The 111433-nt window shown below is 40.3% G+C and overlaps 4 protein-coding genes, 1 non-coding gene and 2 pseudogenes across 17 annotated transcripts; 4 read left to right on the forward strand and 3 right to left on the reverse strand.

Moving 5' to 3' along the window:
• Positions 1–14934: 14934 nt before the first annotated feature.
• FAM136A (family with sequence similarity 136 member A) lies at positions 14935–20814 on the forward strand. Of its 3 annotated transcripts, none has more exons than XM_033838346.2 (4): positions 14976–15114; positions 15767–15946; positions 16045–16185; positions 19199–20814. In XM_033838346.2, the coding sequence occupies exons 3-4, from the start codon at positions 16051–16053 to the stop codon at positions 19385–19387; spliced, it is 324 nt and encodes a 107-aa protein (XP_033694237.1). In that variant the 5' UTR covers positions 14976–15114; positions 15767–15946; positions 16045–16050; the 3' UTR covers positions 19388–20814. The 3 variants fall into 3 exon arrangements, with proteins under 3 accessions (XP_033694236.1, XP_033694237.1, XP_073647377.1); XM_073791276.1 differs by having other exon boundaries at positions 14987–15114; positions 15827–15946; XM_033838345.2 differs by lacking the exon at positions 15767–15946 and having other exon boundaries at positions 14935–15114.
• Positions 17169–18168, reverse strand: LOC117307848 (non-histone chromosomal protein HMG-14 pseudogene; annotated as a pseudogene).
• Positions 20815–22201: 1387 nt separating the features above from the next.
• Positions 22202–31892, forward strand: SNRPG (small nuclear ribonucleoprotein polypeptide G). Of its 2 annotated transcripts, XM_019942647.3 has the most exons (4): positions 22202–22313; positions 25480–25502; positions 26390–26514; positions 31276–31892. In XM_019942647.3, exons 1-4 carry the CDS (start codon positions 22282–22284, stop codon positions 31324–31326), a joined length of 231 nt encoding a protein of 76 aa, XP_019798206.2. In that variant the 5' UTR covers positions 22202–22281; the 3' UTR covers positions 31327–31892. The 2 variants fall into 2 exon arrangements, with proteins under 2 accessions (XP_019798206.2, XP_033694240.1); XM_033838349.2 differs by lacking the exon at positions 25480–25502.
• A 434-nt stretch (positions 31893–32326) lies between these two features.
• PCYOX1 (prenylcysteine oxidase 1) lies at positions 32327–55482 on the reverse strand. Its single transcript, XM_004321998.4, has 6 exons — positions 55296–55482; positions 53983–54189; positions 52786–52960; positions 36677–36888; positions 36167–36319; positions 32327–35648 (listed from the first exon to the last, which is right to left on the reverse strand). The coding sequence occupies exons 1-6, from the start codon at positions 55465–55467 to the stop codon at positions 34990–34992; spliced, it is 1578 nt and encodes a 525-aa protein (XP_004322046.2). The 5' UTR covers positions 55468–55482; the 3' UTR covers positions 32327–34989.
• A 14405-nt stretch (positions 55483–69887) lies between these two features.
• On the reverse strand, positions 69888–71277 carry LOC101322193 (phagosome assembly factor 1 pseudogene; annotated as a pseudogene).
• Positions 71278–73243: 1966 nt separating this feature from the next.
• On the forward strand, positions 73244–73314 carry TRNAG-CCC (transfer RNA glycine (anticodon CCC)). The gene has a single exon. It is a non-coding gene; the product is annotated as a tRNA-Gly (tRNA).
• A 290-nt stretch (positions 73315–73604) lies between these two features.
• On the forward strand, positions 73605–102717 carry TIA1 (TIA1 cytotoxic granule associated RNA binding protein). Of its 10 annotated transcripts, XM_019943018.3 has the most exons (14): positions 73624–73875; positions 79679–79734; positions 81691–81787; positions 85011–85109; positions 85829–85883; positions 86054–86086; positions 87233–87320; positions 90534–90609; positions 96007–96115; positions 96503–96598; positions 96708–96792; positions 97257–97380; positions 98949–99094; positions 100029–102717. In XM_019943018.3, the coding sequence occupies exons 2-14, from the start codon at positions 79715–79717 to the stop codon at positions 100153–100155; spliced, it is 1155 nt and encodes a 384-aa protein (XP_019798577.1). In that variant the 5' UTR covers positions 73624–73875; positions 79679–79714; the 3' UTR covers positions 100156–102717. The 10 variants fall into 10 exon arrangements, 7 of the variants coding, with proteins under 7 accessions (XP_033694241.1, XP_019798576.1, XP_004322044.1 ...); XM_019943017.3 differs by lacking the exon at positions 79679–79734 and having other exon boundaries at positions 73618–73875; positions 98952–99094; XM_004321995.4 differs by lacking the exon at positions 79679–79734 and having other exon boundaries at positions 73622–73875.
• Positions 102718–111433: the final 8716 nt, after the last annotated feature.

A 111433-nucleotide genomic window follows, 5' to 3' on the forward strand; every position in this document is an offset into this window, starting at 1 on the left:
AGCTTCATTTTCATTTGTCTACTATCCTCTTATCTCATTTTTTTTTCCATTTCCTGGAAAACACATTTTTTTGACTTTCCCCTAAAGAACAGTGTAGATGATAATCTTCTCTTGTTTCCTGCCTTAAATCTTTTGCAAAGGTATTTTCCCTCCACTTACTCTGTTTTACAGTGTCTTTCACATGGAGATAAGATATTGCACCTGGATGACCACACAAGTATGGGATGTGTGTAGGAGGTGTGGCCTCAAATTTTTGGTCAAAAACTACCATCCACACACATTCCACTGTGTCCATATTACTGAGAAGGAATGTAGGAATTTAGGGAGGATTCTAGTGTAGCGCGACTGGGTTCGGAGAAGGGTAGCACACATGAGAGTTGAGATGTCGTGGGGGAGAAAATGCCACCCGAGCAGGGAAATCCAACTAGGATTAAGTGGAAGAAATGTAAGCCCCTTACAATCCTCCGAGAAATTGGGGAAAGGATTTTAAGTTTCCCAATAGATGTGGATGAGGGGTCAAGACAATTTTCTTTAAATCCTAAAGGACAGGTGATCCCAGCAGGGAGGAGGACTTTGCAGACGTTCAATGGCCATCAGTGACATTGCACACGTTTATGTGTCTTTGCCGAAGTGGTAAGAAACCACAGCATCAGCCTCCAATGCAGAGTCTTTCTTCAGAAAATGCAAGAAACCTTAGTGTTTCCTCCTAAATCTCTGCCTAGTGAATTTGACCATCTCAGTTCAGGCGACAGAGACTGGCAACTTCTGGTTGCAGTGCGTTTATGATGCTCTGAAGTCTTCATACTGTCACCCAGCCGTCACCGAGCCATCATTTTCTTACCACAAGACTACCACTCCCCCACGCAGTTAGCAAGCCCACTATGTGCAGGATTTTCCTAGGTTCCAATCTAGATTGAAAATAAGATGCGACTTCTGCCCCCCAGGTTCACAGTCAGGTAACCATGTAAAGCTGAGTGGGATGAAGAACCGGAAGAAATCATTCCGACAAGGGCTACAGAAATTCAGAGAAGTGGGAAAGTTTGTTGTGAGTGGGAGTATTCGAGGAAGGCCTCTCTCTGGAGAGGTGGGACTTAGTCTGGGCTTTGGAGGACAGGTGGGATTGAATAGGAGGAAAGATGCTCCGTGTTGACTTGTGTCACTCTCTCCTGGGCATAGTCCCTTCATTAGCCCGAGAGTCCCACTTCCAGAAGCAAAAGTTCAGGAGTCTCATTTGATTTCACTTAATGCTTAGCAAAACAAGGAAGTTCCTACCACTGTTGAACATCAGAGCATGGATAAAGCACCATCTCCTTTAAAAAGCTTGAACAAAGCCAATTAGGCTTTATTTTGCCATGCTCCTTTCTTCCAGGCAGTCTTCCCAGCCTCCTTCTTCACATCACACAAGCTGAGCAGAGAATGCTGCCACGGGCCCAGAAAACTCAACCACTCTCTTCTCCAGAGGGAAAAACTGACTTGGGGAAAGAGGCCTACCCTGCAGCTCCTTCTCTGCCCTGTCAGAATAGTTCTAAGAGACTGAACCTATCCATGGACTATTGCCAAGATTTTAATAAAGTAAAATTTAGAATCTAAAATGAACGGACAATTGTCAGACCTAAGAATAGGACTCTGACCCACAACCTGCAGCAACCTGTCCAGGAAACCAGCCCCCTTATCACCAATAAACAACACAGGAAGCCAACCTGCTAGAAGTAAGACTTGTGGAAAACCGTATTGCTATCTCTAGTGACAATCGTGGAAGCTAAGCAATGACTTCTCTCACAATCAGCCCGAAATGAGCAGGACTTGATCAATTTCTAAGCCTTTGCTTTTCTCATTCAGTTGTTATTCATTTATTTCCACAGAAGGGATGACCACTCCACTTGATGTCCACAACCCCAGGTTACAGGGGGCCCAAGATGCCATCAGGATATGGCTACTCCAGTAGAGTAGTGATGCGAGACAAATAGGTATGAGAAATCTGTTGTTAAAATACACTCAAAGCACATATACAGACAACCTGCCTGTATTCCAGGTTACTCTTTGAATACCTACTGGCCAGTTCCTTCTTTTTCCCTTTCCCACTGCACACCCCACATACACAGCCCAACCTTGTGTGGTCGTCCAGGTGTAATATCTTATCTCCTTCAAGTCTGCCTGTCAAACACATTTTAGCTTTTTTATCCCTGTGTAGAGTCTTGATCATGCCCCATGCCTCATTCCAGAGAGGGGTGCACAGTTCGGCTCTGGGTAGCTTGAGGTCCTCTCAGGCTAGCACAGGTGAGCCAAGGGCATTCTTCCCATCTCTTGCCCTTCCAGTTAAGAATGTGCTCACCTGACCCCTTGCTAAGCAATTCTCTATGCTTCTTTCAGGGAGGAGAGAAAGTCCCGCTGATTATCTTTCTCATTATTACCAACATCACTTCATGTCGGGAGAATAAACGTATCCCATCTCTCTGGTATTCAGATGGGGCAAGTCTGCTAAGAGTTTAGCTGGAATCCGAGGGTACTGTCTGCCAGCCTTGGGTCCCTGGCCAGAAGCCACAGGCTGCAGCTGGAAGCCCCAAAGCCCAGTGGAGCTCTGGTAGGATGACAGCTCCTCCCTTCCTTCCGTCAGCCTCTCTCACCCACCTCAGCACTGACCTCCTGAATGGCAACCCCCCTTCCCAGCCCGTCACTCTACTGCACCCCCTGAGTTATGTTGATGTAATGACACAAGTAGGCATGCAGATCTTGTTTTTAAAAGCTGAAGGCAACCTTTCTTTCTTTCTTTTTTTTTTTAACATCTTTATTGGAGTATAATTGCTTTGCAATGGTGTGTTAGTTTCTGCTTTATAACAAAGTGAATCAGCTATACATACACATATATCCCCATATCTCCTCCCTCTTGCATCTCCCTCCCGCCCTCCCTATCCCACCCCTCTAGGTAGTCACAAAGCACCGAGCTGATCTCCCTGTGCTCTGCGGCTGCTTCCCACTAGCTATCTACCTTACGTTTGGTAGTGTATATGTGTCCACACAACCTTTCCATTTCTCCAGGATTCAGTGACTTACGGTGGTCCGGGGTCAGATGAAGAATGAGCTTCTGTGCTTGCCCTGCCCTCGACCTGAGATGCCTAGACTTTTTTGTGAGGTTCACTGACATTCTAATATCCCCAAGAGAAACTGTATCTAGCCTACTTGCATCACTCTTCTTATTAAACTCAGGTATATTTTTAATATTTGCACTACATGGCGTTGACAGTAGTAAAGCATTCAGTGTTTAGAGTAGATGAAGTCAGTCTTTGGTAACTCCCTGAATTCTCTCTCACAACTTCTATCCCTGGTCTTCTTGGGAGCTTAGTGCCATCATTCTGCCCTCTAACTGCCCACTGTTGGCACCGCCTGTCTCCGCCCGGTACTGACAAGGCCTCGGAACGGATCTCTCCTCCACTCTTACTCTTCAAAATTTGGCTGCCAGGTATGTTTCCCAATTAGCAAGAGACTCTTGGCCGCTTGGTAAAGGGTATCACAGGGGGTAAAGTTGATGAGAACCATAGAGATGGTCTAATCCAATCCTGATCATTTTATAGATCAAGCAACTGAGTCCTAGAGAACGGAAGGCATAAGACCGGCACAGACCCAAAGTTTTCAACCAAAGTTCCCTTCATTGTCATGAGAACCAGAGCTCGTTGGGTTAAGGACATGTGTGACCGGCCTCAGGTCTCCTCCTTCAGGCTATGCCGAACACTGCCCCACAACAGGTCTTCTTAGGGGGGCTCCTAGCACTTCTGCCCCCAAAGCCTGGCCCACAGCAGGCTCCACAAATTATCATTATTATTGTTTTTGCTATGACAACCGCAGTAATGAGTGGGAGAGAGGGAAATACAAGATGCCCGGCAACAGTAATAATTATTTACCTCATACCTCAAAGACACTAAACCATGGCCTGCTACCCCTGAGAGGTAGCAGTACTGTCCACAACTTTTAGAAAGGAGAAGGAAGGAAGAGAAGAGGGGAGTGCTCTGTCAGTGGATTAATCAAAAGATAGATTGTCGGAGATAAGTGGAGAAGACATTGATGCTTGGCCCAAGATTGGATCTGTAGACCTGTGTTTTCAACAGAACCTAGATCTGTGCCCTACACAACACCTCAGCGCAGCAGTTTCCAAGCTCTTTTGACCATGACCCTGGTAAATAATATGATTTTTATCTTTACACCCATGCATATATGTACATAACAGAAATAAAAGCGTTCATAAACAGTCCTGTTCACGGGGAGGGGGAAGGGTAAGCTGGGACGAAGTGAGAGAGTGGCATGGACATACATACACTACCAAATGTAAAATAGATAGCTAGTGGGAAGCAGCCGCATAGCACAGGGAGATCAGCTCAGTGCTTTGTGACCACCTAGAGGGGTGGGATAAGGAGGGTGGGAGGGAGGGAGACACAGAGGGAGGAGATATGGGGATATATGTATATGTATAGCTGATTCACTTTGTTATAAAGCAGAAACTAACATACCATTTTAAAGCAATTATACTCCAATAAAGGTGTTAAAAAAATAATAAAATAAATTAAGTAAATAAATAAAACAGTCCTGTTAACCCTTACCACGTGCCATGCATTTGGATATTTTCTCTTTCATTCTAAGTCTATTCTGTTTTGTTCTTTAAAGTGCTAGTTACAACCCCCTAAATGTATTTCACTACACACTGGTGAGTTATGACCCACATGTTGAAAAATGTATCTTCAGAGGGAAGATGAAAGAGCAGTCCTAAAGGAGAAGGGCTGGATGAACCTCTTCTCCAAGAAAGAAGAAAGAAAAGCAGTTAAGGATAAAAATAGAAGAAAATGAGTATAGAGTCACGTTTGTAAGATTAAGGTATAATAGCAGAAGTACACAGCATCACCTATATAGAATTTTTGCCCAAAATGTTTAACCTTGATCTAATCATGCAGGCACAATCAGACAAATCCTGCACATTCTACAAGACAACAAACCTGGAAGTCTTCAAAAATCTCATTGTCATAAAAAGCAAGAAAATGTAAGAGACTGTTTTAGATCACAGGATACCAAAGAGACATGACACACGCAATATGTGATCCTTAATTGGATTCTGGCTGGAGAAAGGGAAAACAACAACCCAGCCACAAAGTACAATATGAGGGCAATGAGGGAAATTTGAATGTGATCTCATGTTAGATGATACCATTGGGTCACGTTAAGTGTCTTGGGTGTGATAATGGCATCATGTTATGTAAGACAAGGCCCTTGTTCTTGGAGGTACATCCTGAAGGATTTAAGGGGGAAAGAATTGTATCCTCTGAAATGTACTTCAAATGCTTCGAAAGACAGAATATGTGTAGAGAAAGAGAAAGCAATTGTAGAGGAATATTAACAATTAGTGAATCTAGGAGAAGGATATATAGGTAGGTGCTCATCAAACTATTCTTTCAACTTTATCTGTAAGTTTTAAAGTTTTTGCTTTGACCTTTGAATATATTTATAATAACTACTTTACAGTCTTTGCTAAATCTAACATTTTTTAGTATATGGACCATATTTTTCTGGGGTGGGTTTTGTTTTGTTTTTGTTTTTTTTTGCATGTCTGGTAATTCTTGAATACCGTGGATTATGATGGAATAGTATAGATGCTGTACTGTAGATGCTCTGGATTCTGTTTAAAAATGTTTTGGAAGGGCTTCCCTGGTGGCGCAGTGGTTGAGAGTCCGCCTGCTGATGCAGGGGACACGGGTTCGTGCCCCGGCCCGGGAGGATCCCACATGCCGTGGAGCGGCTGGGCCTGTGAGCCATGGCCGCTGGGCCTGCGCATCCAGAGCCTGTGCTCTGCAACGGGAGAGGCCACAACAGTGAGAGGCCCGCGTACCGCAAAAAAAAAAAAATGTTTTGGAAATAAAATTTTAGAGGGAAAGGGAAAGAAATAAAGACTTTAATAAAAGAATTTAAATTCTAACGTTGCAATGAATATTAAAATGGTGTTTCATAAACCTTTTTTGTGATTATATTTTTTTTAATTGAGGTATAGTCGGTTTACAAAGTTTCAGGTGTACAGCAAAATGCTTCAGTTTTATATATGTACATATGTATATGTATATATATATACACACACATATATATGTATACATATGTATATTCTTTTTCAGATTCTTTTCCATTATAAGTTATTATAAGGTATTGAATTTAGTTCCCTGTGCTATACAGTAGGTCCTTGTTGTTTATCTATTTTACATATAGTAGTGTGTATATGTTAATCCCATATACCCAATTTATCCCTCCCCATTTCCCTTTTGATAACCATAAGTTTGCTTTTCTATGTCTGTGAAAACGTTTAGAAATGTTTTCTAAATAAGTTCATTTGTATCATTTCTTTAGATTCCACATGTAAGTGATATCATATGATCTTTGTCTGACTTACTTCACTTAGTATGATAATCTCTAGGTCCATCCATGTTGCTGCAAATAGCATTACTTCATTCTTTTTTGTGGCTGAGTAATATTCCATTGCATATATGTACCACATCTTTATCCATTCATCTGTCAATGGACATTTAGGTTGCTTCCATGTCTTGGCTATTGTAAACAGTGCTGCAATGAACATTGGGGTGCATGTATCTTTTTGAATTAGAGTTTTTGTCTTTTCTGGGTATATGCACAGGAGTGGGATTGCTGGATCATATGGTAACACTATTTTTAGTTTTTTAAGGACCCTTCATACCGTTCTCCATAGTGGCTGCACCAATTTACATTCCTAACAGGGTAGGAGGGTTCTCTTTTCTCCACACTCTCTCCAGAATTTATTATTTAGAGACTTTTGGATGACAGCCATTCAGACCAGTGTGTGGTGGTACCCCATTGTAGCTTTGATTTGCATTTCTCTAATAATTAGTGATGTTGAGCATCTTTCCCTGTGCCTGTTGGCCATCTGTATGTCTTTTTTGGAGAAAAGTTTATTTAGATCTTCTGCCCATTTTTTGATTAGGTTGTTTGTTTTTTTGATATTGAGCTGTATAAACTGTTTATATATTTTGGAAATTAAGCCCTTGTCAGTCACATCATTTGCAAATATTTTCTCCCATTCTGTAGGTTGTCTTTCTGTTTCGTTTATGGTTTCCTTTACTGTGCAAAAGCTTTTAAGTTTAATTAGGTCCCTTTTATTTATTTTTGCTTTTGTTTCCATTACTCTAGGAGATGGATCCAAAAAACTATTGCTGCAATTTATGTCAAAGAGTGTTCTGCTTATGTCCAGTTTTCCCGGTGCCACTTGTTAAAGAGACTCTCTTTTCTCCATTGTATATTCTTGCTTCCTTTGTCATAGATTAATTGACCATAGGTGTGTGGGTTTATCTTTGGGCTTTCTATCCAGTTCTACTGATCTATATTTCTGTTTTTGTGCCAGTATCATACTGTTTTCATTACTGTGGCTTTGTAATACAGTGTCCCTTACATATGAACAAGTTCTGTTCCAATTTGTTCATAAGTCCAACAAAGTTAGCCTAGGTACCCAACTAACACAATTGTCTATTTAGTACTGTACTATCTATGATAGGTTTATAATACTTTTCACACAAATAATACATAAAAAAACAAACACAAAAATAAAGAAATCTTTTTTTTTTTTTTTCAGTATGCGGGCCTCTCACTGTTGTGGCCTCTCCCGTTGCGGAGCACAGGCTCCGGATGCGCAGGCTCAGCGGCCATGGCTCACGGGCCCAGCCGCTCCGCGGCATGTGGGATCCTCCCGGACCGGGGCACGAACCCGTGTCCCCTGCATCGGCAAGCGGACTCTCAACCACTGCGCCACCAGGGAAGCCCCAAGAAAACACTTTTAATCTCACAGTACAGCACCTTGAAAAATACAGTAGTACAGTACAGGGACTGGCATCAAGAGAACAGGGAAGAAGAGTTACTGACTGGCGGAGGGAGACGGGGTGGGAGATGGTAGAGCTGAGGGATCGTCAGCAAGAGGAGATGGAGGGCAAGGTGCAATTTCACTCATGCCTGACGTTGATGGCACAGGTTCTGGTTCCTTGCTGGACCAGATGCATGTTCGCATCTTTGAAAGTTCGCAGCTGGAAGTTTCGTATGTAGGGGACTTACCGTGTAGTCTGAAGTCAGGGAGCGTGATTCCTCCAGCTTCATTCTTCTTTCTCAAGATTGTTTTTGCTACTCCAGGTCTTTTGTGTTTCCATACAAATTTTAAATTTTTGTTCCAGTTCTATGAAAAATGCCATTGGTGATTTGATAGGAATTGCATCGAATCTGTAGATTGCCTTGGGTACTATGGTCATTTTAACAATATTGATTCTTCCAACCCAAGAAAACCGTATATCTTTCCATCTGTTTGTGCGGTCTTCAATTTCTTTCATTAGTGTCTTACAGTTTTCTGAGTACACAGTTTTTTTTAATAAATTTATTTATTTATTTATTTTTGGCTGCATTGGGTCTTTGTTGCTGTGCACGGGCTTTCTCTAGTTGCGGCAAGCAGGGGCTACTCTTCGTTGTGGTGCGTGGGCTTCTCATTGCAGTGGCTTCTCTTGTTGCAGAGCACAGGCTCTAGGCCCGTGGGCTCAGTTGTTGCGGCGCATGGGCTTAGCTGCTCCACGGCATGTGGAATCTTCCCGGACCAGGGCTCAAACCCGTGTCCCCTGCACTGGCAGGCGGATTCTTAACCCCTGCGCCGCCAGGGAAGCCCCCACATTTTGTAAAAGATGTAGTAGCAGTGGGTCCACACTTAACGCAGCTGTCACGCCACTCCCCCACCACCCCTGGCAGATGGGACAACTAATAAGCCCACTTTTAAATTTTAGACTAGAGAGGCCAATAGGAGTAGAATAAAATGTGTAGGTTTCGGAGTCTATCAGATCTTATTAGAGTCTCCTTTCCACTGTTTTAGCTGTGTGACCTTAGACAATTTACTTGACTTTTAAACCTGCTTCCTGGACAATGTGGATTTTAACCTGAGCCCAGTGATCCCAGAAAACAGTGAAGATTAAGATATCCTCAGGGGCTTCCCTGGTGGCTCAGTGGTTGGGAGTCTGCCTGCCGTTGCAGGGGACACGGGTTCGTGCCCGGGTCCGGGAAGATCCCACATGCCGCGGAGCAGCTGGGCCCGTGAGCCATGGCAGCTGAGCCTGTGCGTCTGGAGCCTGTGCTCCACAACGGGAGAGGCCACAATAGTGAGAGGCCTGCGTACAGCAAAAAAAAAAAAAAAAAAAAAAGATATCCTCACACCCTTTGTGTTCCAAAACAGCACACTGCAAGGAACCACCCTTCCCTATGAGGCTTTTGTAAGAGTTGCAGATGTCTTGTTTACTTATGACAGGACACACACAGCCCCCAAATTCCCATTCTTTGCTTTATAAACCGTTAGCTGAACTGTTTGTCCCTACCGATCAGTCAGAATAAGACGCTTGTTAACCAAACTTTTTGTTAAGCTTTTCTGAGGTCTCCAGCTCCCTGAACTTTCATCCACCCTCAGCTTGAACCAGCATACAGCCCCCTTAAAGGATCCCTCCCAGAAATTAAGCTAGCCTCAGGGTAAAACAATCTCTGATCTACTATCTAATCTCACCATCCCTTCATCCCACTTTCTCATACCTGGTTCTCTCTAGCTTTGTTTCCTGCTCTGTAGAAGGAAAACTCTTTTTACCTAACTCTGGAGAGATTTGCACATCTTTAAAGTAGTCCCCCTCCCCCATTACAATAATCATTTTGAACTAAGGTTTCTCCTTACTAAGTCTGGATTTGTTTTTTACTTGACACTCCTTTGTTGAATGAGGATAACAGTATGTCTGGCGCACAGTACGTGCTCCATAAATGGAAGATGCTATTATTATTACTGAAGATAACATCCCAAATGAGAAAGATGAGGCCCCACTCAGCTCCCAGCTTGGGTCCAGCTCCAGAGCCCATCCTTCCCACCACTAAGGCTCAGGAGAGCATGGCCCAGACAATGAAGGGAAGCCATGTTTGGACCCTGTCATTTCAAAAGTATATGGAAAACACTGGACTGAGTCAGAAAAATCTATTTCTACTCTTTTCTGACAGTCACCTACTGTGTGACCATGTGAAACCCCTTTGTCTTTTGAGGACCCAGTTTCATGAGAGCTTTGGTTTGGATCAAGAGTTTTCAAACTGTACCCCACAGCAGCCTAGGGCTCCAAAGAGAGGCCCTGGTGTTCCACATGTTGTGTGAGAATTCTAATTTTTAAAATGTGTTTAAATACTTTCTCAGCTATTCTTCAAAAAAACACCTGCTCAAGTATATTCTATGTCCTATTTTAACCCACAAGACATCACAAGGGCATTATCTTGTGCTACCAGGTTAACTAGCTTTAGTCCGGGCTCAAGTTAAAGCTTTTCCTGACTCCTCCCCTTAATGGAAGACCATCCTGAGTTTGAAAAAAGAGCTGTTGGAAAGGACCACCATGTGTAACTACTCATCTAGTAAAATCAAAGTTGCCTTGATTCTGTACAAGTAAAGCAAAACCAAAATTCACACTGGATGCTGAGACTGCTATAAGGATGAAATATCATTCATAACCTTGAGCAAAACAACCTCATTGTTCTAAAGCTGTGCTGTCCAATAGAACTTTCTGCGATGATAGAAACACTCTATGCCTATATACTCTATTCACATTTGCCTAGTGAACACTTGAACTGTGGCTAATGTGACCAAGAAGCTGAATTTTAAAAATTTATTTTAATTTAAATTCAAATAACCACACGTGGCCAGTGGTTATCTAGATAGCCTATTTACAATAAACAAATCTTTGAGGGACTTCCCTGGTGGCACAGTGGTTAAGAATCCGCCTACTAATGCAGGGGACATGGGTTCGATCCCTGGTCCTGGAAGATCCCACATGCTGCAGAGCAACTAAGCCCGTGCGCCACAACTACTGAGCCTGCGCTCTAGAGCCCGCGAGCCACAGCTGCTGAGCCCACGTGCCACAACTACTGAAGCCTGTGCGCCTAGAGTCCATGCTCCTCAACAAGAGAAGCCACTGCAATAAAAAGCCTGTGCACCACAAAGGAGAGTATTCCTGAAGACAGGAATAAAAACACAGGCCTACTAGAGAATGGACTTGAGGATATGGGGAGGGGGAAGGGTAAGCTGTGACAAAGCGAGAGAGAGGCATGGACATATATACACTACCAAACGTAAGGTAGATAGCTAGTGGGAAGCAGCCGCATAGCACAGGGAGATCAGCTCGGTGCTTTGTGACCGCCTGGAGGGGTGGGATAGGGAAGGTGGGAGGGAGGGAGACGCAAGAGGGAAGAGATATGGGAACATACGTATATGTGTAACTGATTCACTTTGTTATAAAGCAGAAACTAACACACCAAAAAAAAAAAAAAAAAAAGAATACCTTCATGATCTTGGAGTTGAGAAAAAATTTTTAAAGATGACACAAAAGAAATTAACTATAAAGGGGAAAATTATAAATAAGACTAAATTCAAGTTAAGGACTTCTTCCAATTTTAAAGTGAAAAGGCAAGTCACCAAATAGGAGAAAATATTTGTAACACCTATAACTGACAAAAAGCCCATTACAAAAATATATAAATATATTCTACAAACCAAGAAGTAAAAGGCCACTCAATCGGAAGATGTGCAAAAGATTTAAACAGGGTCAATTGTAGTAGCCCAGGCAAATAATAATAATATTAATAATGATGGTGGCTTTATCCAGGGTGATAACAGTAGGCTAGAGAGATGTGAATAGATTCAAGAGATATTTACATGGTAGAATATTTATAATCATAAAACATTTGCTTTATTTTACGTTTAATTTTATTTATATATATATATATATAACTGTTCAATCAAAGCTTCAAATGTATTTTAATAAAAATTTCTGTGACTTCCCAAAAGTTAAATTCCTCATTCTACAGAAGGTGGTATTCTTTGTGTGAGAGTTTTCTTTTCCTCAGCAGCCTTGTTAACCTACCAAGGAATAGAATATCATGACTAGAAAGTGATAACATAAGAATTGTTTTTTGAATTATCAGTTTGATGCATAGAGGTTCATCCAGAGCTCTTTTTTTTGTTTTTTTGGTTTTTTTGCAGTACGTGTGCCTCTCACTGTTGTGGCCTTTCCTGTTGCGGGGCACAGGCTCCAGACACGCAGGCTCGGCGGCCATGGCTCACGGGACCAGCCACTCCGCGGCATGTGGGATCTTTCCGGACCGGGGCACGAACCCGTGTCCCCTGCAGCAGCAGGCGGACTCTCAACCACTGCGCCACCAGGGAAGTCTCCGGAGCTCTTTAACCTAGGTTGGCCAAAGGGGTTTCTGGCTGTCACCCATTGCTAACGTGAAGTTCAGTCAAGGTGACAGCAATGAGCAAATTTCACTTCCTCCTATCATCCCAAGGTCCCAGGGCCCCCTTTATCCCACCCATATCTGAATGTAAGAAAGAGTCTTGGCCTATCGATTGCCATTGTTTTTCTCTGGCAGAGTGGCTGGGAGTATTTTGGACGCTGTTGGGCCACAACCAGGGTCTGAGAGCAGAGCGTCACATGCAGGGGAGGTAGAAAGGGAATCAAGATTATACAACTGACCATCCAGGACCCTGAAAGGGCTCAGACTTGTTTCCAGTGAGTCAACCAAGACTGGGCCACACAAGATCTCGAATCCTGAAACCTCGTTTCCTACTCCCAAAGCACCAGGAAAATAACACAAAGAAGGTATCTGAGCTTCCTAAAATGAGATTAAACTGCTTCCACCATGTAGGTTTCCAAAGCCAAATGAAGTCAGGAATCATTTTTCATAAATATACTAAAGAACCATTCATTTCATATACACAAACTAGTAAGGCTGCATTACTCAAGGACTTTTAAATTCATTTTAGTGTGATTAACTGGGCTCCTAAAAGTAGGACTTGTTGGAGAGATTCAATCGGACATTTTAGAAATAAGGGGGAAAGGTGAGATATTTCAGATTGTTCTATAACAAAGAAAGTAAGAACTCTCCATGGAATATGGAAACATAAGTATAAACATTGTCAGTCATAACAGAGATTTCCTACTTCACAGTAGGAAAGTTAGCTTATGCAGGTTGGAAGTCTAGCTCCACCGATTCTAGCTTCTAAATATGCAACCTTTGGCAAATGGCTTCACCTCCCTAGATCTCAGTTTTCTGCCCTAAGCAGGAGAAAAGTGGATAATAAAGTTCTCACCTCATAGGATTGTTGTGGGTATTAAATGAGATAACCCATATAAAGAACTTAAAACAAAGGCTGGCACATTCAGTAATAGCCGGGGTCATTCTAATTCCAGAGGCTGCTGGTAGCCGCCTCTAGACTGGCTTGAAGTGTAAGGGATGTTTCAGATGCTGAACAGTGGTTTCCAGGAAGTTACCAGCCCCTGGGCTAGAGAAGGGCCTGATGCTTGAAGTCTTTGGGCTGAGTCAAGCGGCCCTCTGCCCTCAAACCAGAGTTCTGCTGCCATCTAGTGTCCGGTGGCAGCAAATGCCTAAATTCCAAAGTCAAGGTCCCTTTCCTTGTGTCCCTCACTCTCTACTCCAGGTTCCAAGTCAGCAAAACCACTTGGCTTCCCCAAAGCTTCACGCTGTTTCACACTCTGTTTTGTTCAGGCAGCTTCCCGTGCCTGGTATGACATTCTCTTCACCGTCTCGTGTGCCAGGCAAAAACACCCACTTGTCATATCCTCTAAGGAAGCTTTCCTGAGACACTTGGACTGCTCACTTCCTTCTTGCCAGCCGCCGTCACCCCGTATTAGCACATCTCTTCCAACACTACCTGTCTGCCCCCTTCACCCTCACCAAGGCTCCCCTGTGGACCCTCGCCGCTACCACCGTGCCTTGTGCCTAGCACGCACCAGCTACAGTTGTCCCTTGGTATCCGCGGGGGGTTGGTTACAGGACCCACTAAAAGTCCTGACACCGACACTCAAGTATCATAGTCGGCCCTCCATATCTGCGGATGCGGAACCCAGGGATACCGAGGGACGACTGCATGTGTTTAATCAATGAATACATAGGACAGTAAAGTTGGAGGTGGAGTTGGGCATTCCTGATAGAACTGCCAGGAGCTCAGAAACAGCCCACTGTTACTGGCGTATAAATGCTTCATTGTCGATTGAATATCTGTAGCCCCTGCGTTGCTCCTTTGAGGTTAATAATTTCTCATTAGAAACAAATGCATAAACATACATCTACCAACAATCCAACAGTTCCACTTCTAGATATTTACCCAAGAGAAATGGACATCTATGTCCACAAAAGACTTGCTCAAGGATGTTCATAGTCACCACTTTATTCAGAATAGCTAATAACTGGGAAAGACCCAAATGTCCATCAACAGAGGAATGGAAAAACAAATTTCTGTATGTCCATTCAATGGAATACTATTCAGCAGCAAAAAGGAACTGAAGATAAGGCTCAATCTCAAAAGCGTTATGTTAGGTGAAGAAGCCAAACCCCCCAAAAAAGTACATAGGAATGATTTATAAATTCTAGAAAGAGAAAGTGTAATCTGTCGTGATAGAAAGCGGATCAGTGGTTGCCTGGGGTCTGGAGTGGGCAGATAGGTAGGGAATGGGCAGGGATTGACTGGGAAAGGGCAAGGTTTGTTAAAACACACCAAGGTATTTACATCTAAGATCTGCGCACTTGTCTGTTATGTTAATTATATTAAATATTTTTTCACTTTTTTTCAGCAGAGATTGGCACAACATTGTAAATACTTCAATTTTAAAAAATAAATACATAAGAGGGAAGGAGGGAGGTAGAGGGAAAAATGCAGTCTCGGCGCTTGCACTGCCGGCGGCGGTGGGCGGACCAGGTGAAGACGGCCGAGAGGTGGGCGGGGACTACGGGTGGGGGCCGGAGAGCGCGGGCAGAAGGTAGCCGCCGGACATGCAGTTGCTCCTCTAGGACGCTAGGCGCCGGCGTGGGCCCGGAAAGGGCTCGCCGCGGTGACCCGGGAAGAGGCGGCGAGGGGGCGGGCTCGTGCCCGGGAGTCCATGTGGGCGCCGGCGCGGCACGGAGCAGCGCCGTGTCGCCATGGCGGAGCTGCAGCAGCTCCGGGTGCAGGAGGCGGTGGACTCTATGGTGAAGTGTCTGGAGAGAGAGAACATCCGGAAGATGCAGGTAGCGGGTCGGGGCCCACCCGGGGGGAGCCAAGGCGGTCCGGGATTCCTGGCCCCTTCCCGCAGCCGTCGCACGATCCCCAGCGCCACTGCCTCCTTCCCCGCAGACCCGGGTCGGGGTGTCCCTGGGGTCGTCGCGGCGTGCTCGGAAACTCGGCTCACCCTCAGACAGAACTTCTGGAGCTTCGGCTGAGCGGATGAAATCTGTGCTCCCTCGCCATGCGCAATGCCGTCTGCCCCCAAGGCCAGGCCGGGGGAGGGGGTGTCCCCGGGGCAGGGTTAAGAAGCCCCTGGTGTAAGATGGTCAGCCTCCCCGACCTTCCCCACTTGCGCGGCCCCTTCTGCAGGTGAGCAGCCAGAGGCCCGGAAAGAGCACAGCCAGGGTGAAAGACCGGAAAGGGGACTGCGCTCGGCCTCCTCAATGGCCAGGTCATGCCCGGTTCTGTTGCACCGAACCTGGCACCACACAGTGCTGGCTTATGTGCTGTTCCGCTTTCATCTCCTAAATGTTTTGTGGCTGCTGGTCCAGCTTCCCTAACCGGATTGTGGGTTTCCCTTGTAAAGGGTAAAGGTGCCCCAGGAGTCAGTGGACCAGTTGCTCCCTGGTGGAATGTAGGTTACTAGATTGCTGACCTCTGAACCCTGTGGTTTAGGCACCAGGTTTTCAGAGCTTGGCTTCATCTGACCCTCCACCACCTTCCCTGTCCACCCAGCCTTCGATTCAACAAGTGCCAATGAGCTAGCGGCAAGGAGGCTGTGAAACACTGCGCTAGGCACCGAGGATAATGTTCCTGTTCGTGGTTTTAAGGTCCTGATGTCTATTCTAAGGAGAGGTGCGGGTATGATGCTTCTCCTAGCCTCTGTTGCACTCCGTGGTCATCTCTGTCCCGGAGGCTTTACTACCTAACCTTCCTCTGCCCTCCCCCCACAGGGCCTCATGTTCCGGTGCAGCGCCGGCTGTTGTGAGGACAGCCAGGCGTCCATGCAGCAAGTGCACCAGTGCATTGAGCGCTGCCATGCACCTCTGGCTCAAGCCCAGGCCCTGGTGACCAGCGAGTTGGAGAAGTTCCAGGTGAGGAATTCCAAACAGATGACTCTAGCCCTTGATGTTGCTCTTTTGCAGATGACAAGCATTTGTTCAAAACTCTTAGCTTTAGTGTCTTGGTTCTGTGTTAACATTTGTGACAGTCCTATGGCCAACTACTCTTTACACAGTTTCAAATTTTGGAAAAAGTCCAGGAGATTGAGTGCTGTAAAAATTTCCCATAGAAACAATGTAAAAGGGAGTTAACCAAGGGAGTTCATGACCAAGAGCCTTATGTTTTTTTCCCCCATAAATATAAAATACATATGTATACTGTACAGTATAAAGCTTTCGAAAACATATTAATTCATTCTTAAAACAGCAGAATCCCCAGGAAAGTGGAATGGGCCAGTCTTTAAAGCGTACAGATTAGAACGAGATCCTGCCGTCATTTTGTGGATATACCCACCCAGGATGCTCCTACTTGCTACACCCAGGGGGCAGCTCCTGTGTCACTAAAGAGCGGCCATTTATATGAAGAATTATTATTGTTGACTCACCGATGCCTGACTCACAAGCCTCTTTGAGGTCACTAAGAGCCCCCCTACAGTATCCCTCTCTGGAGCAAAGGGTATCCACAACTTCCTTTTACTCCCTTCCTCTGGATATACTTTCCTGGAACTTGGGGAAGCAGGGCCCACCTCTGAACCAGTTTTCATAGCCTGGGATTCTGTTCAAATGGAAAAATTATATCTAATGTGGTACATTTTTACATTCTGTATAAAATTCTTCAAAATTACTGACACTATAAAAGAATAACTTCTCCAAGATCATGGAACTTCAGGGGGTTTCTTTGTGTTTGACACCTTATTTTACAGATAGGGTCTTTCAAAATTTGATTCTTGAATTACTGTACAACTTTCTTCTTCCATTCACTTTTCTTTTCTTTCATAATTGAGATTTTATTGGTTGTTTTGAGAATCAGTACACAGACATTTCAATTTGTACACAATTCTCAACATACATACCAAAAACCTAAAAAGTCATGTAGTTGTGATTCTTTTCTGAACAGTTATTCCAGTGACTTTCCAGCTTAAAATGTGGGGGCAAATTTTCCTTCACAGGATATCAAGTACCAATATCTTCAAATATTGATATGCTGTTACATCGTAAGTCCCACTAATTCACAATTTAATATCACATACACTACATACTCAAATTGTCAATCGTTCACAGCACATTAACGGTTACTAGAACTGGACTACCATGACCAAAGATGTTACAGAGTGCACAAAATTCTGCCCAGGAGAGCCAAGATCAAGGGGTGAGTGGTTTGCTTTAGGAAACAATTCTACCAAAAACAACGTGGGAAGAGAAGCAATTTAAAGTGTTTAAGACGTTAAATGCACAAGTGACTCCAAACTGCCATTTAGTATGCTTTGTATTATAGGATAGAAAAGCTACACCCAAGACAATCAAAGCCTCCCATATTCAATATCCCACTATTTTCTGGTTGTACCAAAAAACAAACAACCAGCAAATGATTTCACCTCTGAAAAAAAAGCATTTACACTTAAAAAATGGGATGAGGTGGGATTCCTTCCTTTTTAAAAATGTTTCTAGAGCTACTAAAAAACTTGCATTTACAAAATAGTTGATAAAAATATTCCTCTGGATTGTACAAGAAGGGAAACAGGGACCCCTGATAGGACCAGGTGTGTGATATTAATCAGACTTGGCTTCTTTCTCTCCTGCTTCATCAGAAGCTGGGCTCTCCTCATTTTTAGTTTCTCCATTTTCTGTAGGTAAGTCTTCTTTAGTCTCTTGGTTAGCCACTTCAGCCTGTTTTCCCTTTGCTCCCCTTTTCCCTTTTGTTTGCACTTTTTTGTCGGAAGATTTATCCTTTCCTGCCGCCTTTTTTGGCTTCGTTTCCACTTTTGCAGGAGCCGATTTAGCTGACCACCTCGCCGATCTCCTCTTGGGCTCCTCCTTCGCCGCCCCCTCGGCGGAGCTGACCTTCCTCTTAGGCATCCTCGCGGCGGGGCGGGCGCGCGCCGAGAGCCTTCGCGAAGCTGGGTTGCCTGGCCGCTGCCGCTCCCGCCGCCCGAGCTGCTGGGACCCCTTCCATTCACTTTTCACTGCTCCAATCAGACTGACTTTTCCACTGTGCCAGAACCACTCTTGCCACTCCTTCCATGGGAGTGGTCATTTCTCATTCTTCATCTTACTCAACCTACCTGCATCATTGACACAGTGGATTACTCTCCCCCTCCTTAAAAATCTGTACTCAGTTGGCCACCAGGATAGGATGGCTCACTCTCCTGGTTTTCCACCTCTCTCCCTCTCTCCTTTCTTGTTCTCATTTACTGTTTTTTTCCCTCTCCAACCTCTGAAGAGCACTGGAGTGCCCAGGGCTGTCCTTGGATCTTTTTTCTTTTCAATCTAGTTCTCTAGTCTCATAGCAAATATCATCTATATGCTGACAACACCTACATTCATATCTTTAGACCAGCTTTACTCCCGATCTCCAGATTCATGTATCCAACTGTTTCCCCCAGCATCTCCACTTATTTATTTTGTTTGTCTCTCTCCCCTCACTGGAATATCAGTTCAATGAAGGCAAGAACTTTATCTGATTTACTCATTGCTGTATTCCCCAACATTAGAAGAGTCCCTAGCACATAGTAGGTGCTCAATAAATATTCGTGGAATTGAGTATTTTTCTGTAGCAAGTACAGACCTTATAAAATCAAGGTGTTTGAAAGTCTATAGTTGAGTAACATTAGCCTCTAGTTCCTTCTCACCTCCTGGAAGGGGCTTCTGTACAATTTATTCTATTATTCACCTGCTTTCTAGTGACGCTTTCCCTGGGCCCTCGTGGTGCCACCCTCTGTTTCAATCAGGACAATCCTGGTTAATTGCACGATAGCGTCACTTAATTGATCAAGATAACCCACGTAATACGTAGAAAAATACGTAGCACAGAGCCTGGCACGTGACAGGCATTTGGTAAATAAAGGCCAGCCTTTCAGTTCCTCTACCCTTTTCCCTCTTGCCGCAGGACCGCCTGGCCCGGTGCACTATGCATTGCAACGACAAAGCCAAAGATTCAATTGATGCAGGGAGTAAAGAGCTTCAGGTGAAGCGGCAGCTGGAGAGTTGCGTGACCACGTGTGTGGATGACCACATGAACCTCATCCCAACCATGACCAAGAAGATGAAGGAGTCTCTCTCATCCATTGGGAAGTAGATGTCTGCTATTGGCCATCGGGGCTGAAGGCAGGAGTCTATTTAAGAAGAGAAATGGGGATTTGGGTTTTCTAAGGAAAGTTTATGAATGAGGAAATTAAGGATGGCAGCAAGTTTAAGGCCTATATCACTTGCCTCTGGACACTGGTTCCTTTGTGTTTGAAACCTAGAAAGTGAAAAAACCTGGTGCTAAAATTGGGGTCAGAGATAGCACAGGAGAGTTTCTGTGATCCTGAATTTCACATGGCAAGTGCTTATCCTGGCAACAGGGAGTCTCCCTTGTACCAAACCACAGCCCTCCAAGGTACCAGATTCTCTTAGTCCACAGATACCAACAGGCTGGCAGGTTCATCTGACCTGCTTATGAGCTGGTGGAGTGTGAGGAGAGGTGTTTCTGTTTGTTGCCAACCTCCTGTTTACCAGAAGGATCACTACAACGTTTCCCACAAACTGGAAATAAAACAAAATCCATGAGGTCACTAATTTAGAAAGGGAAAGGGGGCTTCTGGGGATTTGTTTCGCGTGGTTTTGTTTTATATACAAGGGCATGAAGCTACTTTAAGATGTAGAGTTGGGAGAGGTAGTTTCGATAAAAACTCTGAAAGGGTCCTTGCGGATATTCATTTCTGGCCGTCAGGACGTGGATGCGCATTTCTTAAAATTCTCACACCTGACATCTTTCAGCCTGGAGACCCTGCAAAAATATAAGAAGCGCTATCACAATGGCAGGGGAAGCAAACCTTCCCTCTGACTGGCAGCCATGATGAGCCCTGAGGCTGTCAGCAGCAGAGTCAGCCGAGTGACAAGACAATCTTGCAGTGACACTCACCCTTGAAGGGAAAGGGGCTTTTGATTGTGCCATATGCTAGTATTCAAGAATGAACAGTGAAAGAGGAATTGTTAGCTGCTTAATTAAGAGAGTTATGAAGTACTGGCTTTGGAAAAATCTGGTTTTCATAAAACAAAATAGAATGAAAGCCTACACCCAGTATTGCTTACTTTGCCCCCTGTGATAACAGAGCTCTGTTGAAACAATCCCTTGGCAACACGAAGGTCAAAGGAGAAAAAGTAAGCAACTCGGGCAAGCTGTGACTCCTTTAGAGCAAAAAAAGGGACAGCCCTCCGTTACCAAATACTACTTTTGCGACATGCGTTGTTCTTGCCCCAGTTCTGGCACCTTATCGTTTTATTAAGGACCTTGTGTTTTTACCAACTTATTACTTGAAATGATAATATAGCCTGTCTGTTTGCTGTTTCAAGACTGTGATATATTTTCCTAGTGGTTTGGTTTTAAAAATACATAAGACTTAATTTTTCTTCCACTATTGTGTTTCTTTCCTTATATCTGGCCAGTGAATATATAACTTTGTCAGGATGCTTCTCTTTGTAATGTGTGAAATAAATTTAAGAGGTCCAGGGGAGTGAAAATTAGCTATATGTTATGGTTCGGATGCTTGTAAATGGGAAGAACTTTGAGGGCATGCTAGGGCACTACAAATTGAAGTCTGTTAATGTAAAAAGACAGAAACTATAAGGCTGAAAAAGAAATTCAATATCCACATCAGGTCTCTAGCTTCAACTAAACACAACAAAAACTGGAAAAGACAGGCAGTTATGACCCCTCTAAAGAAAATGCAATGCCTGGGATTTTGAGTACCAAGAGAGTACAAAGTAGATGATGAGTTTAAGACCTTAATGTCACTGGTATTTAAATAGAGTCATTCCTGAACATGAGGAATGAACTGAATCTTGTAGAACCATCCCCTACTTAAAATCACTAATGCTTTTCTATTTTGGCCTAAGTCTTCTATAATCCCAATTGTATCTGATTCGTAAATGTAGATGCACTTATTTTGGATAACTTAACTAGGAACAAGTCAGAGACCACTGTTTACACCTGCACTCTTGACTTGAAAATCAATACCTCGTATTAGAGATCATTTGTGTGCTGCACTTCACGTTTTATACAGACAATGTATGTTAAGTGGGGGTTTGGAGGTATTGTTAACAAGCATTGCAGGACCGACCATGGGGAATACACTTCTGGGCTCTAGATTCAAAGTCTTGGAAATTGAGGCCCAATCACCCTCTCTTATGGGGCAGAGGTCACTCGCTAACTGAGCTGTTACCAGAACCCTAGACTTAGCATGACATTCTCCTGTGGGAGTATAGGCAAACCTCCGAGATACTGCAGGTTCTGTTGGAGACCACCACAGTGAAGCAAATGTCTCGATAAAGCAAGTCACACATGAATTATTTGGTATGATCACAGATCACCATAACAAATGCGATGAAAAAGTTTTAAATACTGTAAGAATTACCAAAATGACACAGATACACCAAGTGAACAAATGCTGTTGGAAAAAGAAAAAATGGCACCAAGAGATTTGTTAGACTCAGGGTTGCCACAAACCTTCTTTCTGTTTAAAACAGAAACAAAAACGCTGTATCTGCAAAGCACAACAAAGGGCAGCGCAATACATGGACATATCCCCACACATGCAAAGAAATATTAGGGGCCCACTCCTCTAGAGCTTATTTTCATTTGGTACATATGAATAAGATACATGTTGCAACCCACAAAGACACGGCATTAACCAGGTTCCTTCCGAAGCTAGAGGCGCACCCCGATTTTACAGACGGGAAAGAACGGGGCTCCCGAAGGTCCCATCCCTCCGTCCTGGCCAATCGCTGGCGGCGCAACCGGAAGCTTGGGACTGATCGACACTCTCAGGCCTTCCCTAAGTATCGCGAGGTGAAACGGGAAAGCGGCCGACAATCAATTGGCTAACGGGATGAGTGACGTCAGACGCAAAGCGCCGGGCCTACTGCTGGAGCGAGAGCGACGATTCGAGTTCTGTTTGGAGGCGTCTTTGAGCTCCTCGAGTAGACATCATGAGCAAAGCTCACCCTCCGGAGTTGAAGAAGTAAGTATGTGTGAGGGCCGTGCCCAAATGGCAGCTTATTTGTGTGCCTCGGGTTCCTTAGGTCCTCCGCCATTCCCGAGAGCGCGCCTGGCGTGCGTCTTCTGGTCCGTGGCCGACGAGATGCGGGCCGGTGTCCCGCGCTTCGGGGCCTAAGACCCGCTCAGACGTAGCATTTCGGCCCGGTGGGCAAGGTTACCAGAGGCAGCAAGGCGCCTCCGCCCGCGGAGTTGCATCCCAGGCCCGAGCTCCAGGCCCCGTCTCCCGCACGCTCTCGCTCGTTACTTGAACATTTCGAATGCTACCCTTTGTTGAACATCTTGAGTAGCATCATGTTCTAGATAAGGTGGCTGGAGAGTAATTCTGTAAGGAACTAAGGAGATGGGTGGAATGGAAGTGTTTGATAGTATCTGAGGAATCAAAAGCCGCCTTAATCTTAGAGTGTGTTTGTAGCTGTTTCTTTGAGCTTTAACTTAGAAATCACATTCCTTTTTCTTGTTTTCTTGTTCGTAGGTTAAACTTGAGTGTCGTGTGATATCTTGCTGTGTGAGAATATTCATTTTTTCTAATTAGAGAAGGCTAGGTTGTTTGGGGGCCGGGGGTGGGGGTTGAACCCAGTAAAGTCAACTCAAAGTAAGATATTCCTACTTTAGATAAGGCCCATTTTAAAGTTTTAGCGTCCTCAAACACTCTTGGTTGAACTTAGCATGGGCCATGTTTCCTAAGTAACTTCTCTGTCTTGTTCAGTTGGATAGCACAAAGGATGGAAAATTGGTCCAAGGATCAGTTTGTGAGGCAGCCAGCTATCTGGTCTGCCATGTGTACAGTTCATTTATTATCAGCCCCATAAAGAAGCCAGGCTTAAGGGAAAGTTCATATTTAATGATTTTACACTTAAATGCACATTTGTATTGAAGCCATCTTTTGTGCAAAAACTCGTGTGTATTTTAGTTGGATCTGTTATACATTTAAGACAATTATTAAATAAGCCTAACATTAAGAAAAAATATTACTGCTGTGAAAATGCTTGTCCAAGTTATCCTTTTATTGGTGAACTGGTAAAATCTTACTTGTCCTCTGGCTTCATCAGGAACTGGTGAAATGGTAATTATTTTTTAACAGAAGGACCATTCTCTATTTGTAAGGTTTCCTTTTTGATTCTTAAGACATTATTTGAGAATTTCAGAGGATGAAACTAGTTTTAATACCTTTTTCTTCTTATCTCTAGATTTCATGAATTGTGAAATCCTGGCAGGTCTGCCTCCAAAATGACTTAATTTTTTTCTTCCTTTAATTTCTCACAAATAACCATCTTTTACACGTTTATACCATCCTCCTGGTTTAGCATAACTCAGTGGTTCTTAACTGAGGGGATGGGAGTCTGGCTCTATCAGCATCTAGTAGGAAGAGGCCAGGGTTGCTGCTAAAACTTTCTACAATGCACTGGATATCATGCAACAACAGAATTATCGGGCCCTAGATTTCAGTATGCTGAGGTTGAGATACCCTGGCCTAACCAAATTCTTAGTCCTGCTCTTAAAAGTCAATGCCAGGGACTTCCTGGTGGCGCAGTGGTTGAGAATCCGCCTGCCAATGCAGAGGACACAGGTTCAAGCCCTCGCCCGGGAAGATCCCACATGCCCGGGACAACTAAGCCCATGTGCCACAACTACTGAGCCTGCGTGCCACAACTGCTGAAGCCCACGTGCCTAGAGCCTGTGCTCCACAACAAGAGAAGCCACTGCACCGCAACGAAGAGTAGGCCCCACTCACCCCAACTAGAGAGAGCCCGCTCACAGCAACAAAGACCCAATACAGCCAAAAATAAATAATAAATTAATTAATTAATTAAAAAAATAAAGTCAATGCCAGAGTAGTCTTTTTTTTTTTTCTTCCAGTTTTTTTGAGATATAATTGACATACAGCACTGTGTAAGTTTAAGGTGTATAGCATAATGATCTGGCTTACACATGCCACAGTAGTCTTGCCATTGGCTGGTTTTGCTGCAATAACTTATTGCTGTATACATAACAAAGTCCAGATTTCTTGACCCAACATTCAAGCTCCTCCATCAGAAATCCAGGCACCAAATATTACACACGCTAACATTTGAGTGCTGTGTTCTCCAGCCAAACTGAACCATTTGATTTTGCTCAAACTTTTTCACTGCTGTGACTTCGGAAATTTTACTTAACCTTCCTGAGCCTCAGTTCCCCATCTATTAAATGCTGATTAATTATTAATAAGTATTATTAATTTGTATGTATGTAATTTATAAAAGCCATCATAGGATTAAATAAGCTCATGTGTGTTATATTTGTTTTATATAACATATCCTATTAAAATAGATTATTTTATATATCATACTATATCTTTTTATTTGTAAAAACCTATCTTCTTACACCTTCCGTCAGCCCCTTTCTCTTATTTATCTTTGAATTCTCCCATGATTTATATTAAAATTGAATGAAATTTCATGTTTTTTAGCCTATAACTGGAAGAGGTAAAAACTGGTTTGACTACATGTCTTCATATTCTCATACTACCCTGCTGAGATGGAATTTTCTTGTTTAATTCAGATTATTTAAAACTTCAAAATACGCATTTATTTTGCTAAAGCATAATTATGTGTTGAAGACTATCCTGAACACTTAAGATTGATGTTTAATATTAAATAAAACAACACTACGTATTGTCTCAAATATAAAATAAAATACCTATTGGATTGGGTATAGTTTGATTACCTTCTGGTTTCTTCACAACTTTGTTTGGTTTTGGAAATAACTAAAAATATAACCAAATCTATGTTTTTCTGTTATGGTTGTAAAATCCTGTCATTGAAAGTTAGGTCAGTATTGAACAACAAGAATGGTTTGTAATTCACATCAGTATAAAGATGCAATTTAATGTACATTAATATATTGTAAATCCATTCCATTTTTGTTTATCTTCCCTTCCCAAATCACATTGCTCAGTTAGTATAAGTACTAACTGTGGTAGCCCATCACTCTCTCATCCTTTACCACAGTACAGTTTTTACTCTTTTAAATTTCATTATTCCTATTGTGTATATTTTAATAGATTATCCTGACTATACCTACTTTAGTGCTTACTTGTGCTTAAATTTTTTTAATTAGTTATATAATCTTTACCCCTTTTGCTTTTTCAGATTTATGGACAAGAAGTTATCATGTAAGTCTTTTTGGTTTTTTATTTTCGGGCCTTTTTTTTTTAATGCTAAATTCCTTTTTACATGTGCCTTGGCGGTATATAATGTTTGAAGGAGCAACATTATAAAAATTCAAAGCACACAGAACCTCTAATTCATATCCATTAATTAAGCAGGTTTATCAAAATTCTAACTAGACAGTTTTATTTACTTAATTTCTGATACTTAGGAAGTTTCACAGTACTTTAGACTCTTCATTATTTCATATAAGCCCTCTCTCACTTTGATAAAATTAACAGTATTTTCTATTTGAAAACTTAACTTTTTTCCTTTAAACAAAGGACAGACAAGGACTAAAATATAACCTGTACAGTACTCGAAGTATATAGGGGTTAAGACCATGGCTTTAGGAGCGAGCAGCCTTCAGTTTGAACTCCAGCTGTACCCCACAGTAACTGTATAATCTTGAACCAGTTATTTAAAAATGCTATACTTCAGTTCCTTCATAAAAAGTCAGGATAATTCTACTTCATAGGATTCTTATAAGTTTAAATGTGGAAGTAAATGTAAAATGTTTAGCCCAGTGCTTGGCATATAGTAAAGATAGTAGATTATACATCTCAAATACCTGGGTTTTATCTCACCTAGTTTTTTTAATTTATTTGGTTGCTCTGGGTCTTTAGTTGTGGTGGATGGGCTCCTTAGTTGCAGCAGGCGAACTCTTAGTTGTGGCATGCACGTGGGATCTGGTTTCCTGACCAGGGATCAAACCTGAGCCCCCTACATTGGGAGTGCAAAGTCTTAACCACTGTGCCACCAGGGAAATCCCGATCTCACCTAATTTTTAATGAATAGTTTAGTTGATGATTAATGGTCAGTTTTATTAAAATGTCTTTTTCCCTTTACACAGTGAAATTAAATGGTGGCAGACATGTCCAAGGAATATTGAGGGGATTTGATCCCTTTATGAATCTTGTGATAGATGAATGTGTGGAGATGGCAACTAGTGGGCAACAGAACAATATTGGAATGGTGGTAAGTAAAGACACAAGATTTCTCTTAAGAGATTTCATTTTTCTTTTGGAATAAGCATTAACGTCCCTTCTATCAAACTCTTGGGTTAGACTGAAGTTAGGCAAATTTCAGGCAAGATTAGACATTCCGTCTCCCTTTTAGTTTAATTTAATGACAGTTATTCAATTGTGATAATATCCCAGTTACCTGTAGGTTAGATCCGAATCTTACACGAACCCACTGAGGTCCTTAGACTTGAAATGGGTGTTAGAAATCATTTTTGAGCTTTATTCTATAATAGAGACACATACTTGTTCCTTCATTAGAGCAGTAGTTCTCAATCTTAGTTGTATTTTAGAATCAAATTAGTCTGGGATGCAGCCTAGAGTTTTTTAAAGTTCCCCAGATGAAATGGTACAGATGAACTTATTTGCAAAGCAGAAATAGAGACAAAGATGTAGAGAACAAATTTATGATTACGGGGGCCGGCAGGCAGGGGTGATTTGGGAGATTGGGATTGACATAAAAAAAGCACTGTGTGTAAAATAGATAACTAATGAGAACTTACTGTATAGCACAGGGAACTCAATACTCTGTAATGGCCTCTATGGGAAAAGAATCTAAAAAGAGTGGATATATGTATATGTATAACAGATTCACTTTGCTGTACAGCAGAAACTAACACAACATTGTAAACCAACTATACTCCAATAAAAAAATTTTTTTTTAAGTTCCCCGGGTGATTCTAATGTAAGGCAAAGATTAACCAGTGATTGAGAGCATTTACAATCAGTCATTGAGGAGTTTTTTTAAAAGCAAGCAAACAAAAATTATGCCTAGAGTCCACCTCAGAGCAATTGAAACTGTATCTCTAAGGGTGCTGCTCTCTTTTTTTGTTAAAAGATACTGTGTAATTTTAACGTGTAGTGAGGATTACTGCTTATCAAACTTTAACATGCCATGAATTCCCAGAAAATCTTGTTAAAATGCAGATCCTAATTCAATAGGTATGGGATGGAACCTGAGATTTTGCATTTCTAACAAGTGCCCATTTGATGCAGATCTGCCAGGTCACAGATCACACTTTTGGGATTTAATTGTGTATATAATTAACCTAGATTTTCTGGTTTATCACACTCAAAAAGTAGTCAAGGTAAAAGTTGCAAGGGATACAATGACAGCCATTCACATGGAAGAAAACAGGAGGAAAACAGATGCTGACTTCTTAATCATAGGAGCAAACGTTTCTGCATTCAATAGGCCATAGTGGTATGACTACTGAAGAAGAGTTGTTGATGTTTGTCAACAAGACCCAGACTTTGAATTCCACTCTGCCCAACACAGGACAGTATACCCAGTAAGTGTTAAGTTTGAGTTACCTGGGCAAGGTGAATCAAAACAGACAACTTAGCTTTAGCAAATCATTGAGCATGTAGACCTCTAAGAGGTGGTAAGAGTTCCTAATCATTAGCCATGATTTTGCCTCACTTTTTAAAGTTTGAGCAGTAAAAGGGTATAATTTTTTAATCACCCTTTCCAAGGCTTGTGTTATTGCTTATTTCAAGTGTATTTCCATTACTGCATTTTGAAAAGCAAATCAGTAGTCAGGGTTAGAGAAACAACTTGGAATCTCTAGCTATGAGACTCCCCGCCCACCCCCACACGTTTCATGTAAATCTGCCTTCTTTCCAGGTACAGTCTCCTTGAGCTTCTGTTAAAAATGAATAAAAGTATGGGCAAATCATTAGCAGCAGTTTCTTATAAAACAGTTTTAAAATACCCCAAGATTTCCCCCTAGCCATTCCTTTTACAGATTAGGAAATCCTCATTCTAATAGAGGGTAGATTAGGATTTTGGTTCATACCTGAACAAATTTGCTAAAAAAGGATTCAAGAAGGAATTGACATCTAAAGTTCTTAACTTGGGAAGATAACTTTTTAGAGAATGTGTGGCACTTCTCGAAATTTTTATCAGAGAAGGAATTGAGCCTAGATCATGGATCTTTCTCGTAATTTTCTCCCTAAATTTTGATGGGCTTAATTTTCTTTACACGGAAATTGGTTAAAAGCAGTGTCCTCCCAAGTCATTCAAATAATGAGCACCTACTTACCGTGTTAGGCAGTCTGCTCCTCCACCTATGATGGCGGTTGTGTGACTAAAAATTAAAGTCTTGTGTTAGTAGGTGCTAATTCTTGTGGCTGAGTTCACTTTGAAAATGAAATAATGATAATATATCAATTGTCTTTAAAAAACAGTCTAAAGAAAATGGAAGGATGGCTTTTCTAAGGAAAAGAGGGGAAACCAGTTACAGTTTTGTTTTTTCACAAGTTGTTTGGCTAAGGAGACAGTTACGTTGGCGTCATTATTCCCTTGTCCAATCAGTGACCCATTGAGGCCATTGAAATTACTTAATAGTATTAAATTAAGAATAGTATTAAGAATGTGTGTATTCTGAAGGGGGTGGGGTAATTTGTTTGGGGGATCTGTCAGGTGGATAATTACATAACAATGTCTCGACTAGCCTCTTATCTTTTGAGACATCCCCAGAGTAGTCAGTAGCATCAACTCTGTCTTATTTCCTAAAGATTCTACTCCACTCCAAGGTTCCCCTAAGAATGTAGTAAAAATTGTGTCTTTTTTTGATGCTACATATTTCAGGTGATCAGGCTTTGTGCTTCTGTAGCTCCATATTATGTTTGTATTCTTTATTAGGCAGTTGTGCCCTCGCAGGAGACTTTAAAAGCCTGAGCAACACTTTGCCAAAACTTAGTATTGAAGCCCAACAAAGGAGCAATACGGAATTTGGGTTCCAGTTTGACTTGGAGAATGGGGCCTCGAGCACAGTGGGGAAAGAGGTAGAGCACTGCACAACAGAGGTGTTCACAACAAACCTTAACTGTGTATTATGTGAGAAGGCAAAGAAGTGTGTGATACCATTTTAGAAAATGTTGATGAAAGTAGTGGTTTTGTTTTTTAATGATGGCAAAAAGGAAAAGCCCACAGATCTGAAAATCTTAGTTACCTGAAATAACTTCTCTCCACCATCCTCCACGTCTAGGGAAAGTGTCAGAAAGGGACAAATTTAGGAGGGAGCTAGGAAAGAAGCCTACTTGTTTTTCATGCTTTTGTCAATGAGATGTGATGTTCATCATCTGTTGCACATAAGCCAGCAGTTTAAAACTCTTGAGAACTAGGTAATCATGTTGTTTAGCTTTCTTCTTTTCCTAACTTGTAAGAAGAGTAAGAGTCTGTAGTTTCCTTCAATCCCCATTGTCATTTTCAGGGCCTTGTTCTCTTTAATGCAGCTCTTTAATTCTTTGCCACCTTCTCACCATACTCATTGCTGTTTGTCTCTGCCAGGCTCCAAGACACTTGCCCACCTGTCACGTTCCTTTCCAGTCTTTCAGCTGCGGTAATCACGTGGAGGTTCATTTGTTTACTTAACAGTCCTTACTGAACCTTTTGTCTGTCTGCCACAGCTTAGGCACTGGGGATGGTGCACCAAGCAAAGTCCCTGCCTCATAGAAATGACACTGGAGTGAGGAAGATAGTGAATAATAGTGTATGTAATAAATAAAGCGAGTAGAATGAGAGGAGAAAAGAACCAGTTACAGCGATAGTAAATAATAGTGTATGTAGTGAATAAAGCAAGTAGAATGAGAGGAGAAAAGAACCAGTTACAGCTATTTTTACACCACCTGCCTACAAGCATAGCTCCACTTTGATCTTACTCAGAATGCCTCCATTTCTAATAAATCGTTCCACATCCCTCATCCCACTCCTGTCCTTTTCACCTCTCCAGCTCTACTTGAACTGATCTGTGATTGCATTGCCTACAGTCCACCAGGCGCTCCTTATTTTCATAATAATTCTCATTATTCTCCTTATTTTCATAGTCCCCTTCCAGTTTGACTTATTTTTCTATCCCTCTTTCCCAGCCATTACCAGCCATTTCACCTATGCTGTCATGAGTATCCTGGCTTATCTTTTATAGAATGGCTACTATATCAGGCACTGTGCCCCTGGGGCCTTTTCTTTATAACTTTTCTTCCTGCCTCTAAGTCTCCCCCACCCCCATTCTCTTATATATGCTTTTGGCAAAACATTCCCCCAGCTCTGAAACTGTCACTGGTTCATTGTTGGTTTCATGATGCTTTCCAAACACTTTTAAGATTGGTGTTTGAGGCCTTTTAAGATTAGGTGCGAACTGTCTTTGTTTACCACTTCCTTCCATAACCGTTTACTTTATTCAGATTAGATTTTTCCTTATCCCCTTACACTTTTTCATCTCAGTTCTGTCTAGAATTTCCTATCTTCCTGTCAAAATTGTACCCAATTTTCAAGACCCAGCTAAAATGTCATCTTCAGAAATCCTCCTTTTTCCAACTTTCATCCTGGTTTGTTCCCTCAATGATCTTATACCCCTAAACTGATTGATGTATTCTACTGTACCTATTTTTCCCACTAACTTATGGATCCCTTAGGGGCAGGGATGGGCATGTTCATCTGAGTCCTGCAGTTTAAGTGAAATGGGTCATTGGAGACTGGTCTCAAAAAGGTACTTGTTAGCCTTCAATCTAGATGTGCATCTCATTATGAAGGGCTTAGTGGCTTCATGTCATTACAAGACTGGAATTATTTTGTGTTCCTGTGACCAGGAAAAAAGCCTCACAAACTACCGAAAAACCATTAATGATTTGATGAAATCAAATCATTTTGATCATCATTGATATGTCTGTTAAATGAATTGTGTTCTTTTCAAATTCATTTTCTCTTTCTTAGGTAATACGAGGAAATAGTATCATCATGTTAGAAGCTTTGGAACGAGTATGAACAATGGCTGTCTTCACCAGAGAAATCAACTGCTTCCACATGTCCTCTCTCCACATTTTACTACGATGAAAATTGGGTCGTGTACATTTTCTTACTGAACTTTTTTGTTAAATAAACTTCTGTAATAGTCAAAAATGCTTTCTCAGCTGTTCTGAACATAGAAGATTTGCTCTTATTCTGATTTTTTTCTATCATGACCTGTTCCTGGTTGTGACTGATTTGTTCACGGGTGTTGTTTTTTGTTTTTTCTGGTTTTTGGCCATGCTGGGTCTTCGTAGTTGCGTGCAGGCTTTCTCTAGTTGCGGTGAGCGGGGGCTATTCTTTGTTGCGGTGCACGGGCTTCTCATTATGGTGGCTTCTCTCGTTGCAGAGCACAGGCTCTAGACGCTCGGGCTTCAGCAGTTGTGGCGCACGGGCTTAGCTCTACAGCATGTGCGATCTTCCTGGACCAGGGATCAAACCCCCGTCCCCTGCATTAGCAGGCGGATGCTCACCCACTAGAAGTCCCTGAGGTTTTTAATGCATTAAAATACAAGAATCTTATTAAATATGAAACATTGCAAGGATGCCCATTTTCTGTATCTTTTACCACTGAACAGAGATAAAGAAGCTGCAAGCCTGAGTGGGTTTCTTCTGAAACATTAACTGGAATTTTCAAAGTTCTTGCCATAACTTTGACAGACTCTGACTTTTTCACATACGTTTACATACCAAGTACGGTTTTGCTCAAACAACACAGGTTTGAATTGTGCAGGCCCACTTCTATACAGATTTTTTCCAAAATAATTTTGGATTATTAGTAAATAATTTGCTAATACTACAGTGCTACACCATCCATGGTGGTTTGAATCCACGGATTCTGAACTGGATGGAGGAACCACATGTGCAGAGGGCTGACTAAGTTACACGCAGATTTTTGGCTGCTTGGGGGTCGGCGTCCCTACCCCCCACATTGTTGAAGGGTCAACCATATAGTACAACAGAAGTAAAACACAGGAAGTCATGATATCATGGTTTTATTTTGAACGTAACGTGGGAAATTTTTTTTGAATATAAGAATAGAAATACAATTCCAGAGAAAAACATTCCAGTGCACTGTGGTTCTTTGTGGAGAAGATAGTGATAACACTGCCCATGATATATTCACCTAGTTCATAAATTTTATGGTTCACAAACTCAAATGAGAGATATTTTACAGATGGTTGTATCATAAACCTAACTTTAAGAAACCTATCAAGCAAATGCTTATTTTTGTGATCTGGTAAAAAGCCTACGAATCATGAATTGCTTTAAAACTGGAGAGTGGGGTGTACACTGAGTACGTGAGGTACTTGTAAAGTATAATAAAACGGGTGGCTTATGTGTATGTAAAGTGGTATTTCCTATTTATAGGAAATGTTTACAGCAAAAGAATAGCGAGAGGGATCAAACTAACGAAGGCCAATACATTTCTATTTTTCCATTCTCTTTTTAATTCTTCACTAATGTCAACAAGCTTGTGTTTTTTGCAGCCACGTAGAGCTGAATTGTTGAACTGGTTTTCTAAGTGTGGTTCCTAGACCAGTAGCATCACCTAGGAACATAACAGAAATGCAGTCTTTTGTATACCACTCCAAACCTACTGAAACAAATTCTGGGGTGAGGCCCAGCAATGTTTTAACAAGGCTTCCAGGTGATTCCGATGCACACTCAAGTTGGAGAACCACTGGAGCAGAACTTGGCCTTCACTCAGCCCCTGCATAATTTTTACCAGTCTCTTCTGTAAAAAGATGATTTGAGCGGCCTCCTGGAATAATAGGCCCTGATAGGTTTTTCTTCCAATTTAAAAAAAAAGTTTTTTTAATGCTGTAATTGCATTAATACTAATATGCTTGACATACGGATAACCTGTTTTGCTCTTTGAGGAAACAACTTCAGATGCCTTGTTGGAAAACAGAGTTGGGTTTGATATAACAGCAACCTTTTAAATTGGTGTTCTAGGTACAAATATGTCCTATCGCAAAACAAGTCTATAAGTGATAGAAATTAAATTACCTCACTAGTATTCACCCACTTTTAGCATATACATAATAGTATTACACTCTCTATATCTCTCTTCATTAAAACCACAAAAGGAAAAACTGAATGTCTCAACATACTTATTAAGAATAAAAATAGTAAAAAGCTGACCCTTTGACAAACTATAAATTTAATTCCTGCCTCTACATCAAATATATCTTGGCAGTTTTATCAGCATATTATTCACAATTGTAATAGAGAAGAAATTGTTTTAAGAATCAGTGTTCTCTTTTTTGCTATAATCTGGAGGGCTTTTTTTTTAAAAAAACAATACATGTTAACTTGGTTGCAGTTACTTTTAGAATTCACAAGCTTTTACTTGTCCTGTCCTCCCAGTGACTATAAGGACAGTCACTCATAATCTTTGTACAGATGGAGAACTGGTTCTCAAGTTTGGCTACATATTAGAATCATTCAGGAAGCACTCCTACAGGTGATTCCAATGTACAGCTGAGGCTCAGAACCAGGGCCTCAAAAGATTTCAGCAACCAATTTCTCAACCAAAATGCTACAGTACCTTTAGAAGCATTTAACAGTTTGAACATACACGGGATCTGATCAAGCAAGGTGTCTTGCTGAATATCCTCCTCTAGTGCCAACTGCTCTGGAGTAATCTAAGTTGCCTCTGCTGTGAGACTGTCACTGCACCTTACTATCAAGATTACTAGAGTTCTCAATGAGAGAAATCATTCTTTGCAACATGGACCCGCTTTGATAACGGATTGGGTTTCTTGGGACTCGTAAGGCACTAAAAACCCTTGGGAAACATCATAAACCACCACCATTAGTGAATCTCAACCCAGGATGCACGTTAGGAACTTTCAAAAGCTACAAAAAGCTGAGGTCCTGTCCTCAACTAAATCAGAATCTCTCTTGTGGAGCTCCATCGCTATTTTTAAAAGCTCCTCAGGTGAGGGTTTGATAATAGAAGGCCAATTTCTTAAATCAGTAGCCTGCACTTTTCATTTTACTTAAGATTTTTGTATGACATCTTAAATTTATACTAAACTAAGACTTCTGATTTTCACCCCTAATGAAATAGAGAGAGAAGCAATGAAAAGAACATTCTGAAAGTCAAGGCTTCAAGCATGGGCATACGTACTTTGAAAAATATAAATTACTAAAGCCGGGCATAAGATACCAGCTCCCATAGTAGTTGTATCTGACTGAAGGTCACATCCAGCTGCGAAGCACAAATGAACTAGTCCCGAACTAAAAGGTAAGTCTTCCTCAAGTGCTCCGCTTAAAATGCTTTAAGGTTTGGTTCAAAATCCAGGGCCCCACCCCAGACCTCTTAAATCAGAATCTCCAGAGGAGCTAGAGAATCCGTACGTTTAACAAACTCCAGATGATTCTTATGATCAGAGAAGTTTGGGAAACACTGCTGATGGATATTAAAGAAAGAATAAATTTTGGAGATGCAATAGTTATGCCTTCATGCTTAATTAGAACCTTGTATATCTCATGATTCACTGGGATTACTTTTGTTAAACAATGATAACAGCAAAATATCTGTTTCAAAATCGTCTCTGCTCAGACTGTGTTCTTTTTTGCAATGATAATTCCATTTGGAACCAGGACGGAAAAAAAAGAAATAGTGGTATTTCATAGTTCAGTTTTAAGTTTCTCATATAAGTCCTCTTGGTCAATCATGTGTGTGTGCCCGTTCCAGCGGTGATAGGCGAGGAGAGCAGCATTGTAGCCTGCAACAGCACTCACTTCCATGGCACTTGCTGCAACCTCCATGCCGTTGAGGTAATAAAGTCGATCGTGGAGTATGATGGAAGGGCATTTCTCTGGAGGCGTATAATGAGGGTATGCAAGCCATGACCGCTTCACAGCATAATCATAGGACACAAAGAGCTTTAAAATTTGTTCTTTAGTAAGAGGTCCTGCTGAAAAGATCTTCCAAACGTGTGACCTGTCCGCTTTTGGTTGAGGATTATTACTTTCTTCTACAGAAGACACAAACCCAATGCTGTTAATGAACAAATCTGGATTATCAGTGGTTAAGACTGTACCGAGATCAAACTCATCTAAAGCTCTAGAGGTAAAGACAGTTGAATTCAACTGCCCCTTAATTAAAGTTGTCACTAAAGGTTCGTAGTATTGATGGAATTCCTCAATTGGAGGATCAAAGTTGAGAAAAGTTATATTGGACATTTTTCGATTCAATGGAGTGGCCACCAGGACGATGTCATAGAAGGCTGAATGGGTCTCAGATCCGGTTTGGTAGACCGCTTCATACACCTTTGTGGGATTTCCTAGAGGAAATAGGGAAGCATAGATTTTTTTAATGTTTCTAACATACTATATTTTATACCTTCTAAAAATAATTCTATACCTTCTTAATAGTTTCTCTATAATTCTAAGGAATTAAACAAGTTTTATCCCTTAAGATAATTATCCCTTGGACTTGTATTACAATGAGGCCAATTTTCTACTTGGAATGGAAATAAAATCTTGTCAATAAGAACAAAATATGAAATTTTTACTTCTGAGGATGAAATTGTTTTTTAAATCCAAAGAGTCATGCTGCTGTACTTGAGCACATTTGTGAATATTTCTACATGACATACAACACCTCCAATTTAAAATTCCATCATTTGGGACTTCCCTGGCCGTCCAGTGCAGGGGGCGCAGGTTCAATCCCTGGTCGGGAAACTAAAATTCCGTTCCATCATTTGGAACTGAGTGAGAGATGGAGAAAGAGGTTTTTCTCCCCGAGCAGTTATTTTCTGCAGGGAAAATTAGGAACAGTAAAATAGAAGTTCAAGTTTACCTGTCTGCTTGGTCCTTGTTTTCTCCTCTATGGACATTACTGAGCCAGATATAAGATTGCTTTTGGAAGCCTGAAGGAGCCGTGAGCAAACAAGTTTATTGCCACCTTTTACTGCCCAAAGGCCAGGATCAGTACAGGACATTGACACTGCCCCTGTCAGCAGTAGGAAGAAAATATGTTTTAATTCTGACTCTGTAAAGAGGCCCTCTACCCACTCTCCCTTCCCAATTAGCTAAGCCCTGCTCCAAATGTCTTTAGACATTGCCAAGTGGCTCTGGGAGCAAAATCTCCCCCAGATGAGAAGCATTCAACTAATAAAAGCTAAAGACTCTGTTCTCATAGAAATGCACATTTACATATACACAATTTTGCCAACATTTTTATTGTGTCTGAGGTTTCACAAAGAAAGGCAGTCTTCTCCAAAACATGGCCTAAAGTAAGGAGCCACCATAGCATCAGGTAAACCACTCTGTAAACTAATGTCCATAACTATTCCAAGCCCTGACTTACCTACAAAGCCATTGATGTTCATGGTTTGGCCATAATTGACCCTCATGACAGGAGTAATAATTTCATCGAGGAACTTCTCAGAAAAGCCTGCTTTCTGCAAGGTTTCAAGAAGTGATCGGTTAAATAATCCAAGGTAGTCGTCCCCTCCTAGGGAATGTAGTAACTTTTCTACGCTACTGAAGGCATAGTCATGAGATTGGTAGCGGTAGATCCTTTTGAACAGAAAAGAAATGGCCATTAAACACCAAACAAGACAGGGGGAAGGGTACACATAAAAAAGGAAAATAGCATTCTAAGACTCAAAGTGACTTTCATGTGTCCTTCTGATGAGTCCCTACCTATCCTGTGAGATGCACCTCAGTCACCATCTGCCCCAGGTATCCCAGAGGTTCTTGGCCTCCCTCTCCCTCCGCCTCCTTTGGGGGAAGTCCACTGTCCTTTATATACACTCTTCTGCATTAATATGGTCACTGGGAGCACCTTTCAAGAAGTAGGTATGTCTTATTCATCTTATCTTGAGCACACTTAGACATGTCTAAAGTTAAACTTTACCTTTCCACTAGACTTGATCCTCTCTCCTCCCACAACCAAAAATAACAAGTTACTCCCAACATCCTACATGTCATTCTCGGTTCATTTAGTTTCAAATTTAAACATTTCACTTCTCCTCTCTGCTTCTCCCACCTAAGAAGGAAACCTTATCAATCTTTCTAACATCTCTTCTGTTACTTCATTCTCATCTCCCTGATCTTAAGTGAGGATTTATATTCAAACTACTAAAATGAATAACTGATCTACCTGCCTCTAGTTTCTCTTCTTTAAAACATTTATGAATCTCCCAGATGTCCTAAAATACCCTTATTTTGTCATCCATCCACTTACTCAAAAAACATCTTGCGTATTACTGTTACTTACTAAAGTTCTGACATTAAAAAAAAAAATCATGGATTTTTAGAGCCAAACTCATCAAGTCTAACTAACTCCTTTGCTCAATTGCAGATAAAGAAGCAAAGTAGAAGTTAAAGAACGTGTCTAAAAGTCACATGGCAAGTAGAAGGCTCAAGAACCACTATCCCCCTCTGCCTTCAACCACATACACACACACATACACACACATACACACACACACACACACACACACACAATCTTCCACTTGAATACAGCTGACCCATTCATTCACTGCTCTCAAATATGCTCTGGGTATTGCTCCCAAACACTGCACTGCCTCTTCCCTCCATCTGGAATACACTTCCCATCCCTAATCATACAACAACTAGCTACACTTTCCTTCAGAGCCTGAATCCCAAACCCTCTGCAAAGTCTTACCCAACTTCCCAGTCCACAGTGATGTCATCACCTCCAAAAGTCCCATAAAACTTAGCACTCATGCTCAGCACTTAGATACTACTTCGAATTATTTAATTTTTAGGAACTATCACCTGACATTCTCTGCACTTTACAGACTTGAAAAAATGTTCACATAAATTAGTTCATGCAATAATTCAATACATATTTTTTCAGGGTGCAAGTGATACAAAAATGAGGAAGACATAGTTTCTTTCTCTCAAGGAACTTACAGTTAGGAACAGGTACTCAGGAATATGCACAGATAAGTGTACGAAGCAAAGGAAGAAATAAGTGCCAAGGAAAGATCTCTACCAGTGATCATAGAAGAGTTTTTACATCAAATTTCTTCTCTCAAAATAATCTGTAATTTTTTTAAAGAGCAGAGATAATGTCATATCCATTTCAACATTACCTACTGTCTAACGGTGTAGTATACAAAATGTTGAATATATTTTTGTGGAAAAATTCTCTGTGCCAAAACTGAGAAATTAAAATAATTCCTTCCGGCCCATACTGTTTGGCTTGTAGTCCCTAGGAAGTTGGAAAAAGATGAGAACACTGAGTTCTTCAGAAAAATAATACACTGAATACCTCATAAAATGAAGAGCAATCTTTTGTAATGGTCAGCATGACAAAATAGTAGCCAATTAAATAACTTAAGTATGATGTTATAAAAAAATGATTCCCTGCCTCCTCCCACCGGAGCCCCAACCCCACTCAAACAAGCCTCCTAAGTAAAGGCCTCATAGAGGGTGACATGAGACAATATATACCGTATAAACACTGAGCACCGTAACTGCTTTACAATACTAGCTGCATTACAGCCGTCCCCAACTTTTTCGGCACCAGGGACCAGTTCCATGGAAGACAATTTTTCCACGGACGGGGCAGGGGTGATGGTTCAGGCGGTAATGCGAGCGATGGGGAGCGGCGGATGAAGCTTCGCTCGCTTGCCCAGCCCACCCCCACCCCCCCAACCCCGTCCCTGCTCACCTCCTGCTGTTTGGCCTGGTTCCTAACAGGTCCGAGGCCCAGGGGTTAGAGACCCCTGCATTAGAATGCCTATTTAGGGGCTTCCCTGGTGGTGCAGTGGTTGAGAATCCGCCTGCCAATGCAGGCGACACGGGTTCCAGCCCTGGTCCGGGAAGATCCCACATGCCGCGGAGCAACTAAGTCCCTGCGCCACAACTACTGAGCCTGCGCTCTAGAGCCCGCGAGCCACAACTACTGAAGCCTGCGCACCTAGAGCCTGTGCTCTGCAACAAGAGAAGCCACCGCAATGAGAAGCCTGCGCACCGCAACGAAGAGTAGCCCCCACTCGCCGCAACTAGAGAAAAGCCCGCACACAGCAACGAAGACCCAACACGGCCAAAAATAAATAATAAATGAAATAAATAAATTTAAGAAAAAAAGAATGCCTATTTACTATAAAGTGAGACGTAACAAGTAGTTTCTGCTAATCAGATTGCTTACACAAACTTCTTTTCTTTTTAAACTACATTTGTATACCCCCTACCCATTTATTCACTCATTCATTCATTTAATCATTCAACAAATATTTATGGAGCATCAACTTTGAGTCAGACACTGTTCTAGGTGCTAAGGATGCAGAAGTCAGTACAACACAGAAAGAAGTCCCTGCTCTAATGGAGCTTTTGTTCTAGATGGGGAAACAGGCAATAAAATAAATAAAGAAATGCAAGCAAATTATATGACAGTTTAGAGGATGATAATTATCAAGGAGAAAAGTAAATCAAAAATAAGATTGGAGGGTTTCCCTGGTGGCACAGTGGTTAAGAATCCACCTGCCAATGCATGGGACACAGGTTCGAGCCCTGGTCTGGGAAGATCCCACATGCCACGGAGCGACTAAGCCCATGCGCCACAATTACTGAAGCCCACGTGCCTAGAGCCCATGCGCCTCAACAAGAGACGCCACCACGATGAGAAGCCCACGCACCACAACGAAGAGTAGCCGCCCCCACTCACCTCAACTAGAGACAGCCCGCGTGCAGAAACGAACACCCAATGCAGCCAAAAATAAATAAATAAAATTAAAAATTAAAACTAAAAAAAAAAATAGATTGGAAATGTTTGGAGCTGACAGGGTTGCAACTCTAAATAAGATGATACAAAAAAATAAGTAGTCAAGGAAAGGCCTCACTGAGAAGGTGATCCATCAGCAAACACCCGAAGGAGGTGAGGATACAATCCTTGCAGGGACGGGAGTGGGGGGAAATATTTCAGACAGAGGTATGAGCAGTGCAAAGGCGTTATGACAGCAGCATGCCTGGTACTGCAGCTGAAGCAGAGAGATCCAGGAGAACAGGTAGAGGCACAGACAGAAAAAAGTAGGGAAGATGGGATGAAGCACTTCTACAATAATTGAGTAAGGACCTTAAAAAATCTGCCCCTAAATAAAAGCAATGAGAACACTGACAAATATTGTCAACATCAACTTTTTCAAAACTCTGGAAATAAACAAAATCCCAGGAGAATTTATTCAAGAAAAATGGCTGAATGTCTGTAAGAACAAGTGAGCCTTGTGGTATTTTAACTTCCCCTATTCCCATTCCCCTCTTGCTAGCAACAAGGTAGCCTTCAAAATCAGCAGCCTTGCAACTACAATCCCTGTGAAACCAGCAAGCTGGCAGCCACAGCAGGGGATAAAACAGGCTTGGAGCATCCCAAAATTCCCATTCCCAGAGAGCATCCCAAAATTCCCATTCCCAGAGAGCATCCCAAAATTCCCATTCCCAGAGAAGTGCCACTTTTGCCCTATCTGGCAACTCACTCAAAAGCTCCTTCCTCAGGGACTGTCCTTTTGTTTTTTTAAATACAATTTTTAAAGGATATACTCCCTTTACAGTTATTACACAATATTGGCTATATTTCCCAAGTTGCACAATACATCCTGTAGCCTATCTTACACCCAATAGTTTGTACCTCCCAGCCCCCACCCCTGTATTCCCCCCCGCCACTGGTAACCATTAGTTTGTTCTCTATATCTGTGAGTCTGTTTCTTTTTGTTATTTTCACTAGTTTGTTGTATTTTTTAGATTAGGGCTTGTCTTTTTTGACCTGATTCAGAGCTCGCTCTGTACAAACAGCCCATCCTGAGTGCATCTGTCAAAAACATCAGTGGCAATTTAACATCAGCTGCCTGAGGCTGTGATACCAATTGGGGCTGATAAGAGGCTTAACAAAAGATTTTTTTTTTTTAATATTGGGGAATGAAAAACCCCAATTCATTCCTGGGGACCTAGAAGCTCATGTCCATGTACAAGGCTGTCACGTGTCCAGGAAAGACCTGAGAAGGCCCTAATCTTGTCACCTCTGGCTGACCTTGAGGCTTTGAGCAAGCCAGAGGTAAAGGCTAAAGTAGAGTTGTAAGCCACCCTCCAGAGCATTGCAAACACATCCCAACACACACACTCGAGGAGCCATACATGGCAAAGAACACAGACTTCACAGAATCAGTCCCAGAAAGTCACTAAACAAACAAACAACAACAAACCTGGGGTGAGGGAAGTTCTGATTTCCAGAGCTGCCATTTAATATTATTTTAAATGTCCAGTTTTCAACAAAAATCACGAGATACTCAGAGAAACATGAAAGTATGGCCCATACATGGGGTGGGGGGGGAGGAAGGAGTCAACAGAAACTTTCCCAGAGAAAACCCAGACATTGGACCTACCAGACAAAGACTAGTAGGCCTCGCTACACGGCACATGGGATCTTAGTTCACCAACCAGGGATCGAACCCACGCCCCCTGCATTGGAAGCACAGAGTCTTAACCACTGGACCACCAGGAAAGTCCCATAGACAAAGACTTTAAATCAGATATTATAAATATGTTCAAAGAACTAAAGGAATCCATATCTAAAGAACTAGAGCAAGTATGAAAACAATGATTAGAACAAATAGACTGTTAATAAAGCAATTATAGAAAAAAATTTAAAATTCTGGAGTTGGAAAGTATAGTCTGAAATTAAAATTCCCTAGAGGAGGGCTTCCCTGGTGGCGTAGTGGTTGGGAGTCCGCCTGCCGATGCGGGGGATGCGGGTTCGTGCCCCGGTCCAGGAGAATCCCACGTGCCGTGGAGCGGCTAGGCCCGTGGGCCATGGCCACTGGGCCTGCGCGTCCGGAGCTGGAGCCTGTGCTCCGCAGCGGGAGGGGCCGCAGCGGTGAGAGGCCCGTGTACCGCAAAAAAAAAAAAAAAAAGAATTCCCTAGAGGGGCTCAACAGCAGATTTGAAACAGCAGAAGAATCAGTGAATTTAAAGATAAGGTCAGTTGAGATTATACAATCAGGGACAGAAAGAATCAAGAGTTAAGAAAATGATCAGAGCCTCGGAGCCTGTGAGACAACAAAAAGCATACCAAGATACACATAATGGAATCCTAGAAGGAGAGGAGAAAAAAGAAACCAACAAAAAATTTATGAAGAAATAATGGTCAAAAATTTCCCAAATTTGATGGAGGACAATAATCTATACATCCAGGAAGCTCAACAAATCCAAAAAGGATAAACTCAAAAAAATCTACACCTAAACACATAATGGTTAAACCGTGGATAAATAAAGAGAAAATCTTGAAAGCAGCAAGAGAAAAGCAACTCATCCAGCAAAAATGATCCTCGGTAAGATTAGGAGCTGACTTCTCTTCAGAAGCCATGATGTCCAGAAGATAGTGGGATGACATATTGAAAATGCTGGGAAAAAAAAAGACTATCAACCAAGAGTTCTATATCCAGCAAATCTATCCTTCAAAAATAAAGAGAAATTAATATAATCCCAGGTAAACAAAAACAGATAATTTAACACTAGCAAACCTTCCCTACAAGAAATACTAAAAGTTGCCCTTCCGGCTGAGATAGCACCAGACAGAAACTCAAATCCACATGAAGAATGGGTAAAGGTAATTAAATAGGTAAATATAAAAGACAGTATAGGGGCTTCCCTGGTGGCGCAGTGGTTGAGAGTCCGCCTGCCGATGCAGGGGACACGGGTTCGTGCCCCGGTCCGGGAAGATCTCACATGCTGCAGAGTGGCTGGGCCCGTGAGCCATGGCCGCTGAGCCTGCACGTCCGGAGCCTGTGCTCCACAGCGGGAGAGGCCACAACAGTGGGAGGCCAGCGTACCGCAAAAAAAAAAAAAAGACAGTATAAAGATATACAGTTTACCCTTAAACAACACAGATTTGAACTGTACGGGTCCACTTATACACAAATTTTTTCTAAAAAATATACAGCTGGCATTCCATTTCCACAAATGCAGAACTCACAGATACAGAGGGCCAACTGTAAGAGATCTGAGCATCTGCAGGTTTTGGTATCTGTGGGGTGGTCCTGCACCCAATCCCCCATGCATACCAAGGGACCACTGTATATGCTTGAAATTCTTTCCCCTTAGCTGACTTTTTAAAAACTGCATAAAGCAATAATTATAAAACTAATAAGCTTATAGAACATAAAGACATAATTTGTATGACAATAGCACAAAGTATGGTGAGGTAACAAAGCTATATTGGAGTAAAGTTTTTGTGTACTATTGAAATTAAGTTGGTATTAATTCAATTAACATTGTTTTAAGCAATTAACATTATTTTAAGTTAAGATAGTAACTGTAATCCCCAGGGAAACTACTAACACAATAACAAAAATATGTATTCTGAAAGAAACAGCAAGAGAATTAAAATGGTACACTCTCTAAAACAAAAGAAGGCACCACCTAGAGGATGAATAAATTCTAGAGATCTAATGCACAGCATAATGATGACAGCCAACAATACTATTTTATATACTTCCAAGTTTCTAAGAGACTAGGTCTTAAATGTTCTTGCCGCATAAAAGAAATAATAATTATGTGATATGACAGAGGTGTTTAGCTATGGTGGTAATCATAATGTAATACATATTATAAATGTATCAAATCAACATGTTGTACACCTTAAACTTACACAATGTCATATGTCAATTATATCTCAATATTTTTTAAAGGCACTATGTTAACAATGAACAATACGAAAAGGAAATGAAGAAAACAATCCATTACAATAGCATCAAAAAGAATAAAATATTTAGGAGTAAGCTTAACCAAGGAGACAAAAAGACTTGTACACTGAAAACTACAAAACACTGCTGAAAGACATTAAAGACATCCTGTGTTCATGGACTGGAAGACTTGAAATTGTTAAAATGTCCATATTACCTAAAGTGATCTACACATTCAGTGCAATCCCCATCAAAATCCCAGTGACATTTTTTTTTTTTTTGCAGAACTGGAAAAAATTCCTAAAATTCACATGGAATTTCAAAAGATCCCAAATAGCCAAAACAATATGAAGAAAGAAAAACAAAGCTGGAGGTCTCACACTTCCTAATTTCAAAGCATAATACAAAGCTACTGTAATCAAAACAGTTTAGTGCCAGCATAAAAACAGACATACAGATAAGTGGAACAAAACAGAGAATCCAGAAATAAATCCTCATGTATATCATCAAATGTTCATCAAAGGTGCCCAGGCTACACAATGGGGTAAAGAATAGTATCTCCAACAAATGGGGCTGGGAAACTGGATATCCACGTGCAAAAAAATGAAACTGGACCCTTACCTTAGATGATATACAAAAATTAATTCCAAATGGATTAAAGACAAAAACATAAGACCTGAAACTATAGAACTCCTGGAAGAAAACATAGGGAGAAAGCTTCATGACATTGGATTTGGCGATGACTACCTGGATATGGCAACAAAAGCACAGGCAACAAAAGCAAAAAGATAAATGGGACTACATCAAACTTAAAACCATCTGTGCAGTGAAAGAAACAATCAACAGAGTGAACAGGCAACCTACAAAATGGGAGAAAATATTTGCAAACCATGTATCTGATAAGGGTTTAACATCTAGAATATATAAAGAACTCTTACAACTCAGCAACAACAACAAAAATCCAATTAAAAAATGGGCAAACAATTTAAATAGATATTTCTCCAAAGAAGACATACAAATGGCCAACAAGCATAGGAAAAGATGCTCAAGAGGGACTTCCCTGGTGGCAGAGTGGTTAGGAATCCGCCTGCCAATGCAGAGGACACGGGTTTGAGCCCTGGTCCGGGAGGATTCCACATGCCGCGGAGGAACTGCGCCCATGCACCACAACTACTGAGCCTGCGCTCTAGAGCCCACAAGCCACAACTACTGAGCCCGCCTGCCACAACTACTGAAGCCCACGTGCCTAGAGCCCATGCTCCGCAACCGCAATGAGAAGCCCGCACACTGCAACAAAGAGTAGCCCCCGCTCGCCCCAACTACAGAAAAGCCCGCACGCAGCAATGAAGACCCAACACAGCCAAAAATAAATAAATAAATTTACAAAAAAAAAAAAAAAAGATGCTCAACATCACTAATCATTAGAGAAATGCAAATCAAAACCACAAAGAGATTATCATCTCACACCCATTAGGATGGCCACTATCTAAAAAACAGAAAATAACAAGTGCTGGCAAGGGTGTAGAGAAATTAGAACCCTTGTGCATTGTTGAAGGGAACGTGAAATGGTGCAGCTGCTATGGAAAACAGTATGGTGTTTCCTCAAAAAATTAAAAGTAGAATTACCAAAAGATACAGCAATCTCACTTCTAGGTATATATCCCAAAAAACTGAAAGCAGGATCAAAGAGATAACTGAACACCCACATTTACTGCAGCATTATTCACAACAGCCAAGGGGTGGAAGCAACCCAAATATCCATCAAAAGATAAATGGGTTAAAAAAAAAGACAGGAGTAATGGAGAAACAGAGGAACAAAAATGATATAAGACAAATAGAGGGACTTCCCCAGCAGTCCAGTGGTTAAGACTCCGCCTTCCAATGCAGGGGGCACAGGTTCAATCCCTGGTGGGGAACTAAGATCCCACATGCCATGTGGTGCAGCCAAAAAGAAAAAAGACATATAAAAAGCAAATATCAACAGTAATTAAACATAAATGGACTATACTCTCCAATCACAACACAGAGATTGGCAGACTGGATTTAAAAAATAACAATAATAATCCAACTTATCTTGTCTACAAGAAATACACTTTAGATTCAAAGACACAAATAGATTGTAAGTAAAAAGATGGGAAAAGATATACCATGCAAACAGTAATGAAAAGAGAGCAGGAGTGGCTACACTAATATCGGAGAAAATAGACTTAAGACAAAAATTGTTACTAGACACAAAGGAGGACATTTTATAATGATAAAAGGGTTACTCCATCAGGAAGACATAACAATTATAGACATATATGCACTTAACAACAGAGCTCCAAAACACATGAAGCAACACTGACAGAGCTGAAGGGAGAGACAGACAGTTCAACAATAATAGCCGGATACTCCAATATCCCACTTTCAACAATGGGTGAACGAGTACGCAGAATACCAACTGTATACTAGTTCACTATGGCTGCCATTACAAAGTATCACAGGCTGGCTGGCTTAAACAACAGAAATTTATTTCCAACAGGTTTGGAGGCTCCAAGTCCAAGATCACGGTGTTGGCAGGTTTGGTTTCTTCTGAGGCCTGTCTCCTTGGCTTGCAGATGGCCACCTTCTTGCTGTGTCCTCACATGGTCTTTCCTCTGTCTGTGCACATCCCTGGTGCCTCTTCTGTGTGTTCTAATCTACTCTTCTTATAAGGACAACAGTCAAATTGGATAGGGCCCAGCCTAACGGTTTCATTTTAACTTAATTACTTCATTACAACCCTATCTGCAAATACAGTCACATTCTGAAGTACAGGAGGTTACGACTTTACCATATAAGTTTGGGGTTGGGGAGGACACACAACTCTGCCCATAACAAACAGGAAATTTAAAAATGATGAATGGGATTATCTACATCCTATCAGGTCTTCCAAGCCATGGCACAGATTTTGGCTGTAACTCTGCATGAAATAGCCACTGAAAGTTTCTCAGCAGAGGAGTAATGTGATGACTCTTAGATTTTTAGAAAACTACTTTGGCTGCTATGCTGAAAACGGATTGTGATGGCACAAGGGCAAAAGCTGGGAGACGAGTTAAGAGGTGAATTAGTTTCCTATTTCTGCAGTAACAAATTATCACAAACTCAGTGGCTTAAAACAATACAAACTTATTATCTTATGGTTCTGCAGGTTAGAAATCCAAAGTCAATCTCACTGGGCTAAAGTCAAGGTTGTCAGCAAGGCTGGTTCCTTCTAGAACCTCTGAGGGAAGAAACCATTTTCTTGCCTTTTTCAGTTTCCATAAGCCACCTTGGCTCATGGCCCCCCCAAGCATCACTCCAACTTCTTTCTTCCATCATCCCATCTAATACTCATTCTGATTCTCCTGCCTCCCTCTTATAAAAACTCTTGTGATTACATTGGGCCCACCTAAATAATTAAGAATTATCTCCCCTCTTCAAGATCCTTAATCTTATCTACAAAGTCCCTTTTACCACGTAAGGTAACACATTCACAGGTTCCAGGGATTAGAATGTAGGCATCTTGCAGAGGGAGGCAGGCATTATTTAGCCCACCACATGAGGCTATTCCAACAATCCAGACAGGACTTCCCTGGTGGTCCAGCGGTTATCACTCTGTGCTTACAATGCTGGGGATGCAGGTTTGATCCCTGGTTGGGGAACTAAGATCCCACATGCCGCCAGACAAGAGATAATGGTGGTTTGGATCAAAGCGGTAGCAGTGATGGTGGTGAGAAGTGGTGAAATTCTGAATATATTTTAAAGACTGATAGGATTCAAGATAGACTGGATTTGGGAAATGAGAAAACGAAAAGAATAAAAAATGACTTGTTAGGTGTAACTTTTTTCCTTTGAGGAATAAAAAGGGTGTTTATAAAGCCTTTCACTATGAGTCCTATCAGTCTCAGATCAAGAAGTGTTAAGGATCTAACATATCCCCAGAAATGCACTAAGTGCTAGAGACAAGAATGAGCTTGAACCCAGCCTATAAGCCAAGATATCTCAACGGGAAGCCATTTTGTGGACCACAGGATTCAATTCAACAAATATGTGACTGAACATCTATGACATTCTGGCTACTATGCATACTACAGAACAACACAAGTGTGTGTGTGGTGTGCACCATATAACACTTAAGAGATGTTCGAAAAGAGACATGAATGGTGACTAAAGTATTAGGAAAGGGGTGAGATAAGACATGAATTCTGGAATAAAGAATGGCATCCAACCAGAAAAACTGCATAAATAAATGCTCAGAACTGGAAATTGACTTGGCAAGTGTGGATATCAAGGGCAGCAGGATCTCCACCCAAATACCTTCAACAGCAAAGAAAAATGCATACTCCCAGGGGTGTGGGGCCTTGCCTACCACAAGCTTGAACCCTCTTTCAAGTATCATGGTTTACTACTGTTACATGGGCTTTTGCTCACACTGTGCACACTCTGAAATAGAAGCACAAAAATGACAATGTACCTCCCCAAAGCTGGTCAACAAATCTCCCAAAAATTTCTACAGATGATCACACAAGCCACTTTAAAAAGGAGCCAACCGGATCTGTCATATATATCCAAAAAAGGGAGAAAATGTGTTGAGCAAGGACTTTAGGTTTCTTACACCATTCAAAGAAAGAAAAAACTCAAGAATATTCTCCAATTACACATTTTAATCTAGTGGTTCTCAACCCTGATTATAGGCAAGATTCACTTGAGGTGAACACACCAATGCCCAGATGCCTACTACAAACCAATGAAATAAAAATTGTCTAGGAGTAGAGCACAGCATTCTTTTTTTTTCTTAATTTATTTTTTGCTGTGTTCAGTCTTCGTTGCTATGCGAGGGCTTTCTCTAGTTGTGGCGAGCGGGTGCTACTCTTTATGGCAGCACACGGGCTTCTCATTGCGGTGGCTTCTCTTGTTGTGGAGCACAGGCTCTAGGCGCGCAGGCTTCAGTAGTTGCAGCACACGGGCTCAGCAGTTGCGGCACACAGGCCCTAGAGCGTGCGGGCTTCAGCATTTGCGGTGCACGGGCTCAGTAGTTGTGGCCCGCGGGCTCTAGAGCGCAGGCTCAGTGGTTGTGGCGCACGGGCTTAGTTGCTCCGCAGCATGTGGGATCTTCCCGGACCAGGGACTGAACCTGTGTCCCCTGCATTGGCAGATTCTTAACCACTCTGCCACCAGGGAAGTCCCACATCATTCTTATTTTTTTTTTTTTTTTTTTTTTTTTTTTTTGCGGTACGCGGGCCTCTCACTGTTGTGGCCTCTCCCGTTGCAGAGCACAGGCTCCGGACGCGCAGGCTCAGCGGCCATGGCCCACGGGCCCAGCCGCTCCGCGGCACGTGGGATCCTCCCGGACCGGGGCACGAACCCGTGTCCCCTGCATTGGCAGGCGGACTCTCAACCACTGCGCCACCAGGGAAGCCCCCATTCTTATTTTTAAAACTGTGCCACTAGGGAAGTCCCACATCATTCTTATTTTTAAAACATCTCCATGTTGGGAATTCCCTGGTGGTCCAGTGGTTAGGACTCCGCACTTCCACTGACGGGGGCCAGGTTGCATCCCTAGTTGGGAATTAAGATCCGGCAAGCTACACAGCATGGCCAAAGAAAAAAAAGATCCCCATGTGAATATAATGTACAGCCAGGATTAATAACTACTACTTTACTGAAATGTTGGGGATTTCACTGTTCCAGAGTCCTCTTTGGCAACCTCTGTGGCTCCCAATCCTGGTTTTTGTAACATGAGTGATATTACAAATATTTAATAACTGGTACAACATTAAACAGAAAGTAGACTGACTACAGCACTGGAACTGAGCCAAGACTCCCTGCTGGAGCAGTGGAGGAGACTCCCAGGGAAGAGAAAACATGCAGCTAGTAGCTATTTCACAAGGCCAGCAGTATTTCACTACTTTAGCAACTGGCACATGCTGGCTCAATACCTGCCCTTTCTCCAACTGTCTCATAGGGTATGACAAAATTATCAAAATACGATCTGCATGTTCTTGATTTATTGAAAGAAACAGTAATGTATGAGGGATGGCCCTTTAAACAACACAAAGGTCAGTGCTCTATAATCAAGTATCAAAGATACACTGGAGGGGGGCAGTAATTCCATAAAGTTTGGGAATTGTTTTCTAAAATCAAAAATAGTATAATCTACAGGAAACTATATTCAATATCCTGTGATAAACCATAACGGAAAAGAATATGAAAAAGAATGTATATATATGTATAGCTGAATCACTTCACTGTACAGCAGAAATTAACACATTGTAAATCAACTATACTTCAATAAAATAAACTTTTTAAAAATAGTATAACTTATGTATCCCCTCACTGGGTCTTTTTCACAGTTCTGTAATACCCTGAATTCACCTGAAAAGTGATTTCTTAATTTCTCAAAGGGCAATTCTCTACATGTCAAGAAAACTGATACACACAGGCAAGGCTGTATCTGATGCCATATGAACTTGATTTTCCTGCTGAGGATGCAGCAACATGCCCCCTTTCTTTAAAAAGTGACTGGCTGTAGGGCTTCCCTGGTGGTGCAGTGGTTGAGAGTCCGCCTGCCGATGCAGGGGACATGGGTTCGTGCCCCGGTCCAGGAAGATCCCACATGCCGCGGAGCGGCTGGGCCCGTGAGCCATGGCCGCTGAGCCTGCGCGTCCGGAGCCTGTGCTCCACAACAGGAGAGGCCACAACAGTGAGAGGCCCGCGTACCACAAAAAAAAAAAAAAAAGTGACTGGCTGTAATGCAGGGGACAAGGGTTCAATCCCTGGTCCGGGAAGATCCCACATGCTGCGGAACAACTAAACCCATGCACCACAACTACTGAGCCTGCGCTCTAGGGCCCGCAGGCCGCAACTACTGAACCTGCATGCTGCAACTACTGAAGCCCGTGCGCCTAGAACCTGTGCTCTGCAACAAGAGAAGCCACCACAATGAGAAACCCACGCACTGCAAGGAAGAGTAGCCCCCGCTCACCGCAACTAGAGAAAGCCCACACGCAGCAACGAAGACCCAACACAGCCAAAACAAAAAAATTTTTTAAAAAAAGTGACTGGCTGTCTCTATACAAGTTCTATATATTTTCCTAGTAAACCGCTTGTCTCTCTACTAGAATATGTATTCTTTGAGGGCAGGGACATGTTCTGGGTTCTACATCTTTAGGACCTAGAATACTGCCTGGCACATAATAAGTACTCAATATTTGGTGAATGAACAAAGGAATGAATGACTACTTTAAAACAACCTGCACTATAGCTGAACTTAATGTACCCGCTGGAAAGGAGTTCAAGAAATTGACCTCAGAATGATGTTTAGAAAGAAAGAAATCCCTAACTACTAAAAGTTACAGAAACTAGAGTACATTTATCCTATTCACCTCTTACATCTGTGCTGGGCAATACCTGGTCATATGACATGTAATTTTACCTTTTTTTTTTTTGACAGATTTAATTTAATTTTTTTTTTTTTTGGCTGCATTGCGTCTTCGTTGCTGCATGCAGGCTCTCTCTAGTTGTGGCGAGTGGGGGCTACTCTTTATTGCAGTGCGGAGGCTTCTCCTTGCAATGGCTTCTCTTGTTGCGGGGCGTGGGCTCTAGGCACATGGGCTTCAGCAGTTGCAGCACACAGGCTCAGTAGTTGTGGCACGCAGGCCCTAGAGAACGTGGGTTTTGGTAGTTGCAGTGCACAGGCTCTAGGGCACATGGGCTCAGTAGTAGTGGCTCACAGGCTCTAGAGCACAGGTTCAGCAGTTGTGGCACACAGGCTTAGTTGCTCCGCAGCATGTGGGATCTTCCCCGACCAGGGATCGATCCTGGGTCCCCTGCATTGGCAGGAGGATTCTCATCCACTGCACCACCAGGGGAAGTCCCTAATTTTACCTTTTTAACAATTATTTTATTCCGTTGGCACAGGCACAGTAATGAAACATTATTAGCATTTACAAGCTGAGTTTCTCCAGGACCTAAAACTGTAAACCGGCATAAAAATTAGCACATGCCAATGACCTTAAAAAAAAAAAATAGGTTGTATCTTTCAAAGGTAGACTGGTTATCTTATGTTATTTTTCCTACTTCCCAAAGCAATGCATATTCATACACAAAGAAATTTTTGAAAATACAGAAAAACATAGAGAAGGAAAAGAGGCACCTGTATTCTCACTACACAAGACAGTGTGGGAATTTAATATCCTAATTTAAATTCCTGGGTCTCAGAACTGATATTTCAGGCTGCTGGCTCACTGAAACATCACGTCACAGTTAAATAAAGCTCATTTAAGTTTTCTGATACTTTCTACAAGCTCTTGTACACATCAGCTCATTCATCTACACACAACACTAAAACAGTTCCGAGACTAAGAGAGAGGACTCTGGAGCCAGACTGCCTGGGTAAGAACTCCAGCTCCACCAGTTACTAGGCGGGTGGACTTGCACACTTGAAACCTCTCTAAGCTTCCACCTTTCACACCTGTGAAAAGAAGCTAATAACAGTACTTACCTCAGAGAGCTGTCACGAGACTTCAAGGAGCATTTTAAAGTGTCTGGTAACATTAAATAAGCATTTGCAAAATATGTTTTCAGAAGCAAAAATAAACTACCCTTTCAGCTTCGAAGTGGATAAATGGTCTGCGTATTGTATACAAAACATTTTGCCTAACGATCTTAAAAACAGGCTGCAGTTAGGTAGAGAACTGTTCCAAGAAACTATAATTCCTACAGATCATCTAATAAGTCTTAGGTTAAATGGAAGAGAAGAAATTACCTCATAAACTTGTCTAATATATCCTCTACCCACATGTGCATTCGGAGGGACTGAAATCCATAGTGCCAAATTAGTTTAATCATGTTTATTATAAACCAGCTGCTCTCCTCATATACCAGAGTCTCTCCGTTATACACCCCCACTAGGCCACTAGGGCTCTGAACAGCAGAGAGACCTGTAAAAACAAAGAAAGGTAGCTAAGTCAGTGGTTTCTGTACTGCTCAAATGAGAGAAGATAATCTGAAGCTATCGGGGACGTTCTGAAGTGAGTGAATCCGGGCTTCCCCCACTTCTCAGGACACATGTTAAAGGAGCTCTATCTTTAGAACAGTGGGTGATACACTAGACACCACACTTTCCAAAAGCGGATTCCCTGAAAGATGGGTTGGATGATCATGCAGATACATCAAAATGAGACTGGCTATAGTTAGTCTGAAAAGACTAAAAAGTCAAAAGAAAAAAACCAAAGGATGAGCTGAATTCAACTTAAAAACAGAAATGTCAGACATGACTCTTGGCAGCATAAATGGCTCCTGGCATACACTCGCCCTCACGGAGGAAAGAGGCCCAGGAGGCGTCCACCGGAGATGTGGCAAGCAGCTAAGGAAAAGAAGTCAGCCCCATTCCTGTGCAAATCCTATTTTGCATAACTGGATAGTTCTGATAACTGGAAGAAGGCCAAAATTACACAATATTCCCTGAGGAAATAGCCTGCAGAGGCTGGCCACGCTTCCCCCATACCTGTCCAGTAACTCTGCTGGTAGGCAAGCAGTCCGATGTCCCAAGTTCTAGGCACATGTTTGCACCTACAGCTGTGTGAGTGACCTTAAGCCAGACACCTCAAGTCTCTGGGCCTCATTTCCCCAGCTGTAAAATGAGCACGCTAGGGTTTCTGCTAACTCCAACCATTCTTTGATTCTTTAACACGAACCCAGAGGTTTGAGAAGCCACGGCAGCAACCATCCCCACCCTGTGCCCCATGGCTGTAATTCCAGATAACTGAAGATACAGATAACTAGTGTCCCATTACAGCAGAGCAGCTCCTAAGGCAGCACCAACTGCTAGCAGGAAAGTGAGGAAAGCAGTTTTACCAGCTTCACTGTAAACGATGATTAACAAGGCAGGAAAGTTTCAGTTCCCTGACAACAATATCCATGCATATTGAAGTCTGCTTGGCTCTAAGACCAAATTACATACCCAGGTCCTTGACAAAACGCTTCATGTGCAGATTTAAAGGATGGATGACGGAACCTCCTGACTCATATTCTTGCCCTTGCATAGTCACGGTGGCCAGACGGCCCCCCACCTCTCCTTTTTCAAACACGTCAATCTTCACATCGTTCCCAAATTTCTGCCGCAGATAATAGGCTGCTGAAGTGCCACCAATGCCAGCTCCAATAATCGCTATGGGGGAAAAAGAAGGAACAGGTTTTTTTCCCTCTTACCAGCTTTGTAGGTTTGCTTTGTTTTTGAAAGGCCGTAAATCAACAACAGACGTTGCTTAAGCCTGTGATCAACAATTTAGGGAAGCCTGGGGAGGGGGAGGCAAGTGACAGCTGCGGTGAAGATAGAATTATGAATCTGGCCAGACACTGCCCCCAGACAAAAGTGGTAGTTACACTTTTTTTTTTTTTTTTTTTTTTTGCCAGATGGCCCAAGATTCTCACAGTTCGTTGCGGAAGAACCAAGTGGACCGCCGCACACCCTTCTTTGTGCCCAATGCAAAGGAACAGAGGAGGCGGGGCCTTTCCAGGACGCATTTCAAATAAAGTGGCCGCCATTTTTGCCTTGATTTGTTCCGTCTCGTTAATGTAAACAGGTTAATGATTCCAAAGGACACGGCTTAAAGGGGAATAAAAAAAACAAAACAAAACATAATAAACAGGGGAAAACAACCAAAACGACTCAAACTAAAAGAGTGACTGTTTCGGCTGTGTAGTCGTCCTAGGCAGAGAACTTGTGCAAGCCAGGGGACTGTGCCAGCCGGCCGACTTCAGCAAAGCGGACGGGGGAAGGGCGCCCCAGCCCATCACTGGAAGCAGACGCGGCCAGCGCGGTCAGCTTATCTGCGCTGCTTGGTGTGCTGTGCCCGCGTGCGCCTCTCATCTGCAGAGCGGAATTGGCCCGTCGCTCCCGGACCAGCCAGAAGACCGATTTCCCAACAAGTGCAGCAAGGGAAGGCCGCGGGAGGGGCCTCAGCCTCCCCGGAGCCCAAGGCCTCCGACTCAGGGGCTGCAGGGAGGCCTGGCGCCCGCCCGCCAGCCCGGGTCGCCCCCCTCCACGGCCCATTGCTCAAGTGGGCAAGTCTCCACGCCCGGGAAAGAGCGGTCCCTGGGGCACGTAAAGTAGTCCCAAGGTGCGAACCGGGAAGAGCTCCACTTGCGCAAGGAGCTCGTTCTGCGCGGCCCGGCGGGAGTCGCGGGTGCCCGGCCTGGAGCATCAGGCAGCGGCCGCCCGGCGTGGGGCGCGCTCCCACCGCCCCCGCCGCGCGCCGCCTCCTTCTCGCCTACCGATATTCTCCGGCGGGGCCCGGGGCTCGGCGCTCCCAGGGAACCCCCAGCTGCACAGCAGCAACAACCCCAGCCACAGCCCCACGGTCGAGCAAGCGAGCCGCCCACGGGTACGCTCCATGGCTCTCGAAGCGTTGTTGTCGGACTGGAAAGCCCAGCTGTCCGCCCGCATTTGAGTCTGCGCTCTCTGCCCGCCCCGCCCCCTGGCTGGCCTCGCCCCTCCAAGCCCCGCCCAGGTCCACCCCAACCTATCCCGCTCTGCTGCACAGGCCCTTGACACCCCACGGCCGCCCTTGACACCCCAGGGCCGCCCTTCCCTCCAAGAGCTGCCAATCCGGTTCTCTCGGTCCCCTAAGCCCGCCCTGCCCCTCCGAAGCCCACGCTGCTTCAGGGAGAGACCAAAGGCGCCAGAGGAGGCTCACCCCAGCTTTTAATTTCTTCAGTCGTGCCTTCTTCTGTCCCTTCAGTCGCTCTCGCTCAAACAATGCACACAGCTAATCGCTGCCAGAAACAGACCAGGGGTGCAACGAACACTTTACTGAGTGATCACTATGTTCGGGACTGTTGCGTACAGGATGAATGGGTAAATGGTACTAGGTAGAAGGAAAAATGGGGGAGACCAGGGATGGGGTGGTCCAAAGTGAAGGGAGTGGAAAAATAGTGACAAACATGAATGAAAGTAGTGTACTCACCTCATATGCTGGAACATTATGCAAGCATTAAAAAGATTTGTAACATCAGTATCTATTGTCCTAGTATTGTTAGGTGAGAAAATCTGCTGACTGAGTGATGGGTATTATATGATCCCATTTCTGTAATTAAAATACCCCCCCACCCAGTCAAAAAAAAAAAAGGAAAAGAAAAAACTAGTACATGAACATGAAGAACAGTATGGATGGAAGGAAAACAAGTTGGATAAAAAGAAAGGTTAGGGACTTCCCTGTGGATAAGACTCCGAGCTCCCAATGCAGGGGTCCTGGGTTCGATCCCTGGTCAGGGAACTAGATCTCACATGCATGCCACAACTAAGACCCGGAGCAACCAAATAAATAAATAAATAAAATTATGGTTTAAAAAAAGGATAAGCTTGGAGAAAGGAAGCAGAAAATCCACTACAAAAAAGGACTCATTTATTGGACAAATATTTATTGAGTTCCTTCCAAGTGGCATGCAGTGTTCCAGGAACTTGAGAAAAATCAGTAGAAAATATTGATTTTTTAAAATATTGATTCTAATGACACAGACATTCTAGTGGAGGGAGACAGATGACAATTAGAGTAAACAAGTAAATGATGTAGGGTGGGGAAAGAGGAAAGGGGAATGGCTTGCAATTTTAAATAGGATGGTCAGATCAAGCCTCATTGAGCAGGATGGCATTTGAGCAAAAGTTTGCAGTAAGTGAGAGAGTGGGCCAGGTGAATATCTAGGGAAAGAGCTTTCTAGGCAAGGAAAATGCCTGGCATGTTTGTGGAACAGCCAGTAGAGCACAGTAAGAAAGGGGGAAATGGAGGTGTTAATGGAATAAGATGCAAGTCACACAAGAAATAGACACTTCCATGTAAGAACATAAAAATAGGGACTTTGCTGGTGGTGCAGCAGTTAAGAATCCGCCTGCCAATGCAGGGAACACAGATTCAAGCCCTGGTCCAGGAAGATCCCACATGCCACAGAGCAGCTAAGCCTGTGAGCCACAACTACTGAGCCTGTGTGCCACGACTACTGAAGCCCACGTACCTAGAGCCCAAGCTCCACAACAAGAGAAGCCACCGCAATGAGAAGCCCACGCACTGCAATGAAAAAAAAGAAATAAAGTCTTTAAAAAAAAAACAGAAAGAACATAAAAATATGAAGATTAAGTCTCCTTTTTCTACACGTTACAAAGAAAGAACTAAATTATGTGTTTTTTACTTTTCTTTTTCCAAACTACATTATGCCCACAACACCTAAGTACATTAAGCCTAAAAGCCCTTCAATAAATATATGTTGGTTGATTAGAATTTACCATGTCAGTGAACTTCACACACCTGTCCTAAGTGGAAACTTTCATTTCTGCTTCTGAAACATTAGGAAAGATTCTGCTGAAAGGACCCTTGATGAAGAGACAGTAAAAAAGACTTGCACAGTGGAGGTGGATTGAAGGCTTTCTCATTCTGCACTCTTAACTTTTCAAAAGAATACTGTCACTAAAACTCAAAAAGATTTTTTTTAAGTCATTGGTGGAAAATGTTACCATGTATATGAAATGTAATAATAAAGTAATATAAGAAATATTTATTCAAAGAAGCGTTCAAGAAAGCAGTCTCCTTAAGAACCTAGACACTAAGATCCTCTCCTTGACCAAACTCTAGCCAGGTTCTTCTGAGACCTCTTCTCAACAGGGCCTCAGCTTTAGCATATAAAGACGAACATAGTTTACAACAGCTCAAAGCCGCATCCTTGGAATGAGCCCAACTTCCCTTAAAGTGCCTATCTGAAAAAACTCAAGGCTGCCAAAAAAATGTAGTGTTAGTTCCAGCTAACAAATGAAGATAGAGTCCCTATCTTCTAGTCTTTGTGGAAGGACTGGAGACTAAATTTGATAAGCAGCAGTTAACGAAAGCAGAGGGATTTCACTTGCCTAACAGCTGCTTCTCAATTTCTGTAATCTTTCATTTCCCTGACTTTACTGGTCCCCTACTCATGCCCCCACCCCCATTCTCTCATTCTCCTTTTAAAACATGAGATCACCTATGTACAAATCGAAGTTGATTTGAATATTTCCCTATTGCAACAGTATATCATTGATTAAAACTTAAATGTTGACAGGTGTCCAGCTTTGTATTCACACTGGACTTTTCCCCAGTGAAATACTAAATTACTGATAAAAGTTAAAATCTAACAAGTGTATGACTTTTTTTGTCTATAACAACACTGAAATCAATAATTCTGCTATGTCTCCAGGTTTTTTTTCTTCATTGGAACTACCTTAAGAAATTCATTTGCATATGCTGTTACTTCCAAACATCTCATTTCTTTCTTATTCTAAATAGTGTAAATGATATTTATTCTGTCCTAGGCAAGATAGGAAATTTAGAGGTAATATGAGAAAAGACAAACACATTTGATTACATAAAACATAAACATTTTCAGATGACCAGAGATAAAATTTTAAAAGTTTAAAAAAACAATGAATATTTGCCACTAAAATGACAGACAAGATGGTGGTTTATATCACAAACATACAAAGAACTCTACAAATGGTTAAGAAGAGGTAAACAACTCAATATAAATACAGACAAAGTACATAATTAGGTAAATCACAAAAGAGAAAGCAAGTGCCATTGGTCAAAAAGACAAGATGAAGAAATTCTCAACTCCAGTAGTAGTTTAAATGAATGTAACTGCAAACAAGGAGATACCAGTTTTCATCAATCATACTGGGGGAAACTAATAAGAATAATAACATCTTAATGCAGAAAAAAAGGTGGAGTAGACATAGATCTCAGGTACTGACTTTGTTGGTGGGGGTGTGAATGACTAAAACCTTTTAACAACAATTATTTATTAAGATACATAAAAAGATAATATTGGGTTGGCCAAAAAGTTCATTTGGGTTTTTCCGTAAGATGGTATGGAAAAAAACTGAATGAACTTTTTGGCCAGCCCAATATTTAATTTATAAATCCCATGTTTGGAAATCTACAGAGATAAAATAATTAGTCATAAAGGTATATGTACCAGGATGCTTACTGCAACATTGTTTGTAGTGGTGGGGGGGGAACAGGTGTAAAATACTAGAAGACATAAGGGAGACATTCACTGGAACACAAAAATATTGGGGAATTAAACACCAATATCACATCAATGGACAGATCTCCAGACAGAAAATCAATATAGAAACACTGTTCTTAAACAACACAGTAAACCGGTTTGACTTAATAGATATATAAACAAAATTGCATTCAAAACAGCAGAATACACATTCTTTTCAAGTACACCAGGAACATTCTCCAGGATAGAGCACATGATAGTCCACAAAATAAGTCTCAGTAAAGTTTAAAAGATTGAAATCATGTCAAACATCTTTTCCAACCACAACACTATGAGACTAGAAATCAACTACAAGAAACAAAAAAGTGCAAAAAACACAGTACAAACATGTGGAGGCTAAACAATATGCTACTGAACAACCAATGGGTCACTGAAGAAATCAAAGAGGAAATCAAGAAATACCTGAAGACAAATGAGAAAACAAAAATGCAATGGCCCAAAAGATATGGGACCCAGCAAAAGCCATTGTCAGAGGGTAAGCCACATTGCCCCCTGGTAACTGTAAGTTTGTTTTCTGCATCTGTGACTCTATTTCTGTTTCGTAGATAAGTTCATTTGTACCCTTTTCTTAGATTCCACATATAAGTGATATCATATGATATTTGTCTTTCTCTGACTTACTTCACTCAGTATGACAATCTCTAGGTCCATCCATGTTGCTGCAAATGGCATTATTCCATTCTTTTTTATGGCTGAGTAATATTCCATTGTATATATGTACCATATCTTCTTCATTCATTCCTCTGTTGATGGATGTTTAGCTTGGAAGCATTTTAAGTGCCCATCAATAGATGAATGGATAGAGAAGTATATAAATATACATACATATAGATACATATATTTACTATATATAATGAATATATAAAATAAATATATATAGAAAAAATAGAAAGAAATATATTAGATATATATAAAATTATATATTAGATATTCCTTCCTATATATTACGTAGCAAGGAATATATTATACATAATATATATAAAGGAATATTACTGAGCCAGAAAAAAGAATGTAATCATGACATTTGTGACATCATGGATGGACCCAGAGGGTATTATGCTAACTGAAATAAATCAGACAGTGAAAGATAAACACTGTGCGATTTCACATATATGTGGAATCTAAAAAACAAAACAAATGAACACACATAACAAAACAGAATCATAGTTACAGAGAATGAACAGGTAATTGTCAGAGGAGAGAAGGTCATGGGAAGGAGTGAAATAGGTGAGGGAGATTAAAAGTTACAAAAACAAACAAAAAATAGGTGAAACCTGAATGTATGTCAATGAATGCCATTTATCACTTATTCAATTTGCCACCGAAAAAATTGTGGCATATTCTGTGGACTCTTTGCTGCTTTTAAAATAACAATTAATTAGATCCATATTAGTTGAACTGGAGAATATCTATGATGCAAGTTTAAGCGAGAAAAGAAAGCTGCAAGTAATATCCATGGTGTAACCACATTTTAAAAAATAACAAAACGCCAAAGTACTTACAGACATGTGCATCTGTATGCATGCAAAGTAAGATGTGGAAGCTTACAAACTCATGGGGGGAGGATAAGGTGATTATTAATCATTTCCCTATTTATCTACATTGTTTTACTTGTGACAGTGAGCATGTGCTACTTTTCTGAAAATAAAATAAGGTCCTTTAAGAAAAAGTAAAAAAATAAGAGAAATCTCCCAAGGAAGAACATAGAAAATGGACCAGTGTGGCTAACGGGGGCCAAAAATAAAATGGGGCAGGCAGTCATGACAGACCTGGGGTTCAGTCACATACTCTGTGTTCGTAGAAAAACCACGAACAAAAACTTTAAAGACTTTTATTCTGCTAAGGGTCCTACGTAGAAAAGCCCCAATCAAGAAGCTCCAATGACAGCCAATCATTGATCATGATGGGAGGACTTGTAGTCAGTCTGCAAGGGCCATCCAATCCCCTTACAAGTCTCCCAGCTATGGCTTCTGAGGGTTTCACTTTTAAAAATCCCTCACCCCTTTCCCCCACTGAGAACACAATTTCAGTTTCAGCTGAGGGCTGTGTATCCCCAGTTTGCAAACCTTGTGAACAATAAAGCTGTCTTTTTGCTTCAAGATAACCCTGATTCTTTTCTGGATGTTATTTCTAATTTAGGACAACACAGTTGTAACTTTAATACTTTATTAAAGTTTTTAATAAAGCTTTAAAAATATATATAATATATAATAAAATAATAAAGTTTTAACAAACTTTTCAAAGCTTAAAAAAATACTTCTGCTGTATCCATTGGAAGGAATTTTATTTGGAACAAGATAAAGGAATGAAGTATTTTCTTTTAATTTTGGTTGCGTTGGATCTTCGTTGTTGCACGCGGGCTTTTTTAGTTGCATCGAGCGAGGGCTTCTCTTCGTTGGGTGAGCAGGCTTCTCATTGCAGTGGCTTCCCTTGTTCTGGAGCACGGGCTCTAGGCGTGCAGGCTTCAGTAATTGTGGCTCGCGGGCTCTAGAGCACAGGCTCAGAAGTTGTGGCGCATGGGCTCAGTAGTTGTGGCACACGGGCTTAGTTGCTCTGCGGTATGTGGGATCTTCCTGGACCAGGGCTCGAATCCGTGTCCCCTGCATTGGCAGGCAGATTCTTAACCACTGCGCCACCAGGGAAGCCGAGGAATGAAGTATTGATACATGCTATAACATAGATGAACCATAAAAGCATAATGCTAAGTGAAATAAGCCTGTCACAAAGGACTGCATATTTTATGTTTCTGTTTATACTGATGAAATAATATTATTTTTAAGGCAGGACAAGAAAAATTTTAAACATAAAATTCTCTCTCTGCCTGTTTGGGCTACTACCCTTGTTGCACTGTACATCTGTATGATATATTAACCAGATCTCTTTAGCAGATGTAGGAATGCCTGCTCAACCATAAAAACAACTTTTTCCTGGTGCCAGCAAGGTAGTTTCTTAGGATATAACATTTACTTTTTAATCTTATAAGGGGTCACCAATTACCCACTTCTTGCCTTATACAAGGAGGTCTGAACTACGTAGACTGTCAATACATCATTTGATATATAACCTTTTGTCTCCAAAATGTATATAACTGTGCTTTAACTTCTAATGGGCAAAACAGTCCTCAGGGCTTTCTGAAAGACTGTCTTCTATTGGCTCGAATAAAATTATTTCCTTCTTAGATTGACTACTAATAACTTTTCATAGACATTTGCATAGCATAGCCAGCAGGATATCAGAGATACCCATCAGAGGACACCTGGAGACTACCTGAACTGGTTGTTGTTCAGTACCAGCTCAGGTCCTTAGAGTTCCACTGGCTTCTCAGTACTTTTCAGGTGTTCCTGTAAGTTCTCCTGATATCCAGATCTTATTGTTTTAGGTGATGGTCCTACAAATTTTATTCAAGCTGATTTTACTTAAGACTTGGAGTCTTAAAGAGCACTGGTACATTTCTTAGGGACTTAGGGGGATCTGGGTGGGAGGCTCAGGAAAACCCAGATAGGTGGCCAGGTTTTTGTTAAATTTGGCTTAATTGAAAAACAAGTAGATATATGGTCTGAACAAACAGCTAGTGAAATGAGAGGCTGAATTATTCCACTCGGAAGAAAAGGGACATTTGCTCCTTCTGGCCACAAGGTGTCCTCAGGCAACTGAGAACTTAGTGGAAATGTCTGAGGATTAATCCTTGTGACATGGAGCAGTCTCACAGGAAATCCCAGTACTATTAAGTCATTTCTGCTCTTCCTGAGACACATGATGTAAAGACTGATCATCTAGTGCTCTGAGCACCCAAAGCAGTTTTAGACTATCAGAGGGAAGAACAGAGACATGTAAAAGAGTCAAACGAATCCAAGGTTAACTCTCTAAGGAGCTAGACTCAGAAGCAGCACACATTCGATACACCACACTGTTTTCAGAAAGTTGTTGAATTAGGCTACCAAATTAATAATGGGAAATTGTTCCTCAAAGGCCAAACAGCTCCCTGACAGACAGGCACCTATGGGAACCCAGCTGGGCTTATGTATTACACTTATGGAACTGATACCTGCAAGAGCTTACTTAGTTGGGAACTGTGGAAAGTCACGCCCTGAAAATGACCAAGATGGGGCTCTTTCTGACATTCCCAAACTGGCTTTGCATATGCAGTTATATAATGCCAGCTTGATAAACATCTTTTCAGAATTCAGACCCTAAGGGAACAAGATCTTCTAGGAGGGACTTGCTTTTCTCTCCCTATGCCTTGAGATGTAAGTGTTCTACCAGGACTCTCAGGAACTCTTACCTTACTCTTATCTAAACCATCTCCAATTCCTGAGACTGAGAGGAAAAAAAGGTGGAAAAGAGGCTTTTTTAAACTCATGCAGATAAACTTAACTTACTCCAATTGTTATTTACAAACTAGTGAGTTTATATTGTAATACCTGATTCATGACTAGACTTGAAAATGAAGCTATGAGATCTTTGGTTGTGTCTGTCTATACATGTGTACGTTATAGATATGATATATCTTTACGTTCGGATGGCTTTACCAAAATTAAATGCCAATTAATGTAAATTAGCTCTATTTAATTGGCTTAAATAAAACTAAGCTCTTATGTAAATACTCAGAAATATAAAAGAAACTAACCCAAATGAATTTCAGGTTCACTGGAAAGTATTCAATGTTAAATTAATATTTGGTATCAAAATTAGTTTAAATTTTTTGGTTTAACTGATACAGATGTGTCTGTGGAACCATCAACATTAAGTACTAGGTTTGCTAGAAGTCAAATAAGATCTTACAATCTATGTTAAAAAATTTGTCAGCAAGAAAAAGAACGTGATTTGATGAGACCAAGTTTCTTTGTCAATTGCATTGTAATTAGATCTTTAACCATACCTTTTAAAGTCTTTTGTTTTTGTTTTTTTTGCGGTACGCGGGCCTCTCACTGTTGTGGCCTCTCCCGTTGCGGAGCACAGGCTCCGGACGGACGCGCAGGCCCAGCAGCCATGGCCCACGGGCCCAGCCGCTCCGCGGCATGTGGGATCATCCCGGACCGGGCACGAACCCATGTCCCCTGCATCGGTAGGCGGACTCTCAATCACTGCGCCACCAGGGAAGCCCTAAAGTCGTTTTACCATTTATGGACAGCTATTGTTGTACTCTGATGTTTTTGAAAAAAAATGCTTCATCTTCAAGAATATTCATAGAAAGAAACTTTTGACAAGTACAGGTTTCTGATATCGTTCAAATCATACCACAAATCTGGGTAAGAAGTTAAAGAGTTCTAATGGAAAACAAAATGGCTTCATAAACTGTTAACAGATGATCAAGATCAACAAGGATTAGCTACATAGGACTGAGTGAACTGATGAATATGGTTATAATTTTTATGACTTTTTGTCTAAAATATTTTTGGCTTTTAATCTTTGTTTTCCAGTTTTAAGGAAATGTTTCCTCTTAAGCTAATAATGACTTAGAGCAACTTGGTAAGTTGTACGTTTTTAAGCAGAATTGAAATATTTATCCTTTCTCTCAACTTAATTACTTCAGAATTTGGAAACTCTTAGTGAATATTCTTATTTTTAGGCAATATAGTTATTTGTATATGTTCAAGAAGAATCTGTTCTCCTTATAACAGGACATAATTGGAAACATTGGTTATATTAACATGGCTTTGACTGGAATGTTGTATTACAGAATATGATAGAATCAGATATGACCAAATAACTTTAAAGAACTAAGGTGAACTTTATGGAGCTATAAAGCCCCTTGGAAAACAGCCTGGTACCCTGCTTTCAGTGTTCTCAGCAGCCTTACCAGGTAAATAAAGAAGTCCACCTGCTGGCTGGTGCAGGAATCTCAAGATATTTTGGGGACCTTGAGAAGAGAGGAATTCACCCAAATCTATAGATACCACAGGCAGAATCTGATAGCAAGCCCTTGATGTGGCTTGCCCACCCTTGACAGGCCTTTTAAAAGTTTAACCTGAGATTCCTTATGAAAACTTCCAGCAAAGCCAATTTAAAGAGCCTATATAATCAATTACACTTATGTAAATAATTAAGGTAAGTTTATTGAAGCCAGGCTTATTTTACAAACAAATTAGTCTTAATTTGGCTATATTTGGTGGAAATTAGGATAATTTTAGAGAGAAAAATTACTTGTGGATATTCAATTCTAGCGTTGTTCATGTCTTTGGGGTTTTATATTTTCTACCTAGGACTCACTTCCTGAAGGGCTCCTCATTACTATGTTATATTATTGTAAAGTTTAATTAACTTTTGAAAGGACATTCTAAGTTTCTTTCTGAAGCTTATCCCAGTAGTCTGTCTTTGGGCAAAGATCAGTTGTCCCGTGACCTGCAACCAGGCAGATTATGCATACTGGGAAAGACATTATTTAAAGGTCCATCTCCAACCTAGATAGAAAGACCCTTACCAGGTACACTTGACTAGCTCATACACAGTAAAACTAAAGGAAATTGACTTTTGGATCCTTATGTCCCACTTTAGAAGGGTCCTGCACTGGGCTGGTCTATAGAGAAGACTGCTGACCTCAACTCACTTTAAAACAGTGCTCAAATAGAAGAGAAACTACACCCACACTAGGACAAAAAGACAATGACATCAGAATTAGACAGCTATCTTGAGATGCTGGACCTGACTTATATGATTATTTATAGTGTTTTATTGATTTTGTGGACTTTTGCATATATCAATTTTTTCTATCATGGGCACAAAACCTAAGTAGGGTTTAAAATTAATTCAATTGTTGGCTTTACAGTGAGTAATCTACGACAGATTCTTCCGGGTGTACCTTGGTGGATTTCTTCTCTCCAAGGCTCTAACTGGATGGCCCTTAGAAATTTTATTTTAGAAGAAAGATACCCTAGGACTGTGCCAGCTACCACTGATATCACTAAGTGGGACCCTCTTATTCAGCCAATGAATGACATTTGTTCAGAACCTGACTATAAATACTCCTTTTCACTAGATATTAAATATATTACTTAGGGCTTCCCTGATGACACAGTGGCTGGGGGTCCGCCTGCCAATGCAGAGGACACGAGGTCGAGCCCTGGTCCGGGAAGATCCCACGTGCCGCGGAGCAGCTAAGCCCGTGCACCACAACTACTGAGCCCGCGTGCCACAAATACTGAGGCCTGGGCGCCTGGAGCCTATGCTCCGCAGCGGGAGAGGCCACCACAATGAGAAGCCCGCATACCGCAAAGAAGAGTAGCCCCCGCTCGCTGCAACTAGAGAAAGCCCGTGCGCAGCAACGAAGACCCAATGCAGCCAAAAATATAATAAAAATAATTAATTTAAAAAAGAGATAATGGATATAAATATATATATATATATATATATTACTTAGCTCCTACCAGGATCCAATGGATTTATTGAACAATTTTATGGCGTTGCCTCTCCCCAGGTTGGTTAGGAAGATGCACAATTGGTTTTACTCATGCGCAAGGTCACCTACAGGTAGCCTTTGAAACTGTCCCTGCCAATCTGCCTTTAATGTGAACACACAGGGATCAATCAGTCTTGCATTGGTATGATCGTTTGGTCACAATATTTATTCCTTCGCTTGGAATAGAAGTTGTCATTATTCACAGAGACTTTAACAAAATTCACCCAGCAAGCCTTAAATGATAGTAACCAAGCCATTAGCTTGCTCAATTCAGAAGTTTCCATGATGAGAAAAGAGGTCCTATAAAATCACATGGCCTGGGCCTCCCTGGTGGTGCAGTGGTTGGGAGTCTGCCGGCCGATGCAGGGGACACGGGTTCGTGCCCCTGGTCCGGGAAGATCCCACATGCCGCAGAGCGGCTGGGCCCGTGGGCCATGGCTGCTGGGCCTGTGCATCCGGAGCCTGTGCTCTGTGGCGGGAGAGGCCACAACAGTGAGGGGCCCGCGTACCGCCAAAAAAAAAATAAAATAAAAAATAAAAAATCACATGGCCCTAGATATTTTAACTGCTTCCCAAGAGTTTTCTAATATGACCCATATCGTGACACATATGAAAACGCAAATTTCCACTCTAAATGATCTTCTTCCCAGTTTAGGAGAAATACTAGGAAAAAGGTTTGGTTCGGCGGGTGGGGGTCCTGCTTTAAATCTTTACTAATGGCATTCTTACTCCCGTTGGTAATTTTGATGACAGTTTGTATAACTTGTAAAGTGATGGTTTCTTGCATTTCATGCTATGTGTCACCAACTTCTACTAAAATAATAATATCTAAACTGATTGAAACTATTGATTACATCTATAGTTCTCTATAAAATAATGAACATGCACAATGCACATGCAATGTAAAATTGACATAAGTCCTACTGGGCAACTTGGAATTCACTGTCAGTGCTTGACAGACATTATACCACTATAGTCCCCCTAAAAGGAAAGAAAGAACCAGGCTTTTAGAACTGGCAATGGAGGGACATGACAGACCCAGGGCAGGTAAGCAACCACAGGTGGCATCAAGGGACCAAATATTTGATCACCTAATGCTTTCTATCAAAACATTAATGATCGGGGCTTCCCTGGTGGAGCAGTGGTTGGGAGTTCGCCTGCCGATGCAGGGGACACAGGTTCGTGCCCCGGTCCGGGAAGATCCCACATGCTGCGGAGCGGCTGGGCCCGTGAGCCATGGCCGCTGAGCCTGCGCGTCCGGAGCCTGTGCTTCGCAACGGGAGAGGCCGCAACAGTGAGAGGCCCGCATACAGCAAAAAAAAAAAAAAAAAAAAATTAATGATCAAAAGAGGGAATTGATGAAATAAAACTATCTTTAAGGGAGGACAAAAAACATTTAAACATAAAACTTTCTCTCTGCTCATTTGGGCCAATACTCCTTTTTAGTGTGCACTGTGCTTCTACAATTATACATAAACCAGATCTCCTTAAAAGACACAGGAATGCCTGCTTGATGGTAAAGAGCAATTCTTCCTGGCACCAGAAAGGTAATTCCTTAGGCTATAACATGAGGGATGAGACATAACATGAGGGATGAGGCAGCATTGAACATGGGGCTGTTTTATTTCTTTTCCTTCTCAACTAAAGAGGGTTTTCATTTCCAGCTCAAGTGTATTTTATTTTATTTTATTTATTGCTATTATTTTTTGGCTGCAGCACACAGCTTGCAGGATCTTAGTTCCCCGACCAGGGATTGAACACAGCCTGGGCAGTGAAAGTGCCGAGTCCTAACCACTGGACCGCCAGGGAATCCCCATATTCCTTTCTTAATCCTTAATCAAGATGACTCACTACTTGCCTTGTACATGCAGATCTGGACTATGTAAACTGTCAATACATCATTTGATATATAACTCTTTGTCTTCAAAATGTATATAACTGTGTATTCTCTTTTATTTATTTATTTTTTAAGTACAAACATCCCAGCAACAGCACATGGTGAGCTGTTGCTAAGGGCATAGGTCTTTATTGGAGGAGGGGTACAGGCAGGGCATGAGGAAGGTTCCCCCATTCTAAGAGGATGGGAACAGTCCTGGCTGCCCCACAGTGGGTTGTGTGGTGGGGGGGGGGGGTCTCTGGCCAGGCCACAGTCCACATGGGAAGACACCAATCAGTCCCAAAGTCATGGGAATGCCACACAAGCCTGGCTGTGGGCCCAGGCACTACACAGGAGCCCAAGGCAGGTCCCCTGGGCTAAACTATACAGGATGTTAAACTATACAGGATGAGGCTGTACATGAGTTAATTACAAAAGAGCTATACTTACAAAAATCTGTACACACATTTGAAAAACTCACAAAATTGTCATCTATGTATCACAAGTTGCTAAATGAAAATAACTTAAAATGGAATAAAATTATACATTTCTTTTCTCAATTCTTTTCAAAAGGATTAATATTTTTAAAGCACATATACTACTTTCCTTAGCAAATTCCACAAAGAGACTGAGCAGCCCAGCCCTCCTTGAGCCCCAGAGGACTTGAGCTATGAATGGGCCTGGCCAGGGGACACGGCCCAGAGTCAGGGAAGGGGAGTCAAGCCCACAGTACAGAGCAGAATGCTGAAACACAAAAAAGGAGGAAGTTGTCTCTGGCTACAACTCTGGCATTAAATAAAAGAGGCAAACAGGATGGAAACATGCAGCCCTGTCAGCCAGGTTGGGGCAGAGTAGAGGAACAGGCGGCCTTGAAGCCTGGCTCCAAGAAAGGTGGGAAGCAGGCCTGGGCACGTACCTTGATGGGAGAAAGTTGTGTTTCAACCAGTTGGGTGTGCCTACTGGGCCTGGCAGGGAGTGCATGCATGAAAGAAACAGGGAAGGGCAGGTGGGCCACCTTGGCCACAGCCAGCTCATCCAGTAACTAAAGTGGATGTAGTACAAAAGTTGCAACCAAGTACTATGGACATGCTACCTGCTTGCCTTAAGGGTCATGTGGCAATGTTGGGCCAAAGGCAGGACCCTGTCCTTGTCCTGGGTGCCTGGGTCCTCAGCCACAGAAAGAGCCTCAAGTTTTCCCAATGTGTGTGGGTCAGGGGAGACAGAACACTCTCCCCTTACATGTTAGCCGAGAGCTCCTGGGTCCAGGTATCAAGGCTCAGAGTTTGTGCTTCTCTTTGTAGTCTGTGCCCCCTGTTGGCACCAGCAGGCTAAGAATGGACAGAGGAATATCTGGGCCTCTCACCCCATGGCAGAGCACCCAGCCTGAGCTCAAAATATCACAACAGCCCTTCCACACTGACAAGGTGTCCAAGAAAACCCACAGGGTGGCCTGCCGAATAGGATGCGATGCACAGTTCCATGGGGCAGAGGGGCATGGGTGGTGATGATCCTAGTGGAGCTCCGTGGCCCTCAGGTCTGCATCAGGCCTGGGAGGGCCATAAATGATCACCGAGGCAATGTGGTTGTTCTGCATGACCTCAAAGATCATCCGCTGAAGACCAAAGCAGAATGTGGAGCCAAATGGGTTGGTGTTGTCTGGGGAGCAGGACCTGTGCAGAGCAACAGGCCTCTCCACAGGATGGCCCAGAAGCTCTTGGATGTTGTCCCCCTTGCTGTAGGTCATGCACGTTTCTGTCTGACCATCTGTGTTTTCTCTCTTTACAGTTAGTGGATTCTTGAACTCACAGTGGTGATAAATGTTAAAATTATAATGTCCAGGGTAATTGGTGTATAGGACAAAGTTCTTCACTTTGAGTGTATTCGCGTCAAAGAGGATGTCCACTCCAAGAGTGAAGTAGTTAAAAAAGTAGTCATCGCAGGGCTTCCCTGGTGGCGCAGTGGTTGAGAGTCCGCCTGCCAATGCAGGGGATGCGGGTTCGTGCCCCGGTCCGGAAAGATCCCACATGCAGCGGAGCGGCTGCGCCTGTGAGCCATGGCCGCTGAGCCTGCGCGTCCGGAGCTTGTGCTCTGCGACGGGAGAGGCCACAGCGGTGAGAGGCCCGCGTACCGCAAAAAAAAAAAAAAAAGTAGTCATCGCACTTGGATGGAACTTGCTTATTAGGAGAAGGAGAATAAATCTTCATTTTGTCTTCTGACTTGTAGAAGACCTTGTGTGGAGAGGTAAGCATGCTAAGAACATCTTGGCAGGAACTGCCAAAATACACTAAGAATTCAAATACCCACATCTTGGCATCTGTTAATAGGCTGGGTCCGCAACCTGCGGCAAGTAGGCGAAGTCATAAACCTGAGGGTCCAGTTCCATCTCAAAGAACATCTATACTCTCAGCACACACATTGCCCAGGAAACAGCTCGGGGCATCATGGGAACCTTGGTATCCTGTAGGCTGTTTCCACTGTAGATGTGCATTCGTTTCACGATTGCTTCGTGTGTTGTCTGGAGAGAAGCCAGACCATGGGCAAAACTGGGTTCGCACTTGGGAGCCTCGGTCCATGAATCTAGCTGAAAAGAGAAAAAGACAGTCCTCTGAAGTTGAGGTGGAAGAGCTGCTCAGTGGAGTTGTACACTGCAGGATGGGTTGCATCGAAAGACTGGTCAATCTGCTCAATGGTGGGAGCTATGGCTTGAGAATTGAAATGCACACCACAATATTTTAACTTTACTTTAGTCAAGTCATATATTTCGATCACCTTAAGTCTCTGATAGTTTCATCCCATCCTGAGTCAGGTTAAAGATGAGGTGATGGCTTAGAGGAGACCAGTGCACCTTCCCATTGCTTGTTTCCCAGAGAACACTGAGGCACCACCTCCACGCCCAGCATTGGTTTGGTTCGCTGATCCGGCGGCCTCCCTGCCGCAGCGCAGACAGACCGGAGCTCACCTGACTGGCAGCAGCCTCGGGAGGCCCTGTGCATTAACTTCTAATGGGCAGAAATGTCCTCAGAGCTTTCTGAAAGATTGTCTCCCGGGCTATAATCCTCAGGTTGGCTCAAATAAAATTCTCTATTGCTTTCTTAGATTGACTATTAATCAAATTTTTCGTGGACAATATAATGTCCAGAATAGACAAATCTATAGAGACAGAAGATTAGTGGGTTGTGGCGGGGGGTGGAATGGGGAATAGGAAGTGACTTCTAATCGGTAAGGGTTTCATTTTTTCGGCGGTGAACGTTCTAACATTGATTATAGAGATGGTTGCACATCTCTGTGATTACACTAAAAAAAAAAACACTGGGGCTTCCCTGGTGGCGCAGTAGTAGAGAGTCCGCCTCCCGATGTAGGGGACACGGGTTCGTGCCCCGGTTCGGGAAGATCCCACATGCCGCGCAGCGGCTGGGCCCGTGAGCTATGGCCGCTGAGCCTGCGCGTCCGGAGCCTGTGCTCCGCAACGGGAGAGACCACAACAGTGAGAGGCCCGTGTACTGAAAAAACAAAACAAAAACACTGAACTGTGCATTCTATCTTTATACATTTTTTTCCTTTTTTTTTTTTTTTTTTGGCTGCCAGCCTGGGGTATTTCAATTCCGCGACCAGGGGTTAACCCCAGGCTGTGGTAATGAAAGCCCGGAATCCTAACCATTAGGCAACCAGGGAACTCCCAAACTACATTTTAAATGGAAGAAATGTATGTTATGTGAATTACATCTCAAAACGTTGTTTAAAAATACTATCCACTATTAACATTTGTCTTATTCATCCCCAAAAGACTAATATTTGATATCTTTGAATAAAATCCCAAGAATGTGCACCAGATTCTAAAGACAATTCTAAAAATGGTTATCCAAAAGTATCGAAGTCTAAAGGAACTAGTCCAAAGAAAACACCACATTTTGGGGCATGTACATTTCCCAATGTTTAAAAACTTTTACATAACTTATGAAATGCAATACAAAACACATAATGAGTATACTGAAGTACATTTCAGAGCCCTAATTTTTCTGCTTCCCTGGAAGAGGGCTGAAATTTGTATATATTCTGAGTCAGTTGGTTTTAGAATTCTTGGGACCTATTTGCATTAAAGAACTATTTCTTAAATATTTTTCAGTATACATTGAATATACCAAGGAAATTCAAATATAAAGAAAAATTCCGCTAAGATCTAGAAATACATTCCAGGCTCTCAAAAATTTGGTTAATACCAAGAAGACATTCTTTTTTTTTTTTAACATCTTTATTGGAGTATAATTGCTTTACAATGGTGTGTACTTTCTGCTTTATAATAAAGTGAATCAGCTATACATATACATATATCTCCATATCTCTTCCCTCTTGCTTCTCCCTCGCTCCCGCCCTCCCTATCCCACCCCTCTAGGTGGTCACAAAAAAGCACCGAGCTGATCTCCCTGTGCTATTCGGCTGCTTCCCACTAGCTATCGGTTTTACATTTGGTAGTGTATAGATGAAGAAGACAAATTCTTAATGAAACTTTTTGTTTTTTGGCCGCGCTGTGTGGCTTGCGGGTTTTATTTCCCTGATCAGGGATGAAACCCAAGCCCCCTGAAGTGGAAGCGCCGAGTCCCGCCACTGCACCTCCAGGGAAGTCCCTTGAAACTCTTTTAAGCTAAAAATAAAAATTTTTTTAATGAGATTTTTTCCGTACAGAAAAAGCAGGAACATCTATTCAACTGTATCGGAATGAGAGAAAAGAAATCATTTCTTATATGAAAAGTAACAGATTACATGGACTCTCAATAAACTTTTATTTTTGAATAAATAAACAAATCTTCCGGGAATACACGTTTGCTTGTACGTCAACCTAAAGCATTTCAGCGAGACCAAATATCGCGAGCGCCGCTGGTGTAGTGGTATCATGCAAGATTCCCATTCTTGCGACCCGGGTTCGATTCCCGGGCGGCGCATCTAACTTTTGTCCTTGCCTTAAATAATTTTTATAATCTTTCTTCTTCTGGAAACACAATTTTTCATTTCCGTGAATATTTATATTTCACTATAAATTACTGTTGACACATTCGAATCTGGAGTGGAATTCAAAAGAGTTTCCTCAAGTCATGAACTAGTTAACCTTTACGCCTGCGCAGTCTGAGACATCCCCGAGCGTCGCTGGAAGAGCGGCTGCGCAACGAGTGAATATAAGGACTGAGGTGCAGCCTGGCGGCCAGGAGGTTGAAAGTGCAAGATTTTTCTGCGCCTGCGCGGCCCGGGTCACTTCGCTGGCCGCTTCAAGGCTCCCGGCTCGCCGCCATCTTGTGTTGGGGCTTCATTGTTCGCGCTGGGCCGGGTGGTTTAGTGTAATTGCCGCCGAAGGAGGGGGCGGAGTAACCTCCGGTCGGCCGAGAAACCCAGCTATTTCACAGACATAGCAGCTCAAAAGATTTGTGAGGTAGTAAAGGGTAGAGAGCTGGACCCGGAGGCGCCGCCGCGACAGCAGCAGCCATGGAGGACGAAATGCCTAAGACTCTGTGAGTCTGGGGCAGCGATGAGGGGGGCGGGATGGTGTTGGTCCCGGAGCGAAGCTTCGGCTCTGCGCCGCTCCCCAGCCTATTGTTCCCCGCGGACGCCGCGATATCATGGTTCCTCTCCCTAGCGCTCACCGGGATGCCTAGGGACCGAGACCCGGGCTGTGAGGGGACGAGATGGACGGAGACGGGGCTCAGCCCTCTAAATTAGTCCCTGCCGCGTAACTACCCCACAGCGTCGCGTTTGGCTTCGTCCCGGGCGCTCTGTGGTCTTAGGCGTGGAGAAAAGATTTTCATTCAAACCTGTTTTTAGAACTCGGCTAGCCTTTTTGTTCTACGCTTTTCTTCTCTCCCCCCATCCCCCTCCCCCGCGTCTCGATTAACCTCTTTTGATTTTTACAGCCGTCTCCCTTTCATTTTACTTTGATTTTCTCTAGAAACTCTTCCTTTCAGTGTCTTTCGTTGATAAGAATTTTTGTCTTGAAAATGCTTATACTGATTTTCAGGGACTTAAACTTTATTCTCGCAGTTGCCAACTGGAAAAACGCCAAATGTTTTTTCTTGAACTTCTCTGTGGCTTTCCTTCCGTGGCACCCCCTCCCCTGATCAAAAAGCCCCAAATCGGACCCCTTAAGGATCTTGAAACTGCTTTTTAAAAATGGAACTCTCCCCCGGAGGTATATATTAACTGAGGGGAAGTGAATATAATGCATTTTTATCGTCGCTTGCTACTTTTCTGATTGACATGTCGTTGAAGCAGCGGCGAGTTTTTAATGAAGCAACAATTGATAAGTACCTTAACATATTTAGTCACCTCTGAGAATTTTTAGACTTAGTGTTAAGTGATCTTAGTTTGGGATCTTTTCTTTGTCGTGTTGCTCTCCCCGCCCCCTCTCCTTTGTTTTTTTCGAAATATTATCCGCTGAGGTGATCCTGCCTTTGTTGCTTTTCTCGAAAAGAAGAAAAAGCCCGATGAGTTTTTGACGTAGCTTTTTTGTTTTTATTCTTAGAATACTGGCAGTTTGAGAACTCAAGGCAACAAAAATAGGCTCAGGTTTCTTTTTGCAACTCTCTGGATATCACAGTTGTTATGAAGTACAACGTAATCAATTATTTTTTTCGCCAACAAAATAGTTTACGTTTTGTAATCTATATGAGAAATATAGTTACACTTGTTTTCTTAATGAATAGGTAAACTTTTTTGATAGTTTGTCTCATAATCTGTTAGTTACGTTATGTGTCTTTTTAATAGGATGCAGCAATTAGCCCATGACTTTTGTCTTTTGAAAGATTATATCTGTAGATGAATACTCCCTAAAACATCATTAGCCCCATAGAGTTTATGGAAGCCTTTTTTCCCTCTTGCCTCTTCGCTGGAAGCATGATAGCCAGCAGCATATTGGATTAAGAACGGCTCATCTTTTATAATGTCTTTAAGAATCTTATTTTGAAGTTTTTAATTTCAGAAACTGCCAAAAATAATCTGAGAATTTAACCTATTTAGTACGTTGATTTGGGAATATCAAATAATGAAGACAACTTAAGCTTTCCTAGGCCAGTCTACAAAAGCAAGCAGTACTAGCTTGGGGACAGGGGACCAACCATTGCAGGAGAATTAATGAAGTTTTATTTATTATTTAATTTATTATTTATTTATTGAATACTTATCGTTTGCCATGTGTTCTCTGTTAAGTGCTTTATGAGCTTGTGTAATCCTCATCAGAATTCTGCAGTAAATGGGTCCATTTTACAGCTGAGGAAAAGCTAAGCTTAGAATTAAAGTAACTCATCCCAAGTCATATACCCTTTTGTTCATCATCCTGCAACTCTACTGTCCTCAACTCTTGACACTTACATTTATGACTAATTTTGCCTTGTATGCTTTACTAGAACACCCCATCCAAGAATCTTTTCCCCAAAGTAGTCCATGCTTTAACATTTCCTATTATCCCCTCCCTCGCTTCTGCCTTTCTCAATCAAAACTCCCATTCTTCCAGTCAGACCAATCTTGATTAAATATGAGTAGGTGCTCATCCCTGATTTTTCCCAGCAGTGTTTTTTATTTTTAATATAAAATGTTTGTTTGAATAACCTTGGGAGTCAGAGGCTTTTAATATGTTCTTAGCAATGTCTGGTCCATGGTAAGTGATCATTAAATTTGTTTTAAAAACTGGTACAGTTTCAAGCAGTGAATCAAGATTTTACTCATTCTTGAGGGTAAGATACAGTCTGAATTTCCGTATTGCCTGTGTACCTGAATGGCTCAGAGGAAGTGCCTTCCTTTGCCACAAACGAGTGTTCAGCAGTGCCTTGTTAGAGACTGTTCAATTTCTTGTCAGCACTACTCTGGAAATGTACAGTTGACCCTTGGGCAATGCAAGGGTTAGGAGCTCCAGCCCTCAAGCAGTCAAAAATCCATGTATAACTTTTACAGTCAGACCTCAGCTTCTGTGGATTCAACCAACTGTGGATCATGTAGTACATATTTAGTGAAAAAATTCCATGTGTATAAGTGGATCCACACAGTTCAAACACATGTTGTTCAAGGGTCAACCGTATTGTGAGAAGTGGTTTGATTCTGGAAATGTTTTGAAAACAGAGCTGTGGGAATTGCCAGTGGTTTGGATGTTGAATGTGAGAGTGAAGTCAGCAATAACTTTAATTTGCAAACGCGTAATTATCAGCCATCTAGAATGTTAGTTTGTTGTAAAATATAATTTAAAACGAGAACTGTCCTGAGAGCATGGATATCTTATTAATAAGTCGTCTGGGCATAGTGTTAGATACTTTTGTTCAGACTGGTTTATGTACAGTTGGCCCTCTGTATCCACTGAAGTGGAACCCTCAGATATGGTGGGCCAGTTGTAAGAAACCTGAGCATCCATGGGGTTTGGTAACCATGGGAGGGGGCAGGTCCAGGAAACAATCCCCTGGGAGTACCAAGAGATGGCTGGCTGCATATGGTCTGTTCTCCAAGTGAAGGAGGTGCTAGCTGATAAAATAAGAGGGTTTCAGCTATCACGCAACAGAGTGTCCTTTGTGAAGAGTAGACAGTTGTTAAATAATAGTAAGGTTATGATGCTGGTATATAGTATTTGTATTATGTACAACGAGCATTTACTGTCATACATAATTTCTTTTTTTAAATTGAATATAGTTGATGTACAATATTTTATAAGTTACGGGTGTACAGTATAGTGATTCACAATTCTTAAAGGTTATACTCCATTTATAGTTATTTTATAAATTATTGACTGTATTCCCTGTAATGTATAATATACTCTTGTCATAATTTCGTAATTAGTAGGAGACATATACCTTTCCCCCCTGAACTAGAGGGACTCAGGCAGAATGGGTTAATTCCCTAGCAAATTGCAAATGTTCAAAAGTAATTCTGAGAGAGTACAGTTATCTCTTTGACAAATATTTATAGAGCACTTAAATATTCCAGGCAGGGTTCTAGATAGTAGATATATAGTATGAATGAAAACAAAATCTCTGTTCTTATGAAATTTATCATTAGATTAAAACGTATTCATGTTTTTCACTCAGATTTTCAGAGGCCTCATATCAAAGTCTGCATTTTTATACGATTGTGGCTCATAACAAACCCAATACAGCATTCTGCCTTGTAAATTTTTCTTTGTAGCTTAAATTTTCTAGACCTGTACTAATCAAAATGAATATTTAAAATGTTTTGGATTCCAATGTTATAACTGTTTGAACTTAATATCAGCTTTAAAAGTATATATTAAATTGACATGAAATCCTATCCCAGAACTGTCAAGTTTTCACTAGCATTGATGACTTTTTCCATTGAATTTTCTCAGGAGGCTTTTTTTTTTTTAGATTTATTTATTTTTACTGTACACAGGATCTTTGTTGTAGCATGTAGATTTCTTAGTTGCGGATGCACGTGGGATCTAGTTCCTCGACCAGGGATTGAACCTGGGGTGCCTGCACTGGGAGCATGGAGTCTTATCCACTGGACCACCAAGGAAGTCCCTCAGGAAGCTTTTTATTTTGAAAAATTTAAAACCTATGGAAAAGTAGCAAAAATAGTACGTTGTAGACTTTGATAACTTTCATGTGGCTTTACCAATTGCTAATAGTTAGCCAAATTTGCTGAACCATTTGAGAAGACATCATGACACTTAGGGGCTAAATACGTCTAAGAATAGGGGCATTCTCTTATGTAACGGCAATATAATTTTCATATTAAGGAGGCTACACTGAGTCAGCATTGTTAACTAATACACAGTTTATGCTCATATTTTATCCAGTTGCCCAAGGAGGATGTTTACTTTCCAGTTCTGCACAAGATTGGTACATGTTCTCAGAGGTGATATAATAAATATCAACATGGGATACTTCAGTCTATGCTGTTAACAAAAAGTTCATGGAACACATAGAAAGGGATATTTTAACGTTCTTGAATAAAAAGCATCTTGAAAAATTAAAACTACATAAATGTAAGAAATTTACATTTTTGTTTAGTAGTCCAGTTGACATTGTGACAGGGAATTTGGCTTACAACTGCTCCAGTATCAATTTTTGTATCACTCAGTATTTTCTTAAACGCAAGCTGCAAAAAAATTCAGGCATACAAGGAATTTGTTTAAAAAGATATTGGACACTCCCAGAATTTGCAGGAAGGTTATGGAACCTGGCTTAGAAAATGTTCAGGAAAGAGACAACTAACTGTCAGGCCTACAGTCCTAATCAAGCCACAGATCATCCCAGAAAGGATACTACTGCCACACCTACTGAGGACCTGATACTACAGCTTCCACTTTCACTGGGCATGGGACTCTGCGGCTGTTTGCCACCAAAGTGGATTCTCTTCAGTCTCTGCTTCTTTCACCCCTATCTTTGTCTTCTGTGTTCAGGACTGGTAATTGCGCTAGCCCAGATCACATGCAAGGGAGACTATATAACCATATTTAGCCTTTTCATCTTCTGAAGAGGAGTCAGGCTTTGCCACAGAGTGAGGATTTCTCTAAAAACAGGAAGATATTTGGCAGCCTAAAAAAAAATCTGTTACACAGGTAACTTAAATCCATGCTGTTAAGAGGAAATCCTTTCACTTCAGAAACAGAATAGTGTGTGACAAAGTATGGGACAATTAAGAAACATTTTTATATAAAAATGGGAATGAACTACAAGTATATATGTTACTTGTAGTTTATTGTATTGGTGTCGAAGGTTGAGAGCAAGTTGTTGTGTAACTTCCTCTGAAGAGACTTTCTCGAACAGCTGTGTGTAGAGTTAATTGATAAAGCCTCCTGGAACATATAGTATACAGCAGGCCACATTAAATAAACAAATATAAAGGCAATACAGACCTTAGTGCTTTTTAAAGTATGTTTTATTATTATTATTAGCTATCTTCAAACTACGTAAATCACTTAGAAAATATTTCTGAGAAAATCTTAAAGTTTTGCAAAGAGTAAATGATAGACTCCGGGTTCCCTAAATACTGTTCAGCTTGTCACTGGATTATCTACCTTTAGCAAAGCAGATGTTAGAATTAAATTTTCAGAAGAGCCATTTTTTTCATTTAGACATATGCAATCCTTAGGATTTCTTATAGGCACAAGAGTCGGGTAAGAATAGATACAGAAGAGTTGCAGAGATAGTACAGAGTTCCCGTTTGACTTTCACCCAGCTTCTCTTAATGTTAACATCTTACTTATATAACCATGATGTAATTATCACAACTAAGAAATTAACATTGGTACAGTACTGTTAACTACAAATTTTATTACCATTTCCCCATGCCACTAATGTCCTTTTTCTATTCCAGGATCTAATCCAAGATACCACATTGTGTTCAGTTGTCATGTCTCTATCCTGTAATATGTAAGGAGATATCTTTCATTACTGTGGCACTTTTGAAGGGTACTGTTTCTCCACTGTACAATGACTACTGTTTTTCTCGACATACTCTGTCAGTTAGAATTGAGTCACTAAGGTAGCCGACCCTCAAGTAGAGGGAAATTAAGCTTCACTTCAGAGAGGGAGGTGTATCAAAGAATTCTTGTCAGTAGCGATTATTACTAAGGTGTTTTAATGGTGATTTCTCTCATTTCTTCTACATTTATTAATTAGAATTCTGTAAGAAAAAGCTCTTGCCCCCCCCCACACCTTAATCTAGAATTCAGTCAAGGATTATTCATTGTATTAGGTTGTCAGTCTTTTAAGTCCCTCTTAATCAAACACAGTCTTTTTTAGGACAATAATCTTTTGAAGATAATCAAATAAGTCGCCATATAATAATCAAATAAGTCGCCATAATACACATATATATATATGTGTGTAATTTGTGTAATTGTTTTATATGCCCAATATCCTGTAAACTTAGATCTAAATTTAAGCTTAGCTAGATTCAATTAGATCTTTCTGATTTGAATACTTCATAGATTGATATTATATAATTCATATAGTACATACAATGTCTCATTGTTTATCCATAAAATGATTTAAAGTTTGAACACTGGGTCAAAGTGGCCAAAAGCTCTCACTTTTAAGGTGGGTTTTCCCTTTGCAGTTGTTAAGTGATCTATGTGATAATTTAGGCAGCCTGCAAATATCCATTTTCTTACCAACCTTTCACCTAATAGTTTTATATCCATTAATGGTTCATGCCTGAGTCAGTTTTTCAGTCAGGCTTACACATTGCTAATTTAATGCTCTCTGTCTACATTTACTGACTAGCATTTTTCTATAAAGGAACTGTTCATTGTTCCTTAAGACTCAGCACTTCTCCCTTTGCCATTTTAACCTATACCTGTGCCTTCACAGTAAGCATTCAATATTCTGTTGAATGGGTAAATGGAAGGAAGGAATTGAATCCACACTTTCTGGCATGTATAGATGTTTATCTTTGGGGGGAGAGAGTCCATACCTTTCATCACATTCCCTGAAGGATTCTTAGCAGAAGAATGAGAAACTACAGTTGTTGGGAGACAACATTCTCTGATTTCAGAAGTAATAAACCTCTAACTCTAACATGTCTGGAGGTAATCTCATTTTAAAATCCCCTTTTGAAAATTAATTTATAAACCCTTTAAATAAGGATCATCCCCCTTCCCCCAGAAAAAGTAAGGATCATCCCAGTCATGTGGTCTTATAATACATTATTTACACTAATTAAGTTTGTTAGCCACCACTTCATATTATCTGTTAAAAGTCTCTCCTAGACTCTTTCTACTCCCTTTCTACTATCACTGATCAGTGGAAGGTTTCCCATTGAAAGGTTTCCGATTCTTTTGTGAGCATGTACAACACCTGATAAGTGATTTATCCATGATTTTTCAAAAATATGTTTACTATGTAAGCCAAAGTATACCTAAATTGGACAGTTTTAGGGAAATCCTGTGAATTAAAAATTGAAGAAAATTAATGTTCTCAGTAACTCTGTAGAAGTAGAAATAATTGCAAAGCTTTCCAGGATTGATTGTATAAAATGTTCTACATATTTAATGATTCATTTGAGTGATTTTAAGCATATCTTCCTAAGGTAAGCCTAGAAACTTAGAAACAAGCAACAGGTTTTATTTGTACAACCTTGAATAAAAACACACACACACTAGCTTCCCCTCTACTAACAGTGTGTCATTAATATATTTGCAAGTAACGTATCTTCCATATGTTTTGAAAGAGATTTTGAAGTTTTCACAAACTTTTAAAAAGTTCCCAAATAGTAGATCCCAAAGATCTACCTATTCCCCATATTCACTCTCCAGTAATCAACTTTAGGAACTGATGCAAAAGAAGCAAATTTAAAATGATGAATTGTTTTTCTTTGTGTTTCAGATATGTCGGTAACCTTTCCCGAGATGTGACAGAAGCTTTAATTCTCCAGCTCTTTAGCCAGATTGGACCTTGTAAAAACTGCAAAATGATTATGGATGTAAGGGTATTTTACTTAGTTAACTTTCTTTTTTTTCTTTTCTCTGAGGTTGTCCATGATACATTATTTAAATCCATTACTTCCAGGAACTCTTAAATTGCTTTATACAGTCTAAATTCATAGGGGTTTTAGTAAATTTGTAATGAACCCGTTTTGGCCATGAAGTTTGTTTTAGTAAGTAAAGAAAGAAGAGAATGGTACTAATCATGCCTAAAGCAGGTGACAACTATATGTGGGCTCTTGTTTTAAAGTGTATTGAGGCATCAGAATTGTTTGTTTTATATGTGGTATCAGTTGATTGGCTAAACTAGAAATTCAGTTATTACAATTAAAATGGGAAATTGGGTAAAAAAAAATAATAGACTTTGATACTGTGAAAGTGTTTTTAACTTAATTTTAAAGGTCATGATTCAAGTTTTTCTTGTATTGTGGCAGTGCCCATCCATCAGACCTTAATGTATAGAAAAAACATAGAATTCACTCATCTAATTGGTATTAATCCTGAGTCATAATGTGTGTTAAAAGGCACCTTAAAATTCTTTTGATGAGAAAAACAGTGCTAAAGAGAAATCCTTTTATCCCTGGTCTCACCTACCTTTAAACTTTTGGTTTTCTTTTTTCCAGGAAAGAAAATCATGTATGTGTCTGTATCTACTACTTTCTCTTCTATTGTATTTCAATTTAACTTTTTTTTACTTGGTATTTTTAAAAATAATTATTTAGCCAGTTGGCTTTGGTTTGCTGTCTCATATTTTAAAATGTCAAACCTTTCTCCTGGGATTTCCCCAGTGGTCCAGTGGTTAAGACTCTGCCTTCCAATGCCGGTTCGATCCCTGGTCAGGGAATTAAGATCTCATCTGGCGCGGGGTGCAGCCAAAAACCAGAAAAAAAAACTTTCTCCTAATGTGGTAGGGTCACCTACATATAATATAGATGGATTCAACAGATGTTTTTTGTCCTTTACACTCTTCTAAAGTGTTGTTTTTTTTGTTTTTTGGGGGTTTTTTGGCGGTATGCGGGCCTCTCACTGTTGTAGCCCCTCCCGTTGCGGAGCACAGGCTCCGGACGCGCAGGCTCAGCGGCCATGGCTCACGGGCCCAGCCGCTCCACGGCACGTGGGATCCTCCCGGACCGGGGCACGAACCCATGTCCCCTGCATCGGCAGGCGGACCCTCAACCACTGCGCCACCAGGGAAGCCCCTAAAGTGTTTTCTTATCACATTTAATATCTGTATGCCTTTGGATAAAGAAGAAAAGATTTCTGTACCCTTAGAGAAAGATAAGAGGGAGAGATAGGGGACTATGATGGAGAATTTAAAACCAATCTTTCATCTGGGGCTCCTTCCTTATCTTAGTGATAGTATTTATGGAATGCCTACTGCCTGTTATTTTAATGCTGATGCCTTATCACATGCTCAATAGAAACATTACAAAGCAGCTGTTATTCCTTTTTTTTATTATTTTATTTATTTACTTTTGGCTGCTTTGGTTCTTTGTTGCTGTGCGTGGCTTTCTCTAGTCAAGGCAAGTGGGGGCTACTCTTCGTTGCAGTGCGCGGGCTTCTCATTGCGGTGGCTTCTCTTCTTGCGGAGCATGGGCTCTAGGCACACGGGCTTCAGTAGTTGTGGCTCACGGGCTCTAGAGCGCAGGCTCAGTAGTTGTGGCGCAGGGACTTAGTTACTCCGTGGCATGTGGGATCTTCCCGGACCAGGGCTTGAACCCATGTCCCCTGCATTGGCAGGCAGATTCTTAACCACTCTGCCACCAGAGAAGCCCTTCCTATTTAATATACACAGAAATGGGGCAAAGCAAGGATGTAAACCCAGATTGATCTGTTCTCTCCATAGGTCTGTAGGCTGCTATTCTCTCTGTGTCTGGGTCTTTCTAGATATTTGCCTGTTAAAGATCACTAGGCAAAATGTTAATGACTGCTGGACCTACAGAAAAGGCTAGCTAGGTTACCTCTGCCACTTTGTATAAATTTTGGATTTTCGTCACTCAAAGGCTTAGATTAACTATTCCTTCTCCTCCTCCTTATCATTATTTTATTATTATTAAAGTCTAAATCCTAGTCTTTTCACACTGATGCACTGATGTTCATATTTAGGAATTTTATACTCCCTAGAGTATAAAGGCTGATAATGTATATGCTTAGAATTTTTTTTTAATCTAAAAAGTAGTTGTTGTTTTTTTTCTGGGTACAAATTAAGTAAAATGAACATTCTTATTTATTTGATTGTCTTACTCTTAGGTGTAAGCCACTTTTCTAACCACATTCTGATGCCTGTCAACATTGATCTTGGTAATAGAATTCCCATTAAATATAACATTAGTTTGATTATACATTTTTAAAAACATTTTTATATTCTCTAATGTTTTGAAAGTAAAATAATGGATAGTTTCAATGTCATCAATTTTGTGGTTGCCTCCTTGCTCTAAAATTCTTTAAAATCATTGCCAGTGACTTTTTTTAACTGTTAATTGTGCTTGAAACAAAATGGCATATTTATTTCTTCTGTTATCATTCTAGTCTTTTGAATTAGTTTCTTATTTTAATAGTTCTGCTTAGGAGATTATGGAAAGAATTAGAAAGTCATTTGGTATTTTGTACTGATAGGTGTAAAATATTGGGTGTTTTTTCTGCTTCTTTAATTTAAAAGAAAACATCCAGGCTTCACCTGTCATCAGACCTCAACTACTTGGAACACCAGTAGAAAAGAGGAGAGAGGTTTTTTTTTTCTTTTTTGGCCGCATCACGGCTTGTGGGATCTTAGTTCCCTGACCAGGGATTGAACCTGTGTCCCCTGCAGTGGAAGCGTGGAGTCCTAACCATTGGACTGCCAGGGAATTCCCAAGAATTTTTATTTTTAAAAGATTTCTAAGCAGGCAAAAATTTTGATGTCAGAAAGTCCACATTCTAAAACATATTCTAAAACTTTGCTTACCAGAGAACCTCTTCAGTTTTCAGAGCCTGTTTACTTACATTTTAGTAACAGGTTTAAGAAAGTTAATTAGAACACTTAGTCATTAATAAAAGATTGAATTATATATAGTAGTATAGTATAAGTTGTTGAAGAAGATAGCTTTCTATAAAAATAGTTCATTTTTTAGTGTTTACTGCCTTATCGAAACATTTACTTGCAGAAAAGACCCTTCGTTCTCCATGGCCTGATACTGAAATGTATAAAACTTAAAATTGGCTTTTGTGTTTCTTCTTCAACAGACAGCTGGAAATGATCCATATTGTTTTGTGGAGTTTTATGAGCATCGTCATGCAGCTGCAGCACTAGCTGCTATGAATGGGCGGAAGATAATGGGTAAGGTAAGCTGTCATAATTAAAGAAGGTGACTTGCACTGGAGAATTCTAAGTTGTATACGGTTTTGTTTCCTTTTTAGAAGCATTATATTCGCTTTACAGAAAATGATCACATTTAATATTAAGAAGCTGGGATAAAGCAAATTAGAGGGTATGTTTATGTTAGTGTTCTTCATGGTGCCTTGCACATGGTAAATACTAAGATATTTGTTGAATTATTCAAGCTTTGATGAAAGATCTAGGAACATTGGATACTAATGGGGAAGAATAAAAGAAAAAAAATTTATTGGTACTTTAGAAAGGTTAGTTGAATGTTAACAAAGAAGTATGTATGGTTAGGATTTGTTAACATTATTTGCGTAAGTGTACGTTAAAAAATAAGTATTGAGGGCTTCCCTGGTGGCACAGTGGTAGAGAGTCCGCCTGCCGATGCAGGGGACACGGGTTCGTGCCCCAGTCCGGGAAGATCCCACATGCTGCGGAGCGGCTGGGCCCGTGAGCCATGGCTGCTGAGCCTGCGCGTCCAGAGCCTGTGCTCCGCAATGGGAAAGGCCACAACAGTGAGAAGCCCGCGTACTGAAAAAAAAAGAGTATTGAAATTTTGACCAGAAAGTTTGAATGCTTCATCTCAAACATACACGTATGTGTTCATAGATGCAAATCTTGTAATATCTGATTATTACCTTTATTTTTATGGAGTATAAATGTAGAAAAATTTTTTTAGGAAGTCAAAGTGAATTGGGCAACAACCCCCAGCAGTCAAAAGAAAGATACAAGCAGTAAGTATATTTTATACTCTTTGAACTTTTGTGTTTATTGTACATAGTAGTTTTATTGTAAAGCATATAAACATCATACATTTGCAGTAATGTTTTGATCGTTATCCTAAGATATGATTGAATGTGTTTGTGTTAATAAATTTAAGAACAAATCTAATCTTTGTCATCAGGTAGTACCGTTGTCAGCACACAGCGTTCACAAGGTAATTGTATCTTCTTAAACATAAAATGAAATCTCTTGAAAGGGTATTCACTAACCACCTGAAGTTTTTTTGTTTGATATTGGGGGGAGCGGGGAGGGAGGGGTCGTATTTCTATTTGTCTCTCTGGCAATATTTTTCCCCCTTTTTCCCACTGTTGACCAATTGTGGTTTGTCCACTACTTTGGTGGTATTTTAAGTTCTCTGATCCCCATTGATAGCAGCTGATGCCTTAGAAATACTTTCACCACTGAAGGGCAAGATACCCTTTTTCCTTGAGGTCATGATCTGTGCTTCATACCAGATCTTCTGATTGCTTGAGTTGCTCCTGAAACTGTGTTTCCCAAATGGCAACCCAATATGTTGCTTAAGGCCTGCCAAATAGGGGTAACTTTTCTTTCCAAATATACTTTGTCAGAATTGATATATATGTCCATTTAAAGTGTTGATCCAACTATTTTGTATTTTTAAAGTGTTTCTTTTTTTTTGAGCATTGTCTTTTTAAGAAAACTTCACATATGGGAACGTTTTTTCTCTCCAGTGCTTTTTTAATGGCTCTGATATAAAGTGAAGGGATTACTGTTTTCATTCTGTTGCCTTCAGTCTTAGTTCACTTGCACATGGATTCACATAAACTGAATGGTGTAATGTCTGGGCAACCAAAACTGTTGGCTTTTGAGAAAACTGTCAAATACTTTAACATCAAACTGTTGCAATGCAAGGTATTTCTTTGATTGTTCTTCACAAAATATGGTTAAACCAAGTATATCACATAGGTAAACTGAATAAATGTAAATAAGTACTATTAGAATGGTAATGAAGTCATAAATATATATATATATTTTTTTTTTGCAAAACTTATTATTAATAGTTTATTTTCTTAGACCAGTATAATAATTGGCTATAAGTAGAAATATAACTGTCAGTTTCCCATTAGATATATCATAGTCCCTAGGAGAATCTTTCCTGTATTGTCACCTTGATTCATTATGTTTAAAACTGATAGGATTTGTCTAGGTATAGGATAGTGTTATACTTTACTATAATCCATAAATTATTTTAAGAATACTTTACTGAATAGATTTTAGCATTTTTTTAAATTCTAAAATTATATTTTTCTTTTCACTTCCCCTTCCTTCCCCTTATAAGATCATTTCCATGTCTTTGTTGGTGATCTCAGTCCAGAAATTACAACTGAAGATATAAAAGCTGCTTTTGCACCATTTGGAAGAATATCGTAAGTAACAGAAGATAAATTTAAAATGCTTTATATTAGAAACAATCTTACATAGAAGTAATTTGAAAATCTATTGTGAATTTTGGACATTAATTTTAACACTTGAATGTGATGTATTAATATTCACTTGAATAAGTGTATTGTTTAGAGACTATTCAAGCAGTTAACAGCCAAAGATTATTTTCCCATTGATGAATAAATCTTTGGTCTTCAATTATCTTAGAACTCTTTTTCAATTAGCGTTAGCTTTTAAGAGACAAATGTGCTGTTGTGCATATTGTTTCTTATATGAGTGTCTTGCTAGCTTGGTCATAATCTTTAGTGAACTTGTGCTATGACTAAGGAATTTAGACCCTTTGGCACTTCTATGATACCATGCATTTTCTGTTAATATATTTTAACAAAAAGAAACCTTAACAATTCAACCCAAAACGCAGTTATTAAATGTTAATTCCCAGGTATCTATCCTTTTGTTGTTGCTATTAACAATAATAATAATGCCTTTTAGTGTTTTGTGAAGCACTGTCTTGCTTGCATTTGTTATTAATTGTATAGTTTAGGCCTTTTATAAAAAGGTCACTCAAGGAGTATTCATCATAAAAGAACTTTATATTTTGAAAAGCATGCCTGTAATAGAGTAAGAATAATAAGTTGATGATTGCACTTCCTTAGAAGTAATCGTTGAATTTAGAAAACAAAATTTTTAGAGTTTCTCGTTGCTTTATTATTGTTATTCCAGCTAGAAGAGTAGGAAAAAGGAAATGTTAGCTTTGGTTTGGTTTGATGAACAGACCAACAGCAGAGATGAGAAGGAGACTGGACAGTAAAAGCTGGTGGTATTGGTGTTGAATTTTGGAAGTTTTCGTTTGAAGAGTTTTAGTTCATTGGTAGGAGGATGAAAATGCATAGTGACCAAGGAATGACCATAAGTAAGGGGCCAACTTTAAAGGCAGTCACACGATTAGGGTTTACAAGTAGACTCTTCTGTTAGGTGACATTTTTCTTTGTCTCTTTAGGAAAATAAAGTTCTAATTTCGTGACTGTTCCTTTTAATCTGTTTTAGGGCTTTGATTATGGTTATCTGGCTTTCTAGCTGGCTTTCAAATATCTAGATTGGAAAGGTCTTAACCTTTGGCCTCTCAAAGTTTCTGTAAATCTCTGTATGCAAAATTTTATGCTTGCTTTCATTTTGGTGTGGAGTATCTTTGTAAGTTTTATCCTATTTTCAGATTAGTCACAGGGCCATAAAAGATTAAAGAACTCTGATATAGATCTTTGCTGCTTCTTCCTTAGAGAATCCTTTCAGATATAAGTAAGCATTAAATATATTTCAAGGCTAACATTTCCTGAAACTTACCTTTAAAAAGAAAAGGCTTTTCTAACATTTTAACAGATTAAATGCTATTTTATTAAATGTTTCGATTTTGATTGCAGTAGCTTTTCTGAAAGCATGGGAATTTTAGTTTGGCATTAGATAAAGATTGTTTAACAATTGGTGAGTTTAAGTTAAATGACATTCAAATTTTAGTAATTTCATTACTTTTTAATCAAGGATCAATAATTTCTTTTTGTTAAATATGTTGGTATCATAATTATAGTCTAGATTTTCTTAGAGTCAACTATGATTACTGATGTATATATCATTTTTCCTTGGTAAGGCCTTTAAGTTTTATAATTTTCAGTCGAGATAATGTCTAAGCTTTAGGCTACCCAGAGAGTTAGTGTTTCTAAATTTGAAGGAACCATTTTCAGTTGGTAGCATCATTTCCTGATTTTTTTCAATTAGAGGAGATACGTTGATAAATATATATATTGAAAGGTTCTCATGATAGTCAAGTATTCCCCGTAGAGATCCTACAACAGTGCTTGATTTATAAAAGGTGTGTAGTAAATGTTGGCCTATTAAAATATTTAGTATATAAAATATAGTACTTTCTTTCCCTAATTTACATAGCTTAAACTTTTCCTGTTCCTTGAATTTAGGGTAGTCTAACAAATTTTGCTATAGAAATGAATCAGCTACAAATTAAATGCATGTGTACCATACAGATAATTTTAATAAGTATTTTTACATATTGAGAAGTGGCTTGCATTAGTTTTCCCCTTTCACCATCACCTCTTTGTCATTTTGACCCTAAACACTTAATAAATCACTCCTAAATTGATCAAAATATGCTTATGTATACTTTAATATAAAATTATATTGCATGGCTTTCTGACTTGGGTTTTTGTTGTAAAAGTGCCTGTTTTGTTCATGTGTCCTGAGAGAACAAGCATTGTGACATACCTGGCTAACTTAAAAGCAGATTGCCTGTGAAGCACAATTTGAGTCCAATTTTTTGAGGTATGGAGTTTTAGCTATCATGGCTGGGTTTTTTACTCAATCTCAAATAATAGGGCTCTGGTTATTTTGCAGAGTATCTCTGAAGAATGGACAGAATTGCCCTGGCTAACTACAAGCTACGGTTCACAGTGGATAAATGTTGGCGTGCTTTTTTACTTTCTGACTTTTTAAAATTTTGCTTTTATATCTTATAGTTTCCAATCAATCTTATATGATTGCTATTTTAGAATTTAGTGTAAAATCTTCTCTTATATAAAACTAAATATAGTTTAGTATAAAACTAAAGTGTGTGTCTAGTATTTTTCTTCAATGATTTAACATTTCTGAAAAGTCAAGTTCTCAAAATTTACCCATAGTCCGGAAGGGGGGTATGAACTGATCTGAGAAAATGAAAAAATTTAATTAATTTAGGGAATATACAACTTTTCCATTCTTTTAGTTTCCAGTTTTCTATTTTAATTTTTTAATGATTAGGTAGTAAGTATATAGTGTCAAATAGCAAATTATAAATTGCATGGTTAAAGAAAGCCATTCATTTAGTGTACCTGTGAACCCTATAAGTTAAGTAAAATTCATGTGAATAGCTGCTTTTACCATGCTTAATATTTAAAAATTTAAAAACTTTTTAAAGTGGGAGGCAGTTTCTGTACAATGTATACATATATATTTAAGAAGTTATTGATTTGCATGTTTATAAAATTAAGCTTCATTTGCTAATACATGATAAATTTTATAGAATAAAAGGTGAATTTGCATTAAAGGTTCATTTTAATGAAGATGAAACATGAAAATGAGTTGTGTATGAAATTCTCACTTGATATCCAGAGGAGAGTTTGCAAACCTAAACTTCCGATTGTTTCTGATTTCAGAGATGCCCGAGTGGTAAAAGACATGGCAACAGGAAAGTCTAAGGGATATGGCTTTGTCTCCTTTTTCAACAAATGGGTGAGCTAAATAAATAAAAAGTGCATGTGTGGTGCTTTAAGAGTAAAGGATAAAAATATTCATTTTGTTTCGATTGTTAATCATTTTCCTCATCTGCCATTTGTTCATTTCACTGATAATTAATACCCTTACTAGAGGATATCTTTTTTCTCCTGTTTGGTCATTTAGTCAGCATTTATTTAGCGCCTGATGCATGCAAACTACTGATAAAATGTTTTCAGAATATAGAAAGTAGAGTTGTTTAAATCATCAGCCAAAGTTAGATATTGACTATCTCATTTATATATTTAATTCATTATGTCCCTGTTTCATATTCCCATGGTAATTCAAACATAGCTAGTGTGATAACTCAAGGTTCCAAACAATTAAATGCAGAGATAATCACATTTCTAAAAATATAGGGATGGATGGTAGGAGAATTTAATGCACTAATCCTGGAGTATACACTAAGGTTTCATTAACCTTAGATTTTATTGTATTGCCTCTATGTTACGACTGTTGTTTGCCAACGATTACTACAAAAATATTGTACTTTCTGTGTAAGAGTGCCTTAGAATGAGCCATTAAAATTTTTGATAATATAAAATTATTTTAGAAAGGATTTTCTTACTTTAGTAAATAGAGTATTTGAAATAGATATCATTTCTTGATGACTTCAGGTCAAATTTATGAGCATCATTCTGAGTCTTTTAAAAATACACCCATAAAAAAAAAAATACACCCGTTCGCAGTTATGCCAAATAGTGTCAAATTGTCTTGTTTTTTTCTAGTTCCTGTCTGCTTACATTGAAACTGTTTGGTTATTCCTCCCTATGAACTCTTACTATCCAGATGCTTGCTATAGCAGCCAGCTTGCAACCATTTTGCCCCAAATCTACTTTTCAAATAAAAAAGTCTGCCCTAAAAATGTTTACATGGCTTATAAGTTAAGGCAAAAGAGGGTAGAATGCACTGTAATGGTATGTCCGCTGTTTGCACAGTAACATCATATCTTGCAATCACATTGTTTAAATGTATAGCTATCATCTTCCTCTCATGAAGTGAAAATGTCTTCTAAGGAGTAGGTTAGCCTAAGAGGTCAGGAAAAATCCGTATATTAGAAGAAAAGTTGCACATGGTAAAGCATATTGAGAGGTGAAGGGGTAAGAGCTCCGTCATGTATGTGTCCCATCTACCAAGTATAAGATGAGATAAGGAAATAAAAACTATGAGAATGTAGCTGGTTCTCAAAGCTTTACTGTTAATCACAGCATAATATTTAGGAAAGGTAGAAAAATACCTCATACAATGGATTGATAGCCACAATTAGTATGAGTTCCTTAAAGGATTGATAAATAGGATATTAGTGTCTTGTGCTACTTGGGGAAATAGGTTGAGGGCTTTGGGTTGACTAAGAGCTCATTTTTTCCATTTGAGATTATGGAATATATACCCCTGCTATATGAAAGTCACTATTTAATGCATATTTAGTATGAAAGTCGGATAGCAAACGATGTCTGTGTGTGGCCTCTGGAGTTAGCCAGAGATGGATTGTAATCCTGACAATCATCATATGATAGGTGTAACTTAGAGTAAGTGATTTAATGTGATCTTCCCAAATTTATATTTCACTCTCTGTACATTTGGGATATGTGATTGGCAGGCATTCTCAGTGCCACAGCACCGACTGACATTACCCCTGGCTTCCTTGCCTCTTCCTGTGTTGTGTGTGCTAGGCAAACTCCAGTACTGGTTGAACATAACCTCTCTGCTTACTCTGAAGTAATTGAGTATTGATAGAGAAAAACTGAGTCAATGGTTTTGCTTCTAATTTAATGGTCACACATTAGATAGATGAGTACATGTTACTGTCTTTGCAAACCTGTGTTTCTCTAGTAAATATGATTTCCTGTTCTTTGATAACTACTTCATGCCCCCTCATTTCTCCTCGGATATTCCTCACTTTTCTCCATCACCACCCTGAGCTTCAGCTGAGAAAATAGAAGCTATCATACAGGAATTCCCTGAGCTTTCAACCACCAAACCTACATTAAATGCACTCACCTTCTCCCTCTTCCTCCTATTACAGTGGAGGAAAGGTCCTGTAAAAGACCAAATCACTTATGATTGGGGTCCCACCACTCCGTCCTTTTTAAGGACTTTGATCACGTGGTTATTCTGGGTTTTTTTCCCGACTAAAGGTTTATTGAGATATAATTCACATACCATAAAATCCACTCATTTAAGGTATATACCTCATTGGTTTTTAGAATATTCACAGTTATGCAGCTATCACCACAATTTTAGAATACTTTCATGACCCTGAAAAGAAACTACATACTCATTAGCAGTCACTAGCTTTTTTCTTCTACACCCTCTCCCCTCAGCCTTGAGCAACTATTAAATCTACCTTCTGTCTATATAGATTTCCCTGATCCAAACATTTTTTATAAATGGAATTGTATAATATGTGCTCTGCTTGTTCTTTTGTCCTATGTCATCAGTCTTTCCCTCTTCACTGAATTCATTCCCATCAACCAAAAAAACATGTTCTGATGTCTCTTAATAAACTTAACCCCATATCCCTTCCTTATCTGTATCCCTATTTCTCTTAATAATTCAGACTCCAACTTCTCAAAAGAGTTGTTTGCACATTCTTCCACTTCTTTGTCTCCCACTCACAATACGCATACCCCCCACAGAAAAAATTTTCCCTCTTCTGTGAGCAAGTAATTGTATTTGTTTTCTAGGGCTGCTGTATCAAAGTAGCTGAATGACTTAAAACAACAAAAATTTATTCTTTCAAAGTTCTGAAGGATAGAAGTCCAAAATCAAGTTGTCATCATGGCCATGTTCCATCAGAAGACTGTGGAAGAATCCTTCTTTCCCTCTTCTTAGTTTCTGGTGGTGACTGGCAGTCTTGGTATCCTTGGCTTATAGCTGCATCACTCCAGTCTCTGCCTTGGTCTCCACATGGCCTTCTTCCCTCTGTGTGTGTCCACATTAGCTTCTCCTCTTCTTACAACGGCCCTTCTTAAAGGGCCCACCCTAATTTGTATTGACCTCATCTTAACTAATACATCTGCAAAGACCCTATTTCCAAATAAGGTCACATTCACAGTTATGGGCAGGGTAGATAGGACTTCATATAAATTTAAGAGACACAGTTCAACCCACAACAGTAATTAAACATTGTATGGAGCTCAGACTTGTTAGTGTGGTAAGCAATATTTGTTTTTTTTTAAGAATATGCATTTCCTTTTTATGTGTCTCAACAGCTTTTAGTTTGCCTGTTCTTTTGTGCTAGTTTAAGCTGACATTTGACATATGCAAACCAAAGCTGAACCCCATCTACTTTTCACTGTACTCTTTTTTTTTAATAAGTTTATTTTTTTGTATATTTATTTATTTTTGGCTGCGTTGGGTCTTCGTTGCGGTGCACGGGCTTTTCATTGCGGTGGCTTCTCTTGTTGCAGAGCATGGGCTGGAGGTGCGCGGGCTCAGTAGTTGTGGCTTGCAGGCTCTAGGTGTGCAGGCTCTAGAGCACAGCCTCAGTAGTTGTGGCACACAGGCTTAGTTGCTCCGTGGCATGTGGGATCTTCCCGGACCAGGGCTCGAACCCATGTCCCCTGCATTGGCAGGCAGATTCTTAACCACTGCGCTGCCAGGGGAGTCCCTTTCAGTCTGCTCTTAAGCTGGCTTTTGTTCTTACTCTATACCAGCACTACCCTTTTCAAGTTCACCTCTTGACTTCTGCTTGCTTGACCCTGACAGTAGTTTGTTTTTTTGTTTTTTTGGTTTTTTTTGCGGTACGCGGGCCTCTCACTGTTGTGGCCTCTCCCGTTGCGGAGCACAGGCTCCGGACGCGCAGGCTCAGCGGCCATGGCTCACAGGCCCAGCCGCTCCATGGCATGTGGGATCTTCCCGGACCGGGGCACGAACCCGTGTCCCCTGCATCGGCAGGCGGACTCTCAACCACTGTGCCACCAGGGAAGCCCCTGACAGTAGATTTTTGAGGGTTTCTTCCTTCATCACTGGCTATTCCTTCTTAGTCACCTTAGCTATTGATCTCTCCTTTACCCAGATTTCAGATTTTGCTGTTTTTCAGGACTCTATCCCAGGATGCGTTCTTCTCTCTAGTCTTTCTTCATGACTCTGAATCTTATATCTCCAGCTCCGTTTACTTCACACTTACTAACAAATGGTCTTCATTTAGATGTCTTACAGATATCTCAAACTTAATGTGTCTTAAATCATCTTTGTTTCTTCCTCAAACTTGTTGCCCTCCTCCCTCCCAGTCTTCTCATTTCCATTAATGCTAGCACTATCCTCCCTACTGCCCAGGCAAAACCTAGGAATTATCTTTGATTCCTGCCCTTTGGCTTACTGTGCACATCCCTCCCCACCAATTCTCTTGACTCTTCCTTTAGATTACATCCACTGCTACTGCATTAGTCCTGGTTACCGACTGTTTTTTTAATTTGGATATTGCATTAGTCTCATAAAGAGTCTTTTTCCTTTTACTATCTCCCCAAACTGTTCTCCTTCTTAAAACATAAGAATGGCCTTCTTAAAACATAAATCGATCATGATAATCTTTCTTAAAATAATCAGTTTTTTCCTCTGGCACTTTTCCTTTTTTGCACACTAGATTCCATTAAAACTAGTCATCTTTCACATGCTTCTTTAAGATGCGTACCAAACACTTTCCTGCCTTAACACACCTTGCAGTGCTTTTCCCTCTATCAGGAACACCCTGGTGTTTGGACTTTTCTAGCTCCTCTTCCTCTCTATTTCAGCTTAAATGTCATTTCAGAGACCTTCCCTAATCATGCTGCTCTAAAGTAGATTCCCATGCCTGTATCTCAGCATGGGATATTCTCTCTCTCAACCTTTTGTTTCTGTCATGGCATTTACCACAATCTGTAATTACTTTATTTGTCCCCCGCAAAAGAATGTAAGTTCTGTGGCAGCAGAGACCATGTCTACCTCATTGACCAACGTTTCCCTAGCACTTAACCTGCTGTCTAGGACATGACAGCTGTTCAGTATTTACTTGTAAGATGAATGAGAAACCAAACACTGTCATTAAAAGCATGTTGGATTGTATAAAGTGCAATTTTCATCCATAATAGTATGGGTTGTTCCATGCACTTTACAATGGCTACGTCAATAAGGGCTTTTGGGCTCGAGTCTTTCAGGTGATTAACATTCCCAAAGTCTGATACCCAAGTAAAAGAAAGATAGTTTAAAAGCACCATTGTGTTTTAGGAAAGCTGTCATATATTGTGTATTTCACAAAGCATTTCATTCAAAAAACATTTGTGAAAAGCAACCATGAGTTTTCTCTATTGCTAACAATTGTTTAACGTCAACTAATAGTGGCTTCTTTGTCATTTCTAATGTTGTGTGGAACAGGATGCTGAAAACGCCATTCAACAGATGGGTGGCCAGTGGCTTGGTGGAAGACAAATCAGAACTAACTGGGCAACCCGAAAGCCTCCAGCTCCAAAGAGTACATATGAGTGTAGGTGAATTGGAGAAGAAAAGGAAATGTGGAATTTTGGAGGAAAATACACTAGATTTTAAATGTTAGAGCTGTTCCCGGAGACTTATTGCAGAAATAGATGAGAAGCAAATCAAGACTACTGTTCAAAAATGTACTTAGTTTTCATTTTTGTAATTATAAATAATAAATTATATCTCTAATGTCAAGTCTCCTGTTAAATAGAGAATATTGAGTAATTTTTAGACATTCTTGGGGGAGGTTTAATCCTCAGTCAAATGTAATATGTATTAAATAAGCATTTTGATCAAGGTAAATATTACCATTACAGTAGTGTAGTTAATGTTGCTTTACTCTTTCTGAACATTTTATTTAATGAATTAAAAATATTAAATTTTTCCTCTCCAGCAAACACCAAACAGTTATCATATGATGAGGTCGTAAATCAGTCTAGTCCAAGCAACTGTACTGTGTATTGTGGAGGTGTCACTTCTGGGCTAACAGGTATGGGGGCTTTACCTATGTGGCATCTTGAGATTAATTTTTAAACTAAAAGACTTGGTATTTGTAGGATTTTAATGCGGGTTTTTTTTTTTTTTTTTTTGTCTAACAGAACAACTAATGCGTCAGACTTTTTCGCCATTTGGACAAATAATGGAAATTCGAGTCTTTCCAGATAAAGGATATTCTTTTGTTCGGTAGGGGTGGCTTTTAAAAAAATGTTTCCCCCCAGATCATTTTTGAACATTTAACTTAGTGGTTTTCTTTAAAATTTACTTTGGTTATAAAGAAATAAAAATTTCTCTAGTGTTTATCATATTTGCCACTTTTTTAATAGCTCCCTCCTTCCAACACAAGGCAAATAAAACATTCTGTTAAAAGAAATTTCCCCAGAACTATAAGATCTTTGAGGGGGAAAAAAAAATGAAAATATGCCATTTTATTGATTCTTTTATATTAACTTCCTGTTATATTTCAGGCTTAGTTTGATTTTTAAAAATAGGTTTTATTCATAAGCACTTTAAACTATTTATTTTTAACATCTTTATTGGAGTATAATTGCTTTACAATGTTGTGTTAGTTTCTGCTGTATAACAAAGTGAATCAGCTATATGTATACTAAACAATTTATATTGGTAATTCTTAATATTATTTTCAATAGGTTCAATTCCCATGAAAGTGCAGCACATGCAATTGTTTCTGTTAATGGAACTACCATTGAAGGCCATGTTGTGAAATGCTACTGGGGCAAAGAAACTCTTGATATGATAAATCCCGTGCAACAGGTGAGAAGGTTCTTGACTTTGCAGAGTAATTGCTGGGCTAATAGGTATTTTTAAATGAAATTGTTGATAATCGTCATTAATGCTTCTAGCTAAAATGATAGCATATAAGGGCTCTTCATGTATTATAGTTCCAGAGTAGTGGTTCATGGATGCAGGGGTGACATGATGAATGTGACCACCTCGATTGACTCATGCTCACACAGTGGATTTTAAAATGCTGCAACAAACTTAACAGGGTATTAAATTTTTTCTAATACTTAGTAGATTTATTCACATACTATTTGGAGGACTCACAAGCATGTTTTTTTAAAATTATTATTTATTTATTTATTTATCTATCTATCCATCCATCCATCCATCCATCCATCCATTTTTGTTTGCATTGGGTCCTTGTTGCTGCGCGTGGGCTTTCTCTAGTTGCGGCGAGCGGGGGCTACTCTTCGTTGCATGCACGGGCTTCTCACTGCAGTGGCTTCTCTTGTTGCAGAGCATGGGCTCTAGGCGCGGGGGCTTCGGTAGTTGTGGCACATGGGCTTAGTTGATCCGCGGCATGTGGGATCTTCCCGGACCAGAGCTTGAACCCGTGTCCCCGGCATTGGCAGGCAGATTCTTAACCACTGCGCAACCAGGGAAGTCCTCACAAGCATGTTTGATTCAGTTGAAACAAAAGCTATGAATATATTTAGGACCTTGGCATTTTCTTCCAGATTTTGCTGCCTTTGTTTTTCCAGGCAGTTCTAGTGGTTCAAACTTGATCCCACAAACATTTCTATGAGGAAATGGAGCATCAAGATAGGAGTAAGAAAATCCTAAACTATATAACTTTCTTAAGTAAACTGAATATAGGAATAAATAGTCCTTATCTTCCCTATCTTCCCTAGCTAAAGGAAACGGTCATATGGATAATTTACAAAACACCCAAACATTATCCTGAGTTTAATAACCCTAACCCTAACCTGCAGCCTTACAAAGAGTATGCCATTTAGAGCATCATTGTAGAGTTAAAGCAGTATAACCTCACTTTTTTTTTATTAGCCGTGACTTTATAAACTTTTCTTTGTCCTTTAGTGTTTTCTTTTTAATATATATATAAATTTATTTATTTTATTTATTTATTTTTGGTTGTGTTGGGTCTTTGTTGCTGTGCACGGGGTTTCTCTAGTTGCCACAAGTGGGGGCTACTCTGTTGAGGTGCGCGGGCTTCTCATTGCGGTGGCTTCTCTTGTTGCAGAGCACGGGCTCTAGGCACGCAGGCTTCAGTAGTTGCAGCACACGGGCTCAGTAGTTGTGGCTCACAGGCTCTAGAGCACAGGCTCAGTAGTTGTAGCGCCCGGGGCTTAGTTGCTCTGCATCATGTGGGATCTTCCCAGACCAGGGATCGAGCCTGTGTCCCCTGCATTGGCAGGCGGATTCTCAACCACTGCGCCACCAGGGAAGCCCTGTCCTTTAGTTTTAATTGTAATTATGGCCCTATGTGTTATGGCTATGTATTTGTGGTGTATTAGGACTGTATATGCCCCTATAACTTTAAATAATATTAAATTATCTGTTACAATTTTACTTAATAGCAGAATCAAATTGGATATCCACAAGCTTATGGCCAGTGGGGCCAGTGGTATGGGAATGCACAACAAATTGGCCAATATATGCCTAATGGTTGGCAAGTACCTGCATATGGAATGTATGGCCAGCCATGGAACCAGCAGGGATTTAAGTAAGCATACTTGTTCTTTTCCTTTATTATTAGCCTTTGAAAATGTCAAGAACTTGGGAAGAGATTTTAAGTAATTAGTAGACAATGTGCCTTCTTTCTAAAGCATCGCCTTTGAAAGACTTAGAGAGGTTTTTACTTTATAGTTTTAAGTGTATATCTAAAATTTTGCCTAGAAATGTGTTGTCTTGATTTATAACCAGCGTTATGAGAATTTTGGTAATGCTTGGCAATGAATCAACAAATATTTAAGTAAGGAAATAACTTAATAGTTGCTAGGCTTATTGGATACAGTTATTTTGATCCTAATTGCTTTATTCATTATGCTTTTTTTTTGTGCAGGAGGGTTTATTCATACATTGTTATATGAAAGCTTCTTTATACATCCTGAATTACAATTTTACTTAAATTTCTGAAAAACAAACTGGAAATTAAAACGCTTTGCCATTTTTATTAAAAAGAATCTTGTAATGTTGAGAAAATTTATGAGTTTACATATACTAATAATTACCTTAATTTCTTCTTTGAGTAATATAAATACAAGTCCGTATCATGCCAAATGATCACGTTTCCTTCAGGTAGTGGCTTGTTCAACATATGTCAAACTCCAGATGGACAGTTTTCTGAGATTAGAGATGAGTTTTTCTGAGTTCAAGGGAATAAAATGTTTATAGATAAAGGATATCTTCTTAGCTATAATTAAACTAACAGAATTAAACTGTACAAATTAAAGCTACAAGGATGCTTGTTTTTAAAAGAAAAAAGCTTTTGCCTTTGCTTTCTCTGGCATAACAGTTATTCTTGTATTTGGGCTTAAGAAAAAGGATATTTCCCACGTATGTGTTATTTATTCTTGGCATTATTTATTCTTGGCATTACATTTTATTTTAACCAGTGGATTTCCCCTCCCCTCTGCTTCTTTCATGTTCTGCACCAGTCAGACACAGTCTTCTGCACCGTGGATGGGACCAAATTATGGAGTGCAGCCGCCTCCAGGACAGAATGGCAGCATGATGCCTAATCAGCCTGCAGGGTATCGAGTCGCAGGGTATGAAACCCAGTGAAAAAGGACTCCAGAATCTAAAGCCAGTGGCTTAAGGCTACAGGGAGTGTAGTAAAGCCGTTGTTTACTTAAAGATTTATCAAATCAGTCAGTGCAAATGTCAGATACAATGTATTTATTTAAAAGATTCATTTTTTAATCATGAAATTACTTACCATCCGCATTGTTTTAAAAAGAAACAATATGCTGGATGTCTGCCAATTTTTGCCTTCATTACCTTTTTTGATAAAGTTTCTCAAATCCTTGTTTCAAATACAAATGCAGGGATTGCTGCCACTTTTTTAAAATTGAGGCAGAAAATTGCACAATGTTGAACTTTTTTCCACTGAAGTAGTGTGCAGTTCTAGTTTGCATTCCTGATATGATTTAAAACATGTAATATAAAGATGTAAAAAAAAAAAGAAAAAAGGAAAACCAAAACTGTGCAGAGTCTAGAAGTTCTTTGTAATCTTCAGCTTATGCACAATTCTATTTTAGGTTTTTTTGAAATAGGCATTGTTTGAGCTGTCCCGTCTCCACTGTTTTCCCTTTGGGGTTTTTTAATATAAGTTATTAGTTTACATCATTTTTGTATCTACATTTTTTTCACAAATTTGTCTTGCCTTATTAAAGTTCTATGAAATATACTTAAATGGAAAAAATGATCTTTAGATTGAAAACTTTTCTCAGATGGATTGATAATTGCATTCATCTTGTGTTTTATATGAGAAGGTGCCTCAAGAATTCCCTGTTGAATTTGTTTAAAAGGGTTTTTATCTTCTGTGATAAACTTTGCTGTGTACCAGGAAATATAAAAACAAAAACTTGTTACTAAAGAAAATCTCTGAAATGTGATAAGTTCTTATGGACCCATGTTAATTTCATGTGTCAACTTCTACATTTACATGTATCATTTCATTATGTAAAATGTTTTAGCAATTTAATATTTTGCACAGTTAGCAAACTTTGTATGTCATTTCCTCCTTAAAGGCATCATGCAGAGTTGACAGGAGATTTATAAGGTTTTGTTTGCATGTGAATATCAAATACACACTTTGGTAGTCTTTGAATACAAAGTCATCTGCTCTTGTTTTTCAAGAACTTTGAGACACAAAGTTGTATGTAAAGAAATATATTAATTTGCCATATCCTAGTTATAGTTACTCAAAAAGAGTAAATCAACTTGATTGTAATATGTACAAATGATAGCTGTGAAACTGTAGAATATCCTTATGTCAGGCTTGGGGTTTCTTGTGAACTCCAAAATTAGCCTGAATGACCAGCCGGGCAAAGCATTTTTTAAATGTTCAGAGGCCAAAAGATAAACAAACAAAAACCCGTGAAATCCTACCTCCTTAACCAGCCTTCAAAGAGGAGAATCCTCAGTGCAATCATTACTTTGATTCTTTTGGTACCTGTTTTCCTGGAGTTCCCAATTTTATTATTTTGGGGTGGCTCCGAGCATTAAGAGGTTTAATCTTTGATGGCATTGTTCTAGTTTTGAAATTTCTAGTATATTTCAGTCTCTTAGAAGAATTGTGGGAGATTTTGTTTTGTTTTGTTTTCAGCGAAAGTCACAAACTCTCCTCTTCTTTGACTCACAAAGGGGAAGGGTCCCCAGTATACATATTTGGATGCTTGGTTGTTTTTAAGACCAGAGAGCTCCTGGTGTTTTATTTAGGAACAGAAAAGGCCCATGGAATCCTAAGAGTTTCCTGGCCTGTATCCTCCAGGTAGGAGCAGATGACTCTAAGCTGGTCTCTAAGCCAATACTCCTGTAAACCAGAGCCCAGGAAAGACAGCTCATAAATGTATAATTCTCTGGAGCTCAATTCTATGCAGTTGTACTGATGTTTCATCAAGTCACTGTGTATTTTCTAAGTGTTGATACATTAAAAGTTGCTTTATGGAAGATGAGTAAATTTTTTAAACACTTGGAAATTTTATTTCCTTGTTAATTAACCTTCTACAGATCAGGGCATGCAACCAAAAGCAGCTTAAATACTCAAAAAAAAGTAACAGGATGCTGTTTTTAGATTCTTCTGGTTTGTGTTCCTATTTTAGGACCCTCACTTTTCTCTTATTCAAAAGTATTTTATGTCCTATACATCTGTGGATTGCAGGGTAAATTATTTGGGCATAAATAATCCAAGCAAAAGTATAGTTCTTCTTTCATCTTGACTATCTCAAGAAATAACACTTTTTATTAGCCAATATTTTCTTATTGCACAATTCTAAAATGTACATTGACTACTTTTTGAGAAGAAAGTAGCATTACTCAAAGGCTTATTACTACTGAACAAATTTGCAATTCAGGAACATTGCTAACTTTGCTTTAAATCTTACTCTCAGTGTTAAATCATTTTAAAAATGTACAGTCTAAAAATCATACTGGTATTAGTATCAGGTAAGGAAATTAAAGTTTTTTAAATGGATTCATTCTCTGCAATATGCATTCAGATTTTACTTTAAAATACATCTGGTACTGTAAAGAACCTAAAGTGGTTCACACTTAATGGGTCATTAATCCAGTATTCTTTGCCCTGACTGTTTGGATATTAAAGTTCCTTTATGTTTTCTATAACCTTTGGGATCTTCTTGCAGTGATTATTGTGTGTGAGAGATTTTTTTTTTCTTTTTGGTCTAGTCATATTGTTATATTCACTCTGGTATTTGTTAGATTTCTTTTTAATCTTATTTCAGAAACCATGGTTTGCATCGGGTTAGTTTGATACCACAAAGAATTGCTGTAGATTTAACTCACTATGAAATCAGGATCTCATTTTCCTTGTTAATATTCTCTCCCTGTTGAAAATGAGATTCACATTCTAGTTTTATTCTTCTCCTGTTTTGTTCCTGTGCTTACTCAGCTTCCTTTTGTATGTGTTAGAGTTCTATTACTTTTGAGAAGGCAGTTGATAAGGACTAGTTTGCATACACAAAGAGAGTTAAGTTTACCAAGAGCTACAGGGTGCTCTTGAGGTTACAGTTGAATTGGAAAAATAAAATGTGTTTGTAGGAAATAAAGAACAAACCCTTTCAATGAAAGAGTGATGATTTCTAAAAACAAAATCTTTTTGTAGGGGGTTGTTACGTTTTTTCCAGTCACTGCATTTGACTATTTAGAACTTGAAGGGCATACCTCCAAAACAACAAATTTTAATTTAAGAGCCTTGATAAAATGTATTTGAATGTTTCTGAGTTGAATAGGACTTTACACTGTGGTCTCTAAAGTTGAAGGCTAAGTTATTCTGATAGTAATTCACCTAAAAAAGGGAAAAGTAGATTTCTTACTCAGGGTTAATAAGCTCGGGTGAGACGCTGTGCAGAAAATAGTTATTAAGCAGTTTTATATACTAGATAAATGAGATCCCTAGCTCCTTATTTGTGTTCAGCTCTAGAAAACCAACAGCCACACTTAAACACACCAGGCAAGATTTGGTGGCTCCTACTGTGGAAAAATAAGCAACTCTTGAGTGAAAAGACAGATGCTGACATTTGAGGGTCCCCGCCAAAAAGCAACTGGCCAAGAGTCCCCTTACAGTGGAGCGTACCAATCAGTAAGCCCTGCCCACGTACACAAACCTTCCAAACAGGTTTTTAGTGCTTCACTTCTAAATAAAGACAGCCAAAGATCACCAGAAATTGAGAAAAACCTTGATTGTAAAAGGTAGAGCTAAATAAAAGCAACTCTCAAGAATCAGAAAACTTCAACAACTATCATATCCTCAAATAAGATACTGTACTCAAGAAATTAGAACAGGATACTAATAAAATGTCACAACAAGAAATTAGAATATGAATAAATTCAGTGAGAATATTAAAAGAGATGTTCTATAACAAATCAAAAGTGTAGGGAAAAAAATAAATATGGATCAATTCAGGAGGTTTAATATTAAATCAATAGGAGTTCCAGGAAGAAAATAGAGGATTGAGCAGAATTTATTAAATAAAGGAAAATTTCCCTGATGAAATTTTGAGTTTCAAGATTAAAAAAAAGCTAATGTTGAATTTGCACAATAAATATAAAAGACCCATATGAAGCCATACCACTATGAAATTTTAGGATGCCAGACCTATAAAGAGAATATTCAGAAATTTACCAGGTAAAAAAAGGATCAAGGAAAATACTCAACGGCAACATTGGAACCTAGTGATCAATGGGGTGCTGTCTTCAAAAGTTTGAATGAATTATGTCTTGGGTGACAATAGAATAAAGACATTTTTAGACATGCAAGTTCTCAAAAGATTTTCTTCCTGTCACTGATTCTCAGTTACTGGATAAACTCCATCAAAATAAGAGTAAATCAAAGAAAAAATATGATGTAGCGTCTAGAAACAGGATCAAACACGAGTGAGATAACGGGAAGTCCCAGGATTGCAGCTGTGAAGCGACCTGGCAGCCAATCCAGACTGATGGTCAGAGGGCTAGACTTAAGGTTATCTGAGATGCCAGCCTGTGTATTGTGAGATGTTTTATGGAACTATGGAGCATGTGAAAAGACTAAATACTGGAAGAAAAGCAAATGGAAAGAGACAGTTGTCAGGGAAAGCATTCTATAAGAAAGGAAACATTCCCTGAGCCAAGTACATGCATCAAGATAATATTTCATGTTTTCCTGAATTATATTCACAAATATTTGTATCAATACTATTCCACTGCTTTGGTTTTCTTTGGCAGTTCCAATTGTGTGTTGGATTTCCTCTGCCTGACATGATTTCTATCATTTGTTCTTAATTATTTTTACCTTTTTGTTGGCGTTTTTCATTTCTAATCTCCGTTCCTTAATATGCTTCCTGTGGTATCCAGACTCACTTGTGTTCCTTTTAATGTAATCTTCATTTCTGAAAAAAATTTTTTTTTCTGTTTTCTAAATTCCACCAATTTTTGTTTGACTTCAGGGATGTCTCTTCCCTGAATTCTTGTTTTTCTTAGCTGCATTCACTTCATTAGATTTTTAAAATTCATATTGGAATGTCTATATTATTTTCAACTGCTTTGTGGGAACATTTTTCCTGTGAGTCTTCTCCAGGGAAACTCTAGGTAAGTTTTGCCGTCTCTATTTTTAATTACAGTATCTTGATACAAATGCTGTGCTTATTCCTATTTGTTCATATTTGAAACAGTTGGTTTTTCCTAGACCAAGTACCAGCAGGAGGATGAAGGGGAAAGACCTTGTCGAGGTTTCTCACCTCCCTCTGTGGCTACAATGAATTGTCTCCTTAAAAGTGTAGCCATGGGTCTTCTCTGGGATGTGATCTTGTTCAGAAGTTCTCTGCCAGCTCTGAGCTCCCTTGGTTCCTTCATCTGCTACATTAAGGGACCTAACTCATGTCTTCAATGAGATCCCCTAACTTGCTTTCTGAAAGACATCACCTCTGGACCCCTTAGGCACTTCACACACCTTCCCTCCCTGCCTCTCCCACACTCATATGCTTGTTCAGTCCTCCCCACAGCAGGCTCCACTCAGGGTTTGGCTCTCTTCTCAGAGTGAATATTTGCGAGTGATTTCTGAGGTCTGCCACTACCAGCCCCCTCCTCACTCCCTGTCCTTCCCCCATGGCACTCAGTTGGCCTCCCATCCAGTACCACACTTCCACTCAACGTGGAATGTATAAGTTTTCTTTGCATCCCTAGTTTCACTTAAGATAACTGTTTGTGGGAGTCAGTTGGTCATGTTTTCCTTGTCGCTCCCTGTGGTTTCCAGAAGTGGAAAGATCCAGAACCAGGCTGCTAACATTTCTACCAGAATCAGAAGACCAAAGGAATCTTTTAACAGATGTAAATCTGATCATGACACTCCCCTGCTTGAAAGTCTTTGTTTCAAATTGTATTTAGCAGTAATCTAACATCTTTAAGGTGGCCCGCAGAGCCTTCTACAAATGCAATCTGTGCTTACCCAACTTCACAGCAAGCCATTCTCCAGTCTCCCATAAGCCCTTCCACTCCACACTCATCTTTCAGTTTCCTGAATAAGTAAACACTTTGTATCAGTTAAGGTCCAGTCAAGGAGACAGAAGCCAACACTAAAATTTGAAAAGGGAAATTTTAATGTGAATAGTTGTTAAATAATAAAAAGTGGTTAACTACTAAAAGGGATCCAGAAATTGCAGGCGCAAAAAAAAGCAGCTACTATTTATGGACAGAGGGGACAATGCAGAAACTAAGGGTTTAGGAGAGCACTGAGTTTCTCACCTCTTCAAAGTGGGCTTGATTATCATAGGAACGTGCCACCTGCTGAACAAACATGCCAGAGGGTGTGGGCCAGAGCTGGTCCTTAGAAGCTGCCTGCCATTGGCCAGAGGTGGGTGGGCTGGAGATAATCTTTAGAAATGGTCCACCATGTGGGGGAGCTATAGGGTTGCCAGAATTAGCAAGTGAAAGCACAATCGCAAATATTGCAAGAAACATACTAAAAGTCATTTGTTGTTTAACTGGGTGTCCTGTATTTTATCTGTCAGTCCTCGAGAGTGGTGCAGCCAAAGCTGCCATGGAAGCAGCTGCAGGTAAGTAAAGTGTGGCCTGAGGGTGCAGCCGGGGCAGGTCCAGAGAACCACTGATGCGAGCGCCACTGGGTCTTCTGTACACTGATCCATTGGCTTGCACGCTGAAAAGAAAGAGAACCAGAACCCATAAGGAATGTGCCTTCCTGTCACCATCACCTTGCCATGTTCCCCCAGTGCCCTCTATTGACAAAGCCTAACATTGAGCCAACTGGCAAAGAAGAAATGTTTCACAAAGCAAGGCCAAGAAGAGTGGACTGGGGACCGAGACTCCCATTGCAGAGCCCTGCCATGTGAATGCCTTTTGTCTGCTCTTTGTCTTCAACTCTCCACTTAAATGTCCCTTCCTCTAAAATGCCTTCCTTTCTTTACCCACAATCTAAATCAGTAGCTCTCAAGCCATCTTATGTTTACTTTTCCTTTATAGCATTTGTCACCATTTTAAATTATGTATTTGTGCGATTATATCGTTAAAACCTGTGTTGCTCACTAAAAGCTGGTGACTTTTCTTCAGTGCTGTATATACCCAGTAGGTAGTAAATCAATCAATTAATTTATCTCAATCTTGTTTTAACCAAATGGATTTCTACCATGTGCTGATAGTACTACCAGCTAGAGTACTGGGTATGAGGTGATAAGAGCTAAAACTAAAGGACCAAACCAGGGCCAATTCTTTATGCCATGCCAAGTAATTTGAACTTTTTTTTATCTTAAAGGTCCTAGGGAGCCATTGATCTAATTTGTTTTTAGTCAAGATGTCTTCCAGGTTCCTGGCATGAGCAATTAGATGGATGGTTGGGACTAGTTACTGGGGTAGGAAAAGGAAGAAGCGCAGTTTGCGGGGGTAAGTAAGGATAGATGCTAGTTACAGGGCAGAAGATGAAAGCTAATGAGGTCTGCCTTTCAAAATGTGCTTGGACATGTGTGACATTCAGGTAGAAATAGCCAGTAGGTAATGATATGGAATTTGGAAGGGAGGTCCAGGCTAAAATAGAGATGGGAGTCATCAGCATTTAGGTGGTAGTTCAACCCATGGAGTGGCAATCACCCAGAGAGACACCAGAGTGAGAAGAGGACTGAGGACAGAACTCTTAGGTCTATCAGTATTGAAGGGGACAGAGACAGAGAAGCTTGCAGAGGAGAATGATGAAGAGCTGCCAGACAGGTGGGAGAAATACTGCGGGTCCATGATGTTGCAGAAATCAAGGAGGAAAACATTCAAGTAGTGAAGAGTCAAATTTGGCAGAGGGGAAAAATACAAGTTGTGAAAAAAAGTCCACTAGATTTAGCAATGAGGAAGTAATTGGTGACTTTAAAAATGAGCATTTTGGGCTTCCCTGGTGGCGCAGTGGTTGAGAGTCCGCCTGCCAATGCAGCGGACACGGGTTCGTGTCCCGGTTTGGGAAGATCCCACATGCCGCGGAGCGGCTGGGCCCGTGAGCCATGGCCGCTGAGCCTGCGCGTCCGGAGCCTGTGCTCCGCAGCGGGAGAGGCCACAACAGTGAGAGGCCTGCGTACCGCAAAAAAAAAAAAAAAAAATCATTTTCAGTGAAGAAGTAGGAGCAAAATGACTGTAAAGGAGTGGGAGGTGGGGATAGTTAACTAGTGCAGCCTCTGCCTTCCCGATTAAGTGGGCTATAGACGGAAGGAGAGAGGAAAGAGGAGATGGGTTTTAAAAAGCAATAATTTTTTAAAATCTCAATACAATAAACTATGAATAAATCACAAAGATAAGTAAATGACCACCAAAAAAACAACCCCACTCTTCATTCGGAAATACACAACAAAAAACATTCACCTCCGTTTTACATAGAAAATCGGAACAACAGTTAAAGAATGCGTTTGTGTGCATGTGTGTACTGTTTTTCTAGGATACTCAATTGAATGATGGATTAAAGAATGTAAATTGCAAAAACTGTATGATATATATTGTCAAATTATATTGGTACTTTATAACGTACAGCTCTTTATAATGGTACAGTTATAATGGTACAGCTCTTAAAAGCTGTACCATTTTACACTCCAACCAATAATGTCCGAAAGCACTCGTTTGCCCCCCTACTTTTACCAGTGCTGGTTGTTATTAAGCCTTTATTTTTGCCAATCTGATGCATGTAAAATGATCTCTTTTATTTCCCTAATTGTAAGTAAAGTTAGTGATTTGTTCCCATGATAGTTGGCTGTTTGTGTTTCTTTTCTGTGACCTGTCTGTATCCTTTGTCCATTTGACCTCCAAGGACTTTAAGACATTATAATAATCACATGTTGAATATGTAATAACTATATATCATATGTCTTTAGAAGTAAAAGATGCAGTAAAAATATGAGCAAGAAGTAACTATTGAATGATTAGGCAGAATTTTTAAAGAAACTAATAGATCCTGTAGAAATTAAAAACACAAAAGCTAAAATTAAAAATTCAATGGACTGGCAAAACCAAATTAGATACAGCTGAAGACATCTGTGAATTGGAACAGTACAACAGTGCAGAGACAAAGAGGTAGAAAATATGAAGAGAGCATGGAGAATAGAATGGGAAATCTAAAATATATTTAAACTGGAGTTCCATAAAGAGAGAAAACAATTTGGGATGGGAAACATTCGAAGAGATAGGGCTGAGAATTTTCCCGAATTATTGAAGGGTAGGAATTCTCAGACAAGATCCACAATGAATCCCAAGGAAGATAAATAAAATGAAGTCCATGCTTACATATATAGTCAAATTGCAGATTATCAAAGACAGATTTTAAAAGCAGCAGAGAGGGGGAGAAAAAAGACTACTACAATGATATGACAATTAGATTGACATCAAATGTTTCAACAGCAAGACGATGGGCCAGAATTCAGAGGGGTATCTTCAATGTGCTGAAAGAAACAACCAACTTAAAGCAATCATACAAGAATGAGGATGAAATAGAAAAAGAAAAGCCAAGAGAATTTGCCAACAATAAATCCAATACTAAATGAACTTCTAAAGCGTATATTTCAGGGAGAAAAAAATCCCCAAACAAACGTCTGAGCTGCAAAAAGAAATGGTAAGCAAAGAAATTTATACATATGTAGTTTAATCTAAAGCAACAATAATAGTGCCTTCTTCTAAGGGAGAACTAAAATAAAATACTGGATAATAATAATATATATGACAGGAGGTGGTTAAAGTGTTCTAAGATCACTGTATTTTTTTTCAGGAGAATAGCAGAAAAATGTATTAGCTTTGGCCTTGAGTTAAAATGTAAAGGATCGTCACTAAAATAATAAAAATAGAGCATATAACTTCCCAAAAGAGGAGGTAACAAAAAAATCCAAAAGAAGGCAGAAGAAGAAAAGAAACAGAGAAAGCCAGACAAACCAATCTTAGATGGTAGAAATAATTCCAAATGGATTAACAAGCATAATACATGTACTAAGCTAATAAAAGAGATTGTCTAATTGGATTTTTAAAATCTAGATGCACTGCTTAGAAGCAACATCTAAAACAAAAGTATGCAGAAAGATATATACCAGGAAACCCTAAATGAAGCTGATGTAGCCAAATTAATAGCAAAGAAAATATATACACATCTGTTCTCAAGCACACATGGAATACTTAAGAAAATATTGGTTTTTAAAGGTCACAGGAGTTAGAAGGGTAAGGGAAGTTGAAGAATAATTATTGCCAATTGGCAAAAATCAAAGAACTGTGAATAATTGTTCTAATGTGCCAATACCACACAAATTCTTTTTATTGGAAATGCCTTTAAATATCAGAAGCTATTATTCATCTATTAACAAATAAATAAATAAAGCAGAGTTTCTATGAGATCAAAAAAAGTAGCCTATCATGTTTTCTGACCATAAAGAAGTTAGGTTAGAAATCAGTTACGAAAACGCATGTATAAATAACTTATGAGTCAAAGAAGACGCCATAGTGAAAATTTTAAATTATTTAAAATTTAAAGAAAATAAAAATATTGTCTATCAAAATTTGTGGAATGCAAATAAAATGGCCCTTTGAAAGTAATGTATACCCTTAAATGCTTATATTAGAAAAGAAAGGTTAGAAATTAATGGGCAGGGACTTCCCTGGTGGTCCAGTGGTTAAGAATCCGCCTTCCAATGCAGGGGATGTGGGTTTGATCCCTGGTTGGGGAACTAAGATCCCACATGCCACGGGGCAACTGAGCCCACGCACCACAAACTACAGAGCCTGCACACTCTGGAGCCTGTGTGCCACTAGAAAGCCTGCGTGCTGCAACTGAGACCCGACGCGGACAAAAATAAACTTTAAAAAAATAGTCTATATATATTAAAAACAAAAAAAACAATGAGAGAATTAAGTAAAGTGACTGGGTAAAAAATATTAACATACTGAAAATTAACATACCATAATGAACCATAACTTGAGAATATTGTGCAATTCTGAGAAGCCTATTTATGAGAAGAGGGCTCAGAAAGGACTTCGATGATGGCAATGTTTCTTCAAAGACCCTTCTTTGAAGGAGGAATGGAAGAACCCTGAGTGTCTGGCTTGGAAGAAAGAAACCTCTTTTAGAATGGGGTTGCTTGATAGCTTCCTTTCTGGCTGGAACAGATAATGTGTCTCAGCAGAAAACCCACAGATCTCTTAGGACACATTTGGGCAATTCCACTGAAAAAAATTTAAACACTCTACAACAGGGTCTCTCAATTGTGGCACTACTGACATTTTGGTCCAGATAATTCTTTGTTGTAAGGGCTGTCCTGTGCATTGCAGGATCTTCCATGGCATCTACTAGATGTGTAGCAGTGCTACCAGTTGAGAACAACTGCTTTAGATA

Source organism: Tursiops truncatus, chromosome 14 (assembly GCF_011762595.2).
Source record: "Tursiops truncatus isolate mTurTru1 chromosome 14, mTurTru1.mat.Y, whole genome shotgun sequence".
NCBI classification, from domain to species: Eukaryota; Metazoa; Chordata; class Mammalia; order Artiodactyla; family Delphinidae; genus Tursiops; species Tursiops truncatus.

What these genes read in the sequence shown, in the direction of transcription:
- FAM136A (XM_033838345.2), top strand. Translation starts at nt 15,028, where the DNA reads ATGGCGGAGCTGCAGCAGCTCCGGGTGCAGGAGGCGGTGGACTCTATG. An exon ending in AGAACATCCGGAAGATGCAG is followed by an intron (nt 15,115 to 16,044) that starts GTAGCGGGTCGG and finishes CTCCCCCCACAG; the next exon opens with GGCCTCATGTTCCGGTGCAG. An exon ending in GCGAGTTGGAGAAGTTCCAG is followed by an intron (nt 16,186 to 19,198) that starts GTGAGGAATTCC and finishes CTCTTGCCGCAG; the next exon opens with GACCGCCTGGCCCGGTGCAC.
- SNRPG (XM_019942647.3), top strand. Translation starts at nt 22,282, where the DNA reads ATGAGCAAAGCTCACCCTCCGGAGTTGAAGAA. An exon ending in CACCCTCCGGAGTTGAAGAA is followed by an intron (nt 22,314 to 25,479) that starts GTAAGTATGTGT and finishes TTGCTTTTTCAG; the next exon opens with ATTTATGGACAAGAAGTTAT. An exon ending in AGAACAATATTGGAATGGTG is followed by an intron (nt 26,515 to 31,275) that starts GTAAGTAAAGAC and finishes TCTCTTTCTTAG; the next exon opens with GTAATACGAGGAAATAGTAT.
- PCYOX1 (XM_004321998.4), bottom strand. Translation starts at nt 55,467, where the DNA reads ATGCGGGCGGACAGCTGGGCTTTCCAGTCCGACAACAACGCTTCGAGA. An exon ending in GGCCCCGCCGGAGAATATCG is followed by an intron (nt 54,190 to 55,295) that starts GTAGGCGAGAAG and finishes TTTCCCCCATAG; the next exon opens with CGATTATTGGAGCTGGCATT. An exon ending in ATATTAGACAAGTTTATGAG is followed by an intron (nt 36,889 to 52,785) that starts GTAATTTCTTCT and finishes TCTGTTCAAAAG; the next exon opens with GATCTACCGCTACCAATCTC.
- TIA1 (XM_004321995.4), top strand. Translation starts at nt 73,850, where the DNA reads ATGGAGGACGAAATGCCTAAGACTCT. An exon ending in TCTCCTTTTTCAACAAATGG is followed by an intron (nt 90,610 to 96,006) that starts GTGAGCTAAATA and finishes TGTGTGGAACAG; the next exon opens with GATGCTGAAAACGCCATTCA. An exon ending in TCCAAAGAGTACATATGAGT is followed by an intron (nt 96,116 to 96,502) that starts GTAGGTGAATTG and finishes TTTCCTCTCCAG; the next exon opens with CAAACACCAAACAGTTATCA.